The sequence below is a fragment of the Enoplosus armatus genome, chromosome 4 (assembly GCF_043641665.1).
Source record: "Enoplosus armatus isolate fEnoArm2 chromosome 4, fEnoArm2.hap1, whole genome shotgun sequence".
Lineage (NCBI taxonomy): Eukaryota > Metazoa > Chordata > Actinopteri > Centrarchiformes > Enoplosidae > Enoplosus > Enoplosus armatus.
In genome coordinates, this window is record NC_092183.1 from 22,106,335 (window position 1) to 22,242,958 (window position 136,624).

At 43.8% G+C, this 136,624-nt stretch overlaps 2 protein-coding genes across 4 annotated transcripts; one reads left to right on the forward strand and one right to left on the reverse strand.

Annotated features, from left to right (window-relative positions):
• Positions 1-15,299: 15,299 nt before the first annotated feature.
• nr6a1a (nuclear receptor subfamily 6, group A, member 1a) lies at positions 15,300-88,122 on the reverse strand. Of its 3 annotated transcripts, XM_070904785.1 has the most exons (13): positions 88,063-88,122; positions 83,494-83,497; positions 71,935-71,982; positions 46,527-46,554; positions 42,589-42,593; positions 21,637-21,858; positions 20,774-20,829; positions 19,637-19,797; positions 18,567-18,797; positions 17,581-17,835; positions 15,971-16,092; positions 15,709-15,861; positions 15,300-15,430 (listed from the first exon to the last, which is right to left on the reverse strand). In XM_070904785.1, exons 1-13 carry the CDS (start codon positions 88,120-88,122, stop codon positions 15,300-15,302), a joined length of 1,476 nt encoding a protein of 491 aa, XP_070760886.1. The 3 variants fall into 3 exon arrangements, with proteins under 3 accessions (XP_070760886.1, XP_070760885.1, XP_070760887.1); XM_070904784.1 differs by lacking the exons at positions 42,589-42,593; positions 83,494-83,497 and having other exon boundaries at positions 21,637-21,867; positions 46,513-46,554; positions 88,056-88,122; XM_070904786.1 differs by lacking the exons at positions 42,589-42,593; positions 46,527-46,554; positions 83,494-83,497 and having other exon boundaries at positions 21,637-21,867; positions 88,056-88,122.
• Positions 88,123-93,050: 4,928 nt separating this feature from the next.
• LOC139284513 (olfactomedin-like protein 2A) lies at positions 93,051-110,409 on the forward strand. The gene is made up of 8 exons (XM_070904810.1): positions 93,051-93,119; positions 100,872-101,135; positions 102,791-102,898; positions 103,039-103,215; positions 104,129-104,375; positions 106,727-107,026; positions 107,246-107,431; positions 109,805-110,409. Exons 1-8 carry the CDS (start codon positions 93,051-93,053, stop codon positions 110,407-110,409), a joined length of 1,956 nt encoding a protein of 651 aa, XP_070760911.1.
• The last annotated feature ends 26,215 nt before the right edge of the window (positions 110,410-136,624 follow it).

Genomic DNA, 136,624 nt, shown 5'->3' on the forward strand with positions numbered 1-136,624 from the left:
CTAGGGGCTGAAAATGTGCCAAATTAACTAGAGTAGTTTTATACAGAGGCCCAGGTGACATAGCCATTTTGCCCGAGATGGAGTTACAGGCTGTTTGTCTTGACTGATGCTGAGGGATTTGTCAGTCTGTCAACGGCAGTAAATAAGGTGCATTATTGTTATTTTTATTAATAATCTCAGAAAAAAGGGACTGCCTTGCCCCTTTTAGTTCCAAGTTGCAAAGTCTTTCTTTAAAGATATCATAACGAACTTGGAGTTTGGTTTTTCCCCTCCTGCGTTCTTCTTTTCCACACTCTCTTTTTTGAGCTTTCACCAGTATAATATTCCTCCATGGTGCTTTTTTTTTCTTACCAGAGACAACTTTTATCTTCATGGGGGCAATGGCGTCAGTAACATTCATAACGTTAGAAACTGAAGGCAGAGCTGGTGTGGGTGTAAACGCCTCATTGATATAGCGCTTTCTGATTTCCTCTGTTTTAATTCTGCCGGTGTCAGCAGAGATGAGAAATACTAGTCATCTTAGTGATCGTGGTGAAATTCTCATGGGGTGTTCAGCTGTTGATACTGCTCATTTAGTTGTGTGATGACTCAGCTATATGGTCATTTTTGAGAATGTTCTTTGTTGTGGTAGTGTTGTAGAGACCTATATTATATGAAAAGGTGTTTATGACATACAACAACACCATTTTTTAATCCCGGTGTTTAATTCCTGCCTACCGAAAAGGTAAATCTTTAAAAAGGATCACACATTCCAAATGTTTCTTTTTAAAAAAAAAAAAAAAGTCTCAATAATTTCCTGAGACAGCTGCTCACTGTAGTTTTTAGCAAACGTCACTCAAACAGGAGGGCATAGTGCATCTGTTTGGGACTATTTTGTTGCAGATTAATTCACATTTGGTGCTCTAGTGAGTATTTTGGTGCAGTATTGCTACCATGTGTTTCTGGCAGCAGAACGGTGTGCGTGAGATTCAGGTCAAAATAATACTTAGTATATATATGTATGTATATATATATACATACATATATATAGGTTTCAAATACATGCATTGTTGGTTTGGGTCTTTTTGTGGGATTTATTGACAAGAAGAAAAAGAAACAATATCACCTGACTTATACTTCTTTGATACTAATTTCCTTTTATTGAGAGTAGCACAGCAGGCCATTTTTACACGTCTTTCAGCACCTGTCTATATTAATGTTTACAGACTGAAACCAATTGCAAGTTTGTCGACATCTTACAGTGCAAATATTGCCGTAAACCATGCCAAACACTCTATCCAAACCCCCTTCAAATAATCCTTGACCCACACTCCCCTCTGAGAATTTGGAGTGAGATCTTAAAGGTTTTTGCAAACATTTCATAACAACTGAAAACGGGAAGCAAAACTGACTCCTTTTGGTTTCTTTAAATCTCTTTTCCTCACCAGATAATTGCCGGCCTTATCACCATTTATGTTGAACATGAATTTATTGCAATATTAGCGTGATGCTGGGAGATTTTATTATCTGGACACCAGATGTTGAAGTGTAGATTTATGCCAGAATCACATTCATTTTCAAGGCCACAGCAGGCAGGTTGGTAATTAACTGTCATAAAAGGGGCCTTTACAAAACCACAGAAATCAGATGGAAGAACGAGCAAAACACTGAGCAGAGAAAGGAAACTCTGAATGCATTTACATTTACAAAATGAATTGAGTCTCTCTCCTTGTCTATTCCAATCAAGATTTACTTATCAGTCTATAAATAACAGCAACTATTCCTTTCATACAGGAGACCCATGTATAATTCAGGTCCACTGAATGCTTGTTCAGTGTGCACTATATGATTGCAATAGAATCGCATAAGTACCAAAAACAGTTTCAATTTGGTCGGTTAAATGTTTTAAAATGTCATGCTGTATGATTAAATCATTATTAAAGGTTATTAAATCAGATCAACATGTTTCGATCTGACAGGGTGTAAGGCTTCCCTAGAGGCAGAGGCAATGTGTGGTGGCCTACAGGCTGGTAGGAAGTAGGAATATTTTATTCCTTTTTGCATTGATGAATTAGTGCCTTTACGCAATCTCCAGTGCATGTGTTAAACTCAAATTTTACTTTTCAAGTCCACAAATCCACAAGGGTCCGCGTGACGTAAATGTGATTACCTGCCCTTATAGGATGCTGCAGGAATGAGTCCTAAAACCCGGAAATGAGTCAGCATTTTGATAAGTCTGGTTCCCTCGTCTTGAAGTCAATGGGTTTCTTGAATTGGTTTTTAGTGAGATGCCTGAAATAAGGTCAGTGGTTGACACAAGCTTAAGAGATTTTACAGTTTTGTTCTACAACATAAAATACGTCAGTGGATACCCCACTCGTGAATTTTGAAGGTTTCACGTGTCTTAAAAAAGGCGGTTGCTAACAAGAGGCTAAATAAGACTACAGAGGTTGTCGCGGATATTAAACGTCTTCATGCTGAACACAAAAGTCATCTACTCACTAGTCCGCCTTTACAGCCTCCTTGTGTTTATACTCTATATCTACTGTATCTGTCTATATATCTATATCTATCTATATTCTCTCAGAAGTGAAGCTTAGTGGTAGTGATGTTGAAGTAATGCGACCGTGGTGTAGTTCGTTTATAGCCTTTTTGTCGAAGGGAACCAGGGCGATGCTAACTTCCAGGTTGGCCTACAAAAACACGTCATCCCTGCTGCACTCTATGCGGATGTGCGTGTGCAGCCCAAACCATGCCCGCTAACTGTACATGTGTGAACACGTTTGCTTATCCAGACAACCAGTGTAACTTCAACAGAGGGCTCTGATACACTCAATGGACACAGACAGTGGACGTGTGGTTAAACATTAGCAGTCAGTGTCTACCTGTATATGTGGTCCTAAATTCGGAGTATCTTGCGGGCAGCTTGCCATGACTCTCCTGGACATGGGCAGATCCGCAAATTTATGTCACACTAACTCGTTAATGAAATAATTAATAACATCAGTATGTCAGGGCTTTCAAGTGTTACAACCAATTTTTCCACCACCAGCGGCCATGTTTTCAAACTCACTTTCAATCTTGAACATTCCATGACTTTCAGAATCAAAACACCAAAAGAAATCTCTCTAAGTGAAGAGACACCAAGACCACCTCAAAGAAGACTGACTCCACATGTTGCATAGCATCACATCACTTCACACCACCTCATATTGCCACATATCAGTTGCATGTGAACACACAGTGAAGACTCTAGCCAGCTATCAGCTAGCTATAGTCTTCACTGTGTGTCTTTGCTGGCTACAGTCCTTCGAGCTCATGCTCAGTGGCTGCTAACCTTGCTTTTTAAGCACATCCTCAACAGATCCTGCCGCTATCAATTTATTTCAGCTCAAGTTCAAAGTTGAATGCAAAAAAAGTTGATGGGTTGTTATGCAGGATAACACTTGGTGTTGAACAATGTAATACCTTGAAATGTGAATCAGAGGTATTGCATAGAAACGCATAGCATTGTGTGGGAACGGAATACATTTTGAATTGGAGAGCAAATGTATTGGAAGAGGACACAAATCTGTAGCAAGAAACCCAACAGTGTTTCATTCTTGGCGTTTCAGGCACTGTATCATGCAGACCTAAAAACATCCACTGTAAATGCAACAACCATAATCTGATTTCATTTTGTGGATAATGCATCTTAGGCAGTAATATTTTTCATCTGGTTTACCTCGAGTGCATAAATTGATATTTTGGCACTCTTAGCTTAGCATCCCTGGCTGCTTGATTCTGTCCCTGCGTGACAAGAATACACGTCTGGCAACAACTAGGTGAAACTGTGGCTGCGGATTGCTGCCAAATTTCCCACCGACAAAGCCGCACCACCAGGCTTTTGTTCCGATTCTTGTAACAACTGTTTCACAAGGTGTTGGATTGGTGAAGAAATTTCACATTTTTCTCTACCGCTGCTTTGTTCTCGCCCAAATTGAATACAGAGCCCATCAAACTTTTTGCCAGAGTACCTCCTTATATTGGTACGCAAACAAATCATTGGTCTAAAAGCAGAGAGGCTTGTTGGAATCTTTTTTAAAAGAGCAAAAGCTTTCGAGGATCACTGTTCAGCTGGTGATAATTGCAAAGTTGGCATTTATTTGTATGGCGATGTCATGGATTGGTAAATAGAATTGAATGGAAGGACACATGAAGACACAGAGGGAGGGAGCACTTTCAGGAGCGCAGAGGAAATGGCAGCAGAGGCATCAGAGAAATGTGAGGGAACAAGGTTATCCCCCCCTCTGGAAGTGTGTCAGTTGGCGAGGGGTGAGGAATTGCGGGGCCGTTCTCCCGTTATCGGTGTTGAGGTCGCAGTGGGTCAGGGTCAAGGGGAACGAGATGAGAGGGAGAGGGGGAGGGGGCGGAGGTGGTGGGAGTGCGGAGGGAGGAGGACCACACCTGGTGAAGGCACGCTTCTGGAGAGTGGTTAACACGAGCCAGGAGAAGCCACAGGCGAAGACTTTAAGAGTTTAGGCAGAGCTGCACAGCCAGTTCCAGCCTTGACATGTGTCCCGACTGACGTAAATACAGTAGGCCAAAACCAAACTGATGTGTGTTTGTACAATGGGAAGGGGGGGGGGGGGGGGTGCAGAGTAGTATGTTGTGAGATGAAGTTTTGAAACATCATCGTGATCGATATCTGCAATACTTTTTACTTTTTATTTCCCATCTCTGTACAAAAGATCTAGTTTGAGAGGTGATCCCGTTATTCACAGCACCATTCAAATCTGGGGACAGGTCAAAACCACACTTAATGGCTCAATATTATTTACTTCTTATTTCTGCAAATCCATCATTTTCTCTATCCAATCAATTGGAACAAAAAGGAATATCTTATGGACTACCTACAGCCAATTACAGCCTCTTGCTTGCAGAAATAACCATTACATCTTTGTGTATTTTTCCTTTTCTTCATTTGTTTTAGTTTGTCACAATACAATGTGTTGGGATGCTTGCTATAATGGCTATGCTTGTGCAAACTAGATGTTCCATGTTGACATGCCTCATAACTATAGTAATAAAAACACTGAAGGAAACATTTGATTTAATGCATGTTAATGGTCATTTAGAACTATACTGTCTGCTAAAATTGGATATAACAGAAATAAATACTACTACTTTGCCTGAACTGTTTATGTAAAAACATTTTAAGATTAATATTCCATTTTGGATGCATGGCTCAAAAGTACAGATTATTTACAGCTTTAATCCAACCGGTATGGTCCTTCAACATCACATATCAGCGTAACCAAAGTTCAACACAAAGGCATTGCATCTTTTTCTAACTTGATATGAGTCACACACAGGCACACTGTGGTATATTTTCATCATGCGGGAAACAAAATATTCTTACATACAAGTCAACAGCCCGGATCAGCTCTGTTGGACTATTCACAGATCTGATGTCAGAGCTGTTCAGTTTGTGAGACACGAGTGACGCAGAACATTTCCTCAACCGAAGCAAGGTCGTTTGTTGAAATAACAAGCAATTGTATTGACACAGGGCCCTTCAGTGTGTACGCCACGCAGAGAAAATGACTGAGCACAAAACATTGTGGTGGAAACGTCATTAAAGTCAGCACATGGCCACGTTTTGCTTCTGAGATACAGTAATACATTCAATAAATACATTGAGACTGCAAAATACTGAAATCAGCCTGTACATTTTGTACGTTTTTAATTGTGGAACATAAACTCCCCATCGTGTTGCTATTCCCAGACAAATACAGAGGTTGTAGGAAGTGGCTCTGTTTAAAGCAGCTTTCTTGCCCAGTCTGAAAGCCATTTCACATTTTAAGCTCCCATATTGTAGAAAGTGAGATTTCCATGTCTTGTTTGATTATAAAGCAGGTCTGGGTGCTGTATAAATAAATGAAACACAGCCCATAATCAGACACTGTGCCCTTAAACGATCCGTCAGTTTTTCCATAAGGTTGTGATGTCACTCATGTGGGTGGTATGTTCCAGCTTGCAAAGTATTAGCGTCCATTGGCGGATAACAGTTAGCAGCGAGAGCACTAGATACATGTAAGAGGAGGAGAACCACTGTGTTTCTTCAACGTGTGTAGGTGCCATTCGGGGGGGGCGCACAAATTTGATGGCTTCAATGACTTTATGTTCCGGTCTGCGACTACACTGTGAGCTCCATATGTCAGACGTCCTTGAACACGCACACAGTCAGTTTTCAAAAGAATTTTATTTTATCACAGCTGCATTACTACACAACCACAATGCAGCTTGACAAAATTGTTGACTGCGATCGATTACCCATCGCAAGTGACGTACGCCCCTGTCAGCAAGATGATTTTCATAGTGTACTGAGATGACCTGAACCCACTGACTTCTGCAAGGAAATCAATATGAACACTTAGCGTATGCTTTGGAAAAGGGACGACAGGGGTATAACATAAAATACAGGCAAATCAGTAGTTAATTGTAATGAATGGCAATCACTGGTAGGGTCCTTTAAGTTAAGGCAGATGTATTATTATTATATTTTCCATTGTAACTTTAAGACAAAACTTTGATAACTGCATTTTCTTAGGCAGGTTATTTAAAAGTGTATCAACTTTTTTATTTAGACTTGAGAACTGAGCTTGACAATGTGATACCATGGAAAGCTCCAGAACATGGTAGTGAGTGGACCTTATTAAGTCTAGATTGTTTTGTCAAACTACTGTGTCCTAGTCTTTGAACTGGACGAATCTGCGAGCTCATGTTTTATTTGCTCTGGCAGATGCATCTGGCCCCTCCCTTCAGACAGATTTCCACCCAGCATGATTCAGGTCGTTTATCTAATCTGTCTTTATCTTTAAGCGCCTTTGAGGCGTTTTCGTAAACAACCAAGATGGCTGCCGCTTATGTGGAACGTGCTGAATCTATCGCGTCAGTCTTAAACGAACTGGATGGTAGTTCACGTTACGCACAGATGGGAAGTGTCGGCTTCTAAATCATGTCAGGAGAAAACGTCTGTGAATTATGCTGAACTAGAATTGAATGTTGGAACTAGCTACCAATCATAGCAGCCTACCGGTGCGTCACACGGTCTGATCTGCACCCGCTGATGACGCCCCTTGGAAATCTAAAATGAACTGAGAGGTTCCAGGCTAATTTGCAATTGCAAATGCAAAATGAACCTCAACCTCAGCTTATCCAATTAATATCAAATTGCATTTGTTTGGTCCGCCACAGCATACGTATCTGCTCGGTAAATCACTTCTGAAACAAAAAAGGAGAAAGTTATATTTTGTACCTTTTGGTTTCATGAAGACCAAATTCTGGTCTAGCAAAAGTAGGGTTGTATCGGACCGCTAAAAGCAAGTCTGATGGGTAAAGATATTTTTAAGTGTAACTGAATTAAGTTGACTGACTTCTATTGGTTGATTTGGTACCTTATATAGATCATTGCATTGATTGCTCACAGTTGTATTTACACTACATCCAAGATTGGGATCAAAGCAGTGGTCCCACTGCGGGTTTGAGGTCCAGCTAGAGTCTTATCACTGCGTGTGAGACATCTACATGTTTTATCAAAGAGAAAGAGGATGTTGGACTTTAGGTACAGATAACGCAATCGCAGTGGTTGGCATTCGTGAAGGGCAGCGTCTGATGCCTTGTGCCAAGGTGAGACCAGAAACACCAACACACCAGGCAAATAAAACACCCTTCACGCTGATAATAACATGTCTGTTCTGCCGTGAGATGGCTATCTCCCAACAGATAGCGAGGCTCAGGTCCTGCACTCTTATATAATCATGTACGAAATCCATCCTCCAAGCCCCCCACCACCACCACTACCTCAGTGGTGTTGTTGTGCCCAGGGGGATCCGCAGCCTTGACTGGCTCTGATCTGATTAGAGGCTTGTTAGGGGGGTGGAGGGGTTAGGACGGCCTGTCAAAAGCCACTCTGTCAGCCTTGAGGAGATAAAGCGATGCCTCCTGGACCTCCGGCCCGGTCCACACTCATGATGCAATCAGCAGCCCTGCTGACAACCATCACTCACTGACATGATAACCTGTGTGTATGTGTGTGTGTGTGAGTGTGTGTGTGTGTGTACGTAGGGAGGGTGACTGTTTAGGCTTACACTGATGTATAATTTCAATTGGGATGATATTGGCATTATATTAAAAGAACCTGCCAAAATTTTGGAAAATATGCGTCGTAGCTGTCAGTCAGATGATAAGGATGATATAATTTCTATTTGAATAGTTTTAAGGTTTTCTGTGCTTGCTACATTGCCGCACAGCATCTTTCTGGACTGATTAGGAATCATTTTGGTCTTTACAATTGAATTTACTACATTAAAACCCTGTGAAAGTCTTGTTTGAACCATGATTAGCTATGTGGTCCCAACATCCAATAGCCTCACAAATAACAAAATCAGTATATGCAACACTAAAGCAAAATATCAGCATGATATGTTGCCTTGAGGCAGGTCCTGCTTTTTCAATACTTAATCTTGAGGCCCTGTCTTGATGAGGATTCCTGCGTCGACATCCACCCACCAGCACTTCTAAAACTCACAGATTAACACTCTAGAACTGGTTTAATCTGCACATTGAAGTCCTATTGCTGTATGTATCAGTTTCCCAGCAGGTCTATTGATGCTATCATCATAGTCAGTCTGAATAAATAATGTAATCTGAAAGCAAAGGCAGTGATATTAATTGAATCCCATTTGAATCCCATTGAATCCCCATCCCATCCCAAGTGTTAGTGTCTGTAAAGGAAGCATTAAACTGATGCACTGCCTCATCACTTTCAATCCGCCATTTAAAACAGCCTGTTTTGTGTGTTGTTGTAGATGTTTGTGGGGGTGATATTATCTTCCACCATTTTTTTGTGTAACATTTTTGTTGCACTTACTGAAGATACCTATGGCGTTTGCTCCTGTCACAGCCTCTAAAACACTGGATTCTATTATTTGCTGAGATCTCCCCTCCCCCTTCATGTATTTCTTATATTTGATATTTAGTCATTCATATCTGGTATTCCCATTTTCAAGCATGTTTGGAAGTGAGAAACTGAACTGGCTGCCATTGTAACTTAACAGAAGCAACTGGATACTTTCTGCCTCCAGGACACAACAATTTCATTGTCTTCGCCTAATTAAGACTTACTGTTCAATAATTAAGAGATTGTATCTCATTAATGTGACTGTGAGAGCCCTCTGCATGATAATGAGACAGCAAATTTCACTCAAAAGAAGTTGCCGTTCTTTGTTTTTCTCCCCATTACTTTCAGACAGGAGGAAATAGTGCATTTGTTGGGGACTATTTTCAGTGGCGGATGAATCCACATTCGGTGCCCTAGTGAGGATTTGGGGCAGCAGGTCAGTGTATGTGGGATTGAGTCACAATAAACTACAGTGTGTGTGTTCATGGTAATTAACATGTCACCCAGTGCAACAGTGTGGCCCACTGATGTGTTTCTACACAAAAATGGAGCTCTATGGCACAGAGGAAGAAGATATATCAGGCTTCAGATACACACGCAATACTTGATAGGAGGAGACATTTACTGTTGCTTTTGGCCTTTTTATGGGATAATAATAATTCTCCATAAGATATCCCATGAAATAGGAATTTCAGTTGAGTTGATTTGGCATGTTTAAAAAACGGATCACCGCCCAACAGGGTGAAACACACTTTTTTTCTTGTTTATTTTAATGATAGCATCTCCCTCTGGAAAACACCTCAGAGTGCGCCGAGCAACAGGTCGGGGACAAACGCGCTACGAGCGATACCCTGTGTCTGGTTAGCCCCTCAATGAGCTCAGACTACCGTGACATCATTTCCTATGATCGCTGTACCTCCGCGTAAAAACAAAAAGTCAAAGGACGGGCAGAGAAGAAGAAAAAACGGCAGACAATCTGTGTACACTTGCATAACGTTCACATTTATTTGGTTTCAAGTCCTAACACATTCTAAACATGCTTTTAACACGTAATGGATCACATTCTTCACAGGTAGTTAAAGTAACAAGAGCAGACAAGAGATTTCTGAAGAGAAAAAAAAAAACAAAGGCGTTTCAATTGTCTGTTCACAGGTGATGACAGTGTGTAAATCTATTTCTTCCCTGAGATATGTCAAGATTTATTCTAGGCGGGATAAGGTGCAGCGGCTACCGATTCGACTTTTTCAAAAGCCCTCACTTTAACCGTGCTCCACGTCCCACCTTTCCAGGCTTCTAGCGGTGTTACAGCACTAGGGGCTGGACACATATGCTGCTTTGCCTTTTATAGAGAATTAGCGAGTGACTCTTTCGTTGAGACGGATGGTGGTTCCTCCATGACCACAGCTGCAAAAAAAAAAAACTGTGCAAAACCTGGCTTAACATTTACTTTGTTTAGAGGGAATTTTTTTTTTTATTATTCCACAATGGTTATGATGCCATTTTCTAATCAATTTTCATTACTGAGATCTGGGGAATTGGCGACACCTGTAGACAATTACAACAGGAGCGTCCAAGACAAGAAACATGAGCAGTCAGATGACCAGATTTTATGATGTAAACATTTGGGGGTAATTATTAATGCCAGCTCTGGTTTTTACCGCCAAATAAGTTGTTAACTGTGGACCCGGCAACCCCAGATCTCTGCAATTACACGACGTTGAGTAAAATATGTCATCATCAAGAGTTAAAAGGGCAGAACTGTCCTCTGAGATCATGATGTTCTACCCCAGCACGTAAGGCTGGCAAGCTTCTGTTCAAAAGCCAAAGGAGTCCAACCCCAGTGAGAACACCACCACGGCGTCCGCAGAAAGCACGTAAACACACAGAGATGTTAGTTTGACCACAGTTCCATTCTCCGATTGATAATCGATCACAAAGCTGCATCGACAGAGACAGATATGATTGCAGCTCCCCTGTTATCGCTCCATGTTACCTTGAACAATCATCGCACACAATGGAGAGAGGGAGGAAAAAAAAAAATATCACTGCCACTGCCATATCATGATGTGGTGAATATAGTGTACACAGCAAACCATTCACAAGATAACAAGGCGTATTCCGAAAAGGTCAACACAGGAAAATAAAGCACTGGTTAACTGCAGCAAGAGCTGCATCAAGTGAGCGCTTAATCAGCACACTGACATTCACAATACGCTGCCATTGACATTCTTTCATCTTTGGTATTGGATTCATGATAACGGGGCAGGAGTGAAACAAAAGATGACGCTAATTTAGCATAAGAGGCATCAAAAAAAAAAAAAGAGGAGGAGGAGGAAGAAGAGGATCCCTGATACGAGACATTAAGAGTGTTTGGTGTTTACAGCCAGAGGTCAGAGAAAATACAAGCTGCTGGCTGACAAGCGGGCCAGTCTGAGGTGGAGAGGGTTATGAGGCAACATGTTTTACGCATTAAAAAAAAGAAGAAGAGGAAGAAGAAGAAAACAGGTATCAGCGCTTGTTATAAATCTGAGTGGTCACTAAGTGAAAAAAGAGACACAAAACAACATTGGTGCAATGAAACCAATAAATAAGACAACAAAATCACCTATTTGAAAGTAAGCAACATGATGACAAATAAAGAGGTAGTTTCAGTACAGAAATTGCAAATGACATATCCCTTGTCGGCGAAAAAAATAATAACAATAAAAATACAAATACAGAAAATAAAAAGAACACTTCAGCGCGTGTGTGTCAAAATATGATGGTCAGGAAAAGTCAGAGCGGTGATTTTCGATTTCCCGTTGATGAGCACAGGCCCGGTACTGATATTATTTGCGGCTACATTAAAGGAAGAATCCCCCTTCAGATCCTCTTCCACTGTCAGATCTCAGCCGCCTGTGATGTTCAGCGCATTCCTGGAGTTACTCTGAGACGAAGTGACTTTGTTGTTGGCCACCCTGAACCTCTCTCGTTTACTTCCGCTACAGCAAGAAGTACCCTCCGTGTCCCAGGGTGGGGTCTGCTGCAGATAGGGGGGGGTGTTTAAACGTCAAACGTGCAATATGGCAGCTCTTTACATTCTGACACTAATGCATGGCAGCTGATACTTCGATATACATTTTCCGTTTTGGAAGGAGATCTTAGAAAATCTAATATTGCGGTGGCGAATGGTTTTAGGGGGATTTTTCTTTTAATGATGCATCACATCACCCAGACTTTTGTTACATAAAAGTACATATCCCTGAGATTATGTGGTTTAAAGGGTCAGTTTGAGAAAATAAAAACTCACTCATGTACCTCTAGTTCTAGCCATGCTCACAATTATGGTTTTATGATTATGGTGCTATTAACCAGATACAGTTCACAGTTTTCTTTACAGGAACGGTGTCCCTGTTACTCGGAATGGTGTGCAGTCATTGTTAATGTCATAATGTTATGGACAGTTTTGATAGGGACTATTTCTTTGGTGGTGGAAAGTAGTTCCAGTGGTCACAGTGAGGACTACAGAAAATAACCAGGACGTTTCTGGAAAGACACATAGATGCTGACTTATTTCATGTCATTTTGGATCATGTGGACACCACAAACTAATATCCATTCACTTCCCTTGTTTTGGGAGGGGGGGGGGGTTAAAACCTGGACAAATAAAACCAAAACTATCCGCATGGCTAGATAACAATGGAGCTAAGTGAGAAAATATTGAAAAATGTAATATACCCTTTAACCTTTGAAGCCTGTGTGATAAATGATGCTCATTTTGCAAAATGGAGAGCGACAATACGCTCCACACACCCGTCTTAGCTGCTCTGAGAACCCGAGAATCGGAGTTTGGGACCACAGATGGCTCCAAAACATCACATTTGCATTGTAAAATGATTCAAATAATACAACAAAAAAAGGCCCCAAGATGTCAGTACTGTCCTATCACCTGAGTAATACTTTTTTACCATAACCCACAGAGGACAAGGGAATGAGTTATTACAAATCATGTCCAAAAAAAAATAATAATTCATTCAAAGTTTAGAAAACAATAGGGGTTGTCTTCACTCCCAAAAGAAAAAAAAAGACAGTGAATATGTGAAAAACAACAAAAAACCCAAAACATTCACAATAACTACAAAAAGGTACATGAAAATGTATAAAAATCAAAGATGAAAAGAGGCTAACTGAAACATTTGAAAAGAGGACTGGTGGTGCTGTTAAGGCTGCACACAGAGGTGGATGGAAACGGGAGAGAGGTGCCACCGCCTCTCATCCCGTCTATCGCCAATGCAAAGAGAAAAATCCACCCTGTGTGTCTCACCTTCAAACTACATATGGGGGGGGGGGTATTTTGGGGACCTTGAGGGAAATAAAAGTGGAAAAGAAAAACACTTTTCTACAGAGGACCTACAATGTCCTGGAACCTACGTCTACTAATACTACAAGTACATCAGCATGGTCACTGAGGAACTCCTGAATGCAATACATAACACTCACTTTACCCTGTTAAGATCCAGGTCGGCAAGGACCTGAGAGAGAGGAACACACTGGGTGGGCAGTGGCCGAGGTCAAGGGTCAAGGTCTCCGAACCTCACCGTGGTGTGCAAAAAAGAGAGTCGTTGCGAGGACTGCATTGTGTCTGCATTTCAAATTGTTCGTATGTCATGAAACGGCTAAAAACTTGAGGAATCCAAGAAGACACTTCAAGCGGTTTGAAATGATCATCTCATACTTCAAAAAATAAAGACCATTTTCCATGGCTTTTTTCTTTTTTTTTTCTCCTTTTTTTTCTTTAAACAATGTGCATATCTGTCACAGAGGGTATGCAAGCCGGAGGTGAGGTCACCTAAAGTCTCACCTAAGTCTGGGTTGATTGAGACATGGGCCCAGATCAATCATACTGAATCCACTCCTAGCCAGGTTAAAGTGATAATCTGCAAAAAAAAAACAACAACAAAAAAAAACCGCCACCAGTTCTTAAGACTAAAATCCAGTAAAACCCTGAGGACCGCACCTGAACCAAGCCTCGGGGTCCACACTTTCAAGTGGCCCTTGGATCCTGATTAGGTCCGACTTTTAACTGCTGCTGGTCTTGGGTCTGTGCAAAGGTTTGATTGGACCTGACAAGACCTAACAGCAGCTCCTCTAAGACTGACGTGACCTGGCCAGTGGGACTTTTCAATGGACCAATTGGCTTTTAAAGGCAGGAAACGCAATCACAGGCTAGCGCGCCACGCCGGCTTCAAATTGAACAAACGTAAAAAGTCTTCACAGACTGCCCCTTTAACCAAACGTAGCCAGCACCGTGGACCTTAAATTGAGGTGATAGTGCATTGAGAGCAGGCTACAATGCATCAAGTTCCTGGCATCTGACGAGAAGCAGAGGGTAAACACAAAGATTGGGAACCACGTCTGCTCTATGCATCCATGTGCACACAAGAATGTGTGCACGTTTAGCAGCATTAAGAATGAAAATCCGGCAACATACTCGTCTGTCCAGCAGAGGGTTCTCCCCTCTGACACAGATTGATTCATTTCTTATCCTGGTCCTTCATTGATAAGAAATCTTTTTTCTTTTTTTTTTTTTGGTGGAGCTATCAGCTCCCTTACCCATCAATGGGTGGTTGGGGGGGGAAGCATTGCATAACACTTTGGTCAAAAAAGAAAAACAATAAAGCTAAAAACAGCAAACCTAGCTATCCTCCCCTTCCCCTGCAATAAAGCCTATAGTCTATGATTGTAAAAAATACCCGTATGCTCCTTTTTCAGTGAAGATCCCACAGATCCAACAACTGTCACCTTAACTCATGGAATGTTGAATTGACAAGACCGCCTCCCGTAAGCAGGAAGCCTGAGAGTCCAGGCAGATAAAGTAGCTCAATTTTGCTCATTAGTTTTGCATTTACAGCGTCAAAAACACCATTTTGCAATCCTTGATTTATGCAGCTCCTTTGAACATGCAATCTCTGATTGAGGTGCCAAAGCATCCGCAGGGATTTGGTTTTAGACTGGGCAACTCTTCATTTAACAGCAAGAAAAGGTACCTGAAAATAGCGACAACATCTTCCTGAGGTAGTCTCAAAACACTCGTCACGTGTCTATCCGCCCGCCCCCCCCCCCATCTGAATAAAATAAACTCTCTTAAAGTCTAGCTCTAACAATAGCAACACTGACACATTGAGCAAACTGGATACACACTTGTAAACTCCAAAGACCAATGCATCTACGAGCATTTGTTTTGTACAGAAGCATGTGCACAGTGTAAATCAGCATACATTCAGCTCTGTCGTGTAATAAATATATAAAGAAAAAAAGTTACAAAAAAAACAAACTAGCTGCTTGTCACATTCACAAGGGGGGAGACCAGTCCCTCGACTCGGGGTGGGGGGGGGGTCTAGTTTCCAGAGGAGGTGGTCACGCAGGGCGACGGGCCGGTCCTGTAGCTGGTCAGGCTGGATTTGCAGGAGTGCAAGACTGCTTTGAACAAGAGGGGGAGCTGCTCCAGAGGGACATTCACCAGCTTCCCTGCGAACAAACACAACAGGCAGCGCTTAGCTCTTAGATCACAAAGTAGGGAGGCATGTTAGGATGTACTTACAAAACAAATGATATTATAAATCTCTGTGCAGGCGAGGCACATGCAGGCCACTATTTGACAGTTTACGGTAGACAACCCGCAGTAAGAAATTTCACAGGTTTCACATTTCTAAAGAAGCTGCCAGCGCCCCAGCAGTTGTTCATTACACTGTGTGGATTTCACAAGAAGACCACCCATTGTACTATGCGGTGCTTAGAGGCCTTACCCGCGATGCAGCGGATCTCCGGGAGACACATCATGATCTCGGGGAAGCGCTTGGGCTGGTGCGGGTACTTGTATTCGGTGTAGTCCTGACACACGTACCAGTAGCGCTTGTTCAGCTGCTCGAGCTGGGAGATGTTGGACAGACCTCTGATATCTGCAGACAGCACAAATGTACACGAGAGTCATGTGGAGGTGGTGGGCGGGGAGGCACAGTGAGGGCCCAGAAAAGCTTGGACCAGTAGCAGCAGAGCTTGCGCCGTTACCTTGGTTGAGGAAGTTGATGGCTTTCATGCAGGCATACTCCTCATTGCTGATCTTCAATTGGTGAAACTTGCGAAACAGATATATCAGCCTCTCCATCACCTCCATGCCGTCCTCGCTGAAGCTGAGCAATCACACACACAGATAATGTCAACATGTGATACAATACTACATTGAATAATGTCCCTAAGAAGCTACATTCTCCAAACAAAACTGAAGCAAGACTGAGTTTTAGTGGGTTTACTGTCCACATTAAAATCCTCTGTGATGAATTAAAAAAAAAAAAAAGGCACGTCAAAAAGAAATATAAAAGTCCCTCAAGCCCCATTATCTTAAGCTTCTATGCTTCAATGAGCGGGCCAAAAACGAGGAAGGGGAATACGTCAGATCTGGTGAAAGTGCTTAACAAACGTCTCGCTAATCCCACAGCCTGTTTTTCCGAAGTTAGAGTTAGAAAAACTTGCACAAAGTTTTTTAATTCCACTCATCAAACCTCAATTCCCCCGTCTTCCTGGCTCTCACTGTCCCAGTCCCTCTCACTAAACCTCAGCGCCACCACTGCAAATCAGACGCTCGCCCCCGAAACTACAGGCAAATTGCACAGCATCGTATATTAGGAGAATGTGTGTCATGAGGTCAGACAACTCCGGTCTGATTTACACGGAGCCGAGACCCCCGCGCATCCCTTTTTCTACCTAGGTATTTCACATGCCAAACGGTGCTAGCCACAGCTCCGTCCTGAGGAGCCCTCCCGTTCACGGAACACTTCACTGGCCCTCATCCAACGACGATAACTTTCCCTGCTAAATATCAAACCCTTTCGGAAGACGCCGAGCTCACAGAGTGGAACGTCTCGCCTTTGTGGAGGATTGTTGTTGCAGGAGGGGGGCATTTAATCCCTGATATCCACCTCTCCTCTCAGTGAAATATTGAATTGGCAGGGCTCCCGGAGGCGAAATGTAACGTTTAATATCTTGTGTACGTTAATGGCCCACAAAGAGAGGTAGGAGGCAATAGGAGTCACTGTAGGTGAGATATTACTAACACATATGAATGAGGGTAATTTCTCCAGTCATTCTTCTGATATGTAGCTGTGGCTAGCTACCTCATTGTTGTGTTAATGTTAGTCAGCTAGCAAAAATCTGGTTCAAAGCAGTATTGACTATATATTGTTATATATCTATTAGAATATATTATTTTAACTTTTTTTTTTTGGCCACTTACGAACAACCTGTTAAGGCAATATTGACATATTTTAGCCTTATAAAGTTGCTATGGCTAACACAGCAACATTAGTATTCAACTGTTTAGCCGATATATGCTCCATTGTGTCCGCCAACTAGCCCCCTAACCTCGTCAGTCTGCTGTTTGGTGCTGGGCGGGTGGTGTACGGTGGTTTTATCAGAGCTTTTCCACTAAAATCAGAGTGGACCGAAACAGTAACACTGCTGGCGACAAAAACCAACCTGAATAACTGTAATGGATAATTATTTTTCAGAGTTTTGGCCATCGTTCCTATTCAACACCCCCCCAAAAAAATAAGACCTGCGTTGCAATGAATACGGTAGCTCCAAACAAACCCTTTGACCCCCTACAAGTCCTTGTCACTCACCCCTGCAGCTCATCGTCCGACGGCGTGTACTTGGCGGTGACGTTGGCCAGGTCGCCAAAGATCTGGGCGCTGTAGATGGTGAGGCAGGAGAGCAGGATGAGCTCCTGCCAGGTGGAGCTGAGGAGGCAGGTGTAGTCCTCTATGGAGAGCTCGCAGAAGAACGGCAACTTCTTGATCCAGGAGATCTGGCGGAAGAGCAGCTCGTCTGCCAGGCGACACAGCAGGGCAAACAGCTCCACCTGTGTCACTTTGTACCTGGGACACACAGTGAGAAGGAAAGGATCAGGGTGGGGAGCGGCATATGACAAAAATATCGGCTTGTTCTGGAAAAAAAACAGATCTGGTATGTTTACCCGATCACATGACGCAATTTGATTGAATACACCTTAAATGCCATTGTCACGCCGCCACACTAATACTCTTAGGTGTGAAATAATGCCTGCCAATCGGCCAGATAAGGGTAAAAATATTATAATAATATCTATTATATAAGTTATTAGCCAACATGATGGATGCTGCATCACTTTTAAAATATAACTGCATGTGCCTTCAGTGGGCTTCGGCCACAAATTCTCCTTGTATGTTGTATTTGAATAAGAACATTTTGGCAAGTGGGAATTCAGAGCTGCTAGTCTACACAAAAAGTTAAATGTTGCTTATGGAAAAGCTCTTAATTTCTCGGGAATTGAGCTTCATATTGCAGACACATGTAGCATGTAGCCCTTGAAAACATTTAGCAGCATAAACGAATAATAAATTAAGACAATACTGAAGCATTTTGAGGCGTTTTTGTAAATGAAATAAAAAACAGACCAGTTTTATTCAAAAGAACCAAGTCTGTGCTAGCAGTTTGTATTTAGTGGGCTAAAAACCACTGGTATGGTCCTTTAAATCACTAATCACATGACCTCCGATCAGCATGTACTGTATTTAGTGCATGGCCTGTGTTGTACCTACAGAATGGGTAAGTGTGCGTATTGACTCACCCGTCTTCTATGAGCATAGGGGTTTGCAGGGGGGCCAGGTCCTCGGCGGCCACCAGCTGCAGCACCAGCGGGTGGGACTGCGGGTAGAGGCTGCGGGGCTGAGGGGCCAGCAGGCCAGACTGGGCGGCATAGCTGAACAGGTGAGGCAGGAGCTGGTAGTGTGTGGACATGGAGGTGTTGATGTACTGGTCCCTGAGGGCCGCCGTGTAGCCGTTCATTTCCACAGAGCGGCTGGAAGCACAAACAAGGTCAAGGGTTACTCACACTTAGCCATACAGGGGATAATGTTTCAGTTGTTTTTATAATAAAAGGAATAGTCACATTTACACTTGTTTACCATCTTACCCAGAGTCAGTTCAGAAGATTGATGCGTTCTATATCTGTGTGTCCAGTACAGAGCAAGGCTAATAGTTTCCCCCTGCTTCGAGTGTTTGTGCTAAGCTAGGTTAAACGCGTCCCAGACCTACTTTGTGTCCATATTGGACATGCAGACTGTTCCTTTAAACTTCATCCCTTTAACCTTTCTCTGGGGAGTGGTGGAGCTCCATTCTGTTTTCCATTAAAAAAATCTTTTGTCATTTAAAAAAAAAACTTGTTGACAAAACTTTGTCAGTTCATTTTGTGCCTGCATACCAAAGCCTACGCTGCACGTGCATTCTGTCATTGTTGTTCATTTCTGCTCAGCTTTAATTTGATAAAACAAGTATTCCTCCGAAAAACTATCAGGCTGCGTGGCGGCGGAGATAAACCTAATGTTTATACAAAATGAGACTAAAATAAACACTGTCATGCGAGTACCTAGACAATATTTGACCTTGATGAGTATAACTAGACAATGCGCTCGTCTCCATAGCAAGAACAGCAGATAGTGTTGCGAGTTCTTTGTGTTTGCTATCATCACCGAGCCTAAGGAGCTGCATATTCAGGCATTCTTCGGCTGATGAATACCTTAACTAAAAGTCTGGGTGAGACGGGAACAAGGTGTTAGACTGTCAGGGCCGGCTCATTATCTCAATGGCAGGGCGAGTGCCGGCGCTTGCGCAGCGGAGTGGATGAGGTGAACAACTCACTTGGATGACAGCGTGGAGGCGGGTGACGGCTGGTTGCCCTCCGAGGCTCCATTGCTGGGAGAGCTGTGGTCACTGTCGCCGTTGTTGCCCCAGGTGTGCTCCGGGGCGTCCTCCTTGAACTCCTGCCCCGACATGATCCGCTCTATTTCCTCCTCTGTGATCTAAAAAACACACACACTAAGAGGGTTTTGTGGTTGTTTTTTTTTTGGGGGGGGGGGCACAGCACATCCTCATGGGACCAAAAGCGGGTGTGTGTCGCAGTTCAATTGATTAGCATTGACTGGCACTGCGCTCCTTTTCACTAAAATGTTGAGGAGCAAGGCCGAAATCACACAATGAAACAGGGAGCTAATGAAAGAAAGAAAGGAGGCAAACAGGTACGTGTCTGTGTGCGTGTGTTTGATTGGCTGATGCACACACACACACACACACACACACACACACACCTAAAATAATAGTAATCCTTGCAGGGAGAAAACACAGACAAAAGCCATTTGGAAAAGGTATTAGCATGCCAGAAAATGTGGCATCTTGTATCTGTGGCTGGGGTCAATTCACTTTCAGTTCTATCAATTCAGCACATGCACTGAAACAGCAGTTCATTCCATATTAATGACAGAGAGGTCCTCCTTTCATTAGGGCTTACAAAATAAAGCTGTCTTTTAATGGAAGCGGCGTTTTCTGTTTTTTCTTTTTTCTTTCTTTTTACTTGCTGAATTGAGCTGGAATGAATTGACCACGTCCCTCCCCCGAATAGTGGCTCAGTGGTACTTAGCCTCATGTCACACACATTTTTCCTGACCATTTGTTCTCCCTGCCAGTGTTCATAATAACGCCAGCGATGAATGGGGAACAATCAGCGACTGCGTGATTATACTGATGATACAATAAGGTCAGGGCTCACTCTCATTACATGCTTCACCAAGTATCCCTCCGCCCAAATCATTAGCATTATAGCACTCAAATCTCAATGTTATTTAAGTGAATGGTTTGTGCTTTGAAAGCATTCACGGTGAGCGAGCTAACTCCGTGCCGGAGCCAGCATAATATGTATAGAGAGGCTTTAAGCAGCGAGAGGGTCAGCGAATGTCACGAAAACAACATTTCTGATCATTATTGAATATGTCAGTGATTTACCTGAACAGGCCCGATGCTTTTGTTCCTCCCTCCTGGCATGCCGTCCTCCCTGATTGCTACATGACAACAACAAAAATGAGAACAAGAACAAGAACAAGAGATCTCAATCTACATGTGGTCCATTAACAAAACCTGATCCATGATTAGTAGCATAGCTCTACCTAGTGGCTGAAATAAAATCTGGCCCTGCTGTGCTTCTCATCTTTCATTTTCCACATATCTTTTCCTGTGTCTGTTGGCAGGCAGAGACTGGGCTCATTTTATTTCTTTTCTTTCTGTTGCTCGGGAATGGTTTGGTTAAAAACTGGGAGTTGAGCAAATCTGGTGTCAAGACAAGCTTGCTTTAATCAAAGTATTTGGAGGGTAAATCGCATAAAACGAGACCATCAGGCTGGAGGAGCACTGAGGGGCCAGGGGGGGGGGGGGGGGGGGGGGGGGTCACTTACTTACTTACTTCATCCACTAGGGGGCAGCATTGTACTTAACTCCACCTAGTTGAGCCATCTTTGGCAAACACTCCACTGCCAAAAGAGTGCATCTAGATTTAAGTCAGAAATACAAGCCAGCCACGGTTCGTAGAAAAGGGGATCCTTCACCCAAAAAAACTGTTGCGCTGTCACCCCACCACACAGATGGTCAGTCTGATCTGGTTCTACAAAGACTGGACTGCATATTGTATGATATATGACTATTCTTGTTTTATTTTTTTATGTTTCATGTTTATGTTATGTGTAAAAGAGTTTGACACATTGCTCTCGCCCACAAAAAAAGTCTTTAATTTCTCTTTAATATAGAAAAATTCATGCAGATTGTTGAAACATGGACATCTTTCAAACTGAAATGTTGCCCCTTCCCAACTTTACCTTTGCGGTTCATCCCCATTTGCAGACACTTGAGCAGGCGGCAGTACTGGCAGCGGTTGCGCTGCTTGCGCGACATCTCGCAGTTCTTGTCGCGGCTGCAGCGGTACACGCGCTTGTTGCAGATGCTGCGCTTGAAGAAGCCCTTGCAGCCCTCACAGGAGATGATGCCATAGTGCAGGCCTGTGGCGCGGTCTCCACAGATAAGGCAAGTACGCTGGTCAGCTGGATCATCTGCAGGGGGGGAGGCATAAAGAGAAGGGAGGCATTTAGAACTATTTCCACCCACTTCTTTACAGTAATTCATCCACATCGTTCAAAAAAAGAAAATCAAATAAAATAGTGGGTGCAAAAACCCAGCTGAAGGCACAAGTTTTTAATTGAGATCATGGGGGCGGTTGGGGCTTAAGCGCTAGCCCAGCGCTGGCTAATCCAAAAGGATTCCTAAGCTCTAACTCTCATTATGTGAAAGTGGAGGTGTAACAGGCGGCAGGACGGGGAGCCGAGACGTCTTGTGTATGTTTTATTCAGCAGCTCTGATGAGAGGAGGCAGCAAGCTAAAACGACACGACTGATTTGTTTACAGCCTCTCCTTTCTCTCCTCTGAACAGCGGCACAGCGCCAAGAGGCCTCTTCTTGGGTAGACCTCTGAGGCCTATTACTCTCTTCAAATCAATCTGTGACGTACGGTCCAGGGTGTTTACATCATGATCTATCCGTCTAGTACTCATAGTGCCCTTCTAAAAAGTGTCATTTTGTTTCTTGTTCTAATTTGACCAATTAAGTCAATCAAGTGCTTTGAAACCCGCCAGGACCAGTCCATACCTCTCTCTCTCTCTCTCTCTCTCTCTCTCTCTCAATCATTAACCTTCACCCTGTTCCCCCATACAATTACAATTACACACACACACACACACACACACACACACACACACTTTTAGCTGATCACTCCAAAACTGTGAAAAGTTGTCAGGACAGGAATACATGAGGGTGGTCATTTGGAACGCACGCGAGGGGATATTCAGGGGCTCGGGGTAGGAAGGAAGGAACAGGATGTCCTGAACAAAGTACATTAAAAAAAAAAAAAGTAGCAGAAATGTCACATGATGTGACGTGGGGGGTTTATAAGGCTGGCTGGCAGCTTGCTGACCACAAAAAGAGTGAGACATTAAGACGGCGCGGGAAGAAAATGGGCCGCACTCTTGCAAACTGATTTGAAATGATCGCTTGGATGTACGGGAGAGGATCAAAGAGAGATGGACCTTCCTTGTGAAGCTACTTTACTAATCACGATGGTGTTCTCAAACTGTGAAGACAGCGATCTGAGGAAGCTGTTGCAAATCTTCCCCTTAATCCCCCCCCCCCCCCCCATCTACCTCTAGGCCACATAACGCACATAATCAAAACTCACTGAGGAAGCTGGGAATTAAGTCGGAGCGCATTCCCTGCTGTCCACGGTGTAAAGCTTTATCACACACTCACCAAGAAGCCCCCCCCCCCCCCCCCCCCCCTTCCTGCTAACAGCCGCAGCAAGCAGATGGGTTGGACGGTAACGGAGAATGGCCTCGCTGTGTAAAGCCCAGCTGCAGCAGGAATGTGGCCTGCTGCTGATCTGTATCTGAGCTCGACTGGGATCAAACATATCAGGACCAGATAGAGGCTGGACTGGACTCAGTGGTGGTCTGCATGCTTCTTCTTTTACAGGTTCGCCCGTCCGGATGGGAACAGAATGTCAGGCTTCATGATTCAGAATCCAATGAAAAGATCACTAACGGGGGGGAAATAACGGTTCCCAATGTAATAAAAAGAACCGTGGACTTCATCAACTTCACAAATAATCTAAATGGAAGTTTATGACATTTTACAGAACGCTGTGTCCAACCCAAACAATGTTTCTACTCTTTTTACATCTCTGCCCTCACATTTCACGTGACCCGCAGCTATCTCAGCCAAAACCACACGTGCTGATCTGAGGTAAGCACGAGGTGCGCACATGCTCTCTTGCCAGTTTAAGTGTGTAGGAAATGGCATATGCATAGTTTTAGTGGGTACGTTGTGTATGTTGTTCATACATCTGGCCCCTGTTGTTTTGGATGGTGTCCATTTTGCGGTGCCACCAATTTCCAGCGAGTGTGAGAAAGGCCTCAAATGGCTTGATCCTCCCCATGAAGGACTCCTCGTCCTCTTCAGCAGTTACTAACAGCCCCTTTTCAATTTCAACACCACCCCCCTTTGTTACTTTTAGGTGAACAAGCTCTTACTACATCTGTCAAACTTTTTGTTGCATAGCAACTAGAATCGCGTAGCACCCGTGATTTCGATCCTCCTGTTCTCGAGCACACTCGCAGCCCAGCTCTCTGTGGTTTTTTGTGTGTGTGTGTTGTGTGTGTGTGTGTGTGTGTGTGTGAGAGAGAGAGAGCAGGAGATAAAAGCCTCACGCAGGTATCTGATCAAAGGCTGGAGGGGGAGGCTGGAGCACCGGTTGCTGTTGCTGATGTAAAGCGCTGGGATGCTCCACTTAAAGGGAGGCCGCGGTCACGATAAACACAAGACATCTGTGTGTGCTCTCATAAAGAGCTTGCAAATGCGTAGCCCCAAAGATAGACTGAGGCAGACATAAAAGGTCTGCGGCTGCTGTCCAGCAGGTTAATGCTGCCTGCTGAGCCTGGAGATTAACCTGGACATCTGATTAATGTAAGACTCTTGTGTAATGCAACAAGCGGCGCTGTACACAGGCGGGACCTTTACCCTCCTATGGGATTCTGTGGTTGGAAAGCCAATAACGGAGGCAGGTTTCCTACGTGGGTGCATCTTTGTTCACTCTATGTACTGAGGGAGGATTTTACTGCACATATTCCTCCCTTGAAACGCTCTGCTAAGAGATCTCTGATCACTCTGTTCAAAGCCTCGGTCATACAGGACTGGCCGGGTGCCGCCACATATGAGACAAACAGAGAATCACACGCTGCCATCATTCTTCCACAACATCTCCCCATTGCTCCAGGTGGTGGATTGAGTTAGACACGCTGCCTGTGTATCAGATTGTATGTCAGAAATTAATTATTACTATTATTATATTATAGTTCCATTTTTATAGAATACTGCTTCTAAAACTGTTTCATTAAAAGGAAACGTTCAGTGAAGGTACTGCATGTTTGCTGAATGTTGAGCTGCAACTAACAATTCTTTTTATTATCAGTTTAATCTGTTAAATTTTTTTTTTCCAATTAATGGATCCATCATGAGCCTAAACAATGTCTGAAAACAGTGAAAAGTGCCTATTACAGTTGTCCCAGAGTCCAAATGGCTGTTGAGAAGCTAAATCCTGTCAGTTCTCTCTCATAATGACTTACGCGATTGATGATTCGTTTTCTGTTCATCTAACCGACTAATCAACAGATCCTTTTTAGCACGATTTGACAGATGCCCGAGCCCGTCGCCGTCCGTTAATTTCAAATTTTCCGGCTGGAGTAGCTTCACGGGCAGCAAGTCGGCGGACCCACACCCAAGATTCAGAACTGCCCTAAGGAAACCTGTGGTGGGTGGCACAGATGCTACATGCATGTTTAGCACAAGATCACACTTTATATATAATGTTTAAGAGGGTGACTCTCGGGCCTGTTAAAGGGTGTAGATGAAGCTGACACACACAGAAATGACAGCGTTTACCTCTTGGGACATGACTGGGAGAAACCAGATATTCTGACTGTTGTCAGTGGTTGACCTAGTCCCCCATCACTGATTAAAAGGCACACTGTTTTGACAATAAACAGGCCAAAGTAACATCATCTTTAATATTCAAATGAGCAGGATTAAAACCTTTTGTGTGTGTGTGTGTGTGTGTGTGTATACAATTGAAAGGGCCAGCTCATCACAGGCATGTGACTGAGCTGAGAGCTAAGCCTCCCAGAGAGAGAGGGGGGGGTTCATAGCTGGCTACAGGGTTCCTGTACTAAAGGTAATTAGAAGGAGGTGGTGGGAAGGGGGGCGCATGGCATACAGCCTCTCCCAGATAATGAATGGAGAATAGAGGATTTCAAAAGCCCAGAGACAGATTACCATTTAAATGGTGTGGGGTTTAAATTTGCTACCTGCAGAAGACTGCAGGGGCCAGCCACACTGTACGGAGACAATGGGGCGTCACACGGTGAGCCCGGCCTGGGATTAGAATTTAACCATTTTGGTGATTAACCCTATACAGCGCACGTTAAGACGACTCTGGGAGGAAGCCCTGTCAGTCAGAGGAATACCATCGCTGCTGCTGACTTGTTTAAAAAAAAAAATCATATAATTCTTCAAGAGCGCGCTGTGTGACGCGAAACACTTTGCAGAGACGATTAAGACGATTCTATCATTTCAAAAGTTAGCATATAGCCGATACGACTGGGGCTGCAACTGATGATTCTATTCATCTAAATATTTGGTCTAAAAAAAGAAGTGAAAGATGTCCATCATCATTTTCCAACGCATCATCAGATGACCTGTTTTGTCCAACCAACAGTCCAAAAACTGAAATATATTCATTTTATTATCACATAAGACAAAGAAAAGCAGGGCATCCTCACATTAGAGAGGCTGAAACGGGGAGTGTGTGGCACAGAAATCACTCATAATGTGCTTTATGTGGCATATATTACGATCAGAATGTAAATAACAATAAAATGATCAGAATAATGGCTGATTAACTGTTTCCACCTTTGTGGCTTTGTTTTCCTATGCCGGCGGTTCGTGGAAACCTTTAAAAACAGATCAGATCGCCTAAAACAAGGTTGCCTTTCTTGAAAACTTTAACTTTTGGAGATACATGGTTTTCCCAGGACAGCAACAATGTTCAGTATAGTATGCCGCCTGTATTCACGAACATGTATCTCTGTGTTTACAGAGGTAACATCTTTGTCTTACTTTCAATTTATAACTCAGTGACATGTTGGCTCATTTTCTACTTTTATAAACCTTTTTAACCCTTTAAAGGAGGGGTGGTCCTCCAAAAAATAATCAAACTATTAGGCTAATTTTGATCATCAGACCCTTCCTGGATAACATGACCAAGAAGATGAGAGTCTAATCTATCGATACATCGATCGAGTCTCCATAAAGGGCTTTCCCGCCACTAAACTTCTGCATGAAACCAGCGCGACACCTCTGCGAAGCCTGGGAGGAAAGGCCCAGCAAACTGAAAACTAGCTGTCACTGTGCCGCAATCGCCCCTACACTTAGGCACAATGTTGCTGTATAAGCAGGGCCTAGCGTGAGGCCATATGAAGGAACCATAAAACATGAGGGGGATCAAATAAATGACGGCCACCTCCTCAACCAGCCATTTGTCGGGGGCCCCCCCACATGTGCTCCCCCACCCAGAGAACACATTAAAACCATATATTTCACTGGCCACCCTATGTGAAACGCCTGACTTCCTTCAATGGGGTAAAAACACAATGGCTATTAGTTGCCTTCACTCAGGCTTATTTGCCAAATCTATCACCCTGTCTTTCAAGTGCATGGCCACCATATAAAACAGGCTGATTCACGCCTTCACACACTTGATCTCGGATCGTCACGTCCTATGACTCCTCCTCCTCCTCCTCCAGCCTGTCGATGACAGTTAAATATTCATGACATTCACCTCAAGGATTTCACTGTGCTGAAGAAGCTTCCTGGCTGCCTGCTAACATTTCTAACATGTGGCAGAACTCTTCAGGCATTCAACGCGGTGACTGAGACACACAAAAAAATGCATCAAGAACATGTTTCTGGACACATTGCTGTTGTAGTTTTTTTAAAATGTATTATTTTAGTTTATAAGGGAAATTCCACCTCTGTTGTATTGGGACCGGATGTAGAAATCTTTAGAGACAAACCTTTAGTTTAGTTTTTTGTTTTGTTTTTTTGCTGAACTGGCCCAAGTCGTAAAAACAGGCCATGTCTGATCAACTATTTAAAAAATGAGAGAGTTACATGGTCAGCAATCAACTAATGCCGGGATATTCCATCGATTTTTACACATGAAGGTTACTAGTCATGTGGAGTAAGACTCGATGACAGAACTTTACGTCTGAGAAAATAATGATGATGTCAGGTCATCTCAGCTTGTCTAAGACCAGACATTTTTAACAAACTTGGGGAAGAGGCGTTTGAAAGATGTGGGGCGATTACCAGGCTGGGAGGAGGGGCCTAACAGAAGATGCCATTAGTTGCATTATGGGACTAAAAGTCAGGATATCTCGGGCTCTGTTGCCTCCCCCTTTTGACCACTTTTTCTGTAAATGCATGGCTTATGGTAGATCTTGATCCTGTATGTCCTACATGCGAGCGAAGTCTGCAAGCATGTGAGTTGTAAAGAATGTCACGTTTTTTAAATCTGGTTTGTTGCTAAATTGAGAGGTTAATGTTAGATGGTTTCACCGGGAAGAAAATGTAATTAAGTAAGAATGAGATTGGAACATTCTGCATTTTTGGTTAAAGAGCAGTTAAATGAAGAAATATTCCGATTGCAAATTTATTGCCTGGTCATAAAAAAGGAGAAGTGACAATAAAGAGTTATAAAAGCACTGCTTCATCTTGAACTCCACCCTCTGCTTCTCTCTCTAGTCCTGGGTGCAGGAACCCCCCTTCCCCCCAAGGCCCATTAAAGGCTGCATTGTTTCCCCAGGGGTCAGCCTGGGTTTCATTCCAAACTTTAACGCAAACCAGGAAATGCAAGCCGAGCATTTTAAGCCCCCGTCAATGGCAAAGACAAACAGCACTCCCATTCCCCCACTGCTCCCAACACGTCCCAGCACATGTTCACTGTAACCCAGCTGACTGAGTGAGATGTGCGTCACGTGGAACTACAAGCGATAGTCATTTTATCTCTCACAGAATACTGCTGCTGCTTGACTCGTCCATGCCCCCCTACGGGAAGGTGCCCGTTCAAACCCAGGTTCCGCCATCTCTTTGACCCTCCGTGGGCCGCATCATGCTGACAACAGAGACGTATCGCGGCCAAATCTCCCCATTGTCCACGCCGCGCGCACAGACAATGGCTGGCGCATGGTGTAAAGCAGCCCCCTTTTGAGGGGCTGACAGAGCAACAAGGCCTGCCGCTGAAGGGGCTTTCCCTTCAGGTTTTTGTCTCGGGCTTTCCATCACAATCGAGCCCAGCTGAGACAGGGAGCGGGGGTTGAAGGAATCTGCTGTACTTTTCCGCTGCTGTCACCCTCCCTCCCTCCTTCTCTCTCTCTCTCTGCCTTTCTTCTTCCCCTTTCCCCCTCCTCATATCTCTTCTCCTCTGAAACTTATCTCTCCTACCTGGGGGTGAAGGAGGGGAGCGCACCCCGCCCTCCCCCCAGACTATGACTGGTATGTACATGGACACACATCTGAAGACCCAGTATGACTCAGATCCAGCATTCCTGACAGCCCACACTGTGATGCTAATCTTTAAAGTTATGTGCATGCAGTTGCAGATTGGGCCCATCCACGAGACAATGGCGACCTGTTGACATTGCTGTCTTGATAATATACACCCAGGCTTAAAGGCTAAATCATTAGCATTGAGTAATACCCCACCAAAGATAAGCTACATATTAATGGCATGCTAATGGCAGCCACATGTGATGCCACTTTGTTAAATAATGTGGGAAAAGGCCTCGACTGTAGGAGTCTGCCTCACTGTCTCAGCTTTGTTCGCATCTGAAAAGATCATTTAAATGTTGTTGTTAAATGTATGTCCGCATGTGGAGAAGTAAGTAGTTATTAGTAACTATCCATAATATCACAACCTAGATCATTAATAGGACTGGGTATCTCTTGAACATGTTTTGCTAATGCTAATACATCAGTCCTCACAGCCAATTCCTTTTTTTCCCCTATACCTTACTTTGAGAAAAAAAGTAAATAAAAGTTGTTCTCAAATGTTCAGTTTTACAAATAAAATAAAAGATAATGAATCTGACCAGACATTCAATGTTTTCGATACTTACTTCACATTAAGGTAATTACCATGAAGTATTAAAGTTCAATCCCCAGCACTTCTTATTAAACTGACTATAAATGAAAAGAAACGTTTTTTGTTTGGTGAATTTCAACAGGCTTTTGACCAAAAATATCAGTATTTTTTGACAATGATCAGAGCTGCCAGTAACAGGTGAAACTGGCATTAAACCATTTTCGTATGTGTTGTTTTCTTTTAATTTTTTTATGTTGGTTCATTTACATCTGTTAATAATTAATCTTACTTCTAATGTCGTCATGCGCTACTGAATATTCTTCTGAGTTTGGCACATGCTTAGCAACCCTTCACTTCAATTAGTGTTCTACTAGTGCCATAAATGTTGTGTGCTACATGTTCTTCTTTTACACTAACATAAAGAAGGGGGGGGCATGTTAGACATTGCTTTTTAGGCCTGTGCCCTGTCCCTTCTTTCCTTTCATTTGCAGAACATGAAACCACATAGAGAGACAGTGGAAACAGGTTTGACCCTGAGCTCCCTTTTTTAACGTCGGGTCAGCGCACGCTGATATGAACCATGTGGTGCGTTTTATAGCCCAGGCCTTGTGATATACACACACATATAAAAGTGCTGTTAATGAATGTTGAGTCTCCCCCTTTATCAACAGGAGGAGAAGGGGGGGTGGGCTTCCCAGAGACTGCAGAGCCAGCAGGATAAACTCCCACTGATATTTCCCATGCAGGAAGGACCAAAATACTGTAAAATGTCCACCATTAAAAAAAAACGGAGCTAGCCATGCCTCAGCTGAGCATCTTCTGTTGAACAGACACCAAAAAACTACATGCGCAGCACATCAGATAAGTTTCATCCTGTGTGTATGTGCTGGAGGGGGGAGGGGGACAGGGTGGTTGAAATAACAAACCCTTGAAAGGCAAAGGTCTGAAACATGATGGGCCAGGGAGATGTTTTAGTGAAATTAGGAAAAAAGGAGCGTACGTTGCTGCAACGAGCAGCCTCTGCCACTGGCTATTTATAGGCAAGCATTACAGACTCACAGGATTCCCTGCTGACCTCCCCCCATTGTTACTATTGATCTTCACACAGCTTCTGTCCCCTGCATCTACATCAACATAAACAACCTCTCACCCCCTCTCTCTCTCTCTCTCTCTCTCTCTCTCTCTCTGTTTACCTCTTGTGCTTCGAGTCTTCTGAATTAATACACCCTCTCTAAAATACGGAGCAACATCAAAACAGAAGGGCTCCCCGCAGAACGAAGGCGATGTCGTGAGTTATAGCAGTGGAAGTGTAGAATTAACCCTCCCTCAGCTGGAGCACAACCATCATGGCTGCCGGCTGGGGGGATTAACACAAAGGGGGAGGGGACGAATACAGTAACATGGTTCCTCCACATGCTACACCGAAAGTCCTTGAAGGAAAGCATCAAGTGAAGGACACACTATCAGAAATTCTTTGATTGTCTCTTTAAACTCCCTGGGCGCAGATTTTGCGTCGAGGATTAGCAAGTTACGACCAAAAAAAAAAGATTTGCGTGAGCTGCGCGATCAATAAACACAGCGAGATAAGCACTTATCAAAAAGGGCACGCAGCAGCGAGTCCAGGACACTTTGTTGTGAGTCACTTTGCTTTGCCATGTGGACTATATCTTAAAGAGTGAAAAAGGGTCACATTCCAAATTCCTGCAATTCAAGGGGGGGGTGGGTGGGATGGGAGGCTTCTCTAGGTGGGGTGTCGTGTGAAAACTGCCAAAAGAAGGTTATGTTATTCTGGCACTTAAGATAATTCACATAAACAGCCAAATGAGGCAACAAAAGAGCGACGAGCTAAAAGCAATTTGGGGAGAGCATCGTCAACAAAGTTCAAGGAAGGTTCACCACTTAGCAGTCACACATCTGTAAAAAGTGTGAAGCTACTACAATTCAACAGCATGAAAAGAAAAAAAAAACAACAACAAGAAAGAAGCAAAGAAAGGGAAAAGAAGTTAACAACATGTGAAAGTACTCTCAATTTTGGGGTCGCACTGACTGGCCAGCAGAGTGATCCTCCATCATATCAGCGCTGCTGACTGTGTACAAAACCCACAGCCACATACCAAAGATCAATACATATGGAGGCGCGCTGTGCAACCCACCACACCACGCCGAAATACGTCATAAACACACACACACATAAACAAAGCACTTGAAGGCATCGATCGCAAGGGAGCCCTGTGAAAAGAGCCAGAAAACATCTCCTCCGCTCATTAGCCCGGCTCTGAGAATCATTAGCAACTCGCAGCATAAAGGGCTAATCCTATCAAATGTGGCACAAATCTGAAAGGCAATATAGCATTTGTTCACTGAAACTGCAAGGAGGATGTTGAGAGCAGCATGTATCCGGAACTAATCAGGCTTTTCTCACTAACATACTATGTTGTTTTTTTATATTGTTTCTTAACTATCCTACTGCAGAAACTGGTTGGATATGTTTGACATACAACAAGAAAAAAAAAAAGAAACTAGAAATTAGCCTCCTCAATCAAACAATAAAAGCACAAAAAGGGAAATATTAAGTCACCAGAATGCAGTTCAAATACATTCTCTGCTTAATGACAAACAGCTCTCATCTCCCATTCACAAATATTTATGGTGAGTTTAAGTATGGCCCATTAAAAGAAAGCAATAGCCTTCTCTGCTTAGCCTGTCTTACCTTCCCATGTATCCATTTCATGCTTCTCCCAGTTTGCCTGGACCCCATTCACGCATAGACTCGGCTAAAGAAAAGCCACCAGGCCTGGTCGCCTCATGACTCTCTTTTCTTTCTCTGCCTCTCTTGTCTCTTTCCCAGCAACCTCTTTCCTCGACAGCCTGCCCCTCTCTGACCACTGCCAGAGCCGAGCAACACCACTGGTCACTTTACTGCCTGGTCACGTGACCAGCAGAGTTCAGGCCCCGGGGTCATGGCTTGGCTTGAGGTCCAATGACAGCTAGGGGTTATCTGAGTGGAACTGATAGTCCTATTTTCGCTGCCGTTCAACAATACTGCTCCCCCCTCCCCCCTGGCCCTCACCCAAATTAGCCTCCCCTCCCCTCAACCATGCCTCTGGCACTTCTGAGGAGGACCAAAGTGCATGCCCAAGCATAAACACAGATTCAAGCTGACAAAACACACAGACATTAACTAATTGAAGCTCTTAGTGCAACGGGGATGAAGGTTAAAGCTAAAGTTTCACCGCTTGCCTGGTTACAAACTGAGCACATTGGAAAGCCAGAGGACCTGGGGGCCAATGAGATTGAGACCGAGAGGAGCGCTGAGGTGGATCCTTTTGAAGGGACCACTCTCTGTTCCTAGACAACCTCCCATATGGGACTAACGCTGCATTCAAATCCGCAGTTGGAAGTCGGATATTCCCAGCTAAAGCTGTGTGTGCTCCAGTGGTCCAACATGGGCGCCCACAATGTTTCATACACCCAACATGAAACACAGACCTCCGTCAGCCAATGCAATGTCAAGGATATTTGCCAACACTGATGTTTCATGGACCCCGGTTCATGTAATGCTGGTAACCGGACACATTGAAATGAACGTAAATGATGCAGCGCAAGGTATAGATTTAGCTTCATCATTTCATAATAGTGCCAAGATGTGATAATCAGTCATTTAGTGGGTCAACTGAAAATTAATTGGGAATCCTGGTGGCCTACCGGTTTAAATGGCCTACCATATAACTGCAATATCCCTTGTTTGATTCTAGCTGGGACTTTCATTGCATGTCGCCCCCTCCATACAAATGTTTTGTGTCCATTTCCCTACTATAAATGATTCAATAAAGTCTAATAAATAATGCAAAGAAGGAAAAAAAAGAAGCAATTGTTGTATTGAAAAGACAAGAAAAATGCTTCGCTTGTTATGAGTTCTCCGATGTTAAAAGAATACCTTTCAGTTTTTCGTTGTTTGTCGAACAGAATAAGCTATGTGAAGACATCACTTTTGGTGCTTTTGAGAAAATATTTGCCACAGATACATTTGTTGAATTTGAATTTTAAACCAGCCGTGAACGTAAACGTGTCAAAGCAATTCTGAGTGAAGTATGAGCCTCTACATCCTACAGAAGCTAGGGCTGGGTACTGAACAACCGATACCTTCTTTGTACTGACCGAAAGGTGTCTACGGCACACACAAATGTCTGGTTAGATTCATACTATAATTGACTTATTCTTTGATCAAATAGTTCCTGGTGTCAATCTGCCTACTTTAGACTGTATTCTATTTAGACTACGTTCTCGTGGGCCTGCTTTCATTTAGACGACTTTTACCACATTGAGAACTTCAGCTTCTTTTGGTATCCTTTGTCGTTTTGTTTACAGTGCCCTTTGTAAGGTAACTAGTTTTGTTTTGGTATAGCGTTGAAACTCGGGTATCATATCGCCAATAGCATTGGGGCGAAAAAAGCACACAAACAAAACCCAGCCTCTGTAAACACAAGGTTCTAGCAGTCCTTCTCCTGTTACCTACTTGCACCGTTGACCTGGCCATCCAATTGACATTCATCTTGTGGGAAAGCTGCATTTCAAAAAATTTCTGGCCAAGATTCAGCCCACATCTTGGCACCATGGTAACCTGCCTTAAACCTATGAGAGCTGTAGAAATATCTTACCATCCAGTGGGTTCTCTTCCTTCATCCCCTCCAGTGTCCTGGCTAGGGGAACATAGTGAGAAGCATCCAGTGTTTCACCAGTGTGCCACACCCTAAACTGTACTCTGCCCAACCTGATGCTCTGTGTACCCAGCAGCCTCCTCTCTCCCTGACCCTCACCTCACACTACAGTGGCCAGGCCTGTCCTGATCACCGAGCAAGTCCCCAGGCCCACCCTCTCCACAGCTCCACCCTGCTAATACCACTTGTTCACTCTCACGGCAGCAGCACCCCACCCCACCCCACCAGGGGCCCAACCCCCCATGTGAATGCTAATGACCCGGCCGCACTAAGTCACATATAAGAAGCTTTTCACATTTAAATGCAACACAGGGAGATAGCTCATGTGAATGCATGCAGGCGGAGAGGGGACTGAGGTGTGCCGCGGGGCTTCGCGAGGATTCACAGAAATGGCAGCCGAGCTGTCGCGCCACACAAGTTGGTAAGCAGGTAGAAATACGACAACATGCGTAACCTGTTGGTGTGATCAAAGGTAGTCTTGCCGTCTCCCAGTTTACTTTACACTAATACCATAAGAGTCTGCTACCATATGTCACTGTGTCAAAGGCAGGGCTTATAGGAAGGACTTGGCCAAGGTGTTGTAATGGAATACGTGTTTACATGCTTATTTGAGCATTAATATTCTTTGCAGAGAGAGTAAACTGACCTAAACCTACTTAGATTTAGATTTTGAAGGGTGTTCTTCAAGCATAAATCTTTACGACAGAAGTTCTCATAGCATAACCAGCTTTTTATTCATCATTACATTCCTTTTTCAAAAGTTTATTCTGAGATGGGAAACCCAGCGGGGTATGCAATTTTCGTGACATTTATTTGAACGCGATGAATAAAAAGTTTTCTTCACTTTTTTTTTTCCCTTTTTACAATAAATAACCTGAATGTTTGTTGACTTATTATCAGTCCGAATGGCATAACCTTGCTTGTTGATACTAATAGGGAATCAAACCTGAGCTGTGCAGGGAGGAGGAGGGGGGTGGGCAGCCATATGTCACCCTTGACCTTAACACCTTTCCTCCAGTGCGGCGAAGATGAACGGCATAATCAGCCATGTTGCCTTTAACCTTGAAGTCAATTGGAGCCAGAACAGCGCCGACGCTCTGCGGGTTATCTGCTGTCATGTGGAGAGGCGCTCCCTGAGACTGGGCCTGAGGCTGGGGCCACTCGTCAGGACATGTAGGACATAGTGTCGGTACACCCATCGGACGCTTTCAATGCTACAATGCTAATACAACCTCTTCTGCGTCACATAGGGATAGGCTCTCTAAAATGACACGTTTTAGATCCCTTTTCTTGGTGAATACAAAACATATTTCATTGCCTTAGACGTCATGCTATTTCAATTGTGGTTAGATTGCACTCAATCACACTCAAACCATTGTTGAATGTGGTTTTCTAATTAAAATCCTACACCATATTGCAACTGTGGGAGAGTTTAATACAGAAACAAAAGCTACCATTTTAAAAAGAATAATTTTTCCATTTTCCATTTCCATAACATTTAATATTTCAGGGCTATGGCTTCTTTTGTTAAATGAAAAAAGAAATTGCAGAAATATCGATACAAAATATATGTTAGAGGTCATTTAGTCCACCGGGGAGCACTGTGAAATTCATTTTTAACTGAATTATCCTACTCATTCTACATCTTTGTCACAACTCTTTAAAAGATCCCCTCCAGACATGTATTAAAACATATAAACAGTCTGCGTGGAACAGTAATGTGTGTGATATGTATTATTTCCACATTTAAATCCTTCTAGCTCATTAGAAACTATTTGTGATGTCACAAATCATGCCTGTAGGCCCCGCTTCTTTAAAAAAAAAAAAAAAAAAAAAAGATTTTCAATGAGGGCAGAGAAAATAGCCTTCTAGTATCAAACTCTGCACATACATCATTCTGCACGGCGAAGTTCAAACATCCAACAGTAGGATTAAAAAGTAACAGATTTTAGAGTTGGGGGGGTTAAAAACGAAAATTACGAGACTGTTGTCACAAATGTTTAACTTTTGAGTTTATGTAAAAAACAAACAAACAGAATATTGGCTGATATATCGATATTGGATTATTTTTAAGTCTCAATATTGACTTCAGCTTCAAATATCCAATACTGGTCGGGCTCTAATTTATACCCTTTCCTCTATAACTAATAGGATATATAAAGGTTTCCTGTGGCTTTGTGTAAATGACAGACAGCCCTCAGCAACACAAATGAAACTTCAATCATCTCAAACTGACTAATTGCCAGACTTCACAGAATAGTTTGTCATTTGACACGTGACGTTAAAAGGCATAACAAACTCCTGAAAACATGCCGTTGTGTCCCTCTGACAGTATATTTAAAGTGAAAATGTGATCTTAAAATCAGCCTGAGGCAGCCCAAGCATTCCTGATACAGTGTTTGTGTTCTTGTGTTCTGGACTTTCCTGCTCCTGACACACACGCAGCAGAGCCCTTTTACGCGAGCCAAAGTTGTTAGCTGAAATGCTAATTTGATTCAATGTCAGCTCGAATGAGCCGTTTCGTGGTTTGTTTTCCTGCTTTTCCCTGAACATTAGAGTAACAAAGGGCATTTCTTTTGTTTGAGCTCCCCTCCCCCCTCTGCACACTGTCACACAGGCCAAACCTCTTCACTCTTCAGACAAAGAGCGGCACGAAGAACAGGAATAGGCCGCGCTGCTCCTGTTCTCCTCCAAATATACATACATGCATACAGTACATATATTCTGGCCGCAGCGTGAGTATCAAAGAAGAACAATCAGTGTTTCATGTTGAAAGAAGGGTCATAAGCTTTTCCAAAGCACCTCCACACCGTCACCATCCCTCTGCAGATAAAATCACTTGAAGTCCTGCTGCCTAAACTGAATATACTGTATATAACCGAGCCAGAGAGAGCATGTCTAAAATGTAGACATGCAGCTCTGATATGACGGGGGTTCCGACCCCTCTTTCTCTGCCACAGCTTTTGGGTGTCGGCCTATGGGCCAAAACCTGAAGTCAGCTGCCTCACCCTGCCTGAAGGCCAGCAAGACTTTCAAGAATTTCTCCTAACAGAAACAAATTCCTTTAGGAGACCAAGTTGGAGGAGCAACACTCAGAGAAAGAGAAAATTCATTTCTTTGCCAAAACATTTGGATGAATGAGACCACACGAAGTGCGTGGTTTTCCAAGGAAGACTTTCATTTTCATGAGTCGAATGCAATTTGATTTTGTAGCCACTCTCCGATAGAAAGGCTAAATAACGTTTTTTTTGTCTTACTAGCCATATTTAATAAAAACATTTTCTTTGTCAGAAAGGAAAATATACTGCTAATACATTTTTTTCCACCTATGGGAATTGATTAGGTTTTCTCAGAAAACTGAAGAAAAAAAGCAGCATTCACAAGAAGACGGCAAAAAGTTATTTCATTCGAAATATGTTTTGATTTTGTTTTATCATAATATGAAACTGAAAAAAAAAGCAATTGATCAGCTGCAACCAGGGCATGTTTGGTATTTCTAACTGATACATGCCTTAGAATGATTAATCAATTAATCAAAAGTCACTGAATACCCCCCCCCCCCCGTCAATCAATTGATAGATTAATTCAGTGGTTCCCAACCTCCAAAGGGGCCCAAGATAAACCTGAAGGGTCATAAGATGCTCCAAAGCTAAATGAATAGCTAGTTTTCTCACATAAAATGATATATGTGTTTGACTTTTGTCTAATCTTACGTACCTCTTCAGGCTTCTGAAAATCCTTGAAATGACGAAAACTAAACTGGCCACAACTCATGTCCAGACTATGGCCATTGCCTGTGATAGGGAGGCAAAAGTAGACATTGGTTTGTTTTAGGGGGGTCACAAACCAGAGAGGTTGGGAACCACTAAATTAGCTGCGTAGTTATTTTTATGTCTAATCCTAATAATTACTTTGTTTACCGCGTCCTATCAGTCCTAGTGTCAGTGGCTATGCGCTCAGTACATCACGCTGGTCTCTGACTTCTGTCGGGGACTCTTGGTGACGAGTCTTGTTTGTTCGAGGTGATCGCGGGGATCGTACGGGAGCTGACCTCAGCGCTTCCGGGGTTGCGTCCACTCCTGCAGATTAGATTAGCAATGATCCACGTGACATTCCCGCAGATGCATTCGCCTTTTTATTTTTTTTATTTTTTTTGGAGCCCTGGTGGCTGGCAGATCAATGCAGCTGTTGCTCTGCCTGAACTTCCAAAGGGCATATAAAACTGAGGCGACCCTAAAAACAGCCACTCACACAAGCCATCCTCAATAGCCATTCATCATGCTTTTAATTGCTCAGAGAGGTAGGAATTATCGGATCTTATGGATCTCCTCAATCAGACTCTCAGCAAGAAAGTAAAACGGTGTACTTCCCAAAACCGCAAAGCAGTTCTCAGGTTTTCTGTGCATCATTTACATTGTGGTACATTGAATTAAACCTACCGTAACTTTGGAATATCTGCCATTTTGACATAGGACACTCCCCCATGAGACAAAATTAGCTAATAATACAGGCCCCGCCTCAGTTGCTGCTGTACTTTAAAATGGTGCAAATTCCCTTACAAATTTGCAATTAATGAAATTACCAACACCAACTGGCATGCAGTAAATTGGGAGGGGGGTGGGGGGGGGGGGGTCTGCTGTTGCTAGATATTCATATAGTAAGAAGTTGGCATGAATGAAATTTGAAAAATTCTTCTTGAAGAAAACAAGCCTGGTTTTATAGACTGAGCTGACATGAGGTCATCCTCTGCAACTGAAAATGGCCTAAATTCACTGTATTTGGTTCTTTATTAAACTGATTTTAAGAGGTGATAATTAAGCATTTCAATGTATGACTGGACACACTAATTGTACCTCTTTGCCTATGGCGTTGTGCCACCATAGCCTTCCCGTTAATGTGACAGCACTCAACTCTAACTGGTGCCATGACCTTTATGGAGGAGTGATTCGCAAGATTATTCAAACATGAGAGTGACGTATAAAACTGCCGGCACATTTACATGAAGCTGACCACTGTAGCTGACTCCGATAACACCACCAAGGACTTGTTTGGACATCCGTGACTTTAGTAATAGTAATCATCTTCCCGCAGACAAGACATTTTGACCTACCATGACATGTCACAGTGTCTGCTGTAATAAAAGGCCTGTATCACTAACATTGAAGGAAACATCACCCCCCTCGCATCCTCTTCCACTCTCACATCTCACCAGGCTGTGACGTTCACTGCACTCAAGTTATTCTGGGATATAGTGTTATATAAAAAAAAATTAACTGAAATACTGAAATTGGATTTCTCCCTGTTGTGCAATAGTAGTGAATATAAGTACTACTAAGTAGTGGCGTCTCTAAAAATGCGCACTCTTGGGGATCGTGAGGGACAAAACCCTGGCGTTGATCCAAACTCAGCAGTAAATGTCCAACATCAGGGTATAATTTTGGCCATGCATCCACAGTGGGAAGAAAAACAAGCCATGCAACAACAATATCCAGACACACACGCAAGATGTGCTGTGTTTCAGGTCGGCCAGGTCCCCGTCTCTCCTCTGCCTCACAGTTCTCTCATGTTGTCGTCCTTAAGGTTCCTACCTTGATATGAGAAATATCACCCATTCTCATCTCATTCCCCTGCCTGGGTTTCTCCATATTTTTTGGCATGTCTGTGAACACAGCACGGCAGCTGGACGATGCTGATACATCTGTTCTGTCAAAGGTTGAACCATGCCTTAGTCACAAGGGCTGAGGAGAAGAAAGGAGGGACGTCCGCTGCCTTACAGCTTTTCACAGTGACCTTGCACTTCCACAACTACAGCGGCAACATCCTGACAGAATCTGACATGCTTTTAAGAAATCTTCCAAGAAGGAAACATGTGAGTCTTACACAACAGAAATGCTGCACAAATGTATGTTTTTACATTACAAAATACATAAAAACAAAAACAGAAATAGGATGCAAATCTAAATGAAAAATATCAAAGACTTTATCAGTACGTGGTCTAACAGCAGGGGAATATGCACCATGTGTGCACAATATAAAACTTAAATTATTTTAACTCCTCTAGCTGGGCTCAAGTACTCATGTACATATTTTCATCTCAGTTTTCAGACTGTGAAAACTACAACACTCTGTCATGAATGCAGCACCATCACATGATAAGAAGGTGGTGGTGGTGGGTGTTTATGGTAGCACCACACTTCCCCACCAGAGGGCGGTATCATACAAACATGGAGCCGCCGGTGAGCTCTCTTGTCAGCAGTCAAAGAGCAAAGAGAAGTCAGCGGCATGAGCTGACTTGTTCACACACACACAAATACCAACAGGCTGATCAAAGGGGGGGCGACGTGCGACCTGAGAGGCAGCAGAGCAGCCATTATAATCTATAGATGTGGGCCAGCGGCTTTAATGATGGAGGGCGCTGGGGGGGCTCTGACTCCTAATCGTCTTATCTGCTGCCAAACAACCAACACCACCTTTGATGTTGTTCGGTTTTCTGCAAACAGAAGTGGTTTCTCTTCCAGTGGGTGCCCCCGACTATTCGGGATCAAACTGCAGATTTGGGCTCCAGCTCTCCAAAACACAGAAGTGGGGCTTTTGTTGCAAAACATTACACGTCCATTTCGGAGACAGAAAACGGGTCGAGCTCCGTGCAAAATATTTGTAAGACTAGCCGTGCAATTATTCAAAAAAGGGGGTTGGAGCTCCTCGCGTTGGATCAAATAAATGCAGACAAGCCCAAACAAAAACCACTACAATCAGGTTTTAGACCCCACCCCAAACCTTGTGTACCCAAAGCCTCTACACACAGCACCTGATGGAGGTTTATCAGTGTCTCTGGAAGGGTTTTCCCCTCTCCGGCTCATTTGAATTGAATGTCAACAGTTATAATGATTGAACCGTGCCAAAGTATGACATAATATCTTCAATGAAATCTTGTGTTGGATATGACAGCCCAAAGGAGTTTGTGTTGGTGCAGCTGGTTACGCAGGCTTATAAATCTGCACACTTTCATACTTCCCATGTGTCGATGTGTCATGAAGTCAACAGATCCGCATGCCGCGAAGCCATAATTGGACATAAGCCTCACCTCCCCGATTGTGCATTTTCAAGGAGGATGAGACAACAAGACGCAGAATCTCCATGTCTTCCCTGCCACTGTCGCTAATGACAGGTTAGGTTGGCAGCAGGGTGTCTGCTACGCCTCCTTCAAGGGAACTGCTGCTTAAGCCTGAGTGGGACTGGAGCCTGTCAAATTACAGTGGGATCCCACCTCACTTCCCACTCCCTCTTCCCCTCCATCTGTCTGCCGTCTATCTCTCCGCCGCCGCTCTTCCTCTCCCCTTATCTTTTTGTCGGTCTGTCAGCGCTAAAAGTCGTACGACTCTTCTCACCACTCGAAAGACACAAAATGGAAATGCTCTCGTTATCAACATGGCTGGCCCGTGGCCGTGCCCCCCACCCCACCCACCGCCACAAAAAAAAAAATCTTGGAGAAACATTGGACGGAAATGCGCGCGTGTCATGCTTTGAGAGCATTTCTGGAATTCCCTCAAAGACAGATTTTCAAAATGGCAGCCGTGAGTGAATCTGCCCCACAGTGCGAACACACAGGGGAGTCTGGATATCTGCACTGCTGATAAGTATTTGATAGAATATCTAAGACTAAAAAAGATCGCTCCTGCTTTGAGCTCCGGACTTGAGCTGTGTTATTTGGGAGGAGAAACGTTGGAATATTTGAACTTTTAATATGTCACTCTGATAAAAAGCGATGGCTCTCAGAGGCCATTTTCTACAGCGGGTAACAATAGAGGTCCCTACAGTATCGCCTCTTTAGCCCTTCCCCTCCCATATCCCTCATCCCTGCTTTGTCCATATCTAGCTCATCCCCTATTTCTCTCTCATCCAACACCCCCCCCATATACTACCACCCCCACCCCCTCTCCATCCCACTCTATCTCTTAACACCCCCCCCTCTCTCCTCCTTTTCTGTCCAGCCCTCCTCTTCTTGCTCCAGAACTGTCAGATGGCATTAGCTCCTTTCACGCTCATGGCCTGTAGGAATAACAGCCGTGAACCTCGCCGAACAGCGCCATTCTCCTGCTCCAGTTAGCTCCACACTCAGCACAGGCTGTTGCGCAAATACCAATGTTATTCACGTTGTGCCCCTTCACTTACACAACATGCCCCACTAAAAGGGCAAAGTTAGGCGGACGCAAATCTCGGCGGAGAAGGTCATGGCGCAGAGCAAAGATACGCGCGTGTTGTATAACACGGTCACGCTCGCTCATAATTATCAGCCCCCACCACCACCACCACCACTATTCCCCCCCTGACTCAAGGATCGACCCACAGCTTTGCTAAGATCTGGCTCACGTGGATCAAAAAACGGATCCACTTCTTATCTACTTACGGAGCCACGGGCCTGAATTTTTTTTAAATATATCGTACTCAGCTTATTTCCCATGAAGTTTCAGCTGCAGGGCAAGTTGTGGCTGGTATTAAAAGCCCACTGTGACCAATAAGCAGTAAAATGTGCAGAAGTTTTTATTGTGCGGAGAAAGGGGGTTGAAATGGCTCCGATGTGGCATGCACACATGTAACACATGCTTCATACAGGCTGCTGGTTTTCATGCCAAACGATGTCCGGGGTTACCGTCGTCCCTCAAAAGTCTTGTATTTTCAACACCGGCATATGTACTGAGGTACGCAGGCACGTTTCAGATTTAATGGTGTGCGTGGCTACTGCCAATGGGTGCTGACAACAACGCAGCCAGGCCAGGCTGGCACCCCCTCAGGGTGAGAAACTGAACACCTGAAACTAATCTAACCCAGTCGGAGAGGAGATTTCTACTTGTGGCTGTAGTCACTGTGTCCAGACTGATAATCTGTCAACAGTTTTGTGGGGGGGGGTTTGAAACATGTCGCACAGATAATTACTTTCATTTTGTTTGACACACTTACTTTTAAGCCTCATAAGCCAGTCCAAACAAATGTAAGAGACATGTGAACTGTGTTTTGAGAGGAAACAACTTGATTATTAAACTAACGTATTTACACCGCAACAACTGATTAACACACTGCAATATCACACACACGTGTGAAGTGATGTTTGCATGTGTGAGGCTGGAAAAAACAACAAACCCCCCCCCCCCACACACACACATTCCTGAGGGGGTGATCTGTATGGGCGACGCAATTATCAGTCTGACAAGTAAGCACAGATAGATTAATACAAACATGAGCAGAGTGTAATTTCTCATCACTCAGTGCTCGACGAGCCCAGCATGGAAGGAAGGCTTAGAGGCTAATAATCAAAGCAGATTAGCCCGAGTTCTGATAGATGCTACGCGAGCCTGCTAATCATCCGAGTGATAACCATGAATCATCCAATCACAGTCAGAAATGAGCAGTGTGTTTCAAATTACGATTCTGATGGAATGATCTCTGTATCGGCGGCCGATCAAAGATCCCCTCTTTGACTTCCATTTGCCTCCCCTTGCCCATTCCTCCGTGTTAATACAGTATGTGTAAGTCGGGGCATATTAAGTGCAGCGAGGAAGGGTGGGTGGAAACGCTGGAGCTTCAGAGCACCGGTGTGACTCTGATCTCCGGCCTGCCTGCCCTGTGATTTAGCCTCGAAATGACAGACTTGCCCCTCATTGGGCTACGGGTGGAGAGCTAATGACATGCTGCGTGGGCTAACATGACTATTAGCCCACTCTGAGCAGCAGGAACTGACAGGAACACAATTCTGTCATTACGCCCTGAGGAGACCTCTAATCAGGGAGGCAGGGACGCTAGGAGAGGCCAGTTGCACTGGTTTCAGTGTGGAGACAAAGAGGTAACTGACTTGGGCTCTGCCTTACCTTAGTTTAGGGGGGGCCGGCAGGTAAAAGGAACGCCACATCCAGGTCATGAAATTATATTAAAACTTTACATTTTGTGGATACATTGCTGTTTTTACATGCCAAACAGCAATAGATTCAAGAGTATTCGTGTAATTAAGTGTAATGCGGATGTCAGCATATTGCTTCCCTACCAGCTCTATTAAACATGTTCAGATTTCTTGATTTGTCTGTCTGTGGGAGATTTGGGTCTTTTAACACTAAAATAATGATGGCAGCAAATTCTATGGCGGCAACTATCGTTTATTTTCATCACTGATCCACTTGTGGATTGTTCTTCATCGATCAACTAATAAAAGCCAGAAAAGTGTAGCTTTTGAAAGGCGGTATAACACAATCTTACTCTTACAAATGAACGGTTGAGCTCGTAAGCAACAGTCGCAACCTCATTCAATTCAATGCACTCAGGGGTTTTGCTGCTGCAGCCTTACTTGGTCTGGTATGACCAGTAGCTTACCGTGGCTAATGTTGGCTCATTTTAGATAGCTATTGCTGTGTAATCCACAGCACAGAGGAGGCTATTAAAACAACAAATTTAAAAGCCTTCTCAAGCTAGTTATATGGTATTACATGAGAAATCAATATGTCAATGTGTCGTACTTGTCCGGTAAAAAGTCACACTTTACTCTTAACGTTTCCACTATAGAGCAACCATAACATATAGAACACCCATATGTTACATTTTCCCTCTCCGAGTAATATGCTGTATATGAGCATCAATATAATTTCACCACCTACCTGACACTGTGTGAAATTTCCTAATGCAGTAAACCCCACTCATCTTGCACTTCAAGCGGATTAAAGCAAACACTGAGAATTATTGGGGAAACAGCACTGAGGCAGGTTTACCCAGGAGCACTCGCCCCTGCAGTAGGTGAGACACAGGAATGTTGACAAGCCTCCATGCTGTAGCCCACAGCCTGTATCACCGTGCTAATCACACATTACAATCAGTGCACCAACCTTACCTGTCTGGATGCTGGGTTGCGAGGAGCCTGAGAATCCTGGACACCTCTCTTTTAAACTAGATCTCTCTGCTGTAGCGAATATAATAGTATTTATTTTCATGAAAACCACTAAATAAAAAGGTTTTCTGCACTGGCCTAAAACTGATACCAAGCCTATACTTGCATCTTTAAGACCTGATTGGCGACACCATCTATTTCGCTCTTGCCACTAGGCACATTTCCTGATGAAATACATTTGAAATTACCCAAACAAGGACACCGAACTGAGCCCAAAGCTTCATGTAACAAAATGGACAATAGGTTTGGAGAAAGATCTGGGTTTTACAGAGCAGAACTCTTAAGTGGTGGTGGCATTAGCAGTGATAGCCTAAGTAGCATAGCTGCAGCAGTAACAACAGTGTAGTTCTACCCAGTGATGTGGTATACATGACCAGTGGTGGAAATGAACGAAGTACATTCACTCAAGTACTGCACATATTTATTCAAGTTATACATTTAAGGCAAAATATTGTACTTTTTACTCAAGTACATATATTTAACAGCTACAGTTAGTAGTTACTTTGAAGATCAAGATTCCTCTGTACAAGAAGGATGTGATCAGTAATCAAAATAGTTCAAATTTGCTTCACTTCAACCAGCTATTTACATGTTGATGCGTCAATAATAATAATATCACATAACTCTCTGAAAGGGGCCATTCTGCCTGAGTACTTTTGATATTTTTTGGTGTATTTTGCTGATAATACTTCTGTATTTCTACTTCAGTAAAATTATGCTTGTAATAAACAGCGTTTTACGATGAGGAATTGCAACGTTTACCTAAGTAAAGGATTCTTTTCTATATGCCCACAACAAAAGAAACTGTTGTACTATATTAAAACAGTATAATAGCATGTAACAAGTGAGAAAATGACAGAGGTCAAGAATAACAAAGATATCGGCATTGAGTGTGTTAATAAATGTCCTGTATCGCAGGAAAATGAGCCTGCCCAACAAGCATGAAAGGTCCACAGAGCAGGTGGGTGAGTCAGCGGTCTGAACCAAGCTAATGTCACAAAGTGACCAACCGAGCTAACGAAGGAGAAGGAACACAGTCTGCTAAATGTGTCACTGGGCAGAGATCGATGCCAAAGGTGGAACAGAATGTGAACTACAGGTTTCTGGACAACTTTCTTTCCACAAACATTATTCAGGTGTGTCCGCGAGGTGCATCGCTATGCATGTTTTTGTTCTGCACAACTTGTGGGTAGTAATATGTAGCATTAGTAGTGGCGTTAATGCTGCTAGCAGTAGGAAAACATCACATTACAGTATATCAATCTATCTTGGCAGCATCATCAGACAGCACTTCACATGATCAAAACTCAGAGTATTCCACTTATCCAGGCTACTTTCATTGATTGCATCTGTGGAAACAGAAAGCAAAATCCTCCAATAGAGGATGGAATGTCAGGACACTGAAGCAGCGATGGCTCTGGCCTTCTTCACTGGTAATGTTATGTCTATGTACGAGACACTTGGCCTGACATGCTGAGGCCTGTGCTGCCGGAAGGAGCAGGTATGCATTCTGAGAGCAGTGTTGCGCTATGGGCGCAGGTAAATCTGTGTCAGGAAGGTGGTTCCAGAGTTCATTTACAAAATTCTGAAATATCAGTTTTGTTTGCACTTCGGAAGTCTCACCTGGAAAGGAGCGTGTACATGAGCGAGTTGTATGCGGTGTTCCTGAGTCACAACTAACCCAAATTCATGGGCATAGATTTGGATGGAGACATGTCCCTACCAATGTCAAACAAATGCAAAAAAAAAGACTGAATGAGAATTATTACTTTAAATGAAAAAAAAAAAAATCCACATAATACAAGTCCAGTTTGGGCTGCTTATATAAGCTCTTTGTGTGTGTGTGTGTGTGTGTGTGTGTGTGTGTGTGTGCCTGTGAGCAAAAATACTCTTAACTCAAGTCGTCAAACTACAAACAATTTTCACCTACCACAGTTTTGGTTTTATGTGTCTGAGTTTTGAGGTCTCTGAGATGTCTGCCTCCACACCGATAAAATGGAAGTGAATGGAACTGTCTCTCTGGTGCTCACACTACTAGCCACTTCTTTGGCGAAAACACAACACATCACCATCTGCATGGCTAGATACCGCTGGGGTAAAGTGAGACAATATGTGTTTTAATAATTTGCATAGACCGACCCTTTAAAATACCAACAGCAATAGGAATTCTTCTATAATCAAGACAGTGTAGTACTATCTCCTCCCTCCAAAACATCATCATGCAATGTCTGTTAAACCATTATTCATTATATGAAGAATAAGTCACGTCAAATATAGCAAAAAAGGGGTATGTGTGAATATTTAACACTGGTTAATAGATGTCTTAAAAAAAAAAATGCATATTAACAGCCTCGGTTGACTTATCCGATTAATCTAAAGGCTGCACAACCCCTGCCCTCCTCATCAGCAGCTTAGCGAAATGCTCCTGACATCCTCACACCGAGCGCCGAGAGCGAGGCAGCCTTACGAGGCAGAAATGGTGACATCACCCAGAACAACAGCTAAACAAAATAGGCCACAGCTGTTTGGTTCTTTGGGCTACAAATTAGACTCAATATGTCACACGGCATCACATCACAGGGAGAGGACGGCGGAATCGAGCACTGAGCCGTCTCCGCTGGACTGAGCCGCAGCTATCTCTTTCTGCTTGCTTACTTTCTCCGTTCGGTTTGCCGGCGCACGGATACAGAGCTCATGCTAATTTGCACTAGATGAGGAACGAGCAACGGAGGGTGTATTGGTGGGGAATGGATGAATTATGGAGGGATTTAAATAATAAATGGTCTCTCTTCAACCAGACGAGAGTCTTGAACGGTGAGGGGGGGGGGGGACTCAGGGAGGTAGTGGGACACTTTGTGGAAGCCATAGACTCTCTAAAAGAGATCTGGGGCATATGAATTATACCTTACCGGGTCCATTATCACTTATCAAAGCATCAAATGAATTATTCTGCGGGGCCCTCACGAATGTGCACACAGCGTTGCTATAGTTCCACTTCAACAAGAAAACAGAAGGATGGAGCGATGCTTCCATACGAACCCATATGGAAGCAGAGATGGAAACACCTGGGAGGAATCGGTTAGCTGTCAGCGTGGAGACATTAAGCCTCCATATATAAAACAGTTCATGAAGCCTTCAATGATGCAGACGGTATTTACTCCACATGACCGAGGAAACGCATCATTTTTACATTTATCCTCCGAGATACACTTTAGGCAATCCTTGAAGGGATCGCGCAGGCCGATCCGGAGACAGACGACAAGGCAAAATGGGAAGGGGAAGGGTGGGGGATCAGTGGTGAACCAGTAAGTGTTGTTTCTCAGACCTCCACTTAGAGACTGTAGTCTAAAAATACCCCGAGCCGAGGTCGGTGGGAAGGCTTCCCCCAAAAAACAACTCAATATTTCACCAGCGGCATGTGGGGAGCGTCTGAGAAAGAGTATCTGACTGAAGAGCCAATCACCGTGTCTCCTCTTAAAACCCAGTTATCTTGACGAATGCCAGCCAAAACACATACAAGAGAGAGTTTTCATTTGACCAGGTAACCGATGAGATGTATTATCTAGCAGTAAGGATTGTGCTCACTCTTCTGTACACTTTCCCGAGAGACAGCAGCAGCTCCACTTTGCGTGTCACTGTAGTGCAGCTCTACACTCCCCAACAACATTTCTTCAGACATTCCATCAACATTTGTTCACTGCAGCTACGAGGTAAGCAAAGGAACAATGCAATGCCACGCTTTTCTCGCCAAGTAACTAGCCGAGACAAAGGTTTGCTGGGAGGTCAGAGTTCACCTTTTTGACAGTAAAATGTCTAGACACACCGCATACATACAATGCTTTCACCAGCACATTAAAACACATGCACTTTTTTCATGGTACAAACAAAAGTCTCATTGTGGTTCAAAGTTGATGCTAATCAAGCTTCTATTGGGTTCCACTAGCACAAGTGGAATTACTTCATGAATGCACCTGACAAGGGAAAATGGGGGACTTCAAATAGTATTCAACAGTGAAACTGGTTTTGCAACCCATCCTCACTGAGATACAGAAAGAAATAAAGACAGTATGCCTGTTACACTGGTGTCTGTACATGTAAGATAGACAATACTAACATTCCACCTAAATGGCCTGACCATTCGCTCGATTTTGTGGAATTTGAGCTTTTGAAAGCAACACAGTGGAATTGTCACCCTTTGTAGTGGTGTATCTAGAAATGGTTTGTCATCCTTGGACACAAGAGAGAGTCAAAAAATGTGAGCATGTGCAGGCTCAAAACAAAAAAAAAAAATTCACAAGAACTGCCCAGGGGTCACTTTGACAGACCCAAAAACAGAGTTAGACATTTGGGTCTCAAACTGCTCTCACTTTTAAACTAAATGTGCAGTAGTGTTCATTTAGAAAATGATTCTTCCCTTAAGATTAGGCTTAAAGAGGGGTGTGTTTGGGGGGGTGGGTTTGCCTTGACTCTTACTTCAACAACGATGGAAGTTGCCATTTGTGCAATGCATTGATCAAGCACCAATTTATATGGGCTGTATATAGTTAATGACATGCTATACGTAGTATGCATACTACACCGCTGCTTTTGTTAATGGCACCCCAACAGGAACATGAGGGCAAGTGTTTTGTGACTTTATGCCAGGACCAGCGATGTAATAATAACTCATCTGCTCAGGTTGTGAATGCTAAATGTGGCTGCTAGTCAATATGGGAATGTGGAATAATGGGAATTGTTTTGCCTGCCTCTTCTGCACATAAGTAGCAGTTATTCGACAGTTGCGTCTGTCACTTTTGTAAAGTTGCTGGGCTAGCTGAGACGCTTAATTTTTGGTGGGCGGACACGATAAGAAGCTTAGGTTTGATGAGAAGTCCGTCAAAGTAAATGCCACTCATGTGGTTATAGTTTTAATGGGATAGTTAGATCACCATTATAGGGATGGAAATTGATGAGATTAGCAGTAATCTTCTAGAGCGCAGTGCAAAAAGTAATACAATTTTTTTTTTTTTTTTTTTTTTTTAAAAGCACATTTGTGATTTGAACTGAATTTGTAATACTAAGATGCAGTCCCTCCACGCAGCTGTCAAATCAATACTTTGTTTCTGAAGTATTTGTCTTTCACGTGCACCCATAAAAAGCCCCATAAGAAACCCTGTTAAGCATATATACCTGGCCAGGAAATCAGCAGAAATATATCCATGCTTCCCTTATCCCTAACCCTTGACAATAGAGAGGAGGCTTCTGGATTACACAAATTTGAAGAAATCAGATTGCTGCAGAACACCAACAATAACCACATTACTTAAGTGTATGTAAATGTAGTCTGTGCAGCAGCTAAAAGACCCACACCAATGAGCACTAACAGCCAAAGACAGAGTGAACATTTCAAGAGAACAACATGTGTATTATCATGTAACGAATGATTCGTTCAGCATTTTTGCGCGCCTAGACCGCAATGCTCTTTGATGTCAAAGAGGAATAAGACAAAGTAGACCAACTGTAGACGCAGTGCGTATCCCGGCGTGTTGAGACACCTCCGGCAGCCCTGCGCTGTTTGTGTTTGGTCTGAAGCTGCAACAGGATCTGAGGCCCAGGCCGGGGATGTCACTCCTCAGCTGGGTCCCCCGGGATTGTCCTCCCACCCTGCGCCTCCCCGGCCCCGAGAGGAACCCTCGCATATCCCCGCTGGCCCCATCCCAACACCCAACCCCCGAGAAGCCGCAGTACTCAAAGTGAAGGTCAAAGAGCCGAGGAGGTACACGCCGAGACAGCCTGATCAAAGTCCAGCAGCACTTTCGTGTCTGCTCTGGAAATCTGAGCCCCTCTTATCTTGTTTGTAACTCAGTTTTCTGGGGAAAAAAATCCTGTTTTCACAATCAAGCTTTATTAATTTCTATAGATGAGAATTTGTGTAAGAGAAATTACTTGAACAATCTAATAGAGCATCATTTGATTCAGAGCTGAATTGAATGAGGCTCATTGGGTGAACATATTAAAAAAAGGAGAGGAAAATAAATGGGAGTCCCCTATTTATAGGCCCCCGTCATTTACATTAAGTATAATCCATATTCCACATATTTTGACATACTTATTCGAGCCATCCAATGCACCTTGGTATTTTAGCATCTGTGGCTTTCCCACAACACAGTTATGAATGACGGTGCTGAAATGAGGGGGAAATGTTTTTTCATTTAGCAGGAGTTTGTGAGCGTTTCATCTCGTTGCTCAAATGACGGCTTTTAATGCCGCAGCATTCATAACCCGTGCCTCTTATCGCGGCTCCCTCCAACACTTGATGGAATTTGCCATCGCACAATGGTCGGAAAATACACTTCAAAGGCAAGACGCATCTAATCTCCTCCACTCTGCACATTGCAAATTTGCTGTGATAATAAGATCCTGCCTTCCCAAGCGTTCTTAGGGATCTGAACCAAGGATGAGAATTTCATCTCTCTCTCTCTCCCCCTCTCTGTTTCTTCCTATCTCGTTCTCTCCCAGTGTGGCATCGCAGGGAGGGGGTGGGGGATGGTGGTGGTAGTGGGGGGGGGGGGTTGTGCTGCAGTTTGAGAGAATCTCTGCAACAGCAATATTGCATATCTGTGGAACCCATCCCATCCTTATGTAAAAGCCCTATTTTACAGTTTTATCGTACACACACACCACAAGAGAGAGACACGACTGACAGCACAGCACAGTGACCTAGTTTCCACGTGGCCCAGAAAGACCAAGCATGACTCCCTCAGAACTGCTATGGGCACAAAAAAACCTGGTTCAGTGCGTTCAGTCAGGCCAGTGCACATCGGCAAGCAGCCAACCTCCTACCAATCGTTCTTCAACAGAGAGCCGCTGTGGCTCGTGCCGCAGAAAGACGCGCCGCTGAGATCCCAAAATGGCGCACCGCATCCCCGCCAAAGTCGGAAGACAAGTGGAAGTGCAGATGGGAGGGCCGGCAGGAAGCCCTGCAGGTAAAGTTGTGCGTTGTGTTTAGTCTGGCTGAGGGCAGGTTGAGGACAGGCCTGTCATCGGAGGCACAGCTGCAGGACATGCTGCAACAACACCCCCTTCCGACCCCCCACCACCCCAACTCCCAGCGCCCTACATACACCGCTCCACCCCCTCCAGGTTATCTGTACACACGGAGAAGGTTATGGATGGCGATGCTATCACGGAGAGTGCATTAGCACAACAAAGAGATGTTTTAGAGAAAGCCCGCCAGGATAATTGGCTGATCCTTTACCGAGATGCCGTGTTCGATACACAACAACATGCTAATGCAAAGACATGGTGTCGAGTGTTAAGGGAGGAGATGCAATTTGAGCCATGGCCGCACAAAAAAAAATGTATGAAAGTGTGGCTTTGAACCGACACCTAACCAGAACTTTAAAAACTTCTAGCTTCCAACGGCTGCAAAGCTGCCTGAAAGCCAAAAGGAACACGTGTTCAATGAAGGGCATACGTGCATGAAACAACCATTCTGACAATGTTGGAAACGACGACAAGTCCAAAATATGTATAAGTCCAGCTGGAGTCTGACTTGAACAATTCCGCACCATTTTATCATCACAGGTGACTCCAGAAGCTGTCTCCAGATACTACAACTACTTCTCCAGCATAATGTTGGACGGTAGAAAAAGAGAGGCATGCCGGCGACAACAAATCTGCATTTTGTGATTCCGCTGCACTAAAATACAACATGGGGAAGTCAGACAGAGCAGAAAACTGAGGCCTCGACTTTGCCAAAACTGGTGAAAGCAGACCCGTGCGGGTCTAAATGTGGCGAGCAATGGTGCAATCCAGGTTGGGGGGGAGGGGGGGGGTTGTCTCAGTCCAACTGGGAGTCAGTCGACGCTCCGAGCAGTATTTTTCGTCGAGGCCGAACAAAAAGCTTGTGTGGCAGCTTGTTGCCGAGCGTGGAGCGCTGCGTGTTATCCAGGTCAGGGTGATCTAATCAGGTGTGAATGAAAGCACTTGGCGGCGCTCCAGGCCTCGCTATGCCGTCATCACTAAGGGGGAAGGAAAACACACACACACTTTTGTCTTACTAAAGTTGTGAAGACACCTCAACGTAAAATTTACTAGCAATACACCTTTTTTGATAGATCGACCGTTATGAGATCACCGGCAGAGATAACCTCACACTGTGTACAGAATTTGTGCTTGTTGGACACAATATCTATCTATACATACATATATATATATATATATATATATAGCTCAGACCTGGGTAACCTGTATGTATATAACTCAGGTTTGTTGGTATCATTCAGATGTAAATTTATGCACTAGAAATCTCCAGGTTAATCAAGGCTGTGTGTAGCTATATCAAAGTAAGCACTGGCCATAAACTGACAAACTACTATGTGGTTTACTACATATACTGAAAACTAAAAAAAAATAGGAGATACTGTTAATCCACACCAGCTCCAATGCCAATTCGGTACTTCTGCCAAAACAAATTTCTCTTAATACCTTTCTCTGAAGAATAAAAGCATTTTAAAAAACACCTACTTTTTAACTGAAACTGAAATAAAACCACAAACAACAATAGAATGTAGATTTAAAAAGATGTCCTTCAGACATGTTTTAAGACACATGAATAACATATAAAATGATCCTCCTTGAAATATCCAGAATCGATGAATACGCAAATATTTGGATGGAAGATGTGTCCTACTTCACACTATGTGCACTCGGGTCTTCAGGTTCGCGCATCACTCTTTTGTAAGTTGCACACTTGGACCGTGATTGGCTCCCAAGCCAGCTGAGATGTCGCAACATCCTGCCAGTGCGTCCCTGTGTGCAAAACTGAGATTCAAGGTGAGCGCAGAGAAACTTGAACCCTTCCACAGCCTGCACATGAAAACGGCCTTCGAGCGTCAGACTCTGCACATGCATCATCCTGCGCCGTGAAGCTAAAAAACATCCAAGTCCGGGTAACGTTAAGCAACACACACACACACACGTGTGTGTGTTTACAATACTTCATCTTAGGAGATTGTCTTAGTCTTTTATGTTTACGATTGCTGAATTACAGCTTGTCTGAGGCTCTAAAAGAGAATTTATCAAGTAATTATACACATGATTGAAAGACTTAAATGATTTATCGAATGTCAAATTAGTTCCAATTAATTTCCTGTCAGTTGACTAGTCAATTTATCAAATTATCTTTTCAGTGTTAATCAAAAATCGTGTGGGTCAAATGTAGACCTGAAACGCTCGACTGAAATGTAACAGGCGACTATTGAGAACTGAGTAATCATTTAAGTCATTTCTTTTCTTTCAAAATAAGCCGTAAATCCATGTATATATCCTAGTATATATCCATCCCATAACACCTCCATGCTGTCCTACCACAGCAGTTAAAACTCCAATAAAAAAAAGACACAAAACTCTCAGGATGATGTTTTTTTGTGTGTGTTTTTTTTCCCTGAGCAGTGTCATCCAAACTCCACCCAGAGCCGCAGCCATTCAATAGAGAAGCCTTCCACTTTCAATGGTCTGAGCGCAGACCAATCACAGCAGCCCGTGCCCCCCCATCCCCCCCCCAAGCTCCCAGGCCTTCAGCCAATCACAACAGCCCTTGCTCTACACATGACTCTGTGTGCTGCTGTCCATCAGCTGCCTCATATATAGTGCATGCAAGAAAATGTGGAGCAGTTCAATAACTTGCGTCGTCGCCAGGCTCTTGTGTGTGTGTGTGTGTGTGTGTGTGTGTGGGTGGGGGGGGTACATGCATGTGGGAATGCGTGTGCTTGTTTACCTATGTAGAAGCACGAAAGGAGAGAGAGGGAGGGCGCGAGAGAGAGAGAGAGAGAGAGAGAGAGAGAGAGAGAGAGAGAGAGAGAGAGAGAGAGAGAGAGAGATTTGTAAGGCACTCGTATTTGCAAACTACTGGCTGAGTTCCCACTAGAGGCAGGGAGATCAGACTGAACGACTGTGTGTCAGGAGTGTGTATCCGCAAGTGTGTGTGTGTGTGTGTGTGAGTCTGGGAGAGACGCAGAGAGAGGCGCAGAGAGAGACAGGCAGACAGACAGAGAGAGAGAGGAACCCGTTCAACCCATTTCAGCAGCAACTTTTCAGCCCGTCTACATGAGGTTTCTCCCCGAATATGGAAGCTTTTCCCTCTCTCGTGTTTGATTTCTTTCTTCTTCTTTTTTTTTTTTTCTTCCATCCAGTCACCACAGATTCTCGCCGCCCAGAACTTCTGGCCACGCTTTAGGTGAGTATTTGAACTGATCGTCTTCTCATTTCCAACTTCACAGATTAAAACACTTGACTTGTTTAGAACTCCATTCAGAACGCCATTGGAAAACTACTCGATTTCTGCGGATGCTAAGGTGTAAAAATAAGTTTTTGTTTTCACTTATGGCAGGCATAGAGACATTTGTATTTGTTCATGCTTGTTACAGTTTGTCTCAAACTGTGTGTGTGTGTGTGTGTGTGTGTGTGTGTGTGTGTGTGTGTGTGTGTGTGTGTGTGTGTGTGTGAAACCAGACAGAGGCTCTGTGTGTGGGAGAGTTTTGAAAAGGATGTATGTGCAAGAGAGAGGGAGACAGGGAGATTGTGTGAGCCGGACAAAGTGTGCCAAGTGTGTGTGTGTGTGTGCTTATATGTCTGTCTGTGTGTGTTTTTCTAAAGCTTGCTCTGTGGGAATGCGGACTGTGGTAGCCAGTAGCGATGTTTGACTGGGAGGAACTGAGCCAGACAGCAGACAAAAGCGAGCAGGGCCGTCCAGACAGGGCAGGTCAGCCATTAGAGGCTGCAGCGGAGGGACAGGTCAGCCAGCTGCTGCTCCGCTCCACGAGGGGAGGGGATACCCCACCTTTAGCGTTAGGGTGAGGGTTAGAGTTGCGACTGGGGTTAGGGGTGACCATGCTTCACTTCATGGGCCGCCTCTCTCAAAGCGCTCACCTTGCGCCTCGAACCTCTCCCCACTTTAAAAAGAAACCCCCAGCATGCTTTGCAGGTCGAAAAAAAAAAATCAGGCAGTTGAAGGCATTGGTTGAATGAGCTATAAATAATTTCCCTTGCATCACTGTGAGAAATCTTCCAGCGCTGGTTTTGCGTGGAAATTTTGTGCAGCGCCTTTTGTAAAAGCGCAGACGGTTTCCGAATCCAAAAAAAAAAAAATTTAACAAAAAGCCAGCGTCAATGACTTGCTAGAGTTTCATGAAAACTACTGAGGTGACGGGAAGAAAATGCAGCAAAGCAAGTGTTGATGTAGGAGGTGGTTAAATACAGACAGCGACAAAAAGAGGAAGAAAAGGAGAGACTGTAATTTTCACAGAGGTTGTTTTTTTCTATTCCCCTTTTTTGTTGGTTTTCCCCGCCGGCTTGCATGGGGGGTCGCGTAGTTTGGAATGTATCTAGTGACAGGAAATACTGGCCGTCCCTATATATATTTTTTTTTTTTTTTTGTTTGTTTTTTTTTTGTTTTTCTGTCCCGGTCTGCTTTTGTCCAAAGCTCTTAATCCACCGCAAAAAAAAAAGAAGCTGAGTGCGTGAAGGAGTAGCAACAACCGAGTAAAACATTGCCCCCGGATCACAGATGTACACACCACGGCTGCTGCTGTAGTCCCCCCCCCCCCCCCCCCCCTTGACAAAAACACATTCACAGACAGCACAAAGGCTTAACACCAGGACGAAACAAAACAACACACGCACAAATAAGTCAGGATTCATATCGGCGTGCTCGGTGACGACAAGTAAAAAAACAGCTCTTTGAAGCTACGCACAGCCGCTACAGGAACTAGGGGGAAAAAAACTAACTAGTTATGACTTTATGTCACAAATTCAGATAAACAAAAACAACATGCTGTGGTCTGGAAAACATTGATTTAAAAAAACTGTGTGTGTAGCTAATCTGAGGCTCTCAGACTGAAAGCGGAGGACAAGTCATTCTCTGAAATGCCTCTACATGTAGAGTCTTGTTACCCAGATACACATCTCAGCCCTCATCACTAGCAATGGCTGTCATACACTCCATAACCCCACTCAGGCTCTCCGCCGAGCCGTCACTGAAACACATGCTTCTGAACTATGCACTTCAGCCTACACACGGCCTCTAATGCAAGCGTCTCCAAATGAGAGAAGAAGAAGAAAAAAAAACAACCTGCTCTTACAAATTTGGTGGCAGTGCAAACTTATACAGATTGCTTACGGATTGCAGGTACCCAAAGTCCTTTGTTGACAAAATGAGGGGTTTTATCATGTATTATACCCCACCCCCCCACGGAAATGACTTGACGGTTTTGTGAAGTCCAGTATCACTTGTTGATTAGCTAATAACGTCTGTCAGTTCTGAGAAGGCAGCAGTTGTTGTGTAAGCGGCTCCTGTGACCCCCGCACCTCGGGCCCAGGCCTGGACGGACTTTGGTCCCAGGCTTGGAGCTCTGTAAGCCCCTCTGCACCCCTTTGCTGCCTCCCAGGCCTGTGTGTGTGTGTGTGTGTGTGTACCTGGATTTGAATAGAAACCAGACAGCGATGGCCCCCTCCTCCTCCTCTGTCACCACTCCCGCGCGGGACAATGAGGATTTGTTAGAGCCTGCTGACACAAAGCGTATAGCCTCCCAGTCCCCAGCCCTGGAGTGTAGCAAGCTGAAGCACAGGCGGGCAGAACACCAGCAGGGGGGCCCGGGATGGGGGGGCTGGGGGGCAGTTTGCAGGGGTGGGATTAGCAGACAAGAGCTCTGGGTTGGGGGATGGGGGCCTGAAATGAACAGGAAATGACTGCCTTTGATGAGGCAGAGGCAGATTCGCACAGGCTGAACTCCTACGGGCCTCTTCCCCCGGCCGTAAAAAAAACCTGTCTGAGCAGAAAATGTCAAAATACTTCAAGGCCCCCCCATGTGTCACTTCCCTCTGGCTACGACAGAGTTAAGTCCGTACACAGGTGCTAAGCAAACACTCGCAAAAGTTTGCGCTCTTTCTTTTCTTTTCTACCACTGCTGCTGCTTTCTGCCGCCCAACCCACCCCCCACCCCGGCCTTTCCCTTCCCTTCCTCTTCCTCCCTTCAGACGCCAGCCCCTGACCATGTCATGGGAATCCTATTAAGCATCCAACCCATTTTCACCAGCTGAAGGGGGAAAAAAAATAAAAAAATCACAGCTCAATCTATATCACACTGCAGGGAAACCGTGCGACCCCGGCATTTCTATTTAGCCGTCTGCGTAAATATTTCAAAAGCCATGAAAGCGTGGGAAAATATTGTAAATACACTGGTCATTGCATCAAAGGAAGAGGAGCAGAGGTGGTGGGGAGATAAATGGAAGTGTAAAGTCTGGATTGTTTATGCTTTCAGTGGGTCGTTGGTTAAGTACAAAAAAAAAGAAAAGAAATGGCCCTGCCAAGTTGACCAACATGATATTTGCTGGGGGGGTATTGTGCTCATCTCAATCAAGTCAATTAATTAATGATCCAGCGTCTTGCGAGAGAATTGCATTCTTTCCGCCGGCACCCACTACATTTAATTCTCTTAAACGTGGCGGATAGAGGACTCTCTCCGTGCCGTGTGTGCGTTCCGGAGCGTGAGGGGAGATGGTAATGTGTGTTCAGTGAATATCAGGGTCGATTAGAGAGTCTCGTCTGGTCGGGCTGCAGCAGATTAGACAGGCGGAGCAGATACAGGCCGCGGGCTGGTCGTCTGGCGCTCTGACCCACATTGCTCTGATGTGCACGTCACTTCCCATTACGCTGACAATTGGACGCCACATCAGCTGAGCGCGCCTTGATCTGCATACCCTCCCCCGCGGGGAGAAGGCCTCGCTCCCTGCTAACCTCATGCTGTCATCCTCCAACCTTGGCTGTCCTGACGCCTGGCCACAGGAAGTGTTGCATGAGTCACAGTGAGGCATCGTCACCGCGGCTCTGTCCGTCCTAACTGTGTGGGTGGTAGATTTGGCACGCGAGCAGAATGTTGACCTTGATGCTAATATACTAATATCTAAGCTTCAGGATGTCAAGTCAAATAAGTAAAAGCTTGTGACAGATCATCCTCTACGCTTTATTTTTAGCCAAAAGCAGCATGTAACTAAATTAATATCATCTCTCTGCATTAAGAGCTGTCCAGGACGAATATTCAGATCAGCAGCTTAAAAATTTGTCAGAAGCATTTGTCACCACGGTGACTCGGACAGGGTTTTTCACATCAGCTGGTTGTTTATCCTCGTCTCCTCTCCGAGAGTGAGGCAGTGGCCATGACTGGCTCTGGTTTGTCGAGCAGTTTATGTGTCCATGATGGACAGGTTGCCTTTTCAGCTGCAGTTTCAAACCATCTTCTTTAGCCATCACTCCACACGGCCCTGCCCTCTGCAGGCGATGCTGAATGCGGAGTTGAAGCTTTTGGTGAAAGTGCAGAACATTTACAAAATGCAGCATTGGATTTGATCTCTCAGCCTGACATTTCAACGAGTACTCGGACCAAAAATGTGCCCAGGCAGCCTGTCATTGGTGCACCCGTGCACGCATACTTTAGGTATATAAAGCGTAAGAGGCCTCGGTGGCGGTTCTGCAGCTGGCTGACAGAGACAGGTCTGTTTGCAGGCTGCCTGGAAGATAATTGGCAGCTATGGAGTGAAAAGCGGGCTCAGCAACAGATAAGGGCCTTGTGGAAAGCTCCATAATCATCACGGATTAGCAAATGATAAATCATGGGTTCACACAAGTATGCTGTCACTGCTGGAAGAGCCGGAGAGAGAGGTAGGAGAGAGAGAGATAGGGAAAGAGTGGGATATAGAGCGCGTGAGAGGGAGAGAAGAGTGAATAGTAAGGAAGATGTGGATGTTTTTGCTGTAATTCAAAAGAAAAAACACAATAATACCATCTAGCAGGTCAGCAGGAGAGGCAGGCTGAGAGGGGAAAATGAAAAGAGAGGAGAAATTAAAAGCTCTGCCAACACTCCAGCTAATACAATCTTCCGCCTGTCAGATTACCTTCTTTAATCCAGAAAGGTTTAACGCCTCTTAGAAATCTGAAAGGAGACATGAATTCAGCAGAGATTTTCTCTCTGCTAGAGAGGAGGAAGGTGCCGGGGAGGAGGGTTAAGTCTCTGAGCAACTCTCCAAAGCACTGGCCTCAACAACTCTGCTGCTGCAGTCGTCAAACTGCTATGCAGAGGATCAGCCGACTCAAAACTGCCGCAACGTTCGACTCAAAAAACATCCCCGACTTATACTGCAGCGTTCGCCTGCCGTTGAGAGCCGTGCATTTATGCATCTCTAAAAATATCACACACACAAGTTTTATCCACAGCGGAGTGAACGGTCTTTCATAAATACAGAAGAACAAAAAGATGAGCTTAACTTTGGCTTAGGCGGAGCTGATCAGGTCAACAGAGCACAAAGCACAGTACAGCGCATTAAGGACACAGTGTCCCTGCTGGTGCGATGCAGCGACACGCTCCCCTACTGGGACAGGGCGGGATGCTTTGTAATGTTTGTCACGCAAAAAAAAAAAAGTTAAAAAAAAAGGATAATGTGGCTTTGGTTTGTCTAGTAGGTGTAGCAAGGCGCTAACAATGCCAGTATTATGGGCTTATGTTTTGAACTGGAGCTGAAATGGAGGACAGTGTGGTACAGGAGGGTGACATGGTTAATCATGCCAGATAAATGGCAGAAATGACGCAAGTCAAGGTGAAAACTTTGCGTATCTCCCATTGTCTTTTGTGGGCATTTGCTGCATCGGTAGAAGGATTTGGCCGCCGCCTGGCCATAAGGTGGCACAGGCAGCATCTGGGCCGCATAAAGGTCGATCAGTATCCGGGTCGTTCCCATGCTGGCTCACTCTGCTGGCTCTCACTGATAACAGAAATGTGAAATCAGAATTGCCGCCTGTGATTTTCACTCCTCTGCCTCCCCGCTATTTGTGCTATTTCCAAATCTCTCAGTGTGAGGCTTCCCTGCTCTGTGGGTGGGGTGGGTGCGGGAGACGGAGGGTGTTTTTAAGATGATGGGGATCATGGCAGTGGCCCGGTTCCTTGCTCCCAGCGGTTCATTACTGCGGTCCAGGGTGCAGCGTTCGGTGGGCAGACGAGGGGAAACGCTGATCCCTGCGCTCGGCCGACAAGCCCACCACTGCACTGCGTCGACTCGACAGATTAAGCGTGGATTACGTGCCATAAGTGAGCGTTGTATAACCTTTTGTTTGGGTTTCCTTAAGGACACATTTGTTTGTGTTTGGCAAGATATTTTTCGGCTGGGCTTTAATGACTCAATTAAGGCCCCGAGATTCAAACAGACCGAGTTGCCGAATAACGAAATATGATAGTCAGAGGAAGGATTTTGGGTGTGAGCTTTGACAATGCCAGCGTTCAAAAAAGGGGCCGCAAGTCTGACCTGGGGATAAAGTCTGTTGAAGATAAAAAAAAAAAGTGGCAGCAGGCTCCAGAGAAATGTCACGGTTAAATCCAGAAGACAACCACAAAGGGCTCTCTCATCCCGCTTTGTTAGAGATCCTCAAAACTGCTGCGAAAAGAGCCTGGGATACATATTCATCAGCCTCGGCGCTCATGACTGAAATGAGCCGACAAAGCTTTGGAGAAGAGAGGAGTGTGACATACAGTGCAGTTCTCTCGGCCATGCTGCGGGAGTGGATAAGTCAGCCAGAGCCAAACTGACGTGACGTGATCAAGTGCATCAACGCTGGGTTCAAAAGGGTGCACAGCGGAGAGGGAAGAGACAGAGAGAAAAACAGGGCAGACAGACAGGCACGTCAATCAGCGCTGGAAACGGTGAGGATACTAGCTGCTGCAAGGAAGAACTGAGGGGAAGATGGGGGGGGGGTAAGTCATAATAAACAATGAGGGCGGCATGTTAGAGAAAACAGAGAGTAACGGGTTAATGCTGAGAAAGGAGCTGGCAGCAGAGATAGGAGCTGGCTCAACCACAGTTAAGGTTGCAAACGAAACCCCCGGAAGCCTTGGCAGGATGATCCATGGCACGTGGAGGCAGGGCGTTTCTGGAAATGGCTTGGCGCTCCGCCCGAAGGAGTCCCCACGCTGGAGCAGGGGCCAGCCAGGACACTGCTGCCTGTAACCAGGTTCGGCCAGTAGGGCTTGTCAAATGGTCCCCGAAATTGTTTTGCGCACCCCGAGATCCACAGACGTACACCAAGGCTTGACAGAAAAAGTTCTGTAAATATCCTGACGCTCTCTCCACGGGCACAGTTTGTTTAATTTTTGTATGCCAGAATTGAAGCTCTCTGGATGCTGTAATTTTGTGCCAATATTTTGTATATTTAAAGACGGGACCCACACAGTAACCCCTACAACCCCAGAGTCCAGCGACCTTTGCAGCATGTCATCTCCTTTTATCGGGCTCTTACATTTATCTAACCCTAATCTATTTATTGACTCGCACATTTTATATCGGCACCGTGACGTCACATTTGCAAATGTGGGACAACAAACACAGCAGTGTGACAGCTAAGTGTGACACTGCATGAACCCGCTGCACTGCTAAATCTCATTATAAACTTCTTAATTCAAGCAGATATTAAAACGTCCAATCTGACTTAAAGCCTATTTTGTGACTGACACAGCAATTAAGGCATATTTGTTGAATTTGATTGAGTTTGCCCACGAAGAGGATCACACACGGCGCGAGTGATTTAATCTCCCTCATGCACTTCCATTAGGAGATGTCTCGCAGTGCCAGTGGATTGTATAATAATAATTGTCGAGAGAGCATGATGGGATGGGAAAGTGTGTGAGAGCATATGCTGGCAGCGCCCCAGCTTGAGTATTTTTGAACAGGCATCTGAGCTATGCTGGAAGTGTCAGGTTAAACTGTGGGTACAGTTATGTGAGCAAAGCACATGAAGCGAGTTTTGAATGTCTGGTGGCGGGAATGGACGCCTCGCGGTCTCGCCGATGCCTGCGAGATTCTGTGAAATGAGAAAGTGAAAGGAACACAGTATCCCATGAAAATGGCTGGGCTCGCGGCAGAAAACCAGAGTGTGGTTTTTACACTGTAACAAACCGGTGGAATGTCAGGGCGTGGACGTCGGGGGCTTTCGGATGGGCGGATACATCCATCTTCCAATCCCGGGACTCACCAGATCAGTTCCTGACTCAAAAACATTTCAGTTCCCGGCTGAGATTTTTCTGATCATACCAGAAGCGTAGCCAAACGTAGCTGACTAACCTCAACTCTGAAAGAGAGAAGACAGTATGTGCAACACTGAGTTCTTGTTCCTGGTGCACAAACTAAACTCCCCTGGGGTTCTAGTCTGAGAATAGATTCCCACATCCCACCACGTCTCCATATTTTAGTCAGCGTTTAGGTCCTTGAACCTTTTACAAGGCTTAAGCAAAGAAAAACCACAGCACCCTGGTTACACTGATAACTCTGCATGCAAGGATCGACTTTTCAGTCACGTCTAATCTTATCCCTGACCCCAAGTTCACCTTTTCACAAGAAACCGGTTAGATGCTATGTGCAGTCCGTGCAGTCCCAACATAAGTGACATGTACGTGTAAAGAATTTGAGCTTGTTTTGCTGAATTCTTTTTTTTTTTTGCATCTGTGTTGCATTGGCCTTGTTTCAGGCAGCACGGAGTCCTGGCTGCAGACCAGCCAGCTATGCAGGCAACACGACAGAGAGTACACTGTGTGCTTCTCATTGTCCAACCCCTGGAATGTGCTGACGACGCAGGGTTCACGCTGGTTCAGTCACACTGTTGCACTCTTCACTCCGGCCCCGTCAGGCTCCCATGCTCGCCCAGCTATTTTTACACGAGCTATACTTTGTGCAAGTTTGTCAGTTATGCAAAAGTTTTCCGGAGACCACGCCAGCAGCAGTATTATCCAGAGCCCCCGATGCGGAAGTATGGCCACGCCTCAAACTGATGAATACGTCAGTTAACATACATTTCCCATAAATTCATCCGAAGTGCTGGGAGAGCGGAAGTCAAGTCAGATGAAGAAAAAAAGGGGGGGGGGGGGTATTTGAAAATGAAAAAAGCCTCTGTGTGTCTCGGGCATGTAGCCAAACAGTACAAGTGCCAAGGAGGGAAGCCAGTGAAGCTCGAGCCAGAGGGACTGAAAAAACTATTACTTCCACCTTGTCTGTGAGTGGAAACACAGAGAGAAATTAGGAAAATGTGGTAGAATGTATTCTTTGAAAAAAAGAAAAACCAAAAAAGGGGGGGGGGGGCGTCTAGCTAGTGAGGGCTTCATAGAGATAATAAAAAAACGGGGGGAAAAGAACAACACCTGGCCATGGCTTGTACACTTAAGTAGGAATACCAGCGTGACACAAAAATAACTTCTCCTAAAAATTATTTATGGCGAATTCATCTTGGCTTTTGTTTGGGTGTACGCAGCAGATGGGAATAAAAAAAAAATACATGGAGCACACGGAATTGAGAAATGTTTTAATATTATATTGTGGTAATGATGACGCCTCCTCCATGGTCAGTGAACTGCATCAAAGCAGGAGAAAGTGAATTGTGCCTCTCTCTCTCTCTTCCCAAAGTGATCATTCATTATGCAGAAAGCAGGAGAGTGCGGCTTCTTTCTGAGAGGCCGTGGAGAACACAGAGAAAATCTGCAGATCCAATTGCTCCCCCCCATCAGATTGAACAGAACACGAATCCTGCAGAACTGCAACAAATCTCTCTACAATGACTTGCATCACATATTCACTACCTCCCCTAACAGGTTTCGGTACCTCTTGAAATCAACCCCCCCCCCCCCCCCAACCTACATAAAGTGCCAAATTTCGACGTGAAAAAGAGGATGCAGAACAAACAAAATACAGTGTTCCAGATCTCTTCTTCTGTGTTGAGGGAAGCAGTCAAAACAGGGGAGAGAGAAAAGCAGAGAAAGACAGACAGAGAGAGCATTAATAAAACATGACTGCATGATTTTCCAACCTCAAAGAGGCGAACACAGGAAGGCTCACTCCCAGAGCAGTAGCTGAGGTTCAGCGCAGGGTGAAGGGAACAGTAATCTCTAACTAGCTCAACACTGCAGCGCACTAGTTTAAGCTGTGGGGCACAGCGGCGCTCTCTGATCACAGTTCGCCTCCTTCCACGCGCCTGACTGACGTCGTCTTCTGTCCTTTTATTCATGCCCTATCTGATCCCCCCCACTCCCCATTTTTTGTTCTTCTTCTTGCTGCAGGCTGAAGGTGAAAGAAGCACAATCTTGGCAGAGACGGAGGACAGTTTTGTTAGTAGTTTATGCAAAAGGTGAGGATGAGGATGAGGATGATGGCGTTCACCGCGTCTGCAGGGCTATTTTAAAGGAAACCCAAACCTTTGCATCACCGCCTCTCCTCGCTCCCGTTGGCTTCTCATCAACGCCATTTGAACCTCTGCGTAATATGTCTTGTCATGGAGTTGCTCCGCACAGACCAAAAGAAACACACACACACACACACACACACACACACACACAGGATTGCGATATTCACAGCACGCAGTTATATCTAGCTCGTCTTTCTTGATGACGTTTAGCGTTACAACGTTAGTATTTTCCATTGTTTGAACCATCTGCTGACAGTTGAGCTGGACATATAAAAACACAGACAGGTCTGACATCATGGCAGAAAAAACAAAATATATGCTTGGATTTGAATTGCAGACATTTTAAATATGTGGGTTGGATGGGAACCAACGAGCGTTTCTGTGGTTTTCCACGTGTCTGTGTCAAACTGCAGCAACAAAGAGAGGCTGCGCAGCTTTAGATTTCTGTTGCTCACGTGTTGCACAGGTTGACTTGCTCTGACGAGTCAAAGAGCTGCTATCAATCAAACGGTCCTTCCTGGTGCCCACGGTGAACATTCAACGCTGTCGGTGAGTTTGAGCTCTGACCAAAACCATCGACCGTTGACTGTACCCTGAGGGACGCCACAGTTCATGTGCACATGACCTCCTGGAAGCCATTGCCGCCGGGGGGGGGTATTTCTGTTCTGCTCTCACCCAGAGCAAAATGCAGAACCACAGTCCGTGAGTGGACAACGCATCGAACCAGTGACCGTCTGACAATTCGGACACCAGATCAGGTGTGACGCCGGGGGCGGTCACTCTTAAGGCTGCAATAAACATTCATTGCTGTCGGTGGGTTTACATGAGAATAACTCACTGATCAATGAATGCAGACTGCGGTTCAAACACCTCAGTAACCAGTTGGCCACAGAGAGCTGGACGAGAGCTGCGGATGTGTACCCAAACACTTGATGCGACACGCCGTTCAACAGTGAAGTGGAAAATGAAGGTAAACCAAAGTTTTACACTTTAGACACTGGCCAAAGGCTGGTAAACACAAGCACACTGTGTGCAGTGTACCGATGTCACAGTACTGGATATCCCAGCATTGAATTTCAGATTCTTCAAATACTTACCACTCGCTGTGCTTCCAACATTTACAGATTTACAGTGTGTGCGCTTTAAACTTGGTTTTAAAGTTCACCCACATTGGATAAACACATTCTCACTCACTGGCGGTATCTAGACACGCAGTCAGTTTTGGTTTTTGGTCTCTGATATTCAGCTATGAGAGTTCCCATATAATGGACGTGAAGGCACAATTGAAAAATTCAACAGCAACACCTCATCCCAGACAATCAAAAGAACATTCTGTCAACGGCTTTTTATGGGGCCCATTCCTTCAGTAGAAAATGGTTTCAATGGAAACTACTCGCACTATTCAGGTCTGTAGATTATCCAGAGTAAAGTCATGTTTCAGTGCAGAACCACAATCAAGATTCCACAATTAGTCAATTTGTAGACACTTGGGTGAAGTAATGATGCAGTAAGCTAATATCGGCTGATTTATAGGTGTAGATTTTCAAACTGTATGAATCTGAATGGGGAAAAAAAAGAGGTATGCTTTAGAGAACTGCAAGCAGTTAATGTAAGTTGCTGGGTTTTGTTTCAACTTTTTCCAATGCTAGTACTGACATGACACCTCAGTTTTTATCTTTTCCGTTATGTTAAGTTAAATGCCTAAAGCACAAGCAGCTGTACATGAACTTTGCCTGAATAAAACTACCATCACATTGGCAACATTTCTAATTTAAATCAGGAACTATCTGTTCAAAAAAACAAAAAGGTAAGAAGAAGAGGAAGACGAATCTGACCAGACTTTCACTACTTCCCAATTTTCTATACTTCCAGACGGTATAATTTCAAAAAGTATTAAGGTTCGGGGCCTAAATTTAAGTACGTTACTGTGTAGTGAATGGGAAATAACAACTACAGACCAAGAAGGCCTCCTAGAAACGGATTTTCTCATTGGACAGATGTTGCGAAGATGCTGACAAATGAAGACAGGCCGATGTGTATAGTATCTACTTGCATTATCTTGTGAAATAAGGATCTTAATACCTTCATATCAAGTCAATAAAAGTCTGAAACATTAAATGATCCTATTTTGAACATCTCCTTTGTTTGGGGTTGTCACCACATTATTCGTCATGTTTTAGACCAGTGATTCAAGAGTGTGTATTTCATACTGGCCTTGCATATGCTCAGGAATGAGGCTCTTGGTGTTATTTATTTCTATGTTCTGCTGACTGTAGCCTCAGTCTTATCCGATGCACACAGGTGGGGGTGGGGGGGTTCAGCATGTTGCCTTGAGCAGGCTTCCCACCATGACCCAGATGTTGGATTCTATGGCTTTTCTCCGATTTTTCCATTACTAAGTGCGACTGCTTCCATGACCTCAAAATTGTATTCTGTTCCTGTTTGTTAATGTTGTCCACTCTCCACTTCACTTGGGTTGAAAATCTAAGCTGAAAAATACTGTCAGCCTTGTTCCATGAAGCTACTGTTCTTTGCGTATTCCAATATCCCCTGACCTAAAAATCCCAAACTTGTCTGCAGCACCTTTCCAAAACTCATACATGATATTCCAGGGATTCCAAGGCCAAGGTCACTTTTAAAAAGACAGGCAGGCTGCTGTGGGGTTTTTTTCCTGGGACTTTTGTAATTACAGGGCACCCAAAATGTACTGTAACTAAAATCTAGCACAGAGGTGAAACACGCTCAATTCTACCTCCATTCAAATCAACCCACTCAAATAGATATACTTCTAAAAAGTGAAACAATGTGTGCCCACAATTCACGGAAAGTTAATCAGCCTCGTAACTTCATTTCAGTATGTAATTGGAGGAGATATGGACACATGGAAATAATCTCGCAGTAATTGCCCTGTAAGGTTATGCTAACATGCTGGGAAATTTCAAACACATTGCTGTTTTCCAGCCAGAGCAGACCAAAAAAAATAATGTGTGTTTTCTTCCTGTATTTACAGTGGGAAAGTGTCGGGGGGGAGGGGGGGTGAGGAGCAGTCCCCCGGGGCCCGTCTTGCCTTTTAACAACAAGCAAACTAACACTGTTTCTCCACACTCATGTACACAGGCCGTCTACCTCAAGTGCTAGTCATAAAAACAGAAATCTTAAGGTGTAAAACGAGTCCAATATAACTAATAATTGCTGCATATATACTGTATATATACACAGCACTGTGAGCTAGTACAAATGTGAAAACCAATGTATTATAAGGCATTCATTTAAATTTTCACTTTTTTAAACGATAAATTCTCTTATCTCGTGTTTATCTCAGAAGAAGTTTATCTTCTTGTCCCGGTGAAAACCTTTCTGAAACAACCTAGAATTCTATCAAATGAAGCTTCCGAAAGTACGCCGTTTTCAAGCTACATTACGGACTTTAAATGAGGGATTAATCCACAAATAAATAAGTGAATGACTTAATTAGACGTCAGTGCAGCTTTGCCGCAGCTTTGAATGAAGCAGTATATCTACAGAGGCCTGTATGCGGCGGATGGATACTGTTTGCTACATATATTTAGGGCCACACAAAAGTCTGCTTGTTTATCCCTGTGGAGTTGGGCTTTTGTCATCACACTCTGTGAAGTTATAGGCACTGACACTGGGAACAGCGTGACCCACTTCTCCCTGACCTGGAAACACTCCGCAGGCTGACCCCGAGTCTAACGCCAACGCAACTTGCATCAAGCAAGGAAAAAAAAAAAAAGGGACAGTGAATCAAATCTAGGCTAATCATGAATTATTAAAGGCTAAAATGACAAGAAAGCACGGGGGTCAGCAGCAGCAGCTCCCAAACACTCTCTCGCAGCACTCACGCCATGTTCTGAGTGCATAAGGCTGGGGCACCCATGGGAGAAGAGAAGGAAAATCAAGTGAAAGAAAAAAGGCTACTAGTGGCCTTTCATTCTTCATCCGCTTATCTATACATTCACTTCAGTCAAACGCAGCCCTTAGGCTAACAGTGAAATCCACTTTAAAAGGAGAAAAAAACACACCTCAAAAGGAACAAAGAGAGGGATCTGAGGCAGACGTCAAGTGTTTGACTGCTCGGCCGTGTAGCAAAATGAAAACCTGGTGATCTTGAATGACTTTTGGACACAGGCATATGAAGTTAGCCCAGTTATGTGAGGACAAAGGAAAGGCATGCGCTGGGCTCCAGCCAAGTAGTTCCATATGGGTGTTGAGTTCACTGGGTCCAGGTAGCACGTGGGAGCATGCATCACATGGCGGCCCAGGCATGGATCTACTGCCCCCTTATGGCCTGGAACGTGCGGTGCTCACAGGAGGCCTGGCTGCTTGTGTCGATTTGTGGAGGCGGGCTGCATGACTGGAGGATGACCAATGAAACGAGATATTCTTCAAAAACATCATTTAATCATTCCTGGCGTATCGCACGCTTCTTTTAACTTCATCCACACCGATTATCCAGTTGGACAATTCCAGGTCATATATGACATTTATTATTTAATCTCAACTTTCCTGCCTACTGTGTACATTTACCAAGACTTGATGGTTAAAGTTGACCACAAAAGAACTGGAAATTACACGTAGATCCAGACAGTGAAACCACTCGGGGGCAAAGTTGAGGAGAAAGAGTCTTGTCACCAGCTGGTAATGATTAACCATGAAACAGAGGTAGTTACCAAAGAAGCCTGATAACCCCACTGGTGACCCACTTGGTCAGCTATGTCACTGGACTTAAAGGGAAAGGGGGGGGGTGTTCAGTCCAGAGGCATAACAGGTCACAATCTAGATTCTAATGTAAAGGATATACTTGCATCAAGAGACGTCCTTTAATTGAATGTTTAAGGAAAAACCAAACGATCATTTCTATCCTCTATGACAACTATGAAAAGATAAATAATTGTTGACGTTGTGAGTGTGAACAAGTGTGCAGCTCCAGCTTTTATGGACTCTGCATTTTAACGCCACCCCAAAGAGCTACATCTGCGCCCAGAGAACTGCACTCTCTCATAGGTTTATAACCCCATGAACCACAAATCAATCCCCAATAAATGGCCATCTGCAGTTTCATGAAGATGGCGATCGACGCTCCAAGTTTGTGGGGAAATATTCAGATGAAGGGTCGAGGAAAAACACAAACACGACACTTCTCTCGTTTGAGATATTTGAGTTGACGTTAGGACTTCATCTACAGGGCTAGTGTTGAAAACAGCTGTTGCTAACACAGCTATTTGGCCCCTGACCTGGGTTTTTTGGTCATTGAATGGGGGTCTCTGAATTCCCACCCCTGTCAGAGCATTTACAAGCCTGAGGAGCCCTGCCTCAGCCCCCCTTGACCCCAGCGTCACCCTTGCCCGGTGCATGCACCGAGGCATCCTGGGAGGAGAATAGGGCCAACAGGGGGGAGAGAGTGGCCGCGGCCGCGAGCCCACCTAGTCAAGTTTACGACCCAATCAGGCTCAGCCTCATAAATCCACGCCTCCTCCAGCAGCACGCAACAATGCCGGCCATTCACTGTGTGCGCAGGTTTAATAGTTCCTCTCCGGCTTTCTTCCACTTCTTAGCGAACACCCCCCCCCACACACACACACACACACACACACACACAACCCTCCCTCCCCTCCTTTCTCCTCTCACAGGTTTAGAGAGGGACTGATGAGAAAGCCCAGGCCGGAGGAGAGCCGTGCACAATCAGGTCAGCGCGGAGTCACGGCGAGGTCAGCGGTTTTCTGAACTGTGTCCGACCTCTGACCCCTCCCGTGGTGCCACCTGGCGCTGCGATGGCAGCCAGGGGAGCCCCGAGTGAACTTCGCCTGAACCTGGACCTTAACATTGGACCATCGCCTCACCCCTGGCCCTTTGCTCCCAGTTCCCTCTGGGCAAAGAGTCACCCGTTTATGACATTTTTACATCTCACATCTTCAGGGTTTGCATTTTAATCCACGATGCAGAGGCACTTGTGATGACGGCATGGGTGGCAGCCTTTCACTTAAGGAGGTTACGTTCTCTGACCATTCAACCAACACACATCTGCACAGGCTGAAGTTATCCAAGGGAACAGAATAGAAAAGCAGAAAGACACAATAAACAATAATAATCCTGTTATTATAAATGCATAGCTGCTCTCATTCTTACCATCTTGTTTGTATTTCACACACACCGTTTTCACTAGTTACTGCTGAAGAGCACTCCTGCTGAGGACCAATGCTTATGGAAGCTGCTCCATTATTATTGAGTTTATACTCCCCTCTTGTGGACTTGACAGGAAATGATAACCCATTCAATAAAGGTTACATCCCTCCTATTTTACCACTAGATGGAGCTGCTATCTAATGATTTTATGACTGACCCACACTGTAGCATGAACAGAGGTGAGTCCTGTTTTTTTCATGTACAACTGTAATGTAGTGAAGAGTCAGTGCTAGAGAATATATATATAGACTAGGCTGTGTCTTTAGTTTGCACTCACCCATGCTGTCAGTCTGTTCGGACTCCAGTGGATGGTTACTGTAAAAGCCTGGGGGGGGGGAAGGTACACAGAGGTAGGTCAGCTGTTAGAGATGCACATACTCACACAGGTATTGAAATTAAAGGTTAATATCATGATAAAATGATGGTTTATTGGACTATTTCCCGAAATTCCCTCAACACCGTAGACACAACACACGTCACAGCCCAAATTTCACACACAAGGAGTCATCATGTTGTTCTGTGTATTCACTGTTGTGTTGCTCGGATGTGATGAATGAAATTAAAAAGCAGACACGCAGAGCATGAAGTGGAATAAAACCAAAGCCTGCGCAATCATGCATCTGAGGGAAGGAGTTGTGAGCAAGAGTTATTATTTTAGGGTACTTATTTGCAATAGTATTAATGATTAATTTGAACAGGTTATCAAAGAATATATGTCCAACACCTGCTGGGCATATTTGTACAGGCTTTTATTTATGGGTAGAGGATTCTGGAGTCCAGAATAGAAATCCAAACTCCTATTCAGCAGCTTTTGCAACTAAACTTGACAACCTCACACAGCAGAACCTAAAATGTACAGCACAGCACTAGCCAAAGAAAAGGGCAAATTTCTGCTCTTTACTTGTTATTTACTATTGTGTATAGCCTATTATTTACTATTCAGAATAGTATATAGGTTTAACTCCAATACTGCTAAAAGACTGACTGTTCACACACACACACACACACACACACACACACACACACACACACACACACACACACACACACACACACACACACACACACACACACACAGATTAGATACTTCAGTTAATATTCAAAGTTCACTGCTTGGTATCAGCAGTGAACTCCTGGTGTATACAGTCCATCAACATGTATATGGATGGAGTGCTTTCTAACTTATGACTTCTCTTTGCCGCTGATTTGTGAATCCAACACAGAAAGTGTGTGTGTGGTCCTCCTTTTCCTTCAGTTCGTTTGTTTGTTGAGTTTCATGACCTTCAGCAGCAGCACAAATCTAGGGGGTTGAGGTGTTCCTTCGACTGAACGGCAACTACTTCATTCTTGAGGCCAATGTTTTGGCTTTCGTACAGTTCACTAATACAAAAGGAGAGGCGGTTGGCGTCCTCCCTCCGTCCTCTAACCCTCCTTATGTTTGTCAACAGACGAATAAAGAAAAAAGTTCTAAGAATTGAACAAAGAAATTGACAATAAAAACAAAATATAGAGAGAAATGATGTAAAACACAAAAATCCCAAACCGCATCCTTAGAGGACCTGAATTAATAAGGTTTGTTCAATTCATGGCTGGATTAGCAACCAGTCAAAGTGAAACTTTGGAGCCCCCAGGTTCACAGTGTAGAGGTTAGTTTATGATAATTTGACAAACCAATTAATAAATAGTTTGGTAATAAGGTACGATGCAACTGAAATGATAAAAGGTAGCTCATGCATTTTTTTTACCCAAACTTTAGGGCCTATTTTACAGAGGGGCCCTGGTCAAATTATATTTGGGGGGGGGGGGGGGGTCAGAAGGGACCCCGCAGCTCATTTTCGCACCAGGGCTCATTAGTTAAACCCTCACGTCTACCTGACAAGCGAAACTGTCATGGCCACGCAAATGACGACCGTTGGAACAAAGAAGCAAAGGAGGAAGAGGAAGTAGCTTTTTTTTTTTTTGGTCCAAGCCTGAAAAACAGAGCTCAGTGTGGATGGTTTTTGACCGAGCTCTCCCAAGACCACTCAACTCTGGTTCCCTTTTTTTGCCTAAACGTTACCAAATCTTAACCACAGTGTTTGAAGATCTCTTAACTCTCTCTAGGTTCAGGGCTTTCCATAGACAATTTGTGTAATATTCATTAACTGCACAGTAAATACTGAATCAATCATAGTGCACCACAAGCGAGAGAGGTGGACCACAGTGACAGGACCACATCGGGTTTTTAATGCAGGGCCCGACATATCATCTGACCAGCATATGGGTCTAACCACAACCCCAGAACAATCTGTTTGCTTCATATTGGTTACCCTCGTTTTATGCCCCCCTCCCCATCTCGCCTCCATCAGCAGCCTGGCCATCTGCGTCGGCCCCCGTCTGGAGACGAGGCGCCCGCTTCTCACTTACAAGGCACCCGGCGAGCTCCATCACTCACATCCAGACGAGTGCAGAGTGTGGGCTGTCGGTGCCTCAGATCCCCCCTATCTGTGTCAGTGTACCACCCTGCTATCAACAGCTGTAGACCCCTGACCCGACACACGCCAGCTGCCCCCCCCCCCCCCCACCTTCTAGTCAACACCAGCATATGTTCTCCCTGGAGCATACACCGACACACACAAGCTCTGTTCCAACACACACGTGCCTCGGTTGCCCTCCCCTCAACAGACACACACTTATATTGACGTATGACACACAAACACGCGTGCAGACAAAAGGTGAATGTCTGTGAGCAACCCCCCCCCCCCCAACCACCACGGTGATACTAAAACTCTGACATACTGTATATCACAGCTTTTACGTGAGATTTACACACAAAAAACAATCAATTTAGGAATAACTTCTTCCATTTTCTTTCACAGCAACACTGATGTAGAGGCAAAAAAAATGAAGTTAATTAGTCATTTCGACTAACTAACAATTATATATTTGTATGCATTCAGCCACTGTACTATTTCACGGCTACAGTATATTTGCCAACTGTCAAATTAGAAGACCATGCCATTGTAAGATGTGTTTAAACCCATTTACTTTAAATTACTTTAAATTACTCAGCATGGTGCAGTAGTTTTTTGGGTTTTAAAAAAAAAAAAAAAAAAAACAGTTCACCTAAATGAAAAAGAAAACATACTTACTCACTCACCACGAGTCATATACAGCCATACAGGTACGTTTGGCTTTTATTTGATCATGCTGTGAGCCATCAGTCTCGTGAGGTTTCTGCTTCTACCCAACAATGGAGGTGAATGGAATTTCATTTGCGTTGCTCACAGCAATTACCAAGACTAAGGGTCTATGGCAACACTAGCTGCTCTGTGAGACTGTGCGTGTGCGCTAACAGTAACATGGCCAGCATTCCCACATGCTCCCAGTGACGATGCTAACATGCTGATGTTTAGCAAGGTATAATATAGAATTTTACAGATATCACTGTGAATCAATTTCGCCGCAAAAGAATAGTTCCAATGATAACCGTTGACAGCGTGTTCTGTGGATTATCCGCAGTACCTGGGACAGTGTTTCTGAAAGGAGACATTGCTGTTGAATTGTATTACTTTTCAACGCCGTGAGCACCACAAACAAAATCCCATTCACCTCCGCTGTATCTGGGGGGAGCCAGGAATCTCAGACGGATACCTCAAAAACTGGGCAAATCGAACCAAAAACGTGGCTAGATACCACTGCAGGCGAGTGAGAACATTTTATCTTTATTTTATTTTAGTGAACTGACGCTTCTCCTTTCGCCACCAGTTTCCATTTATTTCCATACATGAAAACAGTTTTGAAGTTTTTAAGAGTTAAAACCTGCTCGACCGCGTTGCGTGGTAATGCATTCAGTCCTCCCACACATCATTTTCCAATTTTCTCTCTGCTACTTTCTGGTCAGCTCTTAATAGTGGCATTTCGGATGGGGATCAGGATTAAGCCTCGTTTCAGTCCATACTCCAAGGCTGCAGTGTTCACTGATAATGGACCATCAGTGGAGAAGAATGGGGCTCTCCAGTGTGTGGTCTCTGTTGCTAATCCTCATGACAGTTTATTGACCATTATAGCCAGAGGCCGGGAAGGCTTCCAGCAGCAGCCAATGCAGCCGGAGCCTGCTCCGCTGAGGCCCATTGTGTGTTGACAAAGGAAGGCTGCATCTTTAACCTTTCACCTCCAAAACCTCCGCAACCTCCGGCCCAATCAGCTCCCCATCAAAATAACATACCACCTCTTGTCTCTTCTGTATTCCTCCTTGTGGATGGAGACATGCTATTGCATGCTCAATATGGCATTTACCACAAGTGGCTCAGCAGTGCGCCAGCCCTTCATCACAGGTGATGAGCTCAGGCAGATTGAAGGTGCAATTTTCAAGTGTGAGCAAGTGAATGCAGACATCTATTTACTCCACGTGATGACCGATTCAAGCATGTTCTGAGCGGTTGATGCTAATTCTGAAGCATTTACTGAACGAGTCCGGCTCACCTGGCCAGAGACTCACTGCCTGTGGAACCAAGCAGCAGCCGCCACGGCTCCACATATCATATGCTGCAGTTCCTCGCATGGCTGCTGCCTGCAGCACTGTCTCACTCTCTGGTTCCAGCTTCTTAAATGTGAGGATTCAATGCTTTTCTGTGTCATATATGATAGTAAACTGAATATCTTTGAGTTTTAGAAAGAAACAAGTGTTGGAAAGAACAAGCAATTTGAATAACTTTCCTTGGACCCTGTTAGATTGTGACGAGCATTTCCCACCATTTTCTGCCATTTGATGAAATGATTGATTGAGAAAATAATCTGCAGATGAATAAGATAATTGTTAGTTGCAGCCCTATTTGGGTCATGTTTGCTTATTGAACGGTTTCCCAGGCTGTCCAACTTCACCCAGCTCGACTTTGTGAACCTTTCTCTAACTACAGAGCAATTGCTTTTGAATTTTTAATTTAAGACTATTAAAAAAAAAAAAAAAACTGAGCTGCAATTTAAAAGTCATTCTGATTCAAGAAACTGACCCACCACAGCAGGTTTGATCTGTAATCAAGAAACACACAACGTTACACCCTTTCTTGCCTAGAAGCCCAGTAGCCTGGTGCTCATATTTCATCATTTGTTCTTTACTGATATGAACACCAAAGAAAATGTCTCTAAAATCCAAGGGACAGGAAAGACCTCCAAAGTCTCTTACAATACATAACCATAATAATCAATCAATAATAGTTCCAGTGGTGGTTTAAGTCTTTACACACTGTGGTCAAAGTAGACACTGTAATGTATATTACAATACAGCAGAAGTGCCATATGGCTGGACTTGTTGGTGCCACAATGTAGAGGCTTCAACTAGGATTTACATGCAACAGATACTGAATGCACACCAAGTGGCCCACCCTCTGAGGTCCTCAACCTGAAGCAATTAGCCCTGCCCAGGAATCCCTCCCCAACATTCATGCAGCCCCTATCAGTCCATCACTATCCCCGCTCTTCTGTCCCAGATGGCCGGGGTTCCGCATGGCCAGCGGAGGGCAACGCCAGCCTGTTATCTGAGTAGGTTGGCCTCTACCTGCCAGCCTGGCTGGCCCTGTCCCCCCCCCCCCCATCTCAGCACTACATGTCACACTGCAGGCCTGGCTCCAAACACAGGACAGGACAGAAAGGGGGAAATGGTGACGAAGACGTGGAGAGAGGAGTCAGTGAGTCGGTTTCGAGGCCGAATTTAGATGCCAGAGTCCATTGAAGCCTTAGTGAGGTCAAACTGTTTCTTTGAACCTCCGATACCCCCCACTGAGTCTCTCTGTCACCGTGAATAAACCCATTAATGGGATATTCTGCCCCTCTTTGACTGAGCAGTAGCTGCTAATAGAGAGACGTGAAATAACTCTTGGCATAACAATCGGTGCATTTTTGTTTTGTTTTTTTACATCAAAACAAGACAATTTCCATGTGTAAATAATCATGAATTCACTTGAGTTTGTCCAAAACTTAGTAGCCTGGCTTCCAACTAAAACCAGACTATCTACTCGTATCAATGCTGTTTTAACCTTCTTTAACACTGGCTACACTGTCTTTACAATTCTTTGAATCACATATAAGACACTGCATGGCAGAGTCCCGGTGTTACTATATTTCACCTTTTAATTTGGTGTTCAAGAAGATGCATTTATTTGAACGCGTTTGTTTTTGTTAAATAAGGGTCACTATCTAGCCATGCAGATAGTTTTGGTGTTATCTGGCCAGGTTTTTGAGATATCCGTCTCTGAGTGAGTGTTTGCTGATTCAACCTAAAGCTGGTTCGTGAAAGCTTTGGGAGTCTAGTAGAATTCTCTTGTCGAAACGTTCTGGGGTAAACAGAGGGCGATGCATTTTGTATTTCTGACTCATGCCAGGGGGGAAAGAATCTGGAATGGATCCGGGTAGCTAGCATGAGCAATGAAAGCCGCCATGGCCGAGCATACAAAGAGCTCTGCCCACAGAAGCTTTAAACGTCATGGCATGAAAATCCACGGTTTTCCGCGTGTAAGCAGCTAGTTGCCCGACTGGTGCAGTGAGGACAGCACAGACGGGGAACGTTTTTGTAAGATTCATCGTGAACAATACAGTTGTGGGTTGTGTGACATCAGCTCCTCACTGACTCACTCACTCAATCAATCAACCAATCAATCAATCAATCACCCCTCCCAATTGTAAGATGGATGAGAGGAAGCGGCAGCCACAGATAGATCATTGTTTCCACTCTGCGGCAGGACAGAATGAATCCCGTGCTTGCTGAGAGGTCAGCGTAAAGAGGGCTGCTTTACCCCTTGGGCTCCAGTTGATCCATGCTCCCCACACCCCTCCCCTCCAGCGGAGACACCCAACCATGACAGTAAGGAGTTTCAGTTTGCCTCAGACAGCCTTGGAGGAACAGATGGGATTATAACCAAGTGGAGTGGGGAGATGTTTGCCACTGTTACGCGACCACCTGGCTTTAGGGGGGACTGCTGCTGCTGGACCACTCTATCTAGCTGGCTGCTATCAAAGCCTTATTGTTCCTTTATGGGGCTCGATGTTGCTTCCAAGTGGGTGTGAATGGCCTGCTGAATCCGAGAAGGTTGCTACATTACACCTGGTCCCACAGGTGAAGACCCCCTGTCGACGTGGCAAACAGTGTGGGTCCATATTGCATATGACAGATTGTGAAGGAACTCGAGTGTTGGCTTCACGGGCGGCTCCGCAGCCATCCCTTTGACCCCTACACCTGACCCCTGACCTCTGTGTGTAACACGGCGCAGCACAATGTCTACTCTGTCCTCCCCGCTGCTTCAGGCCGGCAGAGCGCGCGGCCCTGCGGTGCCGCCTCGCAGCGCCACTCAAGTTCACGGAACACGCTCACGTTCCTCACATTCTGACTTTACAGCGTCTGATCACCTGGAAGGGGGGGGGGGGGGTTCATCGCCTGAACCAGAAACCCAAGAGACACATCATTTTAAGACTTCTAAAACTGAACTGGAGGCAAAAAGCCCTACATTAACTATATTTTCTCTATTTCTAAATTTTATAATAAAATTTCAGATATATCTAAGTTTTTCCAGCACTCGTAGACACTTAAATTTGTTTTTCAGCCTTTTTGGAGGGATATAACAAAAGATAAACCACCAAACCTTTTGCACAAATCTACATGTGCAGGACAAACGATACCAGCGTTTTAGACCGCATGACATAAGACATATAGTATCAAACATAATCTAAGCTCCTCAGCTCTTGTTGCCTAATTCTTAAATACACAGAACTTTATTACTAAAAATAAAAGGAATAGTTCAACATTTAAGATACCAAACAGGCCAAACTGTACCCTTGAAGGTTAAAAAACGGGGAAGAAATCCAAGAGGCAAGTAACTGACACAAAAGGATATTTGAGCATCGCCTGGCAATATACAACTGGCAACAATGACAAACAAGCCATCATAGGTCAAAATAAAATGATCCCAGGAGAAATATGTATGAAAAAATGCGATTAAGCACTGGATTTTTTGAAACATACATTTCCCTTTTTCAGGAAAAAAGATCTCCATGTCATTGATGGATATTCAAGTTAAATTGATCACCCACTTAAGGTTATAATATAATCTTTTTATTTAATGCTACAGTGTTGGCCACAATGCAGCCTTTAAGACCAAACAATGGGCTAAGGCCACTTTTTATAGCCTCGGAGACTTTCTCATAGTGCAGTCATCAGTGTATGTTATGTTAAACTAATGAATGTATGTCTTTATTCTGTGCTAATCCCGGCAGGCGGCCGGGCCGAGGGTCACGCTGTGGTCAGAGGGGCGGGGGCTCCCGTCACCGCCGCATGACACGCTCAAAGGAGCAACTTCCCTTTCATCATGCCAGGGGTCAGAGTTTTACTACCTCGCAGAGCCCGCCGAGCGCACTGCACTGTGCAAACTCAGGCCTATGGCAGCCATCTGATAATAATCATCTTACAAAACCAGCCCAAAAAAAAAAAAAGCTGCATCTCACTTCTTGTTAATCTCAGTTCAGACTGCCAGGGTCCTCTGATCATACCTGACATGGGCAGCTCAGACTAAAACACTGAAATTGGTGACATTTTTGGTGAAAAATCAAAACTGATCTCCCTTAAAAAATTTGGGTATTTTTTGTGGTAAAAAGTTATTGATTGTCTTGATTGATTGATTGATTGCAAGAACTAACTCTTGACCTCTTGAACTGCATCCGTAATGTGTCGAGTAACTACAGGTCATTCTTAGACTGAATTATCAAATGTATATAAATGTATTTGTAACTTTTAACTTTTTTTATTTTTTGACAGCAAACAGAAAGTCTTACTCCCATAATAAATGCCGTGGTGATGTATATTTTAAATAAATCATTACGATCTCATTTCTTTCTTTTTTTTGTTCCAGTTTTGTGCCAGCAGTTAGGTTACTTGACGTCCTATTAAACAAATAAAGGAATAAATAATACTGCACATCATGTGCTGAAATAACACCAAAAATCCACACTGCTTTTTTTATGTTTTTCTTTTATTTTCTGAGCTGTCACACCCAGGGTTTTTTTGTGTGCGTTTTTTTTCTTTACTTTAAGCAATTTGTCAATTATTCAATCAGTCAATTGCCAGAAAACTAACAATCAAAAAGATTGTCATTTATAAAAAAGGAAGAATGGCTGCTTTACTCTCAACAGTTTTGGACTGTCGGTTGCACAAAACGAGACATCTGAAGACATCACCGTTAAAATTTGGTGACTCAATGACAAACTGGAAAAACGTCGCCAGATTTAGCGATAAGGAAAAGTATCGTTACATGCCCTCGTGTGCACAGCAGTTAAGAACACAAACTGAAGTGGGCAATCGGGGACAGTTTGCTCATAACCGTGTGTGTTTAGGTAATGAGAACAGTCACTGTTTAGCAGATTCCTGTTAAAAAAAAGAGTCAATGTGCACAGCTCTGTGTGTCTTTTCTGTTGACTGTGAAATGACTCTGGTGCCTGGTGATGAGCTCGCTCTGTAAATCAGCGAGGAAGATCCCCGGTGTGGGAGGACCTCTTGAGCCGAACGCACCGGGCACATCACGTGTGACCCGAAGTTTCTCTTTCCGGTTCAAAACAGCCAAATGAGCGGCTGCTTCCTCCTCCGAAATGGAAATGGCGGCTTTTAAATTGAAACTCCTCAGCTGCTCTTTTATAACCCTCCGACAACTGCGTCCCCCCAGCACCGTGGCTTTCACAGGAAAGCCATCCCTACTCTACATACCAAGTTCAGCCTTTTACAGCTGCCTGTAAACTCATCCTCCACCCAAATTCAAACTCAAATGGAGGACATTTATGGCCTCCGGCTATGCTACGTGTTGAATATCACAGAGGCCCGACAAAAGCGTGGCTCACAGATCGCCGGCGTCACTGTACCAATTGTCCCCCATACTTACTGTAATGCATTTCCCCTTCAAAATATGGTTTATGGCAGCTTCCTCCCCCATCCTGCCCTGCTGCTCGTCGGCAGCTGTTAGAACCTCGGGGTTGCGTCCGGATCGAGCGAGCAAACATCTCAGAGAGAGAGAGTGACAGAGACAGAGAGAGCTGCAGCCTCACTGCCACCCCAGCCTGTAGCTCATGGATCAAGTGGAGGCTGTAAATACTTTCCTGGGTTACGCGGAGGTCAGCGGAGAGCGGGCCATTAATGCTTCAAGAGCAACATCCCACTGACCCCTTGTCACCGTTCCCATAGCGCTCGCTGTTGCTGCTGCCACCCCCCCCCCACCCCACCCCCCACGTGTCCATCACAATCCACACAACAACAAAAACCACAGGAGCAGCCCTTGGGGGAAGAGCTGTGAGCTCAGCGAGAGGATGGGAGCGGCGCTGGAAGTGTTTTAGGGAGGATGGAAGTTCAGTTCATCAACGTAAATTGGGGGGAAAAAAAATCAACTTAAAGATTTCAATCAATCATTAATTGATTTACGTAAGTATCAGAAGTCATGGACATTAAATGACTAATTGCTAACTATTACTATCCATTGCACTCTTTCCGCATCAATCATTGTTACATTTTAAAATCAGTTCCTGTTCCTCACTCCATCCTTCCCTGAGTGATATGGAAATGGGATTTTATTGAGTTTTCGAACACAGATTGCATGCTGAATAAATCAATTAGTCAAATTGACAAGAATTGAATCATTAGAGTCACCTTTCAAGCAAAAACACCAAACACTTTCTTAAACATGAGCATTTTCTGCTTTTCTCTGTTTTAGAATCGCCATAAAGTAAATATCTTTGGGTGTTTCAGCCCTGTCATGGTTTTTGCACTGTTTTGGGAACATTTTACAGATCACATAACACAAATAATTCGTTGCAGCCCCAACGATTAATGACAGAATGTGCCGAAGGAACGATGAGAGTGGTTTTGATTGGATCAAATCACGGCACTTTAAATCAAATTGTAACTGCGTCTAATCAATCACCCGTGGTGTGGACCTGTATTTGAATTCACGGGAACGTTCGTTTGATCACTTCAGGATTCGAAACACAACAGTCCTTCCTTTAGATCATGTTTGTAACAGTGGACATCTCAGATTAGACAGGCCAGTGACCATTTACTGACGGCAATAAATGCAGATGCCACCGTGCAGCCACACACTGATCTGATCTAACGTCAGCGGTTTGTACAGAAAAATAAAACCTTCACCAGAATCCTTGAAAGTCTGCACGGAATTGCGCAAAAAAAAGACAAAGACAATAAAGATTTTAGATAAAAGACAGATCTCACAACTAGTGCAAGGTATTAAACCTTGATCAAAAAAATCAGATATCAGATTGAATTTTTGACTTGATTATTATTTTTGGCAGGTTTCTTGTGCGGCTGTGTTTTAGCACCAGTTTTTATCCACTAAATGAAAAAAAGGGGGGGATTATAAAAAAATACCCATTATTATAATCAAAACAATAAAATCCTAATAATAATTCCATTTGTTCCCGAGGCCTCTTTCCCCCGGTGCGGGCCTTTTCAGAGGGTCAGCAAGTTGAAACAAGACAGACTAAAGCACGAAAAAATTATTATGAATAATAAAGCAAATGGCCCGTGAAGCAGGTCACATTGTAGAGTGAAATGTTAAATGCAAAGCGCCTGAAGTGTCAGGTTAGAGGGTGTTTGTGGGATAATGTGGCTGTACTGACACTGCAGCGTCACGTGACTGTTGCATTGCGCGCACGCCTGTGTGTGTGTGTGTGGTTGCTGCCGCCCTCTTGTCGTTGCTACCGCATCACCATCTGACCCTCTTCATTCTGACCACGCACATGTGTGTTGCCTGGAAACAGCAGCATCGGGATAAAGGACTTTCAGCCTCTAGGACCTCTGAGGCAGAGAAGGGACCGTCCTCAGCAACACCGGCCTCCTCCCTTGCACTGTTCAACACACGCACACATTTTATTCACGCGTATTTGAGCTTCATTTGATCCTTTTAGAGATCTACCTCAGTCAATTAGCTCTGCTGTGAAGATGGAGAAAAAGCCTAGCGTTGAAATCGTTTTGTGCTATTTTCTATTTTTCCCAAACAACCAATAATTCAGAATAATTCTGAACTGGTCATGCTGTAAATAATTAGGACAAACAACTGAGAAAAGAGCGAGCATGAGTAAGGAGTTAATGTTATCATTGCATGTATTGTCATGAAGGTCAACGTGGCTTTTTATTATGAAATATGGAATTTCATCATATTGCCCATCCCGATGGCCAGCAGACATTTTGGAGAATTTTACGTCAATCCTTTTATGAAAAAAGCCTGCAGGTGAATGAAGAGCACATGCGCTTCACAGACGTGACAGTTTTCACATGTGAAAATAAAATCAAAGACACAAGGAAACTTCAACCACCTGAAAAGGGGAAAACACCAGAGAGTTTTAGATTTCACATTTTGATTTTGAGAAGGAAACTGAACAAATGGTTCATTCATCTAAACTGAGGAACGAATTCGCTGCACTAACGCATGCACAGAAATGACACAAAGCCACCACATCTTCCAATGCACTGATGTCTTGAAATGTTTTGCAAAATGAGCGTTTTCCTGAGCAAATATAGAAAGAACTTAACCAGCTATCCAACAAAAACAGAAACAACGTTCAATCCATCAAGCCAATCCTCTTAAAAACCAAAAAAAATCCTGTGTGTCATTGTTCTTATTACTCTTATTTGGCCAGTTTTCATTTTTTTTGTTGACAAAATAAGAAAATCCAATATATTTCAGGCCCAAACAATCTGCCTGAAGCCTTTTCACTTTTCACTGATCTGCCATGTTTACAGCACATACAGGACCTCGCTCCGAACACTTGAAGATGCCTTCATTCATCAAACTTGAGCCTTCAAATGGTAAAGCCATCTGCCGCGGAGCGTGCTGCGAGATAAATCGCTTTGTTTGAAATGCTAATCAGCCCCCCCCCAGTGAAGAATTTTTCTTGAGTCTGGTGAAATTATCTAGGGACGGGTGGAGAACCTATGCATTTCCACAACTTCCATTCGGTCTGAACAAGGAATCAAAATACTCGATAAAAATGACTTAAAATACCTGTTCAATTCATTTGCTGAAGAGGGAAACGACAATCAAATCTAAATCCTGAAAATCCAAGACTCTACGAGAAGACTAACCAGCCCTGCTTGTTTCTGTAACACACCTGTGGTTAAATAAATGTTACCGTATTTTACTGTCAAAAGAGCCAATCCCCCCCCCCCCCCCCCCCCCCCCCCCGGCCAGGTCTTTTTTTGACATTTCATAAATGATTCAGAATGATTGTTATGTACCTTAATTTGTTGTGTACGCAACATAGAATGTTATGAGAATATTCTCAGAAAATGACACATTTTTCCAACAGAAACATTCAGCGAATGTTTTCCATCTTAACAGCAACAGAAAAGCTGCCCTATGTTGGGTAAAAAGGATTACTTCACTTTAACAAAGCAGCCCGATTGAGCCCATGTCAGCCCCCCTTTTTCAGTCCAAGTAAGTACTGTCCGGTTAGAACAGGAGAGTTACATTACAGATTTGTTCCAACAATTCAAAATACACTCATTTGATGTGTGTGTGTGTGTGTGTGTGTGTGTGTGTGTGTGTGTGTGAGAGAGAGAGAGAGGTGAGGTGCAGCTCTTGTCTCTGTGCTGCTGTTGACAGAGATCTACTGATAGTGGAGGGAGTCAAATTAAGAAGAAAAAGAAGAAGAAGAAAACACTACATGATGGATCACATCTGCCTGCGTGGGCCCCCACCCACGACCCCCCTCCCTCCCTCCCACCACTGCCACCAGCAGCAGCCCCTCCTCCTCTACTGTACTCCTCCTGGGTCATTTATTCAAGCGTCACGGCAGGGGGTTTCGCATCCTGTCCCTGCCCCACCCACTGCACAGCCTCCCCCCCTTCACCCTGCCCCGAGGGGAAAGGACCGACCACCACCACCACCCCCACAGCCAGAGCAAGGGCTGACAAAGCACTTTCTTTCAGCCTATCTGCCCCACCGTGCCAGCCTGCAAACCCCCGGGGCCCAAACACAGATCCACACAAATACTTAACCCCTCCACCCAACCTGTCCTCCTCCTTCTCACTGCTCCTTCGTCTTCCTCCGAGTTCAATTACATTAAAAGTAGCATACTTCAGTGAGCGTGTGTGTGTGTGGTGGGGGGGGGGGATTCCTGGTCAATTCAAAGATCAATGGAAATTGAGTTTGTTTTCCAAATGTGGTTATGTGGAAAAGCCCAGAGGCAGGAGCTGGAAGGAGGGCTCGGCTGCTTTGTTTTCTACGTGACAATGTGAGGTGATAGAAAGGCTTTGTGCACCTCTGACCGGTCTGTGATGGGTTAACCAGCTGGACCTTAACATCTGTAACATCTGTCTCTTTCTTCTGCCGCTACGGCTAACGATTATTTTCTTTATTAATTCATCGGACGACTGTTTTTATATATATATATATATATATATATGTGGAAAAATCGTCAAATCGTGGTTTGGTCTACAAAATGTCAGGGAAATGGGGGGGCAAAAATGTCCATCTCGGTTTCCCAGAGCCCATGGTGACGTGTCAAGAAATGGCTTTGACAAAAGTTTGCAGTTTACGGTCACATAAGTCAAAGGCAGCGAAAAGCTGGAACCAGAGAACGTTTGGCCGTGAAAATGACACAACGGTTTGGATGAGAAGGCCTTCCTCATTTTTTTTATTTTATTTATTGTATTACATGAACTGTATTCAGGACAATGAGTAAATTTCTTTTTTGAAAAAGGGCTCTTAATTTGGTCTTACTAGAAAATAACATACATGACTGGATTTCAAAACATATTCAGCTCCCTTTGGTTTATTCCGTGAAGTGTCTGCATTTATTAGTGTACTCGCGTATTTAGTTATCTAAGCGTTTGATTACTTCTAGCTTCTGAAAAAAAAAACGTAGCGCAGGAGACCATCAAATCGTGAAAACTGCTCTAGTATTTTCATTACTGATTAATCTGCAGAGTGCTTCAACTGATCAATGAATTGTTTTGTTTATAAAACGTCAGAATATAGTAAAAAAAAAAAAAAAGTAAAAATGGGGTACATTAATGTCTAAAAGATTTTGATGTAGCTGTAATTTTTTTCTTCATTTATTAAAATAAAGGTTTTGAAAATGCCTTTAGTCTATCTTTTTTTTGGTAATTGTTGTTGGGACATAACAAACCCATCATATGCCCCTGCTGGCCTTTTTCTTCTTCTTCTATCTTCATAATTAGGCCCATTAAGTCAACTGTTATTCTCCAATCAAGTGACACACACACACACACACACACCAGTCAGAAAACACAGTCCACGTTAATGCGCCCGCATAAATCACGGCGAGTGCGCTCAGGTCGGGCAGAGTTTTAAAGGAATTTTAATCTTGGAAATGTCAGTAAATCTTCAGTCACCCCCGCATGGGGGGGGGGGGGGGGGGGGGGGGGGGGGCACGATATGAGACTGGCGCCTGGGACAGACGCCGCTGCAAGGTATTGTGGGGTTTAGTTTTGGTGGGGCCTGGAAGTGGTCAATATGGAACATCTGAGGAAATAATAAATTTTAAGTGAACTGAATGAGAAGTGAGGTGTGGGGTAGGGGTAGGGGTAGGGGTACCCCCCCTGTATGCTGATCATGTAAAAAGGACCAAAGTCAGTGTCATCTGCAACAAGCTGCGAGATGAATCCTACAGAAATTGAACGCATCCTGCCCATTTATCACATGTCCATCTTTTCCGCCCTGCAACACCGGATTTCTTTTTTTTTGCGGGAGGGGGGGGACTACAAAAAACGCTAATGGCTTCAGGGCGTTCTCCAAGTTCAAAAGTTCACCTTTTACGATCTCCCCGAGCCTGACTGACCACCTCCAAATAAAAACATTCCGACCTCTGTTCCCAGCGAGCCCGACTCCAGCTATCACACTCACACACACACACACACACACACACACACACACACACCTCACGAAGCAAGCAAGCAAACACCCCGGGAATAATAAAGACAATCCGATCATTTCCGCTGATGCAAAACAAGCAAACACAGCAAACTCAGCCTACATTTCAGGCCAAAAGTGCGCTCTCTCCGCTCAGCCCAACGGCAGGCCACTTCCCACCACTTGTTAAGAGAGAGGCATTTCCCAAACTTCATTTCACCTGACAAGAATGGCCACAAACACGGGGTTTCACGCGCGTTCACAAGTGTGCAGAGTTTGGAGAAGTGGCTGCGGTGCCTGTGAGCGGTGATGGATGCACTAGTGAGTGTGTGTTGGGGGGGTTAATTAAAAATAGCGGAGCCATGCGGTAATGTTTGGAGGTGAGGAAAGGTGTGATCCGGTCACAGGCAGCAGCAGTGTGTTATACAGTAAACCTGATGATGTGTGTGCGTGTGTGTGTGAACATGCAAGACCAGGGGCTCCGGGTGTCGTGTTTGCCTACCGTTAACGGACTTTGCGTTGTTTCTCTCCGGGTAGTCGAACCCATTCGTCCTCTTCTCTATCTCCATCCTCCCGCATGGGCTGATCCCGAGTCAGCCCGATGGTCGCCTCTCGCCGCCACGAAGAGCCCGCAACACTGTCGGTGAGGATGGTGAGGTGACAGTGGTGGTGGTGGTGGTGTTGGTGGTGGCGATGAAGCGTAGTCTGAACGTGAGTCAAGCTGCCACTGCTTTGTCCCTGTCCTCGGCCTGGCTGGCTCAACGCTCGGACCGCCGTCCCATGATTTAGCCCACTGCTTCCAGTCAGCGGGGAATAACTGGATCCACACCCCCAGGGGTGGTGCGTTCGGGGACCTGTGAGGAGCGTGGAGGATCGCCCACTCTCAAGTCCAATTAGAAAGCAGGGTCACTAAATAACGTTGAAATGTTAAAGCAAACATAAGAAATGCATTAGAAGAATTACCAATAATTACAAATGTTTATAGTCGGCTAGCCCGCGTCAAAACCGGACCAAAGTAGTATCGGCCCCCCAAAACAACAATAATTCTGTTGTTAATTCATTAGGATGCATAGTTATGATAAGTTAATGTTAAAATATCAGGGAGCTATACAAAAAATATATTTTTTAGGCCTATATGTAGCTAACTGGCTATGTGAATTTGTTGTTTAGCTAGCTGGACCTAGTAGGCTAAGTGTCAATGAACACACGAGAACAAAACATTTTCTCATACTTCCTGAAGTATGAAGTATGGAAAAAAAGACCGACCCTATTTTACATCTAAATCAACAAATTAAATGCGCTAATTAGACTACTCCGCAGCTCGTATCATGAAACTCGGTTATTCCCACATGACTTGAAGGCAGCACAAAATACACAACAGAGATTACGCAACGACGGATGGCTGTCGCGCCGCAGGCATTCTGGGATATGGAGTCCCGCGGTTTGAGTCTGGCCAGCAGCGTCTTCGTGAGACAAGCCGAAAGCTAGCACGCTAATGCTAATGCTACCATTATCTTCTGGTGCTCAAGCTAGGCTGCTGTTTGGCTACTCAAAGAAGGAGAGTTCAGCGTTCGGCGTTAACAGCGAGTTAAATACGATGAAGTGACGAGTGCTCAATCAGAAATAGTTGAGAGTGTGTAGCGCCCTCTGGTGGCCGCACTATAATAATGCGTGGAACAAGAAATCATGTTTTCAGATTGGCAGCGTGAAGGCAGCTGGCTAAACCGACAGCCCAGTAGTTCTTACCACTTTAAAAATCTGGCAGCAACGTAGGCACCATCTTAAGTTCTTATCTGCATCAACCTTGGCTCCAATATGTAATAATCATTTATCCCCCCCCCCCATCTTTAGATTCAACTTTCTCCCAGTGGAACAGTAAAGGTATTAAGACTTTTCAAGACTTGTATGTGGAAGCGCTGATTTTTCTTCTTTATCATCCACATTTGGACTACCTCCATCCCATCTTTTCAGATACTTTCAAATGAGAAACTGTACCTCTACCATTTTTCCCAGCTTTCCATCACTTCCCCCAAAACAAGCATGGGTCAATCTGCTTTCTTTGAAACTACATCAAAGGGCATCACTTTCTAAAATGTATGACTCCCTCATGTCATTTAAAGATAGTGGTACAATTAAAGCAAAAACTAAATGGGAACAGGAGCTGGATATGGAGTTACATAGCATGTGGTGGAAGGAGGCCATAGACAGAGTGCACACCTAGGCCTCATCTTTCCAAATCTAGGCTTTCTGGAATGTATCCAGATGTTGTAGATAAATGCAGTAGATGTCATAACACTCCCTGCAATCTAAGCCGTATGTTTTTTTCTATAGTCAGCACTACACAACTATTGGGAAGGGTTTTTTAAAATGATGTCCTCAGCAACCAATTCCACTGATCAATTTTTGGACCCCTAACAGAACACTTGCTCTTAACTTGAAACAAAAACAGGTAACTGCATTCACGTCTCTCATAGCCAGACGTGTCATACGATTACACAGGAACTCTGCCAAGAGTCCTTCTACATCCTAATGGCTTAAAGATGTCTTGTTCTTTCTCAAACTTGAGAATATAAAATACACTCTGAGAGGTTCAAGGGAGAAGTTTTTTCATACATGGCAGCCCTTTATAACCCATTTTAATGTGTTGCATCGTCAGTTTGTTAGGTTTTTTTTTTTTTTATCTGTATTTATTTTAGGTGTGATCACACCCCAGCCACAGTTGATGGTGTGTGTGTGTGTGTGCGTGCGATAGAGATGGTTGGGGGTTGGGTGGGGGTTGTAACATGCGGGGGTTAGTAATCTTATTCTCTGATCTTGATTTCTTCCTTTTTTTTTTATTTATTTATTATTATTTTGCACTCTATTTTTCTATATCTATATATGTTACTTAGATATTATAACTTTTGCAGAGGGCAAACTAGAGAGATTTTTAGTCAGAAGGATGAACAAGGTTTCCAGTTTTTCAACTTAAGGTTGTCTGGGGTTTTTCTGTTTTTTTTTAGCAGAGAGCATCCCAACTGAACTGTCTGACAGTAAAGTACATGTGTGCGTTTACCTTGCACCAAATCCATTTCCTCCTGAGGTTCTATTAGCACTCACCTCATAAAGACTTAGTGTGTAGATAGTTTGTTTCTACTTTGGAAAGGACCAATCCCCACTCCATGAGTGTTTTTTAAAAGTTTGGTAACTTTACAGGCCTGAGATTTACACTTCATTATAGCCTCAAAGAAATAAATTTTCTCGATATAAATGGAACAGAAAAAAAAGACGATGCTCTCTCTTCCTCTCTTTACGCCAAACCTGCAGATCGGAATACACTTCTTCATCCTCAAATCCCATCGCTCTTAAGAAAAGCCTACCGGTGAGTCGACTCACTAGACTGAAGAGAGGATGTGACGTTACAAGAAAAGTGAAGAAGAGACGTTACCCAAATTTTAGAGATAGGGATGACTTGTATGTGCTGAAGTGGATCCAAAGAGCAGAGAGGCTTATCTGCGAGTTAAAAAAACAAATCCAAGCCACTGCACCTTATTTACTGGGCCACATTCATCCCTGAAACTAAGAACATCAAGGATATAATTCTCAAATATTGGCATATTCTTCACAATGACAATGATTGAAAGAAACGCTGAGGTAACTTTCAAAAAAAGGGAGAAACATAAGAGACAGAGCTGTTGGAGTCCAGTAAACAGCAAACAGTAAACAACTAAAGAGCCTGCATGTATTGCTGATATACCAAAAACTTTAAGGACTTTAAAACCTGTAAAACAAAAAAATGTTGTGTTTATGATGCAGTGCCCATGTGTTAAATATATATATATATATATATATATATATATATATATATAGGTGAGACATCCCACTCATGCAAGACATTTTAATGAAAAGCAACCTCTCATTTGGTCGCTGTGTTTTACAGGCATAGACACAATTAAGCCCAGCTAAAGGGGTGGTAATGTCAACAAAAAAGAAAATAGAGAAAAACATTTTGGTTTTTGGTTTTTAAAAATGTGCTGTTTTGTGGTGGTTTTTATGCTGGATCTATGTTGCTCTTCACGCTCTTTCTATGTATCGCGCTTGCTAAGAGTCTTTGGAGCGAGGTGTCTCAAATAGGCACATTTTGACCCCTGGGGAAGTTCCCGCCCTATGCACTTCTCCCGTTTATGTGCCAAATATAATGTCACCTATACATCTTTTTACTGGGCACTCCCTCTCTCTGCCAGTCTGGGAATGTGATTGGCCTGAAGCCACACGACCACATGCCCAGCCCATCTGTGCATTTGCCCCATTGGCTGATATCTGAGTGGATGTATATGAAACATATATAAAAAAATAAAAAATCCTGATTAATACCTCCCCCATGTAAATGTTCCTTGTAATGTGTTTTTGTGAAGGCCACAAGCCGGAACGTGCCGGTCTAACAATAAAGGTGTTCAATATTCTAAGAGTGTCATTAAGCATTACTGTTTACTCATCCCATCACTACTGTACACCAGTCTACCCCAGCAATATAATTTATAACACATGACATATATTTTATTGTATTTTATATATATATATATATATATGTATATATATATATATATTCTATCGGACCTCTGCACGATTGCTTACTGTTCCTCACTGAAGCACAGTATCAGTTGACATAGCGAGGGCATGACTGTAGGGCTAGCCGTGCTTTACTACCTGACCTCCAGGCCCCACCTCGAAGAGTGTGCCAAAATTCAAGTTGTAACGTTTTCGGTGTAGTGCTCAGGCCATGTGCTGCATGTTCCTACATGAACGTGTTTGATAAAAAAAAAATGGCCACACAGCTCACGCGGAGCTCTGCAGTGTTCCAGCACAGAAAAGCTCCACATGGCACAGAGACCTGGAGAAACAGTGGGACTCAGCAGCCCAGGGGCACTTGAAGCCAAAGTAACAATTTGGCCAGCAGGTGGCGCCAAAGGCCCTTCGCATTTCTAAGGAGTGTCCGCGCAACAACTTTTAAAACTTACAAATAGTGACGCCATTCAGCGTGGGACATTATGTGCACAGAATTCAAAGCGTTTGAAAAATGAAATCATATAATATAACTCCAAAAGAATATCGAATTATTACATAATTATGTAACTGTCCTATTATTGTTGTTGTGATTGTGATTATCATTGTTATTATAAGCCGCTCTGCACAGACTGAGCACACACTGAAGGGCTGAGTTTGTGTGTAAACCCCTCCCCTCGGCGGAGGACAGCGGATGGCAGATGATGCGCCCCGTGCGCCTGGCTGAAAACAGAGCGCGCGGCGCAGACAGGACGCACACCACAGCGCACTAACATCCACCCGGACACACATACAGACAGGCGGACGGACGGACGGACACACACTGTATGATTACCCCTGCGTGAAAAGGCGATGGAGCTCAAATAGGCGCGCTGCTTTACCCTATGGACTGAACGCAGTTGACTGCCGCGTTGGATTTCGGAACTCTCACGCCCCGGACGAGCCAGGAGAGAAAATGTGGAGATACACGAACCTGTTCGCCTGTCTGCTGGTCCTGTGCAAGGACGCGTCCTCGCAGAGCAAGGTAAGGAAAACAGAAAAACCAGGCACACGGCAGACACTCGGTGTTCCAGGATCCCCACGCGTCAATGCAATGAGTTTAATCACGGCGGACCCTGTCATGACAGTGTCCCAGACCTCCTCCACCGTCCTGCTCGACTTCACCTCTCACACTGCTCCGTGTTCTGTGCCACAGGTGCCTCTGCTCCAGACAAATTAGTGACTTGACCCAATACCCAACATTTTCCCCCCCAGCCAGACCTTTAAATTTTCTGCCTAAAGCCGGCAGATGGTCCAGGTTATGTGTTATTTTTGTATGGCTGCAGGTAATCCTCCCAATGAGGGCTTTTGGGGGGGGTGACAGGACGAGTAACAATAGGTTGGTGTAATGACACCCCTCCGGTGCCCCGGTGTGTGCGGGCCTGATGCCAGCGGAGTGTGGGAGAGGTGGCACTCAGTGGGGTAACAGTAATATCTGGCTGCCCCTGTTTGTACAGCTGCTGGACTCCAGTAACCCCTCACTCTCCCTCCCTCAGCTTAATCCAGCTCTACACACACACACACACACACACAGAAGATAAAACACATGTACAGCACACATTATATATAAGGACCAGAGGCTCTGTCGCATATTTATGGCCAAGTATGGTGTGTGACTGTCAACAATTGTCTGGATACAATCAGAGGCCAAATCAGCAGCAATGTAGGTCAGTGACCCCCCCCCCCCCTCCTCCTCCACACACACACACACACACACACACACACACACACACACACACACGGTAGTAGTAGTAGTGATGGGAGGTGTTAGTAGTATTCATAGTTGCTGTAGTAGCACAACAGTGATAAAAGCAGCATGTGGTAGTGTGTAGTATTAGTAGTAAAAGTGGCCAAAAGTATGTGGACACCACCCCTGTGCCTGCTTTGATGTGGCATCACGTAATGACATGTTTGACCATCACATATGGGTGGAATGTTCAGGTGAATGTTCAGGTGTAGTTTTGCAGTGTAGTTTCAGCGTGTATGTCACTCTAGACTGTGTCAAATTGCTTGTTACTTGCATGAGATTAGGGTCTCTAGTAATCTAGTAGAAGTAGTCATAGTGGCAGTAGTAGTAGTAGTAGTTGTAGTAAATTAAATTATGATTAGTGTGTCAATGATATGAATATGCTTTCACTGATTCTGATGGACCAGGGGACTGAATTGACCAATACATTTTGGCAGTTTTCTAAGGAAAGCATGCCTCAAAATGGTTAGCGTTTTGTTTTCATCTCAAGCTGCATCACTGTCAGGCTGAAAAAAAGCATTTGCACCTATCATTTATCACCAACATTGTGCACAAGATAGGGGCGACCACATCCCCCGTCCACCCAGGCATTTTCGTTGCATGTCATTCGCTCTCTTTCCTCATCTTGCGTCTGTCTACTGTCAATGCATTGGTAAAAAAGGGTTTAGAATGCCCCCCCCCCCCCAAAAAAAGTATTTAAATAAAGATGTCATGTTAGAATCAGTTCAGGTTCAGTTCAGGCTTTGTAAAGGCAACTGAAGGTTTCATAGTAAATCCGCAGTCAACCAGGCACATCACAACATGTCTCTCCTCATAACGTCATTCCTCATCACACAGCAGTGCCACAGCTCCAGTCTCGTGGCCACTGGAGACACCCAGTCATAGTCTCTGTGGCCAGACTGGTGGCACTGGCATTAATGAGGGACAAAGCCCGCTTAGAAGGAGGGCATGGAGGGCACCAGAGGGTGGCGTGGGAACCAGCGCGTGCACCTGCTTCGTGTTTTGGTTGGAAACAAACTCGAGGACAATCAGTGCAAGGTCAACCGGGGGATAGAGAGAAGGAGACTGGCAGGCTGGGATGGTCAGTCTGCCTCAGTGAAACAGCCACAGTCGCAGAGACCGGGCCTGATGATGAAGCATGTGTCCACTTACAGGCGCTGCAAGGTGCCTCGTAAGCCTTGAGATGATTTGCTGCAATGGTACGCGAAATTACATTTTGTCATGCCGTGTTGCGCCAACGTGACTTCATTTAATTGGGGGCTGTCACATGGGGCTCGCCGAAGAGTCAACATTGCCAGCCTGCAGAGAGTCGAGCCTCTGTGTTTGTGGTTAAAACAAAGCTGCGAGCCGTTGGAAATGAGAGAGACCGATGCCTCATTCACGCTAAGGCAATGACCCTGAGAAAAACACCTGCTTGTGGTGCCGGCGTGAATGGGTCAGCGTTCGCCATCCGACCCAGGCGCACGACCCTGCACGTGACCAGAGTTTTTTACGCGGGTCTGACGTCGTTTGGCTTTGGTACAGAATGGTCAACATGGATGTTATGTTTTAGGCCATTCTCCTCCATAGTCCTAGCTCCCTCACACGCGACTGCGCTTGGTCCTTGAACATTACATTAACTTAAGTTCCACCATTAAATCGATCTGCATGGGTAACTTTATCAGTGTTATGCATTGCAAATGATAGCAGGTGGACTTGCAGGTCCACTGTCACCAAAAATCTCACAACACGGCCTTGTTTTTATCACAGACTTCTGCCAAATTGGCTGGTGTCATGTCGGATGTCCCAGCTTAGTATCCGTAGAAATGACGTCCATATTCTTTCAGCAGTGTACAATATACATCTCAGACTGGGGCTTGAAATGAGCATATTCATTAATTAATTCATATTTTAATTAAAAGGATGACTTTTTCAAAATACTCACTTTCTTGCAAATAAAAGCAGATTTCCCAAAAGTTTAGTTTAACTATAGATTATATCACTAATATAATAATATATAACTAATAGATTATTTGACACTAACCAAAATCATGCCGTGGTTGCATCTAAACCATACAGCAGAACTTTCGAACATTCAGTGTTCAAATTGAATGGAACAATAAAGAACAAATGATTGCCGGATTTTTGAGCAGTTGTGATGGCAAGCAATGAACATTCCTACGTTAGCTTAGCTGCAAGGCTGTCAGCATCTGATTACACTAATCATCTCTGTTGATTTCAGACGACACTACCCACAGACGTCGACTTTTCGGCTGACAATTTGTAAACTTCACATTTTTGCTCAATAAATGGAGCGCAGTATCTCTCGCAGACTGCAGCATCTTAGCCTCTCCCATGAACATCTGCTCGAACAAAATCATCATCTGGGGAAACGGCAGAGGAACATCTATCATTCCTATCATATCATGGCTGAGATCACGAGACACGCACACTAATAATCAGGGAAGCGTCTCCCTGTGCTTGTGAATGGATTATTATAGAATGTGGATTTTTGTTAGGGAGCAACGGCAACAGCTTGATTTTGTATCTGTGTGTTAAAGGTTTCCCAGAGGTTTTTGGTATTACTGTGACTAGAGAGCAGCCTTCACATATGTAATTCATGAAGTCATTTATTAGGCCCACACAACAGTCATTTCCCAAAGGACGATGTGTAGTATTCTTCTTCTCATGTTTTGTGTCGTGATGTGCTGTGATGACTGAAGAGTTCAGAGAGAGTCTGGACACATAAACAGACCCAGCAGGAATGTGGATGTGTACCCCCAAAAGCAGCGAGTGCTTGATACACTTTGCGTTCAGCTAATTAACATCCCCACGCTAATGCCAGTGTTTTTGTTTATAGTCTGAGCCACCGACCTCAGGGTGCATCTCCAGACTCCAGCCTTTAATAGACCCCCCCCCCCTCACCACTTTGTACCAAATTAATCTTTACAGTGGCACGGTAAGACTGTTTATCATAAGCACCGCTAATTAGATTAAGAATCAGGCGGACTCTTTGGACTGGAATGTGGACCCCGGTTTTTGGTCTTGAGTACCATTGACAGGAGATGGATTTTAAAGGGACAGTCCATCCTTTACAATCACAAGCTTGGTGGGCTTAAGACTAGATTAGAATTGGTGCCTTTTTTTGTGCATTTGTAGGAGAATAGTGCAAGAAGCAAGAGTTAGAGAAGTAGCTGCAGGTCATGACAGGAATAAAGTGCTAATGTTTGAAGGTTGGAACATTTTGCGCTTTGCCAAGGGATCCCTGCCCTGCCTGCCTATTTTGCCACACAGCTGCCAAGGCAGTAAAAGGAGAGGATATCCTTGTTTATATGAACAAAGGCCAGTGCCCCTGAAACTCTGACTTTCGCTCTGAGGCTAATGAACGCAGCGGCCATTGTGTAACACATCTTGTGTTTTTAGCAATCCTGAGCACAATTGGGGTTTCACTTCATCACTGTCAGGGCGTGTTAGCTGTTAAAGGCTACAGCGGTTGATCTAATAGAGCTCTCTGCGGCGTGCAGGCTCTTTTCCTCCCATTGTGCAGACATGGGTTCATGTTTGAGCCTTGTTCTTTTTGACCTGGAACTTGACTGCACTTGAGAGGTCAAAGCCAAAGACTCAAAGCTCAAAGCATGCGTTAAATACTCTGTGCTCTTAATTATTAGCACTCTTAATCGTGTTGCCTGTTCTCACACTGGTAGGTCAGCTTGGCATGAGATGCTGGATGGTGCGTTAGGCATACCGGCGCATACGATTTGACAGGAGGAGGCAGCAGCTGCTCTGATTGGCAGAGGGATTCCGATTTTTCATGATAAGCTGCGGCCAAATCTTTCTCCCGCAGCAAAGCCTGAGAGGCAAGGGGTTTAGTCCGTCTTGACTAGACAAAACATGAAGTACTAAAGCAAATCTGGCTGGAATTTCTCTGACTTCTCCAACTTAAAGCAACTTAAGCTGATGTTGCCATGCAGCATTCAGTGTTCGGCTGGGGCTGAACAATGCAGCTCAGCAGGGCCGTGGGCATAGCCTCTGCTAAAGAAGTTTAATCTGCTAATCCACTCTGTTTTCATGTGGCTGTAGGATTTGTCAACCTGCTGCCTTTTCGCTTGACATGGGTCAGGATTGGGCTGGCTCTGCGCACAGGGGTCCTGCCCCATATCAGGACCCCCTCCCGGTAATGGAGGGGAAAGCATACCCCCCTCCACACCTTCCCCCCATCACTCAGCCTGCATTCCTTCGCTAATGAGCCCCCACCACCTCCGCCACTCCTCCCCCGCACCTTCAGCCTGCTGCTGCCCTGCTAAAAGACCTAAATTGTTCAAATTGTAACGATGGAAAGCCATTAAACAATATATCACCAACATGACCAAATCACAGCCATAATTCTAACTACCTACTTCACTCTTTGTTTCTGCCGTGGTATTGTTTTATATATAAATAATATTCCCCATCCTGTATCATCTATTGTTATTTTGCTCATCATATTTAAATGGGTTATTGCACTAATATTGCAAGTCTGTAAATTTGGGTGACACATAAGAGACCGATTTGAAAAAAGACTGACCTAAATTGATGCTGCAGGATGCTGACATCCGGACCTTTAGTCCCTAGTATGGGTCAAGCCCAAAAAACGGTGGATCCTACGTTTCCCATAATGCAACCAATAGCATCTTTTTCATCCAAGCCGGGACAACTGTGACTACATCATGAAAGTTATTGTTTCAGGCTTGACAAAGCTTCTCCAGAGCCGCAGAAGACACTATACACCTGCTTCAAAGACTGAGTAGTACTTCATTCTAGGCAGCACATGAACACGTAGGCCAATTCACTGACACAACACTATTGTAAAGACTTTGTGAAAGGACTTTCCCCTCTAATAATACAGTAATCCAATGTAGAGCTGCAACTAACGATTATTTTCATTATGGATTTATCTGCTGATTATTGTCTGGATTAATCATTAAGTCTGCAAAATGTCCAAAGATAGTGACAAATGCCTGTCCCATTGTACAGTGTGACGTAATCAAATGTCTTGTTTTGTCCAAAGATGTTTCGTTTCCATCTCTTGGCAAACGTCCTCACAAAGAGGGAACGGTCACCATTTTGGAGAGCCTGAATTGCAAAGAGATCAGTACATAGGTTGAATTCATATACCTGGTGCGCTGGTAAATCTTTGACCCGAACCTCTACAACTGTCTTCTTCATATTCTGAGAGTACTACCTCCTAAAGAACAGGACCACAGCTCATTAATGAAAAATCTCTTTTGCTGAACTCTCTTCCTGATAAAAGTGATACCACATGTGCGCCCCATCCTGCTGTTTTATAGAGGTCCCTAAATCTCCACAGGGAGAGATGACAGCCCAAACCTCCTCCAACACACAATCCAACAGTCATGAGTCCAAATGATGGAACTAAGGTCGCCTTAAGTAAGGTGTGTCCCATCAACTGAGCACACGAGTGATGGCCAACTATTACCATGAATAGTACACGAATGAATGAATGTGAACATACATACATAGCAGACGGCAATATACGGTATGTATTGATACATCAGAGGTTACAAACAATTCATGTATGCCAGGTATGACAAGCAAGAAGAATGCGTGGAATAAAAAGGATGATAAGGTTCTGCTGCATTGATTTTGATGCTTTGATTGATTTTGAACTGTCCATCGTGAGTCCAAAAATGGTGTAGGGGTGCGATGCTAAATCGATGGAGGACTCTTTTAATGTGGTAACCCAGGTTTTATGGCAATCTACCCTATGGTTTATGAGACATCATGTGTGCAAATTCAATGAATATCCAAAGGAAACTTCATGGAAATCCAGCCACATATCTTAAGATACCTCATCATGAGAGATGGACAGATCAACCAACAGACCAAATGATTGACTGATCTTCTTGGCCAGTATTGGGTCTTGCTGCTAGTGGGAATTAAAATGTGATGCAAGCTGCACTATGGGTAACGACTGATGTGTCTCGGCTCATTAGGTGCAGGCCCTCTCATCTATAGCTGTTCAGTATCAAGATGGATAGGGACCAGAACTCTTAAGGTGTGTTCAGACTGAGCACAAAGCAAATTTTAACCTTGTGTTATTTGTGCAAATTTATATGTCCATTTATTATTATTCCATGTTTATTCGCCAAAACTGCTAGTTAGCAACGTAGCAAGCTTTACCTCTTCGCCTCCATCCACATCCTCTCTTCCATGTGCACCACCCAGTACAAATTTGCGTCCCATTGTGTCTTTGCATTGACTTTGCATGCAATCTAAAATTGAAAGGACACTGCTGTTGCAAAACCAAATTTACAAATCTGCAAGGTGTCACTGTAAAACAAGGGAATATGTGTGATCTTGAAGCAATCTCCACTGTATGCCAGCTTGTACTTGTCTCACCAAGGAAGGAGTGTGGAATGTCTGCTCAGACTTCCATGCATTGCTTCCTGTTTATTAAGTAAGCCATGACCATGGCCTGCCAAAGCTCTGTCATCATACATGGCAGCCAAAGGCCGGCTGGTGATGCAGAAGTCTTTTGAGTTATGTTTGTCTCTGAGGCTTTGCTCTGAGTCACACTGGCTAACATTCAAAAGAGGGGAAGCAAGTGGTTATTTTTCAGGATCACTTTCCTGGCCTTGTTTTTGTTTCCCTACAATAAAAAAAAAGAGTTATTATTCATGGAAGTCCAGCAGGGTTTAGACTAATGGAATAGATGACTGGAAGAACAGGATTCACCGGTGGAAGAAGGAACAGCACAGCTCAGCATACACCTTCAAAAAACTGCCACATTTTATGGGTGCATGAATATACAGCGTAGTCTAGGTCATCAATCTAATGTGTTAGATTATTGCTCAGCCCTGAAGCTGCTTGATTAGAATGGTACCACAATAAAGAGACATTTCTACTGCATGTACTTAAGTGGAAAAATGAAAGGAAGATTATAGAGACACCACAAAATACCTTTTTTTTCTTTGGGTTTGAAAATGGGAAAATTGTCATTCTGTCCTCCAGATCTTTGGGGAGACTGAGCCTGTTCGGATGACGTCGGAGGGCTCAGACTGCCGCTGTAAATGCATCATGCGCCCTCTAAGCAAGGATGCCTGCCTGCGGCTGCGGAGCGGCAGTGTGCGCGTGGAGGATTTCTACACGGTGGAGACGGTCAGCTCCGGATCCGACTGCAAGTGCTCGTGCACGGCCCCGCCGTCCTCCCTCAACCCCTGTGAGAATGAGTGGAAGATGGAGAAGCTGAAGAAACAGGCCCCTGAGTTACTGAAGGTGAGAAACGATGAAGCTACTATATGTGGAATATTTGATATTTGACTCTGATGGCAGCAGTTATTGTTTGTAGATAAATTTGACATTCCAGCTTATGTAATTGTACACAGTCTATTTGTTACTTATTTGTTAGCGCATTTGACCACTAGGAGTCGCCAAAGTCAGAAGTGGTCAAATCTTACAAATAGGAGCTTTAAAGTACTAATCATTCATTTTTCCAAATGAATAATTGAAAGTATATTCAGCACTATCCCTTCAAAAAGCAATTCATAGCCAATTCATAAAAGTCCTCGTGCTAATTCACCAATGTCTTTCCTTTGAACACATCTGTTACACCAGACACGATGAAAAAAAAAACAAAGAAGCCCATAATGTTACACCTCAGGTGAAAAAACACTTACAATTTTGCTATTGTACGAGCCTGACCAGCAGTGGGGAGCAGGAATATGCTCAGTAATTTTCAATATGCCCAATGTAATGTTTCTTACAAGTGGAAATGGTGGCACTAGACGAAAGGTCAGGGAGTCACTATACACTTGAAATTATCCTCTGGCAATGATGAATACCCATCCCAAACATAACACCATTCTGACCAGCAGCTGTTGAGACGTATCGTGCCCTGGACCTAAATGCTTCTTTTTTGATTATTGATTTGAGACAATCAAGCAAAAATGCCGAACATTTGCTGCTTCCAACCTCTCCAAATTTAATGATTTGCTGCTTTTCCTTATGTTATATGACAGTAAACTAAATATCTATGTTTTGGACTGTTGGTCGGACAGAACAAGCAATTTGAAGGCATCGCTTTGGGTTTTCGGAAATCCTGAAGGCCATTTTTCCATTTATTGACAAAATGATTCATTGAGAAAATAATGAACAAATTAATCAATTCTGAAAATAATTGATAGTCCTTAGAGCCAGCCACAAAGGACAAAAATAGCAATAAGATGAACTCATGATAATATAATAATCCATAATCCACGTAAAGACATTGAACTGGGTTGTTAGAGCAGGAATGTAATAAGGTTTAGAACTGATAAAGATAAATAGAATGTCAGCAAACACACAGAATAATAAGATAAGCTGTAAAATAGAGACGAGGACAAAGAAAATGAAATGAATTCCCCAGCAGCCTGAGTGCTCATTTCACTCTGTAAAATCGAACTAAAAGAAAAGCAATTGGCGGAAACGAAATGTTTAAAAGCATCAAAGGTCATTCCTCACCTCTCCGTGACCTGGCGATAGTTGTATGTCATCAAACATCATGAGCACACCACTGCACATACCTAAAGCACACTTTCATTTTTCACAGGCAGGAGAAGCACGCGATGTAGCATATGAAACAAAAGGCAGTTCCAGATGTTTGATCTGACTCCACTTTAAACCATAGAGTAAACCCCAATACATCTCTGAAGGGAATGATCACATTGAAAAAGGAAAGGTCTATAATAATTAAGATGGACTCTGAATGAGCCCCAGACTGGGCTGCCCATTGAGCAGAGTGTGGATGTCAATAGTGCTAATCAGAACAAATGTTTTGGGAGGGCACTTAGGCTATTACTACAGTTGAACAGAGGCACATAAAGCTGTCAGGTCTGTGTTCAGGAGATGGTGAATGATGCTAATGCTTCTCTCTTTATGGCATGAATGACCAGCTCCAATCTATGGTGGACCTCCTTGAGGGAACACTTTACAGCATGGATTTAATGAAAGTCCACTCCTACATCAACAAGGTGGTGTCTCAGATGAACACCCTGGAAGAGGTAGGCAAGCAAACCAAACTCGTGTTCTTCCTCGTATCATTCTAATCAAAGGGTTGGTTTATGTGACCTTGCACACCAGCTTATGTAATTTAATGGACCGCGAAAACTGTGATGATGATGATAATGATGTTGTCTTGCAGACAATCAAGACGAACCTGACGCGAGAGAATGAATTTGTCCGGGACAGCATGGTGAGCCTCACCAACCAGTTCAAGAGATACGAGAACTACTCCAACATTATGATGAGCATCAAGAAGGAGATCTCCAGCCTCAGCCTGCAGCTGCTACAGAAAGACTCCTCTGAGAGCAAAGCACAGGTCAGAAGAACAACTAGTCATTTGTAGTATTGTAGTTCTGCTAGTAGTACTAGTATTTGCACTAGGACTAGCAGTAGTTGTACAATTAGCAGTACATTACAAGCAGTGCTGTTAGTCAGCACTGTAGTGCTCAAGTCCAATCTCAGCCCCAAGTCTCCAGACATTGCTTCTATTATCTCAGACTTAGCTTGGCATGGTGGGTGTTTTGACTCACTTGTCTTGCTCTTAGCCACCGGTCTCATCTATTACAGTGTTTGGTCCTTGGTCAAAATCAATCAAAATCCACCTACCAGCACTTCACCCAAGCAAAGGTACACATAAACCCCAATAAAACAGCCAATTGTAGTTACTTCGGTTTTTGTACAAATTAAACAAACGAGACATATTGTGTTATTTGGTGAGCTTTAGAGGTGCTGATAGGCCTGATTTTGCTATCACTGTAAAGAACCAGGCTTGCTGTTTAGCTATGCTAAGCTAAGCTAACCGGCTGCTTGTGGTAGCTTCATATTTCCTGCACAGATCTGAGAGTGGTATTGAGCGTCTCATTTAACTCCCAGCAAGAAAACAGATAAGCATATTTCCAACAATGTCAAACTGTACCTTTAAATGTATATTCACAATGTGAATCAGATGCCCACATGCTTGTTAAAGGGGTCGCCTGCTGTGATAAATATCACCAGACCCTGCAGTTTCCCTCAGCTCTATGAAGCGTTTTAGCGTCTTTCAGCTCTTCATTTTGGTCTTGACTACAGCCATTAGTAGCAGATGCAATAGTAACAGCAGTAGTACTAGTAGTAATATTGGTAACATTATTAACACTAGAAGTAGTAGTAATAGTAGTATAAGCCTATGCAACATATAAAACCTGCAAGCCAATATTATCCTGACATAACCTGAATGTCCATGTTTACAGGACACTAATGGTGAAAAAACCAGGGAGGCTGTAAAAATGCCCAACAAAAAGAGCCCTGCAGCCAAACCCCCACCCAAACCACCCAAAGAAAAGGTCGTAAAGCCCAAGAAAGAGGTCATTAAACCTGGGAAGCCGGTCAAGCCTGACCCTACGGCCAAAGCCAAGGTGGTTGGCCACCAGCCTGGCGTGGTTAGGGGCATCACATACTACAAGGCTGCCAAGACCGACGAGGAGGAGCACAGAGGAGGTGAGGGTTTTCAGCTTGGCCGGGACACTCTGTATACTCTCCCAGCACAGTTGCGTGTTCATAGAAAGCCACCCTCTCTGAGCTAAAGCAAACATTGTGCTGGCACTTTGGCTGAGTTTGCACTCCCATCTGGGTGCGATCATCTGTGCGTGATCCACTGTGGGTGTTGAAAATGATCCAAATTAGTTTCTTCAGCAATCTAATCTGACCCCACATGACACTTTGCTGGATCAGGATCAGCCAGCAGCCAGAGAGTCATAGGGCCAGAGTCAAGATCTTCATTAGCTGTATTGAGTTTCCAATTGAGGATGTTTTCCTGACAATGTTGTTTTATACAAGTGTGAGATAAGGCTGTAATTGTGCTGCAAACACTTGGGGCAATAAAAGTGGGAATCCATCGCTGTGTGGACAAAAGATCACCTCAATACAAAATTTATTCCAGTGTTGTCTTTAGCGAAGCTGGTCTAGTCAGTGCTGGATTGGATTGCTGGTGTGCATTCAGCGAGCAGGAAATCCAAATCTTTTATTGACAATATACGTGGAGCTGATGGAATGCTGTCTCAATGGAGGGCTGCCATGTCCATGACATGCCTCAGCTTCACTCCTTACTACAATGTTTGGGGACCCTCACCAATGCAGAGAAAACATTTCCTGACTCTTTCCAATCCTCTTTAAGTCTAGTTGAGTGAATAGGTATGCTGCGTTTGCACAAGGCACACGCACATAACACTGTCAGACCATGTGTTCTGCCATGTATGTGAAGCCCAGCCACCCTTGTCAAATCACTGAAACCAGTCCGCTGCATTTCCATAATCTCTGGCAAAGAGCAGGATGCAGGAACCTTTATTCATCCAGGGAAGGTTGATACACCTTCACGCTTTTATTGCACTGAAATGCTTCTCTTCAAATTTACTTAGAGTGACACACATTTTACTGCAGCTGAGTTGGAGTTCAGGGGACTCGCTCAGTGGCACCTGACCAGCCTGCAAACTTGAAGTAGTAACCATGTGGCTGCAACAACCGACAAAGCATCTAGAAAACTGACTGTTTGCAACAGCAACTGTAAGATTGAGATGAAGGCATTTGTAGCCAATGGGGATCTTGCAGAGTTGTTTGGAAAATTGTTAACAGTGATGTCAAGCATCAACGATTGGACAAATGGACTAAAGCATGCAAAAAAAAAAAACTGGCATGGTCCTTTAACAACTACTTAAATATCTTCATCACAGTACCAAAATGTATAATAGTAACAAAAGTCAATGTCTGTTAGTAATTATCTGATGTCCTCTTTCATGTGCTAGCTACACTCAACCAGAAACAATGGTTGTAACAGATTTGTTTCAGTAGTTTGGTTTGGAAATTATTGTTACATTTAATACCAGGTACAATATAAAACTCCTTAATCATCTTAATCAAGACTTAATGGCTTTTTGTGACCAACTACTGTAAATTGTAAAAAAACGAATATTGTTTCTACTCCAGCCCTCATCAGGTCAATGTGTTCAGGGGACGTGTGTCGGGAAGATGCACTGCTTATGCAGCACTGCGATAATCTCCTCACATCTGTCTGGCAGCACAGGAAGTCAGAGTATGAGGACCAGAAGGAGAGCAGACTCTCCCTCTGCTAAGATTTTGACAGCCTGCTGTCTTTTTTTTTTATTTTTTTTACAGCAGACCACAAGCGACTATAGAAGCCTGAAGCACTAGATAACAAGAAGCACTGGATAACAGGACGAAAGAGTCCGACCAGTATGGATTTATGGGATAAAAAAAGAATGCAGATTTCCCAAAACATGAAACAGGATTCAGCGTTTATATATTATACATTACATAACACTCTGAAGCATCTTGTTCCCATTTTTGTTGAAAGCAAAATGCTTCCTCAGTGCACTCTGTTATAAAACCAGTTGAAGCTAATAGACAGAAGAAGAGGCTGAGTTATGAAGGAAAGAGGAGAAAGAAGTTCAGAGAAGAGGGAGGAAGTTGGTGTTCCCTGTGTGCTGCATTGCTAATGTGCCGTCTTTGATGTGAACTTCTGGAACACAGCAGACTATAATATGTCTCCCGCTGTCTGGGAGCCATATACTGCATGTACTGTACAGTGAATGAAAGGTTTGAAACACCTTTGAAAGACAGTTTAGAGACAATGTCCCTACACACTGCTGCATTTTACTACCATTGCTAATGGTATGTAACCATCACTAACAAGAAGCAGCTTGTTCAGTGTTACTCTCCTCTGTCACCACTCACCACTCGCCTCAGGACTGTCTGACCTTGTTTGGCTGTGTTTTTGATGAAAACTAGCTTTGTAGAATCTTACATTTCTTCTCTATCTCCTGGACTGACTCCAGACCATTCTGCCAAAACGTACACGGTTCATCACATCACAGAAAACCAGTCGGAGGATGGAGGAGCTGAAATTGTCCTGGAAACCATGGACGCCACCGTGGCTGAGCCCATTGCCACCACTGCAGTCCCCAGCACTACAACTACCACTAGCACCACAACTACTAGCACCACAACTTCCACCACCACCCCACCCACGACTATCACCACACAAAGTACGCCAGCATCTGAAAGACCAGCTCCGACCATTGTGCTGGTGCTGGACAACTCCAACAACAACAGTCGGCCCACTCTCCACAGAGCAGGTACGTGCTAAACACCCCTCTGTAAATAAATAATAAATTAATAAATAAATTCCGTTGCAGGCGGTGATGGCAGTGACAGAGGCCAGTTTAGCAGCAGAAAAGTGTGTAGGTCCACATTGCCAAGAAATGTATGAGTGTGACAATCGATTTAAGCCCATGTTAATGCAAGTCATTCTTCCCCCAGGCGTGCATGTTGAATGTTCTGCTTGTTTCCTCCAGGGAAGATCCTTAACTGTGAAGGGACTCTAGCATCCATTGAGCAGCCAGAGAAGCAGCACAGTTATGGGCGCAACGAGGGAGCCTGGATGAAGGATCCCCTGGCTAAAGACTCCAAGATCTATGTCACTAACTACTACTACGGCAACAACTTGGTGGAGTTCCGCAACCTGGACAACTTCAAGCAAGGTGTGCTTCAATTGGGTCTTTTTACAACACCCTGTTTGCCCAACATTAGTCCTAGACTTAATTTGTATCTATGTTTGATACAAGGGGGTCCTACCATAGATACCTAAAGCTTAGGTTTTGATCCTTAGTTCAGGGTCAGATTCCAACAAGAGGAAAAGATACTGTGTGAGGTCAGTGGTTGCAGAAACTGTAGTGGCTGTGACACATAGCTCATGGACACAGTTCTACTCTAAGTAGCGAAATGAAGCAATTTTTGATATCAAGAGCATTGCGACCTGAATCTACAGGAATAGGGGAGGGCGGTATCTTGATTTTGTTTGCGATGTTTGCGAAGCCTATGCACGTACCTACGCCATAACCCCTCAACGCACAACCATAAATCCGTCACTCAAACCAGTCTCAAGTCTGTATCACGACTCCTGTGGGCTTGAACCTTTACTGAGACCTAGTGGAACAGCTAAAATAAAAATTGGCTTTTCTGACTGGCCTTATTTTGCTTGCTCAAAAAGCTGTGTAGATTGTATAGAACAACACCCTTAGGCCACGACTAAGCAATGGAACATTTGCTGTCCAGTCAAACATTATCATATCTGCCCTTAACCTGAGGCTTACTGTTAGCCTGGGTTAATGAAGATAAAGTGACATGACATTAGGTTAGCTCTGGTTTAGCAAGCCCACGATTTAGGGCTAAGAAATGAAAGTTTGAAAAGCCTTGAGCAGTATTCAGTTTAATTCATTTTTACGGTTAGTTTTAAGGCTTTGGGTGGATTAGCAGCTTCATAAGAGGTTTCATTTCGGTGTTTGCAGACTTTCACATGTCTTCACTTTTGCATCATCTTAATCAAAACACCATTATCATCCCAACATATTGGTCTAACTCTAGTATCACCCTATTTTAATGTATAGCTGTGTTTTCTTTAAAAACATGTTGACATTGATTCATGTTGATTGTCCAATGAGCTCTGTGAGACTGATGAGATCTGTGGAATGCAGGTCTTGGTAGTTTCATGGCTCCAGTGGGTGGGAAAATCAACTCCTTCCTCATCCAAATCAACTGAGGAATTGGATTACACTCTCTAAGAGAATTAAGATGATCTCCCCTCATAGGACTTGGCTTGTTGATCTAGATGTGTTTGGACAACGGGCTTTCTAAATGCACTTACATGTGAGGCGTCCTGCAGAGCGGTGAGCTCACAGCTGTGTGCGGATGACTAGGTATTTGGAGTGGCGGTGATGCCTGCTGTTCCCTGACATGTGCTCTGGCCTTTCCTTTGAACTGGGCACAGCAGAGAGGGATTAAGAGTGTGGGCTGGCCTTAGCGTTGGGGATGGTCGGGGGCAGGGAAGGGGGGACCATGCACATTGTTTTTGTCCTTCACTGGGCTTTCCATTTATTATCATTATCTAAATCAGACTTCCTGAGGTTGGAAGGTTAGGAAAGCAGATAGGATGAGATTAGAAAATGACACCTACAGTACACAATGTGTTTGTTCAGGACTGAACTGCTAAACAAACGGTGTCCCTTTCACATGAAGCCAGTGTGTACACAGTCTGGCATTGTAAAAACATTGTCATTGGCTCTATGAAGGGCATAATATCAGCTTAGCACACACACTGCTGAATGTATCCAACTCATAATAAGGAAAGGATCATGTATAAATAAGCACAACAGTACAGCAGAGGAGTCTTGAACATCCAGGAGGGGTTTAGCTTATTTTGCAATAATGACCAGCTTGCTATATATGATCCTGCTTATTGATTCTATTACAGGCTAAATTTACCATAAATTGGCTCCTCAGGACTGTCTGGAAAAGCTGTTTCTTGGGGCAAGTCCAAGTCAAGTTTCATAAGCAAATTGCATGTCAGTTGCAAGTCTCTCAGGCCTGAGCATTTGAACTACATTTGAACACATTATTGGATGTTATCAGGTCACACAAGTCACCAGTGTTTTTGCTCTCAAGTCAAGTCTTTAGAGCAGACCAGGTGACTACTTGACTGGAGTAATCTGATCATGGACTGTAGAATAGCATGGAATGTGATGTCTGCCGCATATGTTTGTGAAGGGATATTAGAGTCCTGGATTCTGTTTATCGCTGAACGCGGTCCTGGCAGTTACTGGAGCCTGAAAATCCTTAAGTCGGCCTGTAGCTGAGGTGTGATGAAAAGGGTTTTTGAATAATACAGCTTTTCTTGGAGCCACCAGTGATAATAGACACTTTAACATGGGCAAATATGGGCCTTGATGGAGGCATTTGCATCAGAGGTGAAACAGTGGTCTGTTTTGTGCAACAGAATGTGTTCATTGACAAATGAGTGTTCACCGATGTTTTACAATAAATAGGTAAAGCTAACATAATATTCTTGTTTATCGTAGGCCGGTGGAGCAACCTTTTCAAACTGCCCTACAACTGGATAGGCACAGGCCATGTGGTTTATAACGGAGCCTTCTACTACAACAGAGCCTTCACCAAGAACATCATCAAGTATGATCTGAGGATGCGATATGTGGCAGCCTGGACACTGCTGCATGATGTGGTTTACGAGGACACCACTCCCTGGAAATGGAGGGGCCACTCGGACATTGACTTCGCAGTGGACGAAAGCGGCCTGTGGGTGATCTACCCTTCCATGGACTATGACTACAACCAGCAAGAGGTGATCATCATCAGTAAACTGGATCCCGGAGACCTGTCGTTGAAAAAGGAAACAACCTGGAGGACAGGTCTCAAGCGGAACTCCTACGGGAACTGCTTCATCATCTGTGGTGTCTTGTACGCCGTCAATGTGTACAACCAAAAGGAAGGTGAGGTGAACTATGCTTATGACACCCATACCAACACGGAAGCCATCCCACGCCTGCCCTTCACCAACGAGTACTCCTTCACCACCCAGATTGACTACAACCCCAAGGAGAAGGTTTTGTATGCCTGGGACAATGGCCATCAGCTCACATATCAGGTAAACTTTGTCGACCAGTGAGCACAGCTAGTTTGTGCTACAGATAAGATCACAGTAGGCCTGCCAGTATGGCACCTAAATAGAAAGAAGATGCTCAGTATTTGACAGCCTAGAAGCAGCCATATTGGACTCAACAGGACAAAGGATGAACCTACACCAGCCTTCCGGTACCAATGCATGCTATTCAAACACCTGACCTCGCAGTGTACCAAACATACACGCCTCAAATGTGTATTGGGATGTAACTGTACAATATGTCAATAGATAAGACAGCAAAAAGTGGAAATAATCTCACAGGTTGAGTTGAAGCTCATCGGGCAGAGTTTAGGAAAGCATTTTGAAATGTCAGCAGGCTGGCTAACTAGCAGACAGATAGATAGCTACAAATGGTTAGTTTAAAAGAGACATAGCAGTTGTAGCATCACCTATTGGTTTCTGGGGAGACGCCTTGAGGCTTGCATTTTGGATTTATCACCAGATGTCCTTTTGGTATGCCTGAAAACCAAAATTTGGGCAGAGGCATGGCCAGTGGCTGACTGAGATGGGCTCACGTCAATCAAGCAGATACTTCCTCAATTATAAGCCTTATATCTCTTTAAAGGGTTGCTTCAGATAAGTCTATCTTATGAAATATGTGGCTACATGTATGTTGAAAGAGGTTTTGGCTGCTGTAGTCATTCCTCCTGTCCATACTGATGTGAAGGGACCCCCTCCTAATGCAACTGACTGTACAAGATGCCAGACAAATTCATTATATTTAAAAAAACAACAACTTTAGAATGCATTTTTACACTGAACATCTGTGTGTCCAATTTCTTAAAATGGAGTCACTTCACGACCACTATAGACAGGAAGTATGACTACCGCCACCAATAACTCTTTAAGCGTATATTTGGGCATGAGTACTGTATTAAAACATACATTGAAAGTTTCAGAACCTATCCTCTATCCACTTGCTACCAAGACACATATCAAAGAAGTGAAATAGTCATTGATATCGTCCTGTGGAGAGAGAAAAGAAGAGAGTTCAGTCAGAGACACTCACAGTTCAAGAAATTGACCATATGTGGCAAATGGGTTAGATTTGGCAGAAAAGGCTCTGCTGTTTGAGGGAGCTCTTAAAGAATCCTAGCAGCAACAAGGAATCTGCTGGGAGAGCTAAACCCCCCCCCCCAAAAAAAAATACACACATACATGTACGTTAAATCTTAGTTAAGTCAATTTTATGAAACCTTGACACCAAAATTTGGGCGGATTACTCAAGTTTACCTATATTTCACCATCCACCTCTGCTGGAATATAAACTGCTCCACAAAACAGGCATGGCATTTAGACTAGTTACGAGAGAAGAGTCGATGGTACAAATATATTTCTTGAATAAAGTGAGTGAATTTATTGTCCTGTTAGCGACCAAGAGCTATTGTAACCATAATTGTGACGAGGATTATGACTGTCTAGATAGCAAGTTAGATAACAAATACTGCAGCTCACCAGCTACGCAGTCCTGTGAGTAGTCCCTATGTCACCGATCCTCCAGCACTGCCAACCTCACTGTGGGCCTTGATAGTGCAAAGTGTCAGATTATAATGGCGGTGCTATACATCAGAATGAATACGATTGGATGCTCCTAGTCAGCTGGTAGCCAAGGCGTTTATGAATGAGCCAGTGATGGTGAAGCATTAATGAAAGTGTGGATGCCGATCAGCCAATGCAAGCGCGACTTCAATGCCATATCTGCACGCTGTGGTCTATTATTTTTTTCGAAGAGTTTTCTCGAAGCTAGCATCTAGTTGAAGGAAACACAGTGACCGAACCAGATAACCTGTAAACTAACGTAGCATGGCTAGATTTCGGAAGCACCATCAGGCTTCCTAATTTTGCCTTTTAAGTGGGCTTCAAGTATTTTTATAGCCAGTGTTATTTGGCTCCGATCCCCAAAATTTAACTCAACCGATGAGATTATTTCTGCCTCCAGAGTAGTTGTCTTTCTGAGAAATGTTTGTGAAACTAAACTATCAGCTATTGTTTCATTTGCCCATCTACTCCATCCTGTCACCAAGCACTTTGATCACGTATCTGCTTTGATTATTATTCCGGCCTCATGATGCTTCCTGTCTCTTTACCACTGATGTTTTGAGGGATGTGTTGAATATAATATGAACTCCAAAAACAAAACAATGTACAAACGTTTCTAAGCTTAAGATTTTTTTATATATATATTTACATGAATTCATGAATTCACAGTATCATACAACGTTTTTTCTCATTTCCATGAATCTTGTTAAATTTTTGTTGTATAAAAGTATGCAGCTTTTGCATTGTTAATAACATTTGCGTAACCACTACATTTGCCGTAATTATATCTCAGTATTTCAGCATTTTCACCTCAATGGAAATTAACAACCCTGATCAGTCATGCTAAAAAGGTTCACTGTGCCATAAGCTGTGCCGTCTTCAATAATGGACACCATAAACCACTTTTTTTTTTTTACATTGACAGTGTGCGGCACATAATGGAAATGGTAAGCTTTAAGACACATGATGTAACTCTTTTGGTCTTGATTTTCTTCATGATTCACAACCACATTGTTTCGCCTGAATTATCTGGAGAGTTTTGTTAAGTTTATTCATAAACGGCATGCTAATTTGTTCCATTGTAAAGTCTTTATACATTAATAATAATGTCATGAAATATAACACAACACTTGAAACCAGCTGTGCGTGTCTGTGCTATGAAATAAAATTTCCATTATAAAAGCCTGTTGTGAGCCTTATAAGTCAATCCGCTGTGACCCAGTACATGCCATGGGATAGACTTGCCTTGCCCACCTCGTGTTGAAGGGATGATGACCAGTGACTCAGATCTTCTGATTTTAGGATAAAAAAAACTCCCATGAGCCATGTTTAGTTCTGGGGTAAAGGTCGTCATGCACTGCTTAATCTCAGTCCCAAAATACACTGGAAGAATCAGCCCTGGGTCATGGTAATAAGGGAATGGTTGCCTGATTTCTTGGCTGGGGATTCGAAAATCTTGAACTTCAGCTCCAAGTCATGCAACTCTGGGGGGAGACATTGACAGAGCTGAATGGTGGGTGTGGTAGGTCCACACATGCGGTCCTCATTTAAGAGAATCAACTCCCCAATTCTATATAAAGACAATCTCAATGTACTGAGTGTTCCCAGATAATAAAGTTCATTAATGAGTGCAAGGCAAGGCCGAAAGTTTGATTAGCGCAGCACTAATGGTGTGTCCAATCATGAACTCTGTCACGAAATGTTGACATGTTGTTGTAATGGAACAATGATGTCCACACTAGCCGTGGTGATGAACACTGACAATTCACATGACCTATGCAGCTTCAGTCCCAGCGCCTTGTGGCAAACACAAAGGCTCTCCTGTTGCTGAATCAGGACTCAACTTGATCCTGTTCAAATCAGCAGGGCCTCTTGTTCATCCCCATCACATACTCATCATGTACCATCATGTCCTCACAGTGCCGGGGATGTAAAGCCTTTGTCCCTAAATTACATGCCACTGTGAAGCCAGAAACTGCACTGTTGAGCCATATGGTTCATGTCCGAGAAGTAATCGGGTAAATGGAGCAAGAGGCTTTCCTCCACACTGCAAAAACTCTATTTCTAAGTAAGTTACATAATCTTATATTTAGACTTGGATTAGCTAGTGCTGACTATGCAAAGTTGTTTGACTTAATTCAAGTAAAATTTCACTTGCCTTGTCACAAATACCAATTTGATCTTATTTGTGGGTATGTTTAGCAAGATACGAAGGACGTGTGTGTTCCAGATCCTCCAGTGTGCTTTAACACTTATATTAGGCTCTGAAGTTTCAAGACAAAAACATATTATTTCAAGATATATTCTCAACTTTTATCTTCGGACAAAATATCTAATTTCAAGTTAATTCAGGTGGTTTACGTCCAATTCAATACAATACAAAACTAGAAAGACTCTCAAAATAATCATTAGACCTGACACCCTTTTCTGATGATGAAAATGATATAAACCAGAATAGCACATTTTGTGCATCGACAGCAATAATTACACGTGTGCTCTGCTCAGCTCTGCTCTCACTGCTCAGGGCATGTGCACCCATGTGGTATGTGTCCTAATCACTCAGCTATCGGGTCGCCCCGTTTTGGACACATTTTGACCTGAGGATGGTGCTAGATGAAGCCTCAGAGGATCACCAAAGTCACTGAGATTCATTCTCTGGGGTAAATAAATGTCTATACCAAATTTCATGGCAATCCATTCTATAGTTGGTGAAATATTTCACTTAAAACCCAAAAGTTCAGCCTCATGGTGGCACTAGAGGAAGAGCCAGGGGATCACCAAAGTCATCATCTGAGGAACATGAATGTCATGCCAATCCAATAGTTGATGAGACATTGACATTACCATGGCTGGAGCCACAGCACCAGTAGTCAGTTGGCATGGTGTCTCAGTGGTTTACTGACTTGAAAATTGTGGGATCAAAACCTAGTTGGACAAGGTTCTATACAGGCATTACCTTTGTTGTCTAGAAACAAGAATAGCACTTATCTTATTTTAAGTAATTTGACCTTGTTGAGCTGGCTGGACATCCTGACTCTGCTATACTTAGGTACTTTCCCCCACCATAGGGACCTTCCATTGCTTCCATTGACCTACCCACAATTACAGATACACACCCAGCACTGCAACAATTCATCAGGGCTTCTGTGTATTAGTCTCATTGTAAACATAAAGAAAAGCTTACACATCCAGCCAAGAATATACCAGAATCCTGAGGTGTGGCGTCAAGTCACATGGCTTGGATTCAGGCTCGAGTCTCAATCTTCCGTTCAGCAAACATCTACTTTTTAATCTTTCCCCGATTAAAATGACAGAGACGTCAACTCCAATGGCAGATTACATCAGCTGTAGCTAATTAACATTGATAGTTTACTAGTTACTGGCCAAAATTTAGCTGTCGCCTTATTAATGTGCTCTTCTGCAGCTGTGTCTTGTCTTGATTATGAAAGATTATTTGTGAAGTAAAAGAAGCATCACTCTAAACTAAACTAAATTCAGATTTGATCAAATGCTGTTGAACCCCACCCTTAGTGAAACGCATAGCATACCAAAGTACTCCTGATCACTTTCAATTGTCCCTAAATGTATTTGAAAGTAGTATGAAAGGCATTCATTATATGTGTACATTTACAAATTCAGACTCTGTTAAAATGATTTACAATGGCATTACATTTGGTAAGGGACACATAATGACTTGTTTAGGACTCGAAACACAAAGTTTAGGACTTCTTTAGGACATATGACCTGCAAAACATTGACTTTGTCCCGCCTCTGCCAGAATTATGCCGAGGGTTTAAACCCAAGACGAGAAATGACATGATGATTGACATGGCGTCAATTTCTGATTTGCTGCCAATCTCTGTGTTGCATATGCTTTTACTCAGGTTGATGAAAGATCACAAGCTACCAAAACAAAGCACTGCAGTGTGATAAGTTTTTCACATGGATCTTATAGAGATTAGCGGGATGCTGTAAGGTTTAAATTTTGAGCTCTCCTCGATAACATATTGCAAACACATTAGTGCTCACATTGAAGTATGTGTAAACGGAAATGGGGCTCGTGACAGCCCAAGTGTTTTGCTGAACAGAATGAACTTCAACGTGACTTTAATTAAGACCCTATTTCCTGCTAACAGTCACTCAAGAGAAAGGGTTGGCTGAATAAGATGTAAGAGCAGAGCAGGGACAGTGAACATATAAAACCGTCCTTTTCAAAGCCGCATGGAAACTTTTGCTTGGTCAACCTTCTGCCAATCCCCTAAGCTTCATGAAATCTCATGTGCAAAATAAAGCCAGAGGGTCTAATACTCAATAACAATCCAATTATGAAGTGCTTTTCTCCGAGCTTGTCTATGGGAGCTGGCACACACTCAATAATGTCTCATGTTCTTTGCAGAGGGGGCTTTCCTGAGGTTTAGGCTAGCGACCGAGGAGCACACCAAAGAAGGCCATTGTACAAGATACAATGGAGGCCTTTGGAAATTATGGAGGAGGAGTGGTTGCGTCAGGACCTCACATCAACATTTTGTAGCAGAGGCGCAGACAAAGAAGCCCCGAAACACCCACAGATTTTGGCATGTGCTCAAGGCAAAACACTGCAGTGCATAAACAAATCTCAACAAAGATTACTGAAGAAGGTGAAATACTCTTCCAAATACGAACACATAAGTCATCTTGAAGAGGTGTTGGACTCTTGCCCCTGCTTCATTTTGATCTGAATATAATAGAGTCTTTTAGATGAGATGACAAGATAACAGGTAGTCTGGCAAACATACCAAGCATTGAATAAAACACCAAATGGAACCTAATACGTCTTTCCAAAATAGATAAAAGATGTGTTTTAACGTTTTGGCAAGGAGGGAAGTCCCATCTGTTCACTATGGTGACAGGAAAATAAATCTGTCAACAAACAGGAACAATAGAGCTGCTGCATCTGGACGAATACTCTGTAGTGCTTTATCTCATAAAGATGAAATGAATAGATACTTAAGTGGGAAGGTAAACTGAGCGTGCCTTGCTTCACATTCATTCCAGTGCAATCCATTCAGACCAGGCTTCACTGGAACCATCAACATTCTGGCGCAAGTCTGTCATGTTTTGCTTTGTTGTTTTCCATGTAATTCTTTTCTTTTTTACCCTTATGCTCTTCATTAGTCTTTATTTAATCACGTTAAATCTGATGGCAATTTAAACTGTTGATCTCCCGTCTGAATAAGCACTTGAGACACTCAAATCATCTCTTGCGCTCAAAGAAAAACTAAACCACACTAATAAACAATTAAACACTGTGAATGAGACAATTTTACATGGTTGGGGAGATTATTTTAGCATCAGATCAGGCTATAAAAATCCTTATTGCACCAGGCCTGCCGAATCTGTGAGGAACATCGGCGTAAAAGTCACCTATGTCTGAATGACCAAAGCCATCGCTTTTTGTCCCTGAAAAGGGACTTAACAACGCCCATTGACCTTGGAAATATTGGTATTGAAGGTCCAGTCATGAGCTTGTTCTGGAGCACAGTTTCACAGTGCTCGTTGGCGACCCACCGGTGAATTGCTCATGAGATGTGGTTTAAAGTCTTAGAAAAAAGCTAGTAAATGGAACATGAGTTGAATTCTTTTTTTGTCATTGTATATTTAGTGATGCCTAAAAGATGTATTTATATATAAATGCCACATCGTATAGATAAATGTCTTTTTAAAATGTCTTTTTTTTTCCACGCACATATTTCTAATCTATTATCAGTTTTTCCCTGATTTCTAGTCCACGTATTTCTACTCAACATGTTTTTCTATACATATAAGTAAGGTTACACATGTTTCTTTATTTGTTTGAATTGTAGGTCGTGGTACATTTAATACCCCCCCATGTGCTGTGTTATTACTCTTTTGTTTGTGCTCTGCCCCAGCAATAACCCCCGTCGTCCCCAGAGCAAGGATTCGAGTTTCATTGTACATATCTTCAACTCCGGGCCATGACAAGGCTTTAGCAGACTAAATGTTGTCAGCATGGGTATCTCAGTTACTGTCCTAAACACACGCGAGCACACAACTGGGCTCAGAGTGAATAAGTCTGTCTCCATTACTGTACTGTAATCACGTCATCTGACTCTTCCAGGACTTCTCTCTCCATAAGAACTGAACTAACAGGGGTGGCTCTTTTACAAGCCAGGTCCAGAGAGAGACGGAAACATTACAATTACAAATGACTTCCAGACCACATTTATACTGGCAAGACCTTCTATCGGTACTTTTGAGAAACAAAATAAATATATAGAAAGCTATCTATATAAATATTTGTCGGGATGGGGAACCTGATGGTGGATGTTGTGGGGGGGGGGGTCAGGGGCGTCCTCGTCTTGCTTTTAGGCCAACAACAATGTACAGCGGGGATCAGAGGCACACCACCCACCAGAGGGCTTATTCGCAATTCGCACAGCCACACAGTCCATCCACAACAGCTGCCCTTGGCTGGCACTTATGGAACCACAGCAATCAGCCCTGCCATCCGTCACACTGCCCCACCCAAAACCAGACGCCAGCTCCAATGAGGCCAAATAACAACACCACTTTTGCAGCTGTTTGGCGGGGGGGGAGAGTTGAGGTGTCACCTCATCGGAAACAGGATTGATTTGTTCTAAATGTCAGAAAATTCTTCACAGCTGTCGAAGGGCTGGCTCTGATGAACGGCGGGGTATCCCAGAAACAAGGCACAACAATTACATCTTGGTTTATTGTGGAAATGCCTGACTTCAGTTAACATTAACCGCTGATTCAGGGTCAAGCCGCTTCACAAACGCACAGACAGTGCTAACACAGTCAGCCTCATGCAGGCCTGTTGGAAAGAATCAGGGCTGCACAAGTTTAAACCACAAACTAAGAGGGTCAACACAAATCACATCGACTCACAGAGGGGCGAGCGTCAGCTGCCATGTTCACAGCCACGGCTCATGTACTGTGAAGAACGGAAATATTAAAAGCAAAAACCACCATCGCAAACAAAGCCAGAGTGAAAGTTTTATTTTGCATTGTAGATGAACATGTGTGGACATAGTGGGACCAAAAGAGCAATGCCTTGTGTTGGTGCTCAAGGTTTTCTGGTTGGGGTCCTCACTTCCCCTACAGTTACCTATGTGTCAAAAAAAAAAATGCAGTTAAAGAGCCAGAAGCGGTCTCCCAGTGGAGAGAAAGGAAATGTTATCAGCCCATTTCAGTCCTCTCCATTTTCAGGCCCCGCAGGCGTCGCTACATACTTTGCAAATATTCGCACCACATACATTTATAGAAGACACACATATCATATAGGTTCCAACATTTTATTGGCTTCTGGTCACACTCAGTATTAGGGTCAGCGTGATTGGCGCTCACTCGCCATGGCCAACGTGACCAGCGGCGCCCGTGGCCAACGTGACCTCATGCTTCACCCATTGTCAACGTGACCTGTTATCCATGGCATGATGTTAATATAACAAGTGTATCCATCGCAATAATTCTTTCTTTTCAGCTATGCATTTCTCTGTCTCATTTTATTAGAAATCGGCCGCCCTCCTGAGTCTCCCCTGATTGAACTGCACTCAGTCACCAGCGAGGAGCTCCACCACTAAAAGCAAAAACAAAAGTCTGAAGTAATAACTTCAGTCACGTCCTCTTTGACTCTTAGGAACTTTTTGAGCGAGCGTGCATCATTGTCTGTCCCTGTATACCAAAATCTGGGTGCATAAGAAATAAATCTGTGCAGCTAGATACCCTGAGTATCAAATCAAAACAAATCATCAAATCAATCAAGTGTATTTGTCACAAATAATCATATGAGGTACGATCACAGCTGTTTGAACTATAGCTACCAGTACTACTGTACCTCTGCTGCTAATACTATCACCACTACTGCTGCTGCTAAACATTTTACTGAAATCACAGAAATGTAATCAAAAGACATCTGAAATACATAAAACTACTAATACTGCCACAATTACTGTTACTTCTGCTACTACTGTAGTACTATATACGACTTCCAGGCCAACTACTACTGGTACTACTAGCACTGCTACTGTTACTACTATCTGCATGACACCTTGATGTTTGTGACGGTTTCAATGCATTTGTAAAGCTTTCTAATGCTGCATGCTGTTCGACAACAACCTTATTATACCTTATGGTTATAATGAAAATCTTCGACCGTCCCATAACCTTGCATGATCCTGCAGATCTCCAGAGTGCCAGCCCTGACCTTTCAGCACCGCTTTAGGAAAACCATCTCATCTACATTTTGTGTTTATTCGTAACTGCATAGAAAGTGAAGAAAGGTCATTTTGCAAAGGCTTTGATCAAGGCCTTTGTTGATGGTTCCATGCAAATCCCAGACATACTTGACATTCAGCACAAAGCCAGTTTCTCCCCTGGCCTTGAGGAATGCTGGCTGGGTGACAGCAGCCTGAATCTATTCTAATAAAGAATGTGACCATTGTAGTGACGGTCCAATCTGCAGCCACAGACAGCTGTTGTCTGGAGGCTAAAGTCTATGACACATATTTCTCCTGCATCCCCACACAGGCTTTATTCATCGGACAATACTGGACGGGACTTTTGGAAGTGATCCTTAATAGAGGCGACGAGAAATCTCGGAGGATAAACGAGTCTTCCTTCCTTCAAAGTGTTTCGCACTTAGAGGGCACTCACGGCCTCACTTGGACAGGCCAGGTGTCCTTTGAATGTGTCCTTTGACCTCGACCTGCTGTCTTCTAGTGTGAGTCTGGACTGGTGAGCCAGTTCCACATTTTAAGAGGAGGAGGAAGTTATTATCATGTCTGCCATCAGAGCAGGGCCCGCATGACCAGAGTCAAGTTCCTTTGAAATCAAAGCTTGCCATGATTTAGCCAACCAAGACATCGTTATACATGCAGTCTATTCATTGAAACTGATAATCCCCTTCGAATTCCTTCCCTATGTTTGACAGAATACATGATGCATTGAAGAACTTGCAGCTTTTTCATTTTGAATGGCGGACCCGCAGAGAATTACCACCTACTCTGCAGTTCCCCTCAGCGTTTTAGCGTCTTTCAGCTCGAACTTTACTGTTTTGGTTCAGTCTCATTCGCACTCATTCTTTTTCGGGATTTGAGTACACTTTCCCTTCCAAGATGTGAATTCGGAGTAGCATTAAAAGTAAATATTAAAGAGCCAGATATTTTTCTCAGGAGTTGGTGGAGACTCAGTTCACCAGAAACACGACTGAAAATGAATGCTAATGCTGTCTGCTGGATGTGTAAATAGGCTAACATGCCATATGAACATTATAAGGTTATAATATGTTAATCTTATGCTTAACAATTACTGCTTTAAATTGCATGTGGAGGGTAAGTCATTGACTGCACTGGATTGTTTGATTTAGATTTTGCACGTTGGGTGGTGGACCTCTTTATCTTCAGTTGAATTATGCACTTTATTGAATCATACTGTATTTTTTATGCAGGATTTAAAGCTCTATCTTGCATTACCATTATGGTGCCAATTTCACCCAGGTGGATCATAAGAGTTTCATCCTATCTTCAGCCCTGAATTGTTGTGGGAAAAACACAACAGAGCCAACATACACAGCTATGGGCAGCTTTTAGAGCTTTCAATAAACCTAACCTTGCCTGTCTTTGCACTACGACAGGGTAGAAATGGGGGGAAAATGCAAAGACAGAACAATGCTAACCACCTAGCCATCCTGTTGTAAGTGTTGTTCATATTTGAAGAACTCCAATACTCAATAAGAGCTAAGAGCAAGACGAGGCTTGACAGCAAATGTGATGCGCCGAGGCCAACTGCTGCTTGAATCAATCTCACCCTGGTGTCAGGAGGGGGGGGAAACCCTGAGTAATCCCCTCTGGCTGGTTCACACTGACACCCATGCAGCGGTGCAGATCAGTTTCACCACTGGATGTGCTGAGGTCTGGCAAATTTTAATGCACTTAATGCCTCCAGATCCATAGGGACGTGTCAAATATTCAACGCCGTCATCTGCCGCCTCTCGTAGATGTCAAATTACCAGTGTTCAAACTGCGGCGCTGACAAAAGACAGCTTAGGCAACTGACCGTGTTGTGAAACATGAGGTGAGGTGCGTTACAGGCCGTATAATGACTCATGCTTTGTTTAATGGATAATGTGGGCTGATGTATCTCACAGCCTCTCTTGCATCATGTTCCAAGATGAAACACTGTTTATATTTGTCATCATCTGCGCTCAAGATGTGGTTAATCAAATTAGTGGGGAATGTATTTAACACCCTGCAAACGCACATGGAGCGCTATGAAAAACAACAATGGAATCAGATCTTTCCCCTTCACAGGTGGCCTTGTGCACTGACCTAAGAGAACAAGCATTCAGCGCACAAGAAAGCAGCCTGTGGTCATCTTCATGTGGAGGCCTCGAAGCGAAGTATTCCCACTGTCAGCTCATATGCAGAGTTCCAGCTCTTTGGATAAAAGTGAGCAGTAATTCTCCCTCTAGAGACAAGGGACGGGAACCAGAGACGCCCAGACTTCCGGTGCGCGGCAGCGATTTCACCCATCAGGTCGGCCATGCCAAGCGTATCAGCGCAAAAGGAATCCAGTTTCTCCAGCCCTCCTCCGAGACGGGGGATCACGTGGCAGATCCCGGCGCGCTGAATGACAAAGAGTCAAATATGAAAGTGGATTTACTGCCAGATGTTGGCAGAGCGTGCTTCATTTCACTTGTAAAACAGAGAGGAAAGCAGGGCGAGCACAAAAGCATGAATAATTCCAGGACATTCTTTCGGGGGGAATTGTCTGCGTTGTCTTGTTGGCAATGGCAGCAGGAGTGGATACCGAGGTGTCTGCAGAGGACAGCACTCTGAAAACCTAACAAAAGACTTGTTTGTGGAGTGGACAGATACTCGGTTAAAGAAATAATCTGTGACGTCTTCATTAAACGTTGCAGGCCGTGCAGAAGAGCACGCAGTTCTTCAACCTGTTGTCAGCTTATGTCAGACGTCTAACTTTCAAAAGGAAGGAAAGTTCACAGGAAGTGGTGTGTTTTTGTTGAGTGTGTCCAGCCATTTTCCCACTCCTTACAATATGTTGAAAGTAACCCCAACACAGGGTGTAAAGTAACTACGCACATTTACTCAAGTACTGCACTTAAGTACAATTTTGAGGTACTTGTACTTGAGTATTTCCACATTCTGCTACTTTATACTTCTACTCCTCTCTATTTATTTGAGCCGATCCAGATTATTAATACGAAATGTGATCAAGAAATAAATGATGATATAGTAGCGTTACAGGTTAAAATAAGATTAGCTTTTATTGTTAACCCAACGGTTTATAAAGAAATTAACATTAAAGTGACGTACACATTCATGTTGTTATTATCTTTCAGTAGTATATATTATTCTGAAATGGGCCATTGCGCATGATGAGGAATTTTACTTTTGTTACTTTGTATACTTTGATGCTAATCCTTTTGTACTTTTACTTTTAGAATGCAGGTCCGAGTACTTCCTGTACCACTGCCAAAGTGTGTGTTTTGATGAGCCCTTGACCTGTCCTCTGGCACTACAGATGAAACCGTTCTTGCTTTGGTGTTTTGCCTTAGAAGCCTTGAGAGATACCTGTTCTGATATGTGGTGTTCTGGTGTAAAATTCTGAAAATGTGTTTATAATGAACAGAAATCATGTTGTTACCATTCTGTATGTTTCTTAATGCACCATTATCTGCACGTACCAGGCAGCACACACTTGGGAAATACTTGATGTCGTTGAAAGTGCAACAGACCCATTTTGACCTTTCTCTCCAGAGTATTGCAACCGTGCTAAGTTGTCACATAGAGCTGTAATAAATGTTAAATGCATCCCTTCCTGTGCAGCGGAGAGAAACGACTTCATGATGAAATTATTGCTTTAAAATCATCAAATGCAAATGTCGAGCATCACTCGCACATTTCAAACTGTGCTTTTCAGATATGGGCATATATTCATCTTTGCATTAGTTTCATCAGTACCAGTTGTATTGCTGCTGCTTTGCATCAGGATATCATCACTTGATTCAGGAAGGTTTTCGGAGATCCTGTTTCTCCACATTGTAACTCTACTAATGACACTTCTTCTTACTCTGTGCATACCTTTTGCACGTCTGTCCGTCCTGGAAGGGGGATCCCTCCTCTGCTGCTTCTCCTGAGGATCCCTCCATATTTGTTCCCGTTGAAGAGTTGCTTTGGTGAAGTTTGTCCTTACCCAAATCAAGGGTGTAAAGCCCTCTGAGACTGGGCGATATATATTTATAGCTATAATATATAATTTACTTGACTTAACATGGCTGCTGGGTGAAACCTTGTGTCTCTAAAATTGCAGCTCGTGATGAGCACAGGACAACAGCCTTAGCACAATGCAATACATTTTACAGCATCTCATCCAAGGGGGGTTTCAAAGGGGATTCATAAATCAACCAATTCAACAAGTACGAAACCCTTCAAGGGAGCAAAACTGTAAAAATAACAACTGGAGATGCAGGTTTTTGGGGTTTTTTTTACTTGACAACAGAAGCCGGACTCAGTGTCTGCTTGGAGGGGCTCAGAGCCAAACTATGGACATGTGCAACAAAGATGTCTGTGTTCTCATCACATTATGAATACGCCAACAGGGATACTTCACAGAAATGTCACATAGCCTGTGTAACCGCGCTCAGCTACACTTCGCTGTAACTGGCCGGTTCTATCAACCCCTCGACTCTGCGTTGTGTAAATAATGATGATGTGGAGGCTGGTTTCCCTTTTTGGGCCGCCGTTTAATATCTGAACGGGAACAAAACATGTACCGGTCAGTTTCTTGGCTCGATTCAGGCAGTTCACACACAGCACACTACAAAAGATCAACAAATTATTTTAACATTGATGCTAGCTAGCTAGCTAACTTAACAAATGCGTTATACCGATAATTGTACATTTTTACCACTTAAAAAGTACAGTAACCCATTTGTAACTCCTCTAATTAATGTTTCCGTAAACCACAGTGCATATATGTTCATATGGCGGACATATAGACATTAATACACCACATTTGCCTACAGTGCTGTGCACAGCAACTTACCGCGGGCATGTCTCTCACAACTGGCAATGCCTCTAAGGTGCCAGTGGCATTTACCACCCCTGAGAGAGGGCGCCCTTGAGCCAACAAATCTACATGAAATAGCAAGTGGAATCAGATCATACAGACTCTGTTACACCTGTATTGTATTAAATCACTTGTTAAGGTTTGGGTTTTTTTTACATCTGGAGTCAGGAATAGTGTGCCTTGTTAGGATGGTTTTTAATGAGGACCCAGACGCCCTTGCTGCTCTTTTTGCGCCTCCTTCCTCCTCTGCTACAAACATCAATGTACACCGCCAAGTCATAATTATGACTGGGAAAATCTCTCCAAAAGATCTAAAATTATTTTTATAAAAAATATAAATATATATATTTGCATTGGAGCTAAATACTACAACAGTGTTGCAGGTGAGCATGCTTCTCTGCTTTGTCTCTGAGTCTTTCCTTTCTGCTGGTTCAATAGCACACAATAAAGGGGAAAATGAGTATTTGTTTGTATTGTAATGTTCTGTGGAAGCCTTTCTTCACACGGTGATGAAACCCGTGTTTGATTGCTCTGCCTTGTCCGGACACACACACACCGTGCTTCTCCCAGAGTTCAGACAGGGTGCGTTTACAGTAACGAGAGTCTAATGTCCGCTGAGGACATGTTAAGAGTGTGTTTTTGGAGAGTTTCGACTTTCCCTATCTGATAGCACTAAATGCTGTGTTAATAACCCAGCGCATGAATCAGCAATGAGATGTGAACAGGCCCGGTGATCTCAGCCAAGAGGCCTGTTTCACGGGAAATACCCTCAACCGTCTTTTGATTTACACATTAAAGTTACACATTAAAGCGGCTAAATCTGTGTTCCCTGTGAGTGTGAAATGGTCAGCGCAGGCTGGTCGACTACGGCCCACAACCTGCGTAATACATGAACATGTCTTTCAAATTTACAACCAATCCCTTCATGTGTAGCTGGCAGGGTCGGCCGTAATTGTAAACACCAGTTGTGTTTGTGTATTTTCACTGGCGAACATGACACCACATGCAAATATTTCCAGAAGCCGCTGTGAAGTCACTTTCAGGGTGGGATATTGCAACATAAGATCAACATCAGCCATTATTTATCTGCCCCTTATTGTCTCAAAGCAGAAGTGTGAATACAGAAGAACAGCAGCAGGGGCACCCTGGTGCTGATGATTTAACCACAGCAGCATGAACGCAAAGTCCTTAAAGTGTTTTTTGAACATGCAACTCCGTGACAGCTGGGCAGCTTCACCGCCTAATGGAAGGTTGCGTGATCCTGAACACCTAAGTGGACCTTGTAGTGAGATTGTTTTGTGGACTGATGTTTCCAAGGTCAAGAGACTTTTCATCCTCAGTTTTTGAGCTAGCATGCATGAGAAGTCCTTGAACCTGGCTTTTGACCAATTGGGCTCAGTGCAACAAGCTGGAAGCACAAACTTGACATATCTTTTAAAGTTGATTGGGAGAAGGTGCCAGCAAACATGTTGCCCAGTTACACATTTAGCACATACACAATAACGTTAGCCTACATTTTGAATTGTGTTTGTGTGTGTAGCTTACTTGGGTCTGCTCAAAAATTGAACTACTTGTTGGGGCTACCACAAATACCACATGGAGGCCGCAAGAACTGTTAGTGATGAGCTGCTGCTTGTTGGGGTGTTTTCCCCTACAAGCAGGGCGGTTTCTTGCTATATGCTGACTATGTGGTTGCATAGGGCCTCCGAAACCACCAGGCTCCAAGCTGCCATTTTAGGAATTAAAATGACCTGTCTCTAAGAATTATAAACGTTGTTATTAAGACACTGCAACGGATAGGGTAGCTGTCTAAAACAGCATTTTGCACAGGGCCCCCAAGAGATTGTTGATTGTCTCAGGAATAGCCTCTGATTTAGAGCAGTGGTCTTCTATTCAATAATGGGACATGGCAAGATAGAAGTTACCAGGATGTAACTCCAGTTAGATGAGCACGTGCGCAGCGGGGAAATTTGCAATACATCCTATACATCCAGCCAGTGTTGTGGTGGCACTATCAACAGGGTGTTATCCAACGCTGAACTGCTAAAAAAAAAACCTACATTGTGCACATCTACAGTGGGACTACTGTTACTGGACTACATCCAGTTTAAAGCCAACACTCACTTGTCTTTTAGCTCTGGTCTGGTCTTCGCCAACTTCTGAGAAAAAATATCCGTCATTTTAGCAAATAAATGTTCCACTACTTTCACCAGCTAGTTGCTAACTTTGTCCATCTGCCATTTGGTGCTAGGTTGGAGGTGGTGCACAGTGTGATATCAGAGTTTTATGGTTGAAAACTGCCGCTGATGAGAGCAGTGAGAGTGAACCAAAACACTGCGGGCCTTGAAACTAAAACAATGAGCTGAAAGACACACAAAACACTCTGTAGAGCCAAGGGGGAACCGCATGGCTGATAATACTCTGTGGCTTTGTCATGACAAGTGACACCTTTCACATTACACCTAGTTACTTGACCCATTCTTAATATGAAAAATATTGAATGTAGCCCCTTTAAGGGGCTGAATTTCAGCAGAGAGTTTCTAAACTGGCCATGTCTTAGTAAATGGGAGGATTCCTGAGGAATCTGTAAAGAAGCAGTGAAAATTAGAAATTAGGCTAAGAATAAGTGTGCATACGTGTGTGTGTGTGTGTGTGTGTGTGCTTGTTTTGAAGACCACAGCAGAGGTTCAGTGGGACCTTTTTTTTTTTTTGGATTCCATTCCTCTGCTGTGGCGATCACTAGCTCTCAGTTGGCTCATTGTCAGAAATCGCGACCCCTACTCTCCCAGCAGAACCGACCTCACAATAAGACATAAATCAACGATTTAAGAATATAGGACTGCGCTATGCTAAAGGTCATTTTCTCAGAGCTGGCGCGTCATGTGCCTCTTTGAAAAGCACCACATTTAAAAAAAAAAATTTATGCGGAACACATCTGGGGTCAGGGCACATCAGGGGTTTTATAACACTCATGATATGCTGTTCACACCGACAAGAATGTGTGGAAATCCCTGCCCCTGCTATGCTCCTCCCCGCAGAGATGTCTTTCTCCACTGATAAAAACTTCAATCTGTCCTCAGAGCGTGCAGGTAAACGCCAAGAGGCCCGAGCAATCTCACATTCCCACAACTTCCATCAACACGTCTCCTCCCAAGTGCTTGCAGTTCCCTGGCCAAATAACAAAGCCAAAACTCACTCTAACTTCCATGCAAGATGCTGATTATGAAAGGAAACATTTACTTTAAGACTAACTGGAGGATTCTTGCTCGTAAAACCTTTCTTGGGTCATGATCACGACACATACTTACATCTTACCAAGCGTATCATACACATTGTGTAATGAGAAGAGTTGAGGGGCAATATTACAAGGCTGAATTAAACAAGTACTGTAATTTCCCTCGTTTGTAGTTGTGTGTTTTACTTGTTTTACTTCCGCACAAAGCGAAAAGTCTTCCAGGCCTGCAGCAGATCATGTGTCTTTTCGTCTGCCGTGTACTCCTTTTCCAGTTGGCACCATGTTGAAACGCTCTGTCATCACAAACAGTGCCTCAGGCTGACAGCGGATTTCACAGTGCTGCGATGCCGCTGCTTCATTACCCCGAAACCTGCAGCGGCTGAAAGGGTGTAACAATGAAACGTTTCTCCCAGCTGAAGTCACACAAGCTCGCAAGAGGTGTAATGAAACACCTCATCAGCGTTGTGGAGATCCAAGAGGGATGGGTGGGAGTCTTGACCCAGTGAAGCCTCATTACCCCCCCACCCACAGAGAACAACGCGTCCAACATGCTGAGTCCGAGAAAACCACAATGATATCATGGTTCAGGCCAGGAAAACCCCCCAAATTATGTTGAGAGGGACGTAGCATGAAGATCCTTTGGACAAGGGCAGCAGTGTGGCGAAACATTTCCTCACTCGCACTCGTCAGCCCAACACTGGGGCTCTTTTCACAGAGGGGACCCCGCTGGAAGAGGGGACGTCGGGGAGAAACTGGTCAATAGGGCCCATGTCAGAAACGAGATAATTGATGATTCACTTGGATTTTGGTGACCTAATCTGTTCCGGCGGTTGCCACTGGATCACTGGTGCAGCAGTTATGCAAGAACGCTGATCGGACAGAGTGCTAGAAGAGATGATCGTTTCGAAATGTGTCCAGTCCAATGGGACTCAAGCTCAGAGTAGCCTCGCTGGAAATGTCTCCAGTGTTGCAGCTGACGGAGAGTTTTGAGAGGGCATTGCATCACAGATTTGTTTTGGGGGGAAAATGTGGTTGCCAGGCATCTTTGTGACACTGGGAACTTTTGGGAGACATTTCCAAAGTCTAGACAAATAACAGGGGAGAGGCGATTTTTTGACGATCTTCCACTGACGACCTTTGACTGTCCACCCAGAAATGATACACACTAAGGCACAAAAACTATTTGTCTGGGAATCCATCCACCCCAGTCACCCCCTAACACGGGCTTTGTCGCTCGTTACACTACCTACTTGTAGGTTTAGTAGGCCCCTACTGGGCCATATATTTGGGACGACATGTGTGATGATAACAGCCTGATAATAGTCAAATCAGCTGGGATTGCATTGTCAGTTAGTCAGTCTACCACTTTCATCAAGACTGAGAAATCCTGACAACCATGGGATGGAAGTGCCATGAAATTGTAATAACTTTGGATGCCCCAATTCATTCTTGGGTGCACCTCAAGGGGAACTGTAGTTGTGAAAGTAATACATTGTAGTTAGTATACTGGTGGCATTTGAGCAGGGAGAGAGGTTGTGGATGAGGGTTTCCAACATGTTGGTACCAGACAGACTGGAGTGGAAGAGAGGAGCCTTAGCAGGGATGATAATAATAATATAAATAAGGCAGGGAGGGAGAAAGGAGTGACGAAAGCCCACTTGTTTGTTACTGCAGCAACCCACATTTTCCCACAGGGATATTTAAGGGTTTCTCTGACAGTAATAGATGACAGAAATAAGCCGAAGATTAACGGTTTGAAAAGCGGTTTGTGATGCCATCGAATCCCTCAACAACCGTGACGGCCTCGCTCGGAGCATTCACCTCGGCCGCTCTGCTCAACACTCCAACCGCCTGAACTAGTTAAGAGCAGGTGAGAGACGTTGCAGGGCTCCATGCTTGTGGCAGCGGCGGTGAAAGGTCATGTGAAACATTGTCCCCCAAAGGCCTGTGGGAAGCGCACACACACACACACACACACACACACACACATGCTTTCCATTATAATGTGGTAGATGAGGCTGATTTTCAAATGTGCTAAACACAAACATCCTTACTGAATCAGTTCCAAAGCTGCGTGCCCTGCTTTTTTGCAAATTGAGATTCAAGCCTCAAGTCATGCTAACACCACCGTGAGGCCGCCATGTTTATTACACCCCCACCGTACAGAAGTGGACCGATCATTTTACCGTCCTTAGGAGGAGCTACAAATGTAGTGTGGCGCTAGAAGTACTAAAACTGCTACGTTAGAATACTCTGTCACAGGTGACAGCACTTTTACTATATAACAAAAGAATTTGAATGTTGCAGCACATTAACTCATTTACATACTGTTTGGTAGTTTAATTGATGAAAAGGAATGCAACAAATGCTATAAGCTGATTATGATGTATAAATATATATATTAAAAACATTTTAAAAAATGTAGTGGAGTAAACAGCATAGTATTTTCCTCTGAAATGGGGAAAAGTAGTAGAAGTACACCACTCAATACTACACTGTCACAATACTCCACTGCAAGTAAAAGTCCTGCATTAAAATCCTTACTTAATAAGTATCATCAGCAGAATGTACTTAAAGTATCAAAAGTAAAAGTACTCATTATGCAGGAAAACGGTCCCTGTCAGTGTTTTACTATGTTGTTATTGCTGCTGCATTAATGCGTGAGTGTTGTATTGTACTGCCGTAGATGTTTGAGGTGGAGGTTATTTTAACCGCTTTGTACTGGCTAGTTTAATCCACAGCAATGCATCATATTCTAATTTAATCAAATTCACATTCAAATTTTGAGATGCACAGTTTTCACTGGACAGGAAGGATATGAAAACTTGCAATCTGAAAAGTAACGAAAGCTGCCAGACAAACAATATCTGTGTGTGAAAAGTGAACATGGAACAACAGAAGGCAGCTCCCACAGTAGATGCACATGTTCTTAATTCGACCGACTCTGCTCGCCAAACTGTCCCCGGGTTAACAGAGGTAAAAAAATAAGCCCAGCTCACGGTCAGCTGAGCTTCTGTGCTCTCGCACCAGATCTCACCTGGATTTCATCAAAAAGCCCCGAGTCCCTCTGATGTAAACAGTGAGTAAATGAAAACAGACAACTGCTCATGAAAGCCACCCCCCCCCCCGCAACCCTCGTCTGCTGGATTCAGTCCCAAGTGCAGGTGAGAGTGAAGACAGGCACGGCTGCAGACTGTATGAATTCCTTCTGCACCTGTCCTCCTTTTAAGTTGAATCAGTATGACGTGGTGATAAAAGCATCGCAGAGGAGCCCCCAAATCCACCGAGCAATGTTAAGCGGACTCCTCACGCATGACCTTCTGTTTTAGTCGCTCACCCTTTTGGAATTGTTTCCCAAGGCCGATGAACGGCCCGGGTTCACGAGGCAGCGTCAGTAGAGCACAGTAGAGTTCACGTGGATCAGCTGATGTATAGGGGCTTCGCACCTTGCTTCACACGTGTCCGTCATTCTGTGCTTGAAAAAATGTTTGCAATATTGGATATTCATCAAACTAAGCTATGTTACAAACAAACAGATTTGATAGGCAACATTCACAGGATGCCCAGAATTAAGTACTTGCACGACATTTAGAAACTGTGCGGTGCAGGTCATGCATGTTTTAAAAGCAGTAATGATTTTGTGCACACTTGACTAATGGGCTTTAAAGCCAGAGGGAAATAGGACCCAAAGTGGGTTCCAGCTTGCCTTAAACAGATCAGTGTTATGATCTTTAACGGTGGCATTCACTCAAATATGACCACGTATAAAACAACAGAAGCTAACGTATTAAAGGGAAAAGCCTTTTTGAATATACGCGATTCTCACTGTTGCAAGGCACAGTCTCCATGCATTACAGTTACAGGAAGAGCCACATGCGTAACTGCTAGTATGATCCATATGATCATGCCTGCATGCCTCACGACTATCAGAAGACATAAGGCGTGTGCTATGATGCATCTTTGTACTATATTTAATACAGTATAGACTGGACTAGACTAGACGTTTGTTTACACAAGTTATTTTTCTACTCATGGGGAGTCTAATGAGGACATGTTGCTTTATGGGAATTGTAGGATCCAGAGCTTGTGGAGCTTCACCCACACTGACAACAAAAAGTCTGGACATATTGGCGTCTGCTGCACAGATTTTGATTCATTCTTAAATGAGTACTCCTTTAAAAGTCCCCGAAAATGCCCTTTTCTCAATTAGCTTCTTACTGTTCGAACCCATCATGGCTCAGACCATTTTTCTATTGTGAAATAAACTGAAATTAATTAATTAAATAACTTTAACTGTATTTTCTTTAGTCTAACTTATTAGTATAAAAGCTATCTTTGTTGCATATTATGGATATGGCTTGATAGTTCCCCTATATTTTATATAAAGAGGGTTTTTTGACAAATAGAGATATAACTTCTCTGGTGTTGATGTCGGATGAGAACACCTGGAGAAAAGGCTTCATTTTGCAATGCCGGGCTTGCTTGAGTAACCGCGTCCTTCTCCTTATTACCCACCCGCACTTGAGGGCAGTTTACTGTACTTGGTTTGGGTTTCTTTCCCACTCTTTAACAACCTGCACCACAGCTCTCTTGGCAGAAGACTGACAGGCATTTCAATGTGTTTATTTGCTGCTGCCGCGTTCCAACAGCACTGTGGTGTGAACGCACACTGACTAACTCCTAAAAAACTTGTTTTGTTTTGTCAGTTTTTTTAGCCCACTGTTGGAGCTGGAACTGTGGATCTTCAACATGGTCACCAGTGAGCAGGTTACATCCCCGTGAAAGCCTTTGTTAAAATATCAACCATAACGCCATTGTGTCACACAAACCAGGGCTTGTAACTATGACAGTAGACAACTATGACACCTTACCCACCCAACACCCCTACCAACCACAAACAAACCCAGAGAGTGAGCTCACGGTCCCTTAGCAACAGCTGTGCGGATCAACGGAAACAGCCCTGCTGGTAAAAATCAGCGTTTGGGTGTGGATCCATATTTCAGAGCAACGTTACAAAATTGGGGATCTCATTCAACTCGACGTACATGATTCCTCAGGGAGCCGTGCTTAAAGACTTGAATGTCTGAATGAAAAGGTAAGAGCAGAACTCTTGTGGGAGAGTTGCTGAAAGGCAGTGTAATGGACTGTAGCCGCAACCATACACACACACACACACACACACACACACACACACACATGCTTTCTTTTAAAACGCTGTTGATAACCCCGCTTGTCCGAGTCACTGAAACAAAACGGCCAAGAGGTGTATGCGCCTTATGTTTTTCTTTAAACTGTGTCAGGCTGTTAAAGTGGGCTCGTAACAAGTGCTGGCAGTGTGAACTGTTCAGTGCAGTATTGTCCCAGGACAGAAGGAAATTCTGTACTGATGGGTTTGGTCACAAGTGCGTCAGTCCATCGGCTTCTTTCTTACTGTTTGCTAAGTTTGATAAGATTTTTGCAGGGAGTTTGGTGACGATGCCTGCTGCCGGGCAGAAGGAAAAGCTTGTTTATCTACACCTGGAGAACTAATTATTGATTAAAACCCCACATACATGATGAGTGTGTTCAAAATACTATAAGATAAGGTAAACGTTATCGATCCCACGCAGGAAATTGAAGTACTTAACAACCAGCTGAAGTGGGATGTAAAAACAGAGATTATATAGTATATTATATGTATAATTCGGTCAGTTTCTTAGTCATTTTTTATCAGTCTTTTTATTGAGAGTCTTTCGACCTTTTCTTTTATTTGCTGGTTCCACAGCCCGTCAGTGAGGGACGGTGTTGGGAGAATCTGTTCAAGCATAGTTTCAAACAGAGGGTCAAACAGAGGGACCAGGGTCTTTTTTGTTGGCAGCAGATCCATGACCACACTGATCCTGCTCTATCTGCCTTCCTAGAAAAACAAAAAACAATTGAATGACTTGCCATGACATTTTGGTACAGATATCCATGGGGCCCTGAGGATGAATTTTCAAAGTGCAGCCTCAGCTAAACATACCTAATTAGCATTAGCATTTAGCTCAAAACACCCCCGTCAAGGCTGCACGCTCGTGTTAGGATTTGAACAGGTCCATTGCTTTTTAGATATTTATATTTATTTATTTATCATTTATTCCAGACTAGCCTTTGATTACACTGGGGAACACAATTTTTGTTGAGTTAGGTCTGACAGCTGTTTTTAACTAATTTTTGGGTGCGGAATCCAAAACTGATCTCAGTTTTTCTCTATCACGTCAAGTTTTTGAACTATAGGATCCCCGTTTTCTTAAAAAAATATGAAAAATACTGTACTTAACAGATATGTGTGTGATAGTACTGACCTATTGGGAGCTGCACACACCTCTCACCGCACTGTCTCAATTGTGACTGCACAAACAAGTTGCCACGTAGCTGTAGATGAGTCCAATCGTAATCAGCTGGCAAGTCTTACTACAGCTAATCAGTGGAATTTTGCTTATCTGGAGGGTAGGCTGTGGAGAAAAAACTTGACGTGCTAGAAAAAAACTGACTGCAATTTTGGAATCAGCATGCCAATTTTAGTTTTAATCAGCATAAAAATCTAACTCAACAGAAAATCTTTTTCAAATTGTTCCCCAGTGTTATTTTAGCACTGTGGGTGTTTTTTCTCTCTCTCTTGTGCGGAATTCTTTTTTATTAGGCGTGTTTTAGTTATACGCAGAAATACAGATAATTAACCATATTTAGGAGACTGAGCCTTAAGCAAGGCACGTGGTGAAAATCACTGCACAATTGCATGTTTTAATGTGATTACCAACAATTCATTTTGTGTGAATTTTGCAGGTTTAAGAGTTATAGAGAGGGTTTTGACAGAACACACACATATTGCGTGACTTCAAAAACATGCCAGCAAGAAATGGCATTTGTTTAGATGAAAATGTTAAAAAGGACCACTTCAAGCAATAATTCACAACCAAAACCAGACATACATTTGGTGTTCTCATGGTACGCACAGAAGACAAAACACAGTAGGCTACATATTGCAACCGTCCTGCAGTCTGTACATCCATTCCACAGTCATGAGGCCTCATTCACCCTTAGTAACCTCCTCAATCTAAATAGTTTTCACTGCCCTCAGAATTATGTGGCGTGGCATTCATTTTCAGTCAGTTTTTCAACCATCAACTTCTTATAGGGAAACTAAGATAACCCCTGCATATAGCTGCACTATATGTAAACTCACCGTCAAGCTCAGAGTGACCCTCCCTCAGCCACATATACAGCAAACTGCATTTACCATAAAGCTGCGGTGGTCCTGAGAGCTGCCCAGACCACCTTGGTGTTACTGTAAAATGGAATACAGAAGCACTTGTGATAATTTTACTTTATCATTACATGTTAAAACACTATAAAAACCTAAGGATTTTCTGCACGACTATGCTGAAATTTATACGTTTTTTGAGATTCTGATAGTAGAGGGAATGGGGGTATGCAGCATGCAACAAAGGTCCCCAGGCAGACTTGAACTGGGGACATTGGTTTATTGGTCAAACGGCAACCATGAACCGCACAACACGGAATTTGACGGCTCTGCAGTTTCCAAGCCATCCCAAAACAACCCAATCAAACACTTATAAGAGACACTACACCTTCGTCATTAAAACACCAAATTACAGGAATATCTTAAGGACGAATTCTGTTCACCCCTCCAGTGGAGTTACAGAGACTTAATGACAAATAGCATTTACTGGAGGCTTTCAGTAGAGCAACACCTTGCTAAGACACTATGTTGTTGTCACCCAACTATATGTAAAAGCTCTACAGACTGCAGATTTACCAGGACGACCTTCCTGTACGCGAAGTAAGGAATATCCAGGACGGGCCATGTGGTTGACACATTACGTGAACATATTGAATCAAACATAAATCCTGGTTTCACTTAGTGGATGCAAACAACAGAGCCAGATTTTTTTTTTTTTTTAGGAATGTTTCAGCTCCATGAGAGTAAATTCAATGCAGATTCTGAACAGATACTTTGAAGCATTTTTCTTTATGTAATACATTCATCCCATATTCCAAAATCCAAGAACACAGGGAACACCCATTTATAAAATGCAGCCATCTGAAGCTTAGAAATCCACACCAAGGCCTATAAAACCGGTTAACGTATTGCCTTTCAACTCAACAATACACACAACAAACTCATTAAATGTATGTATTGTGAGTCACGCAGCACTGTGCACCATCTGTCTTTGCAGAAAAACATGTTGGACGTGTGATGAATGAGAGGAGGAAGCATCAAGCAGCGTGTGGTGCAGATGAAAGCATGTATGTCCACGGCGAGCAGAGGAG

Excerpts from the sequence above, each read along its gene's own strand:
- nr6a1a (XM_070904784.1), bottom strand. The coding sequence starts at position 88,122 with ATGGAGATAGAGAAGAGGACGAATGGGTTCGACTACCCGGAGAGAAAC. Across the intron at positions 21,868-46,512 it reads GGATAAGTGGAATACTCTGA|ATGATCCAGCTGACCAGCGT; the intron begins GTTTTGATCATG and ends CCCCCCCTGCAG. Across the intron at positions 15,431-15,708 it reads GGAGATCCGCTGCATCGCGG|GGAAGCTGGTGAATGTCCCT; the intron begins GTAAGGCCTCTA and ends GTTTGTTCGCAG.
- LOC139284513 (XM_070904810.1), top strand. The coding sequence starts at position 93,051 with ATGTGGAGATACACGAACCTGTTCGCCTGTCTGCTGGTCCTGTGCAAG. Across the intron at positions 107,027-107,245 it reads GCCCACTCTCCACAGAGCAG|GGAAGATCCTTAACTGTGAA; the intron begins GTACGTGCTAAA and ends TGTTTCCTCCAG. Across the intron at positions 107,432-109,804 it reads CCTGGACAACTTCAAGCAAG|GCCGGTGGAGCAACCTTTTC; the intron begins GTGTGCTTCAAT and ends TGTTTATCGTAG.